General features: G+C 38.7%; 6 protein-coding genes across 16 annotated transcripts; 3 read left to right on the forward strand and 3 right to left on the reverse strand.

Moving 5' to 3' along the window:
* Positions 1-4,710: 4,710 nt before the first annotated feature.
* On the reverse strand, positions 4,711-8,057 carry LOC143889753 (uncharacterized protein At4g14100-like). The gene is made up of 2 exons (XM_077394085.1): positions 7,446-8,057; positions 4,711-5,085 (listed from the first exon to the last, which is right to left on the reverse strand). Exons 1-2 carry the CDS (start codon positions 7,933-7,935, stop codon positions 4,892-4,894), a joined length of 684 nt encoding a protein of 227 aa, XP_077250200.1. The 5' UTR covers positions 7,936-8,057; the 3' UTR covers positions 4,711-4,891.
* A 9,620-nt stretch (positions 8,058-17,677) lies between these two features.
* Positions 17,678-19,210, forward strand: LOC143889754 (uncharacterized protein At4g14100-like). Its single transcript, XM_077394086.1, has 2 exons — positions 17,678-18,178; positions 18,899-19,210. Exons 1-2 carry the CDS (start codon positions 17,716-17,718, stop codon positions 19,090-19,092), a joined length of 657 nt encoding a protein of 218 aa, XP_077250201.1. The 5' UTR covers positions 17,678-17,715; the 3' UTR covers positions 19,093-19,210.
* An 8,646-nt stretch (positions 19,211-27,856) lies between these two features.
* On the forward strand, positions 27,857-99,196 carry LOC143889756 (uncharacterized). 9 transcript variants are annotated; one of them, XR_013254928.1, is made up of 31 exons: positions 27,857-28,038; positions 28,191-28,365; positions 34,406-35,074; positions 38,668-38,811; positions 39,076-39,174; positions 39,288-39,413; positions 39,579-39,641; positions 42,536-42,643; positions 44,114-44,224; positions 45,874-46,037; positions 50,297-50,375; positions 50,867-50,968; positions 52,872-52,928; positions 57,831-57,875; positions 59,867-59,957; positions 66,327-66,409; positions 67,708-67,782; positions 67,875-67,965; positions 69,743-69,815; positions 79,131-79,190; positions 81,028-81,121; positions 82,956-83,054; positions 84,425-84,535; positions 85,233-85,310; positions 85,389-85,562; positions 88,563-88,643; positions 88,899-88,961; positions 89,050-89,139; positions 97,811-98,295; positions 98,469-98,540; positions 98,619-99,196. XR_013254928.1 is itself a non-coding variant. In XM_077394091.1 (30 exons), exons 1-30 carry the CDS (start codon positions 27,863-27,865, stop codon positions 97,919-97,921), a joined length of 3,363 nt encoding a protein of 1,120 aa, XP_077250206.1. In that variant the 5' UTR covers positions 27,857-27,862; the 3' UTR covers positions 97,922-99,196. The 9 variants fall into 9 exon arrangements, 4 of the variants coding, with proteins under 4 accessions (XP_077250206.1, XP_077250202.1, XP_077250204.1 ...); XR_013254929.1 differs by having other exon boundaries at positions 98,709-99,196; XR_013254926.1 differs by having other exon boundaries at positions 97,811-98,540.
* Positions 99,197-101,026: 1,830 nt separating this feature from the next.
* On the reverse strand, positions 101,027-101,656 carry LOC143890956 (uncharacterized). Its single transcript, XM_077395623.1, has one exon. It carries the CDS (start codon positions 101,654-101,656, stop codon positions 101,027-101,029), a length of 630 nt encoding a protein of 209 aa, XP_077251738.1.
* Positions 101,657-105,514: 3,858 nt separating this feature from the next.
* LOC143889757 (sterol 14-demethylase-like) lies at positions 105,515-110,675 on the forward strand. Of its 3 annotated transcripts, none has more exons than XM_077394092.1 (5): positions 105,515-105,670; positions 105,891-105,958; positions 107,215-107,684; positions 109,162-109,892; positions 110,163-110,675. In XM_077394092.1, the coding sequence occupies exons 3-5, from the start codon at positions 107,217-107,219 to the stop codon at positions 110,428-110,430; spliced, it is 1,467 nt and encodes a 488-aa protein (XP_077250207.1). In that variant the 5' UTR covers positions 105,515-105,670; positions 105,891-105,958; positions 107,215-107,216; the 3' UTR covers positions 110,431-110,675. The 3 variants fall into 3 exon arrangements, with proteins under 3 accessions (XP_077250207.1, XP_077250209.1, XP_077250208.1); XM_077394093.1 differs by lacking the exon at positions 105,515-105,670 and adding an exon at positions 105,691-105,758; XM_077394094.1 differs by lacking the exon at positions 105,891-105,958 and having other exon boundaries at positions 105,524-105,670.
* An 834-nt stretch (positions 110,676-111,509) lies between these two features.
* Positions 111,510-120,721, reverse strand: TRA2 (Aldolase-type TIM barrel family protein). Its single transcript, XM_077394095.1, has 7 exons — positions 120,517-120,721; positions 119,714-119,885; positions 119,296-119,345; positions 114,680-114,980; positions 113,192-113,380; positions 112,930-113,112; positions 111,510-111,977 (listed from the first exon to the last, which is right to left on the reverse strand). Exons 1-7 carry the CDS (start codon positions 120,693-120,695, stop codon positions 111,732-111,734), a joined length of 1,320 nt encoding a protein of 439 aa, XP_077250210.1. The 5' UTR covers positions 120,696-120,721; the 3' UTR covers positions 111,510-111,731.
* Positions 120,722-126,733: the final 6,012 nt, after the last annotated feature.

The following is a 126,733-nucleotide window of genomic DNA, read 5'->3' on the forward strand; positions in this document are numbered from 1 at the left end:
GGTCGATTTTAGAATACTGATCCTCGTAGGAATGGGTCACTATGGACCAATGCTCAATAGCAAAAGGAAGACTCAATGGGCAAGAAGAACATGGGTTGGCATTAGATACCGATCCTCATGGAACAAAATTACACTCTCGGGCACGCACTTCGATGGAGCATCTCAACCGAAAGGATTGGATATTTCAGGCATGCGCCTTAAGAAAGGCACCTCAATTGAAATAGGAAAAGAAGAATGGAAAAATTATGGGAGAAAGGGGACGCAAGATGAGCGACAATGAAGGACTAACGACAAACTTTAGTGACATCAGGAAAGACATGACAACAAGCAACTCTTGTGCAAGACAAATGAAGGGGGTGCAATTATCAACATGGGGATATGTTCTTCACATAGGATAGAGGAAGGCGAGCAAAAAAAGATATTTGGGTAAAGATGGAAGGATGTGCCATTATCAAAATCAAAAGATGGGTTTGGAATAAGACCTTAGGAAAATTTTCTCCGATGGCAATATTTTCAAACATTAGGTTATGTATTGGATACGCAACCTAAAAAACAGGGAAAAGATGTTGTGGATTTAGGGAATAATATGGCTTACCAGATTTCTGTCGAGGAACAGAAAAAATAAACAAACAACCTTACTGAAACATTTTCCGATGCGGCGAGATGAGGCACGGACTATGTCGCTCTCTTAATGTGGATTTGCGCTTCTGCGGAAACTAATTCCGATGCAGCAGATTACTGGCCACAATCACCCCCAGGATACAACAGCCCGACGCATCGTCGATCTCCAAGAACTGCACGATCAAAGATATTCGAACCACCCGAACACTCCAATTGCCCAACAAAATACGTAAAATAGAAAGAGGAAGAAAGAAAACTCCGTTCGTAAAAACAAGAACAAACAATAAACTTCTATAATGGTTTTTTGTTCTGTTGTATTAGAAAACACAGACAACCTCCTCTTTTGTAAACCAAAATGTGTCCGTTCAACACACCATTTAATGTAGTAAAGACGCCATTTAAGAAAAGGGCCGTTCAAAAGACGTTACAGATGCTAAATGTCGCATCCCAATAGCCACATCGTTCAAGAACAACGCAGTTATTTGTAAAATAAAGGCGGCGTTATTTACCCAGTTATTCGACATTCCAGTAAACCGGCTTACCCAGGTACGCCGACTTACCTACTAACGTCGGTGTTCTTTTTGAAGAACAGCGAAGGTAAAGGTAATGTTTTGACGGACAAAAATTAAAATTTAGGGAGAAGGGAAAAAACCTTGACTCACAAGCGTGGCTTGGAGAGCCGAGCCGCACAGCGCGTGTGGTATAGCCAAAAGCCCACCGGGTACACTTGGTGGGTCATGCGTATAGGCCTCATTTCTCCTCTTCTCATTCAGAAAGCTGAATAAAGTGAAAAGCTATATAAACCCATGAAGCTTTTCTTCACTTTCCAATACGGGACTATTCGCTTTTGTGAAGGAAGTGAGCCAAAACCAAAGTGGCTTCTTTTTGTAAACAAAACAACTTTGTAAAATACCAATTAGGGCCACTTTTGTATTAAAATACCAACAAAAGAGAAGTTCTCTTATGTGAAATGGGGAAAGTAAAAATTGCCATTTTTGCAGCCCAAAGGAGTTGCAAGTTAAGGATAAGTGGCTGGTTCGGCTGTGCTTGCACAAGTGAAAACTTCCAGCCTTGGTGCCATGGTGCTCATTTGTGAAGGAGAAGAGATTGCATATGCCCGGCATGACAACTAGAAACCCAGATGGGCTGGGATTCACGGTGTTAATGGATATTTAGAAATGACAGCAAAAGTTTCCAGGAAATGGAATTAGCAGTTTGAATTAACCTCAGAGAGAACAAGGAGAGAGCGGCTTTGGGCTACAGTTTGGAGGCCGAATAGGAAAGGCAAAGGCACATTGAAAAGAACAATCCAGTGGGGATGGCGGACAGTTGTGATCTCTAATCGTTTGAGACGAGATTGGAAGAGAGCAAGGAAATAGAAGAGAGAGAGAAAACTAAGGGCTTATTGTGGCCGGGCGGACGGCTGGTGGCTTGATCGGCCATCCGCCGGAGAACAAAGCTTGATGGATTATGCTAGGTCCAATCAACCTGCTCTGATACATGATAAAATTGGAAATTAATCTCACTAATTCTTGGATGCATTACAAAGAGCCCAAAGAGTCTTTATATAGAACACTCGTGGAGATAAACATAGAAAGAGATACTGATAAGAACAAAAAGAGATAAACATAATCTAATCTAATTACCTATTCAAATCAGTTTGCCTAAACTATGCCTAATTAATATAAGATCTTGAGAGATATGATTTTATTCTCTAACAATATCAAGTTGTATCAAGTTATCCAAAAGCTCAAGCTTTTGGAGAAGTTGGTAAGTTAACATGGTATCAGAGCCAAAGGTCTCTAGTTCAAACCTCCCGGATAGCAAAAATCCACATGCGATGGTCGGCCCAAAGTGGGACCAAATGTGCCACGTGTTTGCCAAGTAGGCCACACGTGCGGGGGAGTATTAAAGTATAAAAGATAAATAACGCCGCTCTCCAACAGCTTAAGCTTTTGGAGAAGTTGTTAAGTTAACAATAATGAGCTTGATACAAGTTGGGGTGTCCTCCCGAGATACCTTGAGTAAAAGGTTTTTAAAACATAGATCCATTTTTGCAATAAAAAAGATGATTAAAAAAAGAGAGAATCATTCCTGCGCTGTAGCGCAGTTACCTTATCTGCGCTGTTTTAAATAGAAAGCCTCCCATTTGTTGCTTCTTGTGGGTCCCCCCTCATACGAGATATGAGTAGGGGTGCAAGTTTAGCCCTGTCAGCCCTGACCTGCCCTGAGCCCGAACAGGGTTAGGGTTGGATTTTCCAACCCTGAGGGCGGGTCAGGGTTCATTTTTTTAGACCTTGACTCAGGTCGGGTCGAGTTATGGGTTAATGCCTCGGGTACCCTGACCCGGCCCGACCGTAAGTTTTCTATTATAGAATTAAACCATATGTGCATGTTTCTTTTGCTAATGTTTTCTATTATCCTGGATTGATGTTTCTTTAGATTATTATTATTAATTGTCTATGTTGCCCGTCATGTTATTGAATTCATATTGTCTTATTTTGTTCCCTTTCTCTGTTTATTGATCATTTTGTTCTATATGATAAGTGGTTGCGTTATTTTTGCCACTCTTAACAGGTATTTGCACTAGGGTCAATTAGGGCCGGGCCGGCCCTGACCAATCAGGGCCAATCAGGGCAGGCCAGTGCCAACACTGAGCCCTGTAGGGCGGGCAATGGGTTGAGGTTTTTCAGCCCTGACTCAGGGTCAGGGCGGGTCAGGGCCGAGATAATGGGATCCAGGGTTGGGCTAGGGTTTTGAAAACCCGACCCTGTTGCAGCCCTAGATATGAGTATCAAGCAAGAAAGAAAACACAAAACTATTGTTTCTCTCAAATGCACGAAAGCTAGGGTTTCTGACTTCCTCTTCAAAACGACTATGTTTCTGTTCCTCTTAAAATCGGAAGCTAGGGTTTTTCTCTTCCTCTTCATAAAAATAGAGCTATCGACAGAAGTTTCACTTCTTTGTATTTCGCCCACAGACGAGAGGAGGAAAGGGGGAAAAAGGGAAAAGCTAGGGTTTCTGCAAACCCTCTTCTACGGTTCTACATCTAGGATCTCCCCTCCGCTCCGCTCGATCTCCCCTCCACCACGCTCGATCTCCCCTTTAGTAGGGTTTTCAAAACATTTCTTCATTTCTTCATCAAGAGAACCAATAAAGAGGTAGAACCGTGGAGAAGTAGAGAAACTTTAGCGTAAAACCCTAGTTCCCCCCTTTTGTAGAAACCCTGGCTCTTCCCTTTTTCCCTCTTTTCTTCTCTCGTCTCTGGGCGATATACAAAGAAGAGAAACTCAATACACGAATGGAGTAGGGGACCAGTAGAAAACCACTTTTTAGCTACAACCCAGGTAAGCTCATTGCGCTACAGCGCAGGAACGCTTCTCTCTTAAAAAAACTACTCTTTCTTAAAAAGCTAAATTTTCAAACAAATATCGTCACCGTTAAAGCCACAACAGCCACATGAGATAGACATCAATCAGAGTATCTCGGCCCAATCAATATGACCTTAGACGAGAGTCCGACCATGAAAGGTGCTTCACAGACAGTCACAAAAACAATCCAAAATATACCTAAATTTTAGGCACCGGACTTCAACCCTAGGGGTGACACACCTCCTGATGTATGCATGTATACGTGGATATAAATCTCAAAACGTGGGTATAACTTATCAACATGTTAGATATGTGCATGTGTTATTATGGTGTATATGGGATTAGTTAGAATATAGTTATAATATAGCTATGCCTTATGTGTTTAACGTAGTGGGTGTTAGTTGTTGATGATGTATCCTGCAAGTGCACAAATGGAGAAACTACCTTTAAGCTTGTATTTTAATAGTTGTTTTCGAATGCAAATCTAGAAATTTTGAAAACAAAGAAGACACTTTTGTTTTCGAAGAGTCATGGTTCATCTCGAACTGAACATTTAAGAGTTCTAGTTGCCTCGAATCACCTTCTCCCATCTTTTCTATCTCGTCTTTGTTTTTTTGTGTTACTGCGAATTAGGCAAATAACACATGCAAAATATACGTATGGATGAGAAGGAATCTATAGTCAAGTAAAACAATACAGCATCATCCCACTAGAGTCCTTAATAATGCCATATTTAGAAATTAGTCCCCATACAGAAGAATGATTTGCTTTAGGGAACTGAATTACATTGGGGTCCGTCCATGCCTAACAGCAATAGATTATAGATCGGATGGCTTCGACATATCCCATAAGGTAACTGGGCGATTGTGTTTCATATCGGATCAATTCTAACATGGTCCTCAAATGAGTTTTCTATTGCTGAAATCTAAAGCTCGGATTCCATAGTTTCTTGTTGGGCTTTCTCGGTCTCTTTTTGGGCTTTCTCTCCGCGCTTGTCTCTTACCTCCGTCACCAAAACAGTAAGCAGGAGCTTGCCATTGCGAGTCTTCAAGCACGGCGCCCACCTCGAATGTCATCACGTGAGTGGTTATCCCTACAAGAGAACATGATCATGTGGCTGGATATAAAAGAAGGATTTTGCTAGCGAGTGCCTTGATGCAAAGTTGCATTGGAAACATAATTTTACAAGTGTTTTGAGACTTTTACAGATGTTTCCAATGCACCTTAACACTCGTTAGCAAAACCCTTAAAAACATCAAGTAAATGGTTTTGAATTTGATATGGGTATGGGCCTCACTTGGAAGGTGCTTTGCATGCCACCACAAAATTGTGGGTTCAAGTCCGGTTCCCTATCATTAAATAGGTTATCATCAGATGATCCTAACCATTTGATCAGTTCCATATAACCGCGTAGTTAAAACATGAAAAGTTTCTCCTATTTTAACGGTTCTTTTGTAGGATCATCCAATCAGTATGATCTTTACAATGTGTACCATCAAAGGTGGTGCCACCTAATGGACAGTCCAGATTGATGATTCAACTAGTGAAAGACTTGGTTTGAGTGGGTTAATTTGGGAAAGCCCAGACTCAATTCTTTGTCTAGAATTAGGTTAAAGACCCGGTCCTAAGGCCACCACAACCCAGCCCAGGAAATGTCTCAAGTCAAGACCTGGGCTACATCTTGGCCATCACCTGACCCAAGATAAATGATAAACCAACCCACGCATAAGTATAGTACAAAGAAAAAGGCCTAGGTCCATAGTAGAGAAAATCACTAGCCAAGAAGAAAAAAAAAAGGGTCTAGCAAGTCTCGTGATTAAATTTTACATTGTAGAGAAAGAGTTGGAGCTTTAAAAATGTAAGATATTTTCTTATTATAAAGAAATTTACACTTATGAGGGATTTAATAGTTAAAATAAACTATATTAATAACATTTTAAATGACTTTGGGCCACATAAGTTTTCCCATTCTACATTGAGATATTCTAAATGGTGCCCGACAGTCAAGTACCGTCAAAGCGGTACCACCCAGAGGCTGATGTTAGATCAATTATCAAGGGTGGTACAACATAAATAGGATGTACACCATAAACCATGTCCATATGATCATAACCCTACTATCTATGGAGGTTTCTATAATCTGCAGTCTCCGTTTGGTTGCCAGTTAAAATTTTGGTCCCATCCCATGTTTGGTTGCCTATTAGCACTAGGTTTTTTTTAATCCCACTCTTGTAATTAGGGATATAAACGAGCCGAGCCGAGCTTGGCCAGGCTCGGCTCGGCTCGTTAAGCTCAAAAGCTCGGCTCGGGCTCGAACCAGGCTCGCGAGCCTTCTCGAGCTCCAATTATATTAATTTCACACCCCTCATCTTCCCTGGACAGCGCTATCTAGTGTTTTTTTACTATTCCTTCTACACTACGGGGGTGGTCCAAGTAACAAATGGGGTTCCAAAAAAGAAGTGACATATTTTGCCTCCCCCTTTCACTCCATGGACAACCCTTCCGAGCCCGAGCCAAAATTGACACCCTTACTTGTAATGATTGCTTGTGTGGTGAATTTTTTTAATCCCACTTTTGTAATGATTGCCTTTTCATCCCGTCCCAAAATAACCCCAGGAACAATAATAAACTCAGGAACCAAAAATAAGCTTGAGAAGAATTTTTTTTGTTTTTTTTTTTTTCCACCATAATCCGGTCAACCAAACATGGGATTTTTAATTTACCAGGATACTTCTAGGACTTTTTTTTCCCACTAATCTCCTGGGATTTTTTTTCTCCCACATAAATCCCAGGAACCAAAAAAAACCCACCAAACAAACAGATATGATGTATGATCCAAGAGCCGCACACTTTTTAAGATGCTGTTGTTGGATTAAATATCAAGGGTGGTACGTTTGACGTGCCACCTTGACGGGACTTCACCGTCAGCCACTATAGATTGAAAGTTAGGATTACCCTATTTACGTTGTTGGACCCCCAACAAATGAAAGGTTTCGTATCAAGTGGCCCCACACAATACATTTTGAAAAATACTGTGCTTCACACGCACAGATCATATAAGATCTCATAGTATAGATAGATAAGGTTTTGGAAAAACTTGCAAGGCTTCACGTAGCCACCCAAAATTTCCCATATATCCGCTGTAGCAAATAAAAGGGAAATGATATATTCACCCCTTTTTCTTTTTCTTTTTTAATTACTTAGGACTGTGGGGCTGACCGTTGTTGGCCCCGCATTCACTGTCAGGCCTTACTCAAAAAATCTCACCTTAGGATGATCCTGACCCTCCAATCTGTACAAGTTTCCATACCAATGCAGTCCATTCTTAAATCTTCTCAGATCGAAGGGTTGAGATGTAATAAGATTTTCAGGGCTTGCAGAAAAACTAAATGGGGTGGAAGGACCAAAACAAGGGGTAGAATTTAGAAAAACAAAAAAGGAAGAAATGCGTACCATCGTAGAAATCCCAACGAATGGGCTTCTTTGTGGAAACATCCTCGTAATACCAAATGAAATCAAGCTTTTCCCACACATTACAAAGAAACCCATCTGTGTATTTTTGACCTAGGTAGGTCGAGCCATCTACCCAGTTGGGCCGAGGGATACCCACCTCGAATTCCATGGTCTCACACTCTCCTTGTGCACCCACTGTGTAATAGAATGAGGTCCCGTTGTTCCACTCCAAATCATGAAGTAATTCTCCCATTTGCTTTTGCATAATGTTGAAGTTTCGCCCCTTTGGCCAATCGTACCATAAATTTGTGATTTGTAAATGCCCAGTGCTCGTTAGATTCATGTACAATAGCGCGTGGAATTGTAATGGCCATGGTGATGGGGTCGGATCTGAACCGTCCGCTCGAATCGGACGGTTCACAATGACGAAGAAAAATAAGAAGAACAAGAATAAGAGAGGTGGAGAAGCGATTTGGGTGGCGCTCTTCATATCTCGTTGTTTCTTTTGATTTTCTGCTTTTGCTCTGTTCTGGTTCCCTCAATTAAAAAGACCGGAGCAGATATTTTACATGTCCCCTCGATTTGGTACCATACACCCATTCTTTGTTTTATAATTTTTTTCATTGGGAAATGAGAAGATATAATTAGACCAGGCAAAAAGTGACCTGGACCCCACCCGGCCCGCCTGTAATTTACGGGCATGACCCGTTGAAAATTTGACCAGGCCCGGCCCAACCGGTAAAAACTGGGCCAGGTCAGGTGGGCCTACGGGTGCCCGTAGTCCCATAATTTTTAGAGAGTACGTATTCTCTACTGACCACATCATAGGATGATCTAAACCGTCCATGTGATGGAGCACACCGTAAGTAGGTCACCCACCAAAAATCATTTCCTTAGGATGATCCTAGCCCTCTGATCTATGGAGGAATTACATAGATTTATGGAAACCTACATAGATAAGAGCGTTAGGATCATCCTATGGAAATGATTTTTTGGACACTACCTATTTACGTTATGGTGCATCACATATGGCTCAGATCATCCTATTATAGTGTGGGGATAAAAACAACAACAACGAAAAAAAAATAACGGGTGACCCGCAGGTCCACCAGGCCTATACGGGTGAGGTATGGGTTCACCAAATTGTGACCCATAAAATTCCGGGTCATTTTCTACCCGGACCCGTACGGGTTGGGTGAAACCTATCCTATCCCACCTGTTTGCCAGGTCTAGATATAATATCAGTAGACCTGGCAAAAAGTGACCCGGACCCGCGGGTCCACCCGGCCTGTCAAAACTGGGCCGGGCCGGGTGGACCTGTGGGTGCCCGTAGAGAATTACAAAAGTTTTATTTTGGCATTTTTTCCCGTAATTGTCATATTTTTTTAATTTTCTTTATATTTTTTTTTGGTAATTGTCATATTTTAATACATTCTTTTGGTATTTTTTTTGTTAATTTTTCAACTTTGTTTCCCTTTTTCGGTAATTTTTCATTTAAAACTTAGTAACCGTATGATTATTATAAATCGCTATTATTTTATTGCTAGCCACCGTTGCGCAACTCGTACTTCCGTCGGATCTTTGCAGCAAAGGATGTGGACAAGCCGAAAAGTAGACTCGGGGAGGGTGGCTAGCGAATCCCTATTAAAAAGAAAATCTTAAAAATAATATGTCAGAAATCCGGGCGACCGGCGGGTCGGCCCGTCCCGTACTGGCCGGGTAAAAACCGGCCCGGCCCGCCCGTTTGCCAGGTCTAAATATCAGACTCTAAGGGGATGAATAACTGGGGCCCACAAAGAGTACATACATGTGAAATCTAGACTATTGATCTTATAGAACGTCATGAGCGACTTGGTCTTGTTTCGATGATCGAAACCGTTCATTTGCAGGGTCCCAACCTGGATAGAGTTTTTATATGGTTTACGCAATATACATAATTATTTAAAAACAAAATATAATGTGCCCCACATGGTTCGATAATCCAAACCATTCATTTGTTGGGCCCCCACCTAGATAGGACATGCCCCAAAAACCATCTCCTTAGATAGGGCGTCGTCCCTTAACCCTCTCATATGTAGTATAGCATACCACGTTATGGAACCCGCTACAGATGGGAGCGTTAGGCTCGATCATCTTATGAAGAAGATTTTAGAGTCAAGCTTTTTCTAAGTTTGGGCCGAACCAATGAATGGTCTGGATCATCGAACCATGTGGAACATGCTATATTTTTTTCAAAGAGCACTTGCTAGTACCGTGTAAAAACGCTACAAAGTGAAGTTTAGTGTTTTTATTTTTTGGGCACCCCCTGCAGAATAAATCGCACCACTTGGAGGCGAATTCAAAATTCATGTTCAAATGGTGCGAATTATCCTACAGGGGGTGCGAATTTATCAGCGCCCTATTTTATTTATTCATTTTAGTTGGTGTCTCGTAGCAACTCTTCTATCTCTTCGAATGGATAAAAGCGTTTTCTATTTCTAGCCATTCGTTTCAAGTTCTGATGTGGACTTTATTCCCAACACGTGCATGGCCCTGATTGAAAGGTGAGAATTTGCCACTTGTCAACTGGTAGTTGTACCATGTAGCATAGATGGAAGATCGTGTGGCTCTAATGCATCTCATCATAACACTGTAGTCGGTCAATCTTATATGTGGGCCCGGGATGGACTAAATGGGGCTTGATTGCTTGACCAAATGGGTGCCTGTGGAGTAATTCTTGATGGGCAGGAGTAATTGATTCTAGGTCCTAAGGTTATCACCACCGATTGTGAGTGCTAAACCGATTATTGGACTCAAATTTAAATGTAACTAGTTGCAGACCGTTGCACGGGAACGAAAAACAAGAGAAAAAAAAGAATGAAATGAAGCGAACGAAAAATATATCTCCAGACCAAAAGTTTTATAAATTCCCGACATGTAAAATTTACAACCATGCACAGCCCTTTTTTCTCTAATGACAACTCATAACGCCCGAAACACCTACAGAAGGTAGGATTAAACTCACCTTCTCTCTTTTCTAAGGCTTTTCATTTCCCTTGACGAGAGGCTGCTGACAAAGGATAAAGATACCATGAGAGGTCATCTTGCTAGGGTCTAGAATCAAGGTAAGTAAGATTAATTAGAAATTTAATAAAATCTGTTAATTAGAAACTGAGCAATGATAGATACAAGGGAGCCCTTGCATAAAGAGCCACATTTTAAAATTGGTTGAAAAAGTAAAATCAGTTACATTTGATGATGTGGATCCAATCAAGAGCCCTTTTTTGGCTCTTTATGCAAAGGGCTCGCTTTATCTATCATTCCTTTTAGAAACTTGATAAAGTTATCAATTCCAGTTGCATCTAATACCATGGGATATAGATGCAAATGTAGGAAAGCTAATAGTTGCAAAATGTAAAATGCTCTAGAATTTTAGACAATGCCAGCGTTTTATTGCTGGTCTTGGCTTTCAAGGAAATAAGTTTGCTTTCTTGTTTTTGGACTCAAAATCATATCTGCAAATTTATGAACACAAACCAATTATCTCTTCAACTTGTTTGTCGGTGTTTGTAGAGGCCGGAACTCAGTTCTTTCCAGAGTAATAGGCCTCACTGTTGGACCTTTTTCCGCTCTGCTAGTGATGGGAAACGGAACAAAGTCCGGCAGGTTGGCAAATCAGTTAACTGTACTCTGATTTCATCATCTCTCATATTTCGACAATATTATATGTAAATGATTATTTTTTGGGAAATGATATCAGCACAACCATGTTTTAATATTTGCACTTACCTATCTTGTCTTTTACTATTCAAAGAGCTGCCAAAGATTATTACAATTTCAAAAGAGCTCTCACAAGCCAATTAAAAAGAGAAGGCAAGGTGACTGCAATTATTAAAACATGGTGTTGGGGTTCCACGCAAAAGCAAATAGTCCCACATCGGTAAAGTGATGGGGATGGGGATGGGGATGGGGCTGGGTTATAAGGGAAAGAGCACCCTCTCTCTAAAGGCTAGCTTTCAGGGGTGAGTTCTATCCGGTTAGATTCCCTACAAATGGTATCAGAGCTGGGGCGTGATAACTCCTGGGAAGATCTCGGTAACCCTGGTGTGCCTCCGAGGACGGTGGAATTCCCTCGGAGAAGATCTCGTGGTTCCCACGTTGCTGCCGTGTGGAGGGGGAGATTGTTGGGGCCACGCAAAAGCAAATAGTCCCACAGTAGTAAAGTGATGGGGATGGGGCTGGGTTATAAGGGAAAGGGCACCCTCCCTCTAAAGGCTAACTTTTAGGGGTGAGTTAGATTCCCTACACATGGTTGTGCTTATATCAATTGCCTTATTTTTATACTCTTTTAATAAAGAAAACTGCACTGTAATTCTAGTGGTCTGAATGGTGACTCATTTTGAGTTCCGCCTATGATGGCCGGATACATATATAGATGTTACTCAAAATTATCCAAAAAAACTGTTTACAAGGTCTGTTCTGTCCTTTTTTTTGTGTCACATTTACCCCGATGTATACATTTGCTTTATGGGCATATATGGGCTTCATAATTTCTGGTTGATGTGGGTCCGGGTCGTCGCCTGTTTTTATAATAGAGGCACCCACTCTTTATTTACCCATGGGAATTGCTAGCGTCAATTGCAAAAGGCATTTCGCAGCTGGTCTGTCGTTTGTCAGACCAGCCACCTCGTGAGTGAAGACAAAACACTCTTTATTTACACAGGGGAATTGCTAGCGTCTATCGCTTTCACTCACGAGGTGGCTGGTCTGACATACGACAGACCAGCTGCGAAATGCCTTTTGCAATGGAGCCTAGCAAATCCCTTTACACATTTGCAGTAGTAATGGCACCACTAATCAATCGTTTTCTAATTAGTAATAGCCTTATCTACCTAAAGCCCACGTGGCCTCCATCTACCCAACACAGTCGTATAGAAGAGAGCACGGCCTCTAACTTATTTCCATCACAACACCTCCTTCTTTGTAGAATTAATACAAAAATCTTTCATAAAAAAAAAACTCCCCTTAGGCAAAACCATGTCCAAGTTGGAGGAGATCCGAGAGGCCCAACGGGCCAAGGGTCCAGCCACGGTCCTGGCCATTGAGTATTTTAGATGGTTTTAGATGGTTTTCTAGTTTTAACATCTCTCTCTCTCTCTCTCTCTCTCTCTCTCTCTCTCTCTCTCTTTCTCCATGCGCGTGCAATCACACATGGTTTCAAAACTCCTATGACTCTCTTAAGTTATGATTGCATCAATCGAGTGCTAGAATGTGTTGTGCCGAGTTGACTAGGATTTGCTTTGGCTCCATTTTGATCCACCCCCACGTTTTGAAACACTGGTTTTGGATGCTTTTTAAGTTTTAACAAGAGCCCTCTCTCATTTTACATATTTTTAGTGTTCTAATAAAAAAAAATATTTTGTAATGTTCTTTTCTAAAGCCCTTATAATGTTCTTTAGGATTTATAGAGATCTTTGGTTGCCTTTTTTTTCTTGCTTTCTATTTCTCTCTAAATGGGACTGTTGTTCGTTTTTTCTTGCGTGCACAGGCACACATTCTCTATCTATTATATAGATGTATATAATATAGCTATATATTATGGATATAAATATATAAATAATATGAGGAAATGGTTTGTGAGCAGATGCTCAGATAAGCTTATCTGAGCAGAGCTCACAAACATGTTGGGGGGCACATTGTTTGGAGATCCACAACATTCATTTGATAGCCTCATATAGATATGGTGTGCCCAAAAAGTCAGCTCCATAGGATCATACCAACCCTACGATTTGTGGAGTTAAAAATGAGCGTGTATCAACCTTCACAAATTTGTCCATATTTTGCCTCCACGATTTGAAGGGTTAGGATGATCCCATGGAGCTGATTTTTTGGGCATACCCTATCTATTTGAGGGCCTATCAAATGAATGCTTTGGATAATCCAAACAATGTCCCCCTCCCCCCAATGTTTGTGAGCTTTGCTCAAATAAGCTTATTTGAGCAGCTGCTCACAAACCATTTCCTAAAATAATATATGTAAATAATATATATTTGGGTTCGTTATAGTTGATAGTTAAAGTAAGAATGAAGGGAGATTATTTTTTCACCCCCTGTAGGACTATGTGCCCCACTTTTAACGTGATTCGACATCAAAAAGTATTAAAGTCTGTCCACAGTTCACGTTGTTCTAGTTGGTGTTATAGTTTGCTATAAGAAATTTGATTCCTTTCAAACGACACTGATTTTGTAATACCCGGCCTCACTTTAGAAGATGATTCCTTTCAAACAAAACTGATTACAAGAACTCCGGTGTTGCCGGAGAATGATTGCAAATCCCAGTACTGCCAGGATTAGGGGCTACAAAATAGCATAGCTACAGACTAAGATAAAAAAGTAAAGATAAATTAAGACATAATTTGGTTGATGATGTGAGTTGTCATTTCTCTTGATGGAGCCTTCTCTTCTTATCACAAACTTCTTGTGGCGGTTATTATTCTTTACAATAATTTGCTCTTTGAAATTTGAATAGCACTTTGTCTAGGGGTGGCAAAATTGGCGGAACCGAGCCGAAACCGAACCAAAAATCTGGTTTGTAACCAAACCGAACCGAAACTGAATATTTCGAATTATTATGAGTAAGGGGTGGCAAAATTGGCAGAACTGAACCGAAACCGAACCAAAAATTCGGTTTCGGTTCGGTTCGGTTTGGGGGGCGAACCGAACCATTGCCACCCCTAACTTTGTCTACTACTTGCAACTTCTAAAGGCCGCCACCACCACTTCTTGTTGGTATTTTAATACAAAAATGGGTTTTGGTGGTATTTTACAAACTTTGTTTTGTCTACAAAAAGCAGTCACTTTGGTTTAGAAAATGAGTTTACTCACTTCCTTCACAAAAGCAAATAGTCCCGTGTTGGAAAGTGGAGGAAAGGTTCAAGGTCCTGTATAACTTTCTATTTCCATTACTCTGTGAATGAGAATTGAGAAGAGAAGAAACAGGGTCCTCCCGCATGAGCCACCAAGCAGACTCGGTGGGCTTTTGGCTATACTACACACGCGCGCCACCCGGCCCGGCGTGTGACTCGAAGTTTTTTCCCTTCCCCCCTAAATTTTATTTTTGTCCGTCAAACTTTACCTCACCTTGGCCGTTTTTAAAGAATAACGCCGACATTATAGGTAAGCCGTCTTACTGGTACGCCAACGTTATTAGGTAAGCCGCCTTACCAGAACGCTACTCTTAGGTAAGCCGGCTTACTGGTACGCTACAGTTACTAGGTAAATAATGCCGTCGTTATTTTACGAATAACTGTGTCGTTTCTAAGCGCTGTGACCGTTGGGGATGCGACTCTTCAAATCTGTAACTTCACTAAAATGACTATTTTCTTATAGGGTGCCTTTTACTACATTAAAGGGCATGTTGAACGCACATGTTTTGGATTATATAAAGAGAAAGATTTTGTTTTTGTTAGAAGAACGAAAACCATTACAGAAGCCTTTCTGTTCCTTCTTGTTTTCCTTTATCTTACTGCAAACAGAGTTGTTTTTCTTCCTGTTTCTATTTTACATATTTTGTTGGGCAATCAGAGTGTTTGTGTTGATCGAGTTTCTTAGATCATGCAGTTCTTAAAGATCGACGGTGCGTCTAGTTGTTGTATTACTTGTATCTTAGGGGTGATTGTGGCCAGTAAGCTGCTGTATTAGAATTAATTTCCGCAGAGGCCAAATTCACCTTAAAGAGAGCGACATAGTCCATGCCCCATCTCGCCACATCAAAAGGTATATCTAACCCATCCATCTTATGTTTTTAACAAAAATCAGGCACGCCATATTTTGCCTTTGGAGGAAAAATTATCAACACTTTTAACCTTCACACTACTACTTGTAACTTGCAAAGGCCACAACCACCACTTGTAGCTTTCACACCACCACTTGTAACTTGCAGAGGCCACTACATTTTGAAAATAATCACTCGTAACCACCCTTTTGAAATTGGTTATCATGATGAAATTTATGAGAGCGGTACATCTCTTGGAGAATTGTAAAATGGGTGTAAACACCATGTTAGTAATTGCACAAACCCGGCTTGTCTTTTCTTTTTTAATCGGCTAGTGAGCGATTTTGTGGGAACTGTGATAACCTTTGACAGCTCATTAAAGTCTAAAAGATAAGATGAGGTCGTGAGATTATCAAAAATGGTTGTGCTGATATCATTTCCCTAATTTTAGGGGTTGGAATGATCAAAATCTCCTTTTGTATTAAACAAAGGTGCCTGATAGTGGCGGTACCTTGTTTTGATAATAGGACGAATTCACCTTGTCTTTTATAATTTAATCAGCTGTCTAAAACTATTACGATTATTGAATACCTGTTAGTAGCCAACTAAAATAGAAACGACAAGGTGAGCTTGGCCCATTATCCAAACATGGTGGTGCCGAATTACAGTAGCCTAAGAAAAAGGGGCAATGATATTCTCCCCCACGCAACACACACAAAAAAAGGGATAAAATCCCCCCCTTTTAACGGTTTCTGTAAGAATGGTTCACTGCTTGAGGATAAATTCACCCCCTGTAGCGTTTTTCTTTGCCTTTAAAAAACGAATAACGTTAAAGGGGGGATTGGGATTTTATCCGTGAGGGGGGAATATCATTCCCCCCTAAAAAATTGACAAAACTCCCCTTGGAGGACAAATTTTTTTTTTTTTTTTTTCGGATTTTGCTTTATGGAAATTGAATATTTAAGGGCTCTTAAACTCTTTCAGTTGAATTTGTTTTCCAAAATAATTTTTTTTTGGAAAATGTTATATTAGCCTCCTCTTTTTAAAGTACAAGGAGAGGCCCATGAAGAAAAGGGGGCTGATATATCATTTCCCAAAATTTCCTTATTTTTTTAAAGAAAATTGCAATCCTGCTATACTAGAATTTTATTTTCCTATTACGTGCTTATTTAGGTCCCACCTTGGCCTTGGCTGAAATAAATTAGTTGATATATTTGTTATTTTGAAATTTGCTTTGTAGTTATTTAATTAGTTAGGAGTCTTAGAGATAAGGCTTATCTAGATTAGGAATTTTTAAAAAATAACTTGTATGCAACTTTTCTTTATTCAGTGAGAATTTTATCCCCAAAATAGTGCTTTTTTTTTTGCAGAGAAAGGAGGAATGACCCTTCCCTCGAAGTGGGTCGAAGAGGCTGATCTTTCCTTTGAGAAGATCAAATCAAATACGAGCCGATTCGGGTTCGTAACATTTCCATGGACTTGTTTTTCGTGAAAATCGTTTTTTTTTTCATAATTTTCTTTGGGCAGTTATATTTCCACCCCTCTGATGGAATATCACTCCCCTTTACTTTTCCCTACATCCGAAAGCTAAATCGTTGATTTTTGTAGTTCTTTATCTTAGTTCTGGGGTGCCCTCTCGGGAGTGGGTCCAAGGCCACGGGTCACCTCATTGTTCCACATGACCAACGATCTTGATTCCACAAATGGGCAATGAGGGTCTCTTTTAAATTCATTAAATAAGCAGCTGATATCAGCACTACCATATTTTGTTAAGGTCACTAGTTTGTTTGTTTTTACCGCTTTTCTTTTCTGATTGAATACTGATATGAGAACCGAGACTGGAACCGTGCAAATAACCTTTTCTCAAGTCAGCCATTTATTTTTTATGAAATAGGGTATCCCACCCCAATTTTTAGGGCATGACTATTCCCTGAGGATGCGTGCAATCACACGTAACCACGTGCATCGGGTAAGCCCGTTGAATTAGAAATTTAGAACTCGTGTCAATGGGGAGCATACCCATGACTTTAAGCCAAAGAGCCACAATATGCGGGATTGAATTAGCAATCTTTTCCCATAACAAATGGACAATCTTTTCCCATAACAAATGGGTTTCCCTAACGTGTGCATTGGAAATAATAATTTTACAAGCATTTTACACATGGTTTGATAAAAATACACTTATTTTCAGACTTAATTATCAAAACATGCAGAAAATATAATTTCCATTGCACCTTAACAAGTGCCTTTAGGGTACTCCTTAGCAAAATCCTTAAAAATAGGCTTTTGTTGTTGGGTTTCACTCTTGTTTCAACTCTCCATTTCCATAGCAGTACTCTTTCATACTGAGTAGTTTGACCGTTGAAATCTAATCTAATTAAGAAGTAGTGTGTAAATAAGGTAAGTAGTGCCATCATGAAAACACGGTAGTGGGGATATCAGCCCACCCAAATTTTTTCTATTTTTCCCTGATTCTTATATATAAATCTCTCTGCCAACTGTCAACAGAACAGCATCCATGGCTGCAACAAGACCCCTTACCAAATTTCTAATCCTCATCTTCATCTTATCTTCCTTCCTTCAATCAAATTCTACAGACCCATCTCCAACTCCATGGCCACTACAATTCCACTCAATCCTCTTCATGAACTACACAGGCTCCCTTCAAATAATTGACCTATGGTATGACTATCCCAAGGGCAGAAATTTCAACATCATACAAGACCAACTAGGAAAAAAACTTTATGATCTTGAATGGAACAATGGAACCTCTTTTTTCTACACCTTAGACTCTACAAAGGAGTGTCGAACAGCCCACCTCGAGGTTGGGATTCTCCGGCCTAACTGGCTCGATGGGGCTAATTATCTAGGCCAGGAGTATGTTAATGGGTTTCTTTGTAATGTGTGGGAAAAAGTTGAATTTATTTGGTATTATGAGGATGTTGTGACTAAGAGGCCAGTGCATTGGGTCTTCTATACAGGTAATTTTAATGGGGGTTTTGTAACTCGGTGAGTCGGGTTGAGAATCGGGCGAGTCTGACCCATAAATTCAAATGGGGTTTTCTCAGTTTCTGTTTTGTTGTTGTTCTTTTCCTCTTTTTATAGAACATGGGTTTGTTTCAAATTTTGTAACTTTTCTGGGTTAGTTCACAATTCGTGTTTTGATTTGGAAATTTACACTTTTCATCGATTTTTTATGGGTTTAGGGTTTGGGCATCGAGCGATTTGGGTCTTGTGTCCGAGTTTCCTTAACTGTTTGCTCACTTTCTGTTTTTTTTTCTTCTTTTTCTCTTTTTGGGAACATGGGTTTGTTTCTAATTTGTATATTTTCTTGTCATAGTTCATCATTCGATTTTTTATTTTGATTTGCAAATTTACACTTTTCATGAATTTCTTATGGGTTTGTTTCAAAGTTGTATCTTTTCTTGTTATAGTTCATCATTTCTGTTTTGATTTTGATTTGGAAATTTACACTTGTCATGAATTTCTTATTTTAGATCATATTGGGTGTTGAATTTTTACAGTATAGGTTAATCTTTTCTTCTTGATTTCATTTTGTTTTCTCTAATTACATCAGAGTTCAATTCAATTCTCTCTTCCCTTTTTCTACCATGAATCAATTTTAGGTGTTTTATACTTCTATCCTTTTTTCTACCCAACTCATGTAAATATATCTGATTTCAATTATGTAATCTTTGCAGGAAGGTCAGCTCATGTTATGACATTCGAGGTTGGTGCAGTGCTGGAGGATGCAAAATGGCAAGCCCCTGTGTACTGTTTTGAAAAGGAGGAAAAGAACTCCCAAGCTCAATCTCTATTTGCTGAAGGTACTCATGAGAATTTAGTGCAGGAGAGAAGAGCTTTGAGAGGGTTAATGGGTTATTCAAAGTACTAATGTTATGATATTTATACTCTTTATTATTCCTCAATGTTTCTCTTCTCCCAGAATGACTCCAATAAACATACTGGGTTCTTTGTTAAGGTAAATCTAATGGTATAATCCTTCAGGTGTTTCTGCTTCTTTTCTTGAGCTATTGACCACCATATCAGTTCAACTGGGTCCAGTTTACTTTGAAGAAATGTCAGTGAATGTTTGGGAAAACTTAAGATTCTCCATCTTAACTAAGACTGACTTTGTTGATGATGATTCCCATTCAATCACAAGATGTAGCTTTGTTTATTCTCATTATTTAATCATAACAAAATGGATAGAAATCTGTGTTGATCTCTTTCTATACAAACAATTCCATACTAAATTCAGTTTATAAAAAAGAAGGGGTCAAATGCAGGAATCTAAAAAGTCCTTAGTAGAACTACTTCAGTTAACCACATTTTCTCACTAGAGAATAATGGAGAAGGCAAAAGGTCTGCCCCATATATTTTGTTCATATTTATCTGTAACTGAACATCTGAGTTACATGCTGAGAACATCACAATTACAAATAAGGAAACAAAAGAATGGGATTATGTAAATTGCATTAGCTGAAAAGGATGGGAGAAAATTGTCCAAAGAAAATCATCCTTACAAAAATTGAAAGAAAAAATAAAATAAAATCATCCTTAGGGAACAGAGAGATCACTTCTACAACATGGGGATCTTGTTTTAGCGTATGGCAGAATTCTACTCGACCTAGTAGAGTTCTTTCCACATGGGGGGAATTGATGTGATCCAACCATCAACTTAGCCATTAATTTTTTTTTTTCTGTTGGGCTGTTGGACATGTGTTATTTGCCTTTTAGATAGTATTTTATTTGCATTTATTTAGCCTAGATGTGAAGGATGGCCTCATCAGCCTACGGCGACCTTACTATCTTTTCCATGGCCCACTTATCCTTTTACGCCCATCTTTAATAACCTGTTCCGATCATCACATTTTCAATTGCCATCATTCTAGGTTTTGGACATTAGAAGCCCCTAACATGCTCGAGTGCCTATTGCCTGAATGATAGACCTCATACATAAGCTAGTGAATACCAGGAGAGAGTCAAAGAAAGAGAATAATATTGGATATCAATAGGACCATAGCTAAGAAGACTTTTTATATATCTGATTGTTATGACATATTTTTAGTTGAGTTCTAATTTATTTCTTGTTAGTTGTTGTTTCCCTTTTGGACTTATTGTATGAAACTTGCCCAGGTTGTAGTTCTATTTGATGAATGAAATCCCAAGCTTAGAATTTCGACAAGAACCTTGGAATGCATGTTGTTGTTTTATTGAAATTAGAACTCATTTTCTGCTCCTAAATTCCTAGAATCTAATCCGTGAACCCTAGGTTTGTACCAAACTTCCTCTACCGAGCCATCTATTCTACTTGGGCCCTGTTCATTTGCCTCCACCATGATTCTACAGCTAACTTTTGTAACAGTAGTGCCCACAAGATTACTGTTGGTACTCGCCTAAGACTATGTTGCAGCTGTTCACCTTCGATAAATCACCATTCCCTTCACTCTCCTCACTGTAATCAGTCAAGCCTAGAGGAAGGCCAGTTGCATTGCTGTTCACCATATTCTGCAATGCTCTGCTCTATAGGTTTCCTCCCCCTCTTCATAGAACACAACTTTCTTTATCTCCTCTCCCACTATGTGCAGCTGTCGTCCCTTATAATTCTCCTTTCGGTATTCACATGGCGTCTTTGACCTGTTAGGCTGTTAGCCACCAAATGACGCTTAAGGATAAATTCTACTTTATCCCCCCCCTCCCCCCCGGTCCTCTCTCTACGCCCTTTCCTTGTCTGCCCATGGCAATTAGTTGGTAAATGCCTGAGAGAAATTCTCATTCCAACAGATAGTAGCTAGTCTTGGGCCTGGGAAAAGATTTTTTTTTTTTTAAATTGCAAGATATTTGGTTCAGATGGATTTGAATTTATGGATACAAGTTTATCGATTACTGCAATTCAAGATTCCCATAGCGAAGAATTACCAACAGCACACGATTCTTCTTCTTTTTTTCACCTTGCTGCGAAATTATTGAAGAACAGCGCAGAGAGGAAGTCAAACAAGAAAGTTTCCAGGCATGCCGCTAGAGTGGAAGCATAAGTGAGTAAACTAAAAGTGTGCTTCATGTACACGCATGAGCAAGGTGGGAGGAAATAAAGTTCCAAGGAGACAAAATTAGGGGAAAGAAAAGAAAATGAAGAAATATGGAAATCCTTTCAATGGGCTAATTGAATGCTCCCACTATCCTATTTTTCATATAGTTTTGATTTCTCCACAGAGTATGCAGTTTGCAATAAAGCAAGAAGCAGAGGCAGGAGAAGGAACAGAGACAAAAACAAGTTTGTTGTCAACTCTTTAGAGTTGGGAGCAACTTGGGAGGACCAGTTTATAAGGGCCAATATTTCTGGTTCTGCTGCTTTTCTTGAGTTATTAACTACCATATCATTTCAGCTTAGCCTTGTTTGTTTTGAAGAAATGTCAGTGTGTTTGGGAAAGCTCAAGAGTCACCATCTTAACTAAGACTCTGTTTGTGGATGATTATTCCCATTAAATCTTAAGGTATTGCTTTGTTTATTCACATTATTTAATCACAACAAAATGGATTGAAACATATGGCATTTATCTCTTTCTATATTGGCAATTCTATTACTAAATCCTGTTTACAAAAAAGAAGGAATCAACAAACACTTCAAACAGAAAATACAAACGCTTTTAATAGAACTCCTTGAACCACACTTTCTCACTGGAAAATAATGGAGAAGGCAAAAAGGTCAATATCAATAATGCCCCATGTGTTCATTCAGATATATCCTGCAACTGAACATCTTAGATATGTGCTGAGAACATCACAATAATTAATACGGAAACAAAAGAATGAGATGGAAGTACATGAATGGGATTATATAAATTACCTGAACTGAAAAGGATGGGAGAAAATAGTCCAAAGAAAATAAGCCTTACAGAAAAAAAAACATCCTTACGCGTGAATAAAAGTCAATCTAAGAAAACACTATCTCTAACCAAGGTTTTAAAATTCGGTTTCGGCTATAATTTCGGGATTCACCGAAACCGAAATTTTAGCCGAAATTTCGGTCGAAATTTGGTAGATAAAATCGAAACGGTGGATTTTTCTCCCGGGCCGAAATTTTCTCAAGGAATAAAATAATGATATATTATTGAAATTTGGTACGTTTCGGAAATTTTGGTTTCGGTGTTGACCGATCGAAATTTAAAACCTTGTCTCTAACAGCTTAAGCTTTTGGAGTAATTGGTTGTTTTTCATGTATGGGAGCTATTGCCTCACCACAGGTCCAGGTTCATTCAAAACCTAACAACTCCTTGATTTTTTTATTTTTTTTTAATGTCCAAGTGTACGGCCAACCCAAAATAGAGGGGCCACACGTGAGGGGAAATGAGTAATTGGTTGCGGGACCCACTTATTTGGATTATCTAAATCATTCATTCGTTGGTCTCCATTTTGGGTGAGCTGTGCCCTTAAAATTTTCTCCATGGGATGATCTTAATCCCTATATACCGTTGTTTTTGAGCTTTTTGAGGTTAGGCATAGGATTATCCTATGGACTCCTAAGTTGTTTTTTGAGCCTTTTGAGGTGAGGGTTCTGATTATCCTACAAAGTTGTTTGGGGCACGGCCTAATAGTTTAGATCATCAGGAAAAATAAATGCATCTTTATAAGATCTGCTCTGTTTTGATGTTGTTTGAGGAACTTGCCAACCGAGTGACTGTTGTTGTTGGAAACTGTCCATATTTGCATGTTTTTGGAGTTTACAAATCAGCTGCGAGAACTTTAGAGTCTAGATCGAAGCAAATCAGATTTTGAACTCAGTTGTCCAGATAAACATCAGGACCAGCATAGTTCCCTGTTAATGTATAAATGATTAAATAACACCAACTCCAAAAGCTTAAGCTGTTAGAGTTGGTGTTATTTAATCCTTTATAAATCAACACTCACTGTCACAGGTGGCTCCTCTTTTTTTTGTGGGTTCGCTGTACACGTGGCACATGTGGCCCCTCTTCGGATTGGCCATATTTTTAGGCCATGTCTAGCAACTAGGAATTTGTTTTCATGATAAATCAGTTTCTCCAAGTTGTGAGAGAGAGCGTAGGGTGGGTGGGTGCGAGGAGAGACATGAGAGGGAACGATGGAGGAACTGAACCAGCCCTGGGACTCATCATCAGATCTAGAGTGTTCGTTCTGTGTGTAAGACACGCCTAGCTCGCATTCCTTATTAAGATGTTGGAAGGAAGGAGAGTCACAGAAAGAGTCACAAACATAGGAGTTAGGAAAGAAGAGGGTTAGAAGTGGCTAAAAGAACAAGAAAAAGTAAATCGTGTTTTGAGTAGAGTTTTTTGTTTCCATGTTTTAAAGCTTTTCTTACCTTTTCTTCACGGAGTCCCTCCTGTGTATTATAGGAAAACAAATCCTTCTCCCACCCTCCCTCGCCTTTGGGTGAGCTAATATTTCAGGAAAATAAATTCATGGTAGCCAAGCGTGCCCTTCATAGTTAATATCAAGGAGTTGTTGGGGTTTGAACCTAGGACCTGCCGTGAGGCAAAGGGTTTTGAATTCATGTACCATGTGAAACAACCAATTTCTCCAAAAGCTTAAGCTGTTAGAGTTGGTGTTATTTAATCATTTATACATCAACAACATCTTACAGGCTCTCCGAGGATTGAAATTGCTTCTGCTACTTGGCAATTGCATCATAACCCTATAGTCATGTATGGTCTCAAATTTTGACAAGCTATTATTTTGATATATGCCAAGTTAGTCTACTAAACTAGTGATAAATAGCACTTATTCCTAATAACACAATGATGGTCTGAAGGATCAAAGGGTATGGAGATTTGAATAGTTTGCAATATGACCTAATGGAGTTAGGGATAAAAAGTATGGAAATTGATATGTAAAAATGTCCAATACTTGATACAAACCCGCATATATTTAAGTGTGGATCTAATGAATAAAAAGTTGAAACGGTGAGGTAATAAGAGATGGAGGATGAGTTATTCCCCAATCATAGCAATTCATCACTCCAATGTTGTTGGTGAAGCCATTGCAAATGGATGGAAGTGTGGCAGGCCACAAAAGCCTTATGTGAAGATCATGAAAGATGTCGTCAATATGAAATCAACACCTCGTTATCTTACGATTGTAGAAAAAATGAAATATTTGAGCTATTTGTGAAGTAAAGGGGGGAAAAAATTGCCAGGATCTTAATTATGTATTGGATCTCTCTTCATTTATATTTAGGGAGATGATAAATGATTTCAGTACTCCAATGTTTTGATAAAGATGGGCAAAGCATCTTATCGTGTAGCATTTACGGGCTTAAAGGTGCTTTTTGAGAACCGTAATATTCTACTGACAACCCATTATACACTACACGACATGATGCCTCACGCATCTTTATCAAACATTGGAGCGCTGAAAACATTTCCCTTTTTTCGCCCCCTGTAGGATAATGTACCCCCCTTTTAATATGAATTGTGGGCAGACTTTAACGTTTTTTGACGTCAAATCAAGTTAAAAGGGGGGCGCATTATCCTACAGGGGCGAAAAATCATCGCCCTATATTTATTAGTTTATTATTAGTTTTTGGGAAATGATATTCCTCCCCTTAAATGGATAAAATCCCCCCCCCCCCCCCCGGCTTTTAACGGTTTCTGTGAGGATGGTTCACTGCTTGAGGATAAATTCACGCCCTTTAATGTTTTTCTTTGCCTTTAAAATTTAACGGATAACGTTAAAGCGGGGGATTTTATCCGTCGGGCGGGTGGGGGGGGGGGGGGGGGGGGGGGGCGGGCGAGGGGATATCATTCCCCTAGTTTTTTATATGTAAAATAAGGAAGGAAGGGGGATGTTGGAAAGTAGCCCTACAAAATAGATTCCCTTTATTAGATTTTACATGGGATATATCTTTTTGTGTGTGTGTGTGGGGGGGGGGGGGAGTCGTTCATCAATTGTCAAAAATTGCAAAGTTATGTCATTTTGAGTCCAATAATTGATTATGGAGTCACAATAAGTTGTCAAAACGAACAAGGGCCTTATTGGACAAATCAACAAATATTTATGTATTGTAATTCACCCAAAATGGCCATAGATGCCATATTTGGGGTTTTCCCTTTTATTCGCTTCCCGTACCCTTTCTATTGTTGTATGACTTTGGGTTACTAGGCAAATAATCATGACAATACGTTTTTATTTCTGATATGATGGCAGACATGTGCTTATTTTGAATTCACGTTGGAGTTGCATCATCTGGGAAAAAGATAGAAAATGCCCTTCGTAGTTTCGTCCATCTTCTTCTTCTTCTTTGATTTTATTTTTTTTAATCTCCACAACCACCGACGACCATCGCTGAAACTCATAAGATAAGGAAGAGGATAAACAAGAAGAAGAAGGGACAAAGAAAATAAGATGAAGAGGAAGATAAAAGAAGATGAAGAAAAGATGAGAAAGAAGAAGAAAAAAGAAGAACGACATTGGAAAAATTGGAAGATGCGGGAAAAAGTGAAAATGATGGAAAAAAGAAGAATCAACTATGGAAAAAATTGAAGTCGCTTAAAAAAAAATTAAAAAACAAAAGAAGAAGAATGAAAAGTTGGGTGACTAAGAAAAGTTGGTAAGATTTGGGATCGAAACAATGAGATTTAGGGGTCTACTCGGTAAGATGGGGACGCCCCTTATTTTATTGAGTCGACCCCCATTTTACTGACTAGACCTCCCATTTTATTGACTCCACCTCCATTTTTATCGGGTTGACTCCCAAATTTCACCATTTGACCCCAAATCTCACAAACTTTTCTCAGTCAACCCTAACATTCCCTTCTTCTTTTTTATTTCATTTTGTCTGGCTCCTTCCATTTTTTCCGACATCGATTCTTTTTTTCACTTCTTCTTCCTCTTTTTTTGGCACCAATTCCTCTTCCTCTCCCTCCTCCTCCTTCGATGATCACCAACGGTGGTGGAAATGAAAAAACATAAAAAAAAAATTTATGAGGAAGAGGGACCAAACTACCTTGAAAGGCATTTTTGTCCTTTTACTAATTCTGATGTGAATTCAAAATAAGCACCCGCTGTCATATCATAAATAAAGGGAAATCATTCCCGCCTCCTAAACGGGTAAAATTCCTACCCCCAAACACCCCAAACGGTTTATGTGAGAATGATTCACTGCTTGAGGGTAAATTCTCCCACTTTAACGTTTTTATTTGCCTTTAAAACTTAAAAAATCTACTATAATAAGCTGGATGGAAAAGCTTTTTTTAATTTTTTGAAAAATCTATGGAATTTACACCTCACTTTTTTTGACTTTTTCTAACAAAGGCACTCATTCAACCCACATATTTTCAATCCTATCCCTCGTTTATGCTTTGTAACAAAAGCACCCATTCAACCCACATATTTTCAATCTTAACCCATATTTTTTGCTTTTTAACAATAGCACCCATTCAACCCACATATTTACAATCCTACCCCCTCCTTTATGCTTTTTAACAAAGGAACCCATTAAACCAACATAATTTCAATCCTACCCCCCTCATTTGTTAAAAAGCATTAGAAAATATTTTTAGAAAAATATAAAAAGCATATATTTTTAGAAAAAGTATATGATACTTTTTTTATTTAATTTTAGCTACTTTTTTACTTATTTTTTTCTACATATTTTTTAAATAACATTTTTTTTGTATCATATACTTTTTTTTCTGGCCGTGTCGTGCATATTTTTATTTATTTTTACACAAAAATTAATTACGAAATTTTGTATTATATACTTTTTTTTTGCCGTGTTGTGCATATTTTTATCTTTTTACACAAAAATTAATTATGAAATTTTGTATCACATACTTTTTTTCCGCCGTATCGTGCATGTTTTTTTTTTCTAGAAAAAGTAATTAAAAAACTGTTTCTTTTGCATTTTTTCATTACGTGGTACGTTGTTATGTATACTTTTTTGCTTATTGTTTCTACATATATTTAACTATTTTTTTTGTTATCATAGTCTTTTTTTGCCGTGTCGTGCATCGCACGTCGTGGTTAAAAATATTATTTCTACATATTTTTAACTAATTTTTTTCTTGGTATCATAGTCTTTATTTTGGCAGTGTCGGGCATCGCACGTCGGGTATTACTAGTAACATTGAAGGGTGGGATTTTATCCGTCAGAGGGAGGAAATATCATTTCCCTAAATAAAATGCATTTTCTATTTTATTTACATGTTCAAAATTTAAAATAAGGGATTTGCTAGGGGCAATCTCAGAAGGCAATTTTGCGGTCCAGCTGTTTCATGAGAGAGCAGCAAACTCATATGTGTCAGATGAATAAGACAAAATCAATTGAAAAGTGAGCCTATGTGGCTGCTCTCTCATGCAACAGCCGGACAGCCAAATGCCTTACGTAATGGCCCTAGAAAATCTGGGCAATGATAAATGAGCCCCTTTTCATCACGAGGGACACCCAGCTGCACTGTACGTGGCAATCAGGTCACTTCATTCCTTCAAATGTGAAGTACAGAGTTATATAGATACACTGTAGCTGGGTGTCCCATACGATAATATAAAATGCTTTTTGCAAGAGACAAGAGAAAGGGACCCACTTGTATTTCTCCTTTTCAAGGAGGACATTTTTGTCATTTCAAAAATTCCGGAAAATATAAAACGAAACACAGTGACTTCTCTTTCTGTATCGAGCAGAGTCGAAAATGGAATTCTCTCAAGAGGACGAGTCCAAGACAGACGATTCTGACTCTTCCTTCTCCCACCTCTTGACCTTCGCAAGCAAAGCTCAAACCCTAATTTCCGAGCTCCTCCTTTTATCCTCCCGAATTCCTCCCGAATTTCGTGACCCTCACTACGATCAAGTGCTCTTCGATCTCAGGCAAGCTCTCCAACTGCATCTTTCTAGAATTTTCTCTCTTTTAATTCTCAAATCACGAACAAATTCTCTTATTTTCTCGTCTGATCTCGGAATCGAAGAACAGTTAGTTCCGATTTTTCGTTTCATTTGTTTTACGATTTCGGTTTTTATAGGTATTTTGATTCTCCGGACGATTATGAGGCGAGAATCGAAGGAAATGTGGCATTGGAAGCGCTCGAAGATCAGCTTCGAGAATCTTGCTCTGCTTTCATGGAGAGATTTTTTCTTCTGGCGAATGGGGTTGTCTTGTACTATCAGGAGCTTGTCAAGTACCTCCATGATTTGCAGGTGCAGTGTGATCTGTGAAATACTGATTGTTGTTGATGTTGTTTGCTTTGAGAATTTTAGTTTCAGTTGATGTCGATTTTGATTGCTAGATAAATCTTTTAGGGCTCTGTTGCTCATCGTTTAGCATTTTAGTTCAAATTGATGTCTATTTTCTTTAATTGAACAAGCATGTTTTGAAAAGTTGGGAATTGAGTGGTATCTCACAAACTCTTCCTACTCCTAAATGATTTATAGGTTTGATGTGATCTTTTCATTGTAATGTCGTGGTTGATCAAATTTGAGAGTTGCTTCAAAATGATCTGATCGAGCCCACCCAAGTGATGTCAGCATTATCCGGACTTGTTCGGAGTTGCCTTTGTTTCCTACGATGTATCACCCAATATAACTAGGTTACATATTTGTGACGGGAAGGAAAATAGGAAAGGGCCCTTCTAGGTTTTAAAAAAAAAACCTATGTGGAAAATGTTTTTTCTTGACCTATGACTAGAAAAGGGAGGAGGCAAGAAGAAGGTTTTGGTTCTCTTGGGAAGGGTGTGTGTGTGTGTGTGTGAGAGAGAGAGAGAGAGAGAGAGAGAGAGAGAGAGAGAGAGAGAGAGAGAGAGAGAGAGAGAGGTTACTGTTTGTGGGTTTTGATTAATTCGTTGTAATCAGTACAATTCGATTGTGTCTAGCGGGTAACATTATGTTCAACGTCATAGGAGTAGAATCAAAGCCTGAACTATGGGGGAAGTTCGAGAAGCTTTACATGTTGAAAAGCTTAGCCAGCCGATAGCATCTGGAGCTACAGTTGTATGTGCCGAAGATGCAAGAAGGTGTAAATTTTTTGGAACACAGAACCGTGTTCAATGGACTTGTGAATTGGCTCCAAAAGATTGATGAAAAGTTGAAGAAAGAAGACAAAGCCCGTATGCTTCTTACCTCGCTTCCGGATTTTTATGATAACTTAGTGATGACTCTATTATATGTTGATGATACAAAGAAGTTAGAGGAGGTCACGACATTACTCTTATCTAATGAGATGCAGGAAGAAATCTGTTCTTAAGAGCATGAACTGGTTGTTAGTGGTGGAGATCAAAGAGGAAGGTCGTCTGATAGGGACCAAGAGAAGACAGGTCAAGATCCAAGGTCAGTGTGCAATGTTATCATTGCAAGGAATACGATCACTATCAAGCGGGATTGTTCGAAGCGAGCTGACAAGTCGGACAATGGTGCTACAAATATGGTGGTGGTGGTAACGGGTGAGTAGGGTGAAATGTTTGGAGATGTTCTTATATTGTCCATAAGTAATCACACTTCTCATGATGAGTGGATTTTTGATTTAGGGTGTGCTGTTCATGTATGCTGCAGAGAGATTATTAGATAATTTTGATACGTTTCAAGAGATAAGGGTAGGTGTATTATTCTTGGGCGACATATCAACTTGTGGTGTGGCTACTTTCGGTGGTGTGGCGTGTGTTCCAAAGATACAAAAGTATCTAATGTCTCTTGGCTATATGGTTTTGATAAAAGGAGAAAAGTGTGTCAGATTGTATCGTCTAGTTGGGGACAGGATGACTAGTGTTCCTAAGATCTCGATTGATGGTTGGAAACAACGCACGGATGGAAAGTACTTGCGTAGGGTCTCATTTGTAGCTTGTTAAAGTATAAAAGATTAAATAACGCCTTCTCCAAAGCTTAAGCTTTTGGAGTAACTGGTTGTTTCACATGGTATCAGAGCAAAGGTCTTGAGTTCAAACCTCCTTGATGGCAAAAATCCACATGCAATGATCGTCAATAGACCTAGCAAAAAGTGACCCGGACCCGCGGGTCCACCTGTCCTGGCCGTAATTTACGGGTTCAGATTACTGACTCGTTGAATTTACAACCCGGCCCGTATAGGTGATGGGAAAAATGACTTGGGCTGGGTGGGTGGACCCGCGGGTGCCCGTAAAACTAATGACCAATTTTTTTTTCGACTTTAAAGCCACATAGATTTTTTTAGTCGATAAAAACAAAACAGAAGTACAAAACCCTAAAAGCTTCATCCTTCATCTTCTCTCCTGTGACTTCGGCCTTCTTTGACCGTCCGTCGCCGTTGTCCGCCGGCCTCCCGCCGACTGCCTCGCTCCAGGTCTCTCCCCCCTCTCTCTCTCTCTCTCTCTCTCTCACCCTCTCTCTGTCGAGTTTAATAGGGTTAGGGGGATGATCCTAACCTATGAAGCACGGGTACGGGTACGGGTACGGGGTGCAGGTTTGACACGACACGGGTACGTGGGTACGTGATTTGCCAAAAAAACCGGGTGCGGGTATGTTCGGGTCGCCGAATATAATAATATATTTTAATATTTTATTATATATTTATAAAAATTAAAAAAATAATAATTGTAGAGCAATCAAATAACAATAACATCACCAAAATGGAAAATTATAATATTACTCTTCATTTCATAAGTGATTAAATTCCATATTTCATAACATGAGGGATCAATACATCATTCATTAGAAAAAAAAGTCTGTGACCAGTGTGTTGACTAGTGCCTGACAAGATGAAAAATTTTTAGAGACCAAATTATGAGATTATTTTTACCGGACTTTTGGGATTTAATAATGTTTGGACAAAATAGATTTTATGAATTTTTAAAATTTGAGAAATACCCCACCGTTTGGAAGTTAAGAAAGTTAAAATTTTGACCCGACCCTTTTTCTTTGAATTTTGTACTAGAACTGGAGAGTTGACTTTTTTTCCTTTAAGATTTGGGTGTTGAAACTATTTTTAATAAATCCAAAAGGGGGGTTTTCCGTTATTTACATGTAAATCTTAAGTAAATGGCATTTACTTAAATGGTTTACATGTAAATACCGAGTACAGGAAAGTAGAGAGAAGTACAGGAGAGGAAAGAGAACTAGCAGGAAGAAGCAGGACGTGTTGGGTACGCTTGGTGCGCACCCGACACGCACCCAACCACCAAAACAGGGTTTTTTTTTTTATAAAAAAAATGGGGTACGTACCCCGGACGTACCCGGGGCGTACCCGGACGTACCCGCACCCCATACGTGTCGGGTGCGGGAGCCCCGGGAGAGTACCCGTGCTTCCTAGATCCTAACCCTAGGCTCTGTAGATTTTTGGGGCATGATTAGGGTATCTCTAATCTCTTATTCTCTTCTCTTGATTTTTTAATGGGGTTAGGGTTTGGGTTTTTAATAGGGGTAGGGTTTCTTGCTGCCATGTAATTTCCTCATTTTCTTTATGGATTTTCTTTCGTAGCAGATTTCCATTTTGATGAAGTTTGTCAAAATTCATTTTCCAGCCTAGACACTTCTTACTTAGGCCTGGAATTTGAATGTTAAACTAGTTTTGTGGGATTAGGATCATGAGATGAATTTGTGGGATTACTTTTGAATTGTGACATTCGAATTCCACAAAATAGGATCATTAGTTTTCCATATTGCAGCTCCCAAAAGAGGCCAAAAACAGGAAAAACAACTAACAAAAAAATCTTAAAAAAAACGGGTGACCCGTGGGTCCACCCAGCCCGTATGGGTGGGGTCCGTGTCCACCAATTAGTGACCTGTAAAATTCCGGGTCATTTTTGACCCGGCCCGTATGACCCGGACCCGGCCCGTATGACCCGGACCCGTACGGGTCGGGTGAAACCCGGCCCGGCCCATCCGTTTGCCAGGTCTAGTCGTCAACCCAAAAATGGGGCCACATGTGCCACGTGTAGGCCAACCTAAATAAAGAGAGGGGGAGTGTTAAAGTATAAAAGATTAAATAACGCCTTCTCCAACAGCTTAAGCTTTTGGAGTAACTGGTTGTTGCACATAGCTGGTACAAAGGCTCCAGTTGATGGTTTCCTTGGTGCAGCTGTGCAGATGGTGGTGAGGTAATGGTGGTACCTGCGATGGGGAGGATGAATCGAGATCCTTCTCAATGGTTGATTGGGTGAGTCAACTGGTTGGTAGCAACACATGTACATTGGCTGTGTTGGTTGACTCAGGAGTAAGAAGCGGGATGATTCGATGATGTATAGCTGGTACTTCGAAAGGCCAATTGTGGTTTGTGGCGATAGTGGGCCGGTGGTGACACCTATAGAAAATCTTCAGGTGTTTGGGAAACAAGTCCAAGTGGAGATTGTTGGGAGTTGCCTTGTTTCCCACATTCTATTACCTAATATAACTAGGTTACCTAGTTGTGGTGTGAAGCAAAATAGGTAATCACACTTCTAGGGTTTTTTAAATAACATGTGATAAAAGGTTTTTTCTTGACCTATGACTAAAAAAGGGAGGAGGCAAGAAGGTTTTGGAACTCTTGGGAAGAGTGAGAGAAAAACACGAGTGAGAGAAAAACAAGAGAGAGAAAGAAAGTTTCTTGGCTATTTTCTCTTGTGGTGAGAAATAATGAGGTGATTTTTTTCTTGGGCTGCTGTTGTCTATGGTCTTGGTTTAGAAGACAAGGGAATGCGTTACGGTTTGTGGGTTTTGTTTAATCTGTAGCTATCCTTATAATTTTGTTTTCTCATAAGATCATGTTCTTGCCTGTGGATATAGGCATCTTGGCCAAACCACTTAAATTCTTGGTGTGTGCATCTTGTTGTTTGTCTATTTCTACTATTTTTTTCCTTTGCGCACAATCAGATTGTATTTTGTTTGGCGGATTTCTCAACTGGACTGTTTATCCCAAGGAAGCAGGATTCTTCCCTGGGAGCCTTCGATTACCCGCTTCGATTCCCGTTTCGATTCCCGCTTTCGATTCCCGCTCTGGCAACCTTGAGTAGGATTCTTCCCTGGGAGCCTTCGATTCCCGTTTTGATTCTCGCTCTGGCAACCTTGGTACTTTATCCAATGATTTCCCACCATGGAGATGCCACAGCCTAATAATAACACTCATTTTACGGTCCTAACAATCTAATCCGGGTACCTAATGAGGAATTGGGGAATATCACTCAATTTTTCCAACCATCCATTTGCAGGCTACTGATTGAATGATCAGGAAATACAGCTGTGTTAAAAATATTTTAATTGGATCACCATGTTCAAATTTATGAATTTTTTTTTCTGTCAATGTCAAGGTTTTGGCCTGACGATCCTTTCATAATTGTCTTGTTTGTCTTTTATTACTTATGCTATTGTCTAAATTCAAATTGTTGTGACTCTATTAAGAAATATTGAGGAAGATATGAAACAGAGCCAGGAATCCGGGGTTGAGCCTCTAGCTCAATTGGTAAGAGGCTTTGTTCCTCTACCAAGAATTCAAAGGGTCAATCCCAGCTTACCAACAAAAAAAAAAGGGAGTCAGGGGGTTAAGATTTGAGAAAGTAACATGCAATTTCTTCTACAAAGCATACTATTGAACGATTCGTTACAGTTTTTTTTTTTTTTTGATAATTAGCTCTGTTTGGTTGCTGGGTATTTTTTGTGCCTGGGAGTTTTGTGGGAGAGTAAGTTAAATTTTGGTCCCATCCCATGTTTGGTTGCCTTTTAGCACTAGGTTTATTTTAATCCCACTCTTGTAATGATTACTTGTGGGGTGAATTTTTTAATCCCACTTTTGTAATGATTGCCTTTTCATCCCATCCCAAGATAACCCCAGGAACAAAAATAAACTCAGGAACCAAAAATAAGCTTGAGAAGAATTTTTTTTCTACCCAACAGTTCAAGCAACCAAACAAAGGTTTTTTTTTCTCCCATCATATCTCCCAGGGTATTTTTTTCTCCCACATAACCAAACATGGGATTTTTATTTTACCAGGATACTTCCAGGACTTTTTTTTTCCCACCTATCTCCCAGGGTATTTTTTTCTCCCACATAACTCCCGGGAACAAAAAAAACCCGGCAACCAAACAGAGCATTACGGGTGCCCTTTCACTGCACCTAACAGCACATATGCTTAGAATTAATGTAATTATTTCTCATAGTTCTTGTAATTTCTGATCCAGGGCTTCTGTTGCACGTCTTTCATTGTCACTGGCTTGTTTAATTTTGTATCATGAGAGTATTCTCTTGTGCCCTTGGTTCTTTGAGTTTGAGGAAGCTATTTGACACGGATCCTTTTTTCCTCAGGAAGGAGTTCATGTACAGAGTACTCTGGAGAGAGTCATGGTGAATGAAAATGGTCGGCAGTTGCTTACTGAATCATTAAAGCTCTTTGGATGTCTACTACTGCTGATGGAGCACCGTATGGGCGGCTTCTTACGAGAGAAGCTGCTTGTTGCTTATGTACGCCATGATCGCTGTTTTGATGCTCCTAATTTAGATAATATTTGCTCACTGTGTCGTTCACACTCATCTCAATATGCCGTAATTCGTCAATTTCATACTTCTGCTTCAATCTCTAGTATGATTTCAGTCCCGAAGCCTGAGAATCTTTTTTCAAGATTTCCATTCCCAGCACAGGTTCTGGATGCTATTATTTCTCGCCTGAGGGATGATGATTTATACAATCAAGTTCGTCACTATCCCGACCCTGAACACAGGACCGTGGCATTGGAATCACAGGGTGGATCTCTATATGTTTTGTTATTCTTTTCACCGGAATTTCTTCACAATGGCTTTGTGATGCGAGAGATTGTTGACAGGTTCTTTAAAGATTGCTGGGTTGTTCCTGTGTTTATGTATTTTGTTGTAGATTTGTCATCGTCATGGGATGCATATAAAGCAGCAAAAACATCATTGTCCTCTTGTCTTTCTCTAGCATCAATTCGTGATCTCAGCCAGCTTCATTGCACGAAGGTCAGTATGCATATAAGATAATTAACACGGTGCATATGCTTAACATGGTTCGAAATATCGCCCGATATGAGCGGATAGTATCCATACTGGCGGGGTCTGATACGATATGGAACTGTCGTGTCTGGTCTTACAGAAAATCGCAAGTGTATTAGCCAATACAACCGGTACACTTGGTGTCTTGGCCAATATTCCTGATACGGGGTAGATACGACCCATATAGGGTCTTTATCGTGTCACATCCATATGAATGACCTTAACCTTTTTTTTTCATTTTTTCTAGTTTTAAAGGGGTTTTACTTGATATAAGGATCTATGTCCTGAATAAACATAGATCTAATAGATTCGACCATGAAAAATAAGATTTAAAGCATGAATTGATGGATTGAAGTTGAATTCATTAAATTCTGGGATTTTTTTCAAGGTTAAATCTCTATTTCTTCTTCTTCTTCCCTCTCTTTCCTTTATGGATTTATTGTAATACATAAAAAATGTAATGCATTCTATTCTCATTTTGAGTGTTATTTATGCAGATTTTATAGTTTTCTCTATTTTTTTCTTAATATTTCATTTTTAATGATTTATTCACGTGTAATGTATTATTGTTTTGTACATCCACCTTTTTTTTTCTGAGAAAGATGTAATCTCATTAAAACAGAGGAGAATAACAGGCTAGGAATAAAGGCTAGGGACGAGGTGGTCCTACACCTACAAAAGAAGGGAACACAGTCCCAAACATCAGAATAGAAAACAGTAAGATTGCCACATTCATCACCTGATTTAGATAATTCATCAACAGTAGTATTAAACGCTCTAGGGATCAGATTGAAAGTAACTTCCATAGAATGAATAAGATCTCTAATGTTGGAAATGATGCTCTAAAACTGCCATTCAAAAAAAAAAAATGATGCTCTTAAACCTCCATGGACCAATAGTGATTTTTGTAGCCCATGAAATTGCATTAGCTAAATCACCTTCCACCCGGAAGTTTTGAGCAGGATAAGATCTATAATAAGAGCTTTAATTTCAATTCTCATTTGAGTCTGCGATGCAGATGGGGCCTAAATAAGCTTTGATCAGCCCCCCTTGTCATTTCTGATCATGCCTCCAATTCAGCCATCCCTGGATTTCCTTTAAAACTACGGTCAAAGTTCGATTTGATAGAATTCAGCGGCGGGCCTTCCATCCATGGGGGTGTTGATTTGCTTTTAGAAGACCTGTCCTATTCTATTTCCTTCCAACATATTAAGGTGTTGGAAACTGAATACGACCAGTCAGGAGATGCCGCCATGGTGACAACTTGGTTTTTTTTTTTTTTGATAATATGTTGGACAACTTGATATTAATTAGCATCTGGTCGAAGTTAGATTCCTTCTTATTGAACATCCTGTTTTTACTTTGGTTCTAAATATTCGAAAGGATTGAATAGGGAGTGATTGTCCACAAAATCCTTCGTTTTTACCAAACTTTCTGCATTTTCATTGGCTAAATAGAAGGCTAATAGAGTTAGATAATACCCAGCTTATACTGAAGCAGTTAAGAATGGTGTTCCAAAATAGGATGGCTGCCTTGTAGTGTAAGATGTGATTAGGGCTGGCTATTAAACCTGCGGGAACGGGTACGGGGGCGGGGATTGCAAAAATTCCCCAAAGCGGGGACGGAGCGGGGATGGGGATGCCTATGGACCTGCCCCGCCCCGTAATCCTCACCTATAAAATTACATAAATATCCCTATAAGTGGCTGTCTTTCCATAAATTGTTATAATTTTGTTTAGAAATTTGGATTCTTATTTAATAAGTGTTTAATTAGATTAAAAAAAAGTCACCATTCAAAAAAAAAAAAAAAAAAAGTAGAAATTTTTATTATAGAAAGGCGGGAAAGGGGCGGGGAATTTTTCCCCGTAGTTTGCGGGGTGGGGATGGGGAATTTTTCTTGAGGCGGGGACGGGGAGTGCAACATCCGGCCCTGCCCATGTGATTGGTGGATTTAGCGCATCTATTGGCCAATCTGATCCTTCTCTTCTGCAGCAGGTCTAAAGAGTATTCTTTCTGCTAAGTCAGTTCAAAAAAATGTTGCAACTCTGGGGGAATCATAATTTTTGTTCAAAGCTAACTTGTACAGCGAGGGGCTTAGTTAGATATTTCATTTCGTTTCGTCCTGGGAAATGAAACGTAACTGGTTTCTATTCCATTTCATTCCATTTTGGCCTGTTTCGGCTGAAATGAAGTGTTTCCATCCCGTTTCGTTTGGGATTTCATACCGTTACTCTCTTCCTCTTGCCTCTTCTTAGTTCTCTGCTGAAGAATGGGAGAAATACATGGAACTGGGTATCTATATGCAAAGTCATTTATGTAATTTTAATGTCTATTTACTTAAGATTTACATGTAAATACCCCATTTGGATTTATTAAAAATAGTTTCAAGACTTAATTCTAAAAGGATAAAAAGTCAACCTTCTAGTTCTAGTACAAAATCCGAGTCAAAATCTTAACTTTCAAATGATGGGGTATTTTTCCAATTTAAAAAAATTCGTAAATTCTATCATGTCCGAACATTAAATCCCAAAAGTCCGGTAAAAAAAATCTCATAATTTGGTCTCTAAAATTTTTTCATCTGGTCGGGCACCAGTAAGCAGAGAATAGCCATGCTGTACGGCCATAAAATCCCTACCAAGTTGAAGGGAAAGTTTTATAAAATAGCTGTGAGGCTAGCCATGCTGTACGGCTCAGAATGTTGGGCCACCAAGAAGCAGCATGTGCATAAGATGAGTGTAGCGGAGATGCGAATGTTTAGATGGATGTGTGGCCACACAAGGTTAGATAGAATTAAAAATGAAGACATTCATAAAAAGGTGGGGGTGACATTAATTGAGGAGAAGATGAGAGAGCACCGCTTAAGATGGTTTGGAAATATCCAACGTAGGCTTTTGGATGCTCCGGTGAGAAAAGGCGACTTGTGCCAAATTGATGGAGTAAAAAGAGGTAGGGGCAGACCGTAAACAACTTGGGTAGAAACAGTGAGGAAAGACTTGATAGCTAGGAACATAACAGAGAACATGACCCTGGATAGGATAGAATGGAAGAAAATGATCCACGTAGAAGAACCCAACTAGAACCAGGCTTAGAGCTGGGTAGATTCCTTTTACCTTCTTCATGAATTTTTTTTCTAAAGGATTCATTTAGCTGACCCCAACTAGTTTGGGACAAAGGCTTTGTTGAGTTGAGTTGTCGGGCACCGGTAAACACAAGCATTTCAGCTGACGGTGTTTTTCCTTTTTGTAAATATTGGATCTTTACAACCTTAATGTTATATTGGATTGGGTTGCAGAGGGTGAACCTGTTGTTTTCACAACAAATGATTTAGGCTTAGATAAAGTAGTAAACACAAGCATTTCAACTGGATTTACAGACTCACATAAAGTAGGAAACTGGGAACTATATATTTACAATGCTTCCATTTGGTAGCAGTGTGTGATTTTATATATTTGCATTTATATATGTAACAAACTAACAATAATCTCATTTTAACACTGTGTACTTCTCTGTTTCTTTCTGATGGTGTGCTGAGTATCTGATTTAGTACATTTGCAATTCAGGTTAAGGATCTCTTGCTTGAATTAGGCTCAGTTATGTCAGATGGTATTATATCAAGGGATTTTGTCCTGAATAACTCTCAGAGTCTACTTTCCTTGGTTAGAAATTGCAATGTTTCACTGCGCTGGCTTTTACTCCACAGATCTGTAAGCACCTTCCTATTTTGCTGCTACTACTTTTTTCTTATGGGAGGCAATACAATGGGGACCGAAACCATGATAAATCGTGCTTAAGAGAAATTGAACTATTTCATTTGCATTGTCTTTCCCAAATTGCTTGTATTGTCCCCCTAAAACTGAGTTCATGAGTTATTGAATAGCTTCAAGCTACCGTCCTTCCTGTTTGATTTTCACTTCTTGGTAAAATGTTTGCTTTCTTCGATTTTTATGCTTTTTTTTTTCAATTTGCAGAGCATTGACAAAAAGATAAGGGACACAATTACTTTAGTTGGGACTGCTCATGCAGTTGAGGAAGATACCCTATTATTATTGCTACTGAAGACCTCCCAAGTAATGCCTCCATTTGAGCTGTTTACCAAAAACCTAGTCGGGGTTGTCATTGTTCTTTACCAAAAATATTGCTTAGAAATTTTGGTTTGATCACTCAAAATTGCATATCACAGCTTGAGTTTGAGTTGAAACAACTATATAAAGAACTTTTGGACACCAAAGAAGCTTTGTGGCAAGAAAGCAGACGCTGTGTCTCAGTCAGTATGCAAGGATTATCTGAGTACTACTCTGGGTCTCAGGTATGTTTCAACATATTATCTTGTAACATAATAGTTATTTCCAGTTATTTTTCCATACTCCTGAGCTATGAACTCCTGATAATAATTTATTCTTAATTCCTGCATCTATTTAATGTGTTGCATTCAAAACCTTACTAAAAATATTTGGTTCTGATGTTGATGTAGGCTTTGTCATGGAAGATCAAGGATCAAAGTCTGAAGGACTTGTTCCAGAAATTGTCTTTGGAGGTTAGTGGTCTCATTTTCTTGTTTCTGGGTTCACTTGCATAGAAAGAAACCCTCTTGTTGTTATATAAAGTTATAATCAATAGTGCTGCATTTCTTATATCTTTCATCATGTTCTACACTAGTTGGGTAACAGCATATATGTTGGTTGTGTAATGACGGAAAAACTACAACAGTATTGAACTATGACAGAAACTACGCAGTGCAGGTAAAATCAGTGATCCACTTGATTTAAACAAGGAGTTTCATCTCACAGTCCAGAAAAAAATAATTGTTCAGAATTAAAGCATAGAGAACCCGTAAATAAGTCTAAATACTTAGAAAGCTCAATTTTATGGTTCTAGCATGGGAAATCCTGGCCTTTGAAAGCCAATTAATTTTTTTTTTGAATGGTTTGAAAGCCAATTAATAATTTCTCGGCACTCATATGCCCATGGAATTCGGGTGTCTCCAACCTTCTTCTGATATTCCGGCTCCATTCTGAAGCTAAACAAGTTGTTCTTTATCAAATAAATCATGATTGGAATGACGATTAACTGGGGCACTCGAAAATGCCGAGGTACGTGTTTAGTGGGTCATCCTTGTTGTGCACTTTTCCTCCCAGGTTTTAACAGTTGAGTCCAGATCCGCTGCTACTTGATAAAGTCGTTGCACCGCCTGGTTTGATTGAAATCTCTTCACTGCGGTCAATACTCATGAGGATATGCTGGCCTTATGACATTGAATCCATAATCTTTTACAGGAATATCCACTTTGATACCAAGCTGATGCGAGCTAGGGGTAAGAAATATTTTTATAGCCACAAACTTGTTCTTGTGAAACTACCAATTTCTCCAAAAGCTTAAGCTGTTGGAGATGGCGTTATTTAATCTTTTATACTTTAACACTCTCCCTTACACGTGGCCCCTCTTTTTAGTGTTGGCCTACATGTGGCACATGTGGCTCCTCCTTTTGGGTTGGCCATTACATGTGGATTTTTAATAACAAGGAGGTTTGAACTCAGGACCTTGCTTTGATACCATGTGAAACTACCAATCTCTCCAAAAAGCTTAACCTGTTGGAGATCGCATTATTTACTATAACAGTTATTAAAGGATAATCTATATTGATATTGATGAAATTGCTTTTAAAAAATATTAGATCAATGATCTTCACAATAGTTCATAAAATATCCAGAAAGTCAGTCATTTAGTTTCCCTGCAAATTCAAATATACAATCCCAGTACCCTGATCTTTTGATCAAAATGTATAGACCTGAATAGTATATTGCTGAAAAGGGAGTATCTAAGAAATTTTGCACGGCCTCTCTTTTTTCAAGAGAGAAGAGTCACCGCAGAGTTGAATTTGTCGTACTCATTTAATCAAGGAAGCTGGATTCTTCCCTGGGAGTGGGGAACTGCGATTCCCCGGTTCGCGAATCCAAAATGGGAATATTCTCGAATCCCCCAAAACTGGGAATCCCGGTTCGGATTCGCCAGAAACCCGATTCCCACTTTTGGGAATCACGATTTATGATTCCCCGGAAACGCGATTTCCACTTTTGGGAACCGCGGTTCAATGTTATGTGAAACACGATTTTCTGGCCATTCCCCGAAGATTCCTTTGCGATTCCCAACTCTCCAACGATTCCCGACGATTCCCCTGCGACTCCCCGACGAATCTCCAGTGATTCTCCGGCGACTATCCGGCGACTTCACGATTCCCACTCTGACTTCATGATTCTCCGACCATTCCGGGAGCCTTCGATTCTCGCTTTCGATTCCCAGTTCAATTCCCGCTCTGGCAACCTTGCATTTAATTCATTTGGGGTTGCATTTCTCTCCTGAAAAAGAGGGGCTGCAAAATTGCTTTTGCAAAATTACCTAAACAGCCCCTGCTGAAAATTACTGGATCACACAAAATGTCAAATCCTTGAAATTTTAAGAATGAGTAGAACTTCGCCCCAAGACCGGAGACTGTGTTGGGAAATCATCCTTGTAATTGAGGAGTGTATGAGATGAGTTCAAAACACTGTAATCAATGAAAGAACATCATTCTCTGAGAAAATTTCAGATCACTGTAAGCAGTGAAATTAGTCAATCTCAAGAAAGGACATTGATCCGGGGTTGAAGAGTAGCCCATCAAAATGTCCAAATGATGCTGAAATTTCTGATCGACATTTCAGATCTGAAGTTCGCAGCAAAAAACATCAATTGTGAAATTGTGCAGAAGTTTTATTATCATTGGACGAAATTCCAGCACCACAAAACAGAAAATATCTATAATCATCCCCTTGATTTCTTTATAACCCTTAGTTACCTAGGAACTGAACTCTAGACTCCTAGCCAATGTAAAAAAACCCTGAATCTTTTAGGTCCCATGCAATCTGTTGTAGTCTTTTTCCTAATCTGTTGAAGTCTAATTATACAAGTGTTGGGTTGGGTGTAATGTCTCCCAAATATGGACCTGCAAAACCCTACTAAATAATTATGAAAATTACTTGGGAAGTCATCATAATGTCATACTTTCAGTAACAATAGGGGCTCTTAGAATTCCAGCTTCATTTGTCCGCATATCCTCTGTAGACATAAGTAAATATTATTCTAACGTTGGCAGTAGTAAATGTCCATTTGGGCGCCTTGCTTTCTCCTCCTTTGATCTTCTTTCTGAAATAAGTTTTGATTATTTTTGGGCGCCTTTGATAGTTATATTGTGCATTACTTTGTGTATGCATTAGCCTGGTTATTTTGCACAGCAACTCCTTCTATCTCTTTCCACTTATTTAGTATTCGTGAATGATGTTGTTTATAAGATGACCTCTTTTGGTTCTCAGTGGTTGTACATGTGCAGGTGTAGATCTTTCTACTGCTTTAAGTTTTTCTTAGCAACATTATTGCTGAGGGAACTTTTATTTGCAGGTTAGCTTGTTAGACTACACAAAATCTGTAAACACAGGCAGGAAACTTTATCATGTAGTCTCTGTGTTGAAAGAAGTTGAAGAATTTTACCAGGTACTTTTTAACGAGGTATCAACTCTGTAAGTGTTATTTGTTTTGCCTCACTTATAACGTCTTTGTTTATGTGTAATTTCTACTTTGTTTATGGTATAAGTTACATCTTTTATACTTGTGCATAAGAAGTTTCACGCCCATCTTTATATCACATTAAGATTTGTCGTAGAAATTTCGAATTTGGTTAAATGGCCACAGGAAATGTTATTTTCTTGAAGTTGTTGGGGTTTTGGCATGTGGTTACATATTACACTAAGTGGATCGTTTAGATGGCCGTAATGCGATTGCAAGCATAAATCACTCTCTCGTAAAATAGTTCAACTGAAATTGTTTTAGGGTGGAATGTATTTGCAATGTTTGGATTGCATGCAATTTATCCTGCGGAAATCTATTACATTCTTTTGATGACATCCTTAGCTCTTGAAAGTAGAATAATTGTTGTTGGTTAACAAAATGGGTAGACAATTCCAGAAGATATTGTATCTTAAATTTTATATTTTTGAAAATTATACATGACCTGGTTAGCTTATTCAAATGTCATTTTCAGTATCTATAAACGATTTTTAAATATCATATTTTTGAAATATTAACCACCAAAATATTTGAACTAATGAAGATGATTAAAGATAAATAAATGAATTGCAGTGAATTGCTAGCAACTACTATGATGAATAAATAATATTTTAATTCTTCAATTAGTTTATTTTGGGGATTTTCATGTCTTGCCTTGGGTGGAAATTGTTCAGAGTTTTTGCAAGGCCGACGTTCAGGAAAAAGAAGGAAAATTCTATAGCACAAGGGCACTTTGGTATACCACAACGATTTAAAATGATCATGTCGGTTAGTTCTTTTTTTATTTGTTTTTTTTTTTTGCCTGCTAAAAAGCCACCGCATGCATGGAAAGAATGCAAGGATCAAACATCGGCTTCAGCCTGAATTGTGATCCAAACCGAAGTTGAAGTATTCCTTGGAAGTTTATAGAAGTCCATGTTAATCTTTAAAAATCTTGGAAGTTTATATAAGCCCTTGAAAACGATGAAAATGTAAGATGCAACTTCAAGAAATTCTAGAATAAGAAAAAAATGCACAGTTACCTGACTTCAACAAATTCTAGAATAAGAAAAGAAAAATAGAAACTTTGTAGCCAACACACAAGCAATGCAACTATCCATAATGGCTTAACAAGATCAAGTACCTAGTGGCATGCATTGTTGCGGATGTTTGGAATAATAAGGTTTATTCTACACAGATATTGTACATGTTTTGAAAGTTGGTGATTGTGCCATTTCTTTTACTTTTCAACTTAATCATCTTGTTAATGGAATGATCATTAATATTTCCTTCATATATGATTTTGTTGGCGAAAAATTTATTATATTTCATTGTTTCATTTCTATATCCTTAATTTGGTTTTATTTAGAATCCTATTAAGGTGGTAATTTTAAACACATTTTCTGATTTAGATTATTTTGTCTAATATTTCAGATTGAAGAAAATTTGCAAATCAAGCAACACCTGCTTCGAATTCAAAAGTGCTTGCAGGATATGCTTAGAGTTCTCAATTTAAACTCAGAGTCTCTTTCTACAATCTCTGTGGTATTTTTGGAACTCAGGCCCTTTCCTATTGTAACAAAGTTTGTGGGCATCTTTTATTGTAAAATGAAAAAAATGCAATATTTATTTTCTTTTTCCTTGAAATGTTGGTGTTGCATTTGATACGGCGTTTAATTGGTTTTTTCGCTTAAATTATTGCTTATGATAAGAACACCGACATCATTTGGATAGAATCAGATTCCTTAGTTGCAGTCAGCGTTCTCAACAACAAATGGCTCTGCCCATGGAAAAAGAAACCCGTGTTGGATGAAATCAGGGAAGCACTCTCCCTTTTCAAGCATTGGCGGATCACCCATTCATGGCGAGAAGCCAACGCCCCAGCTGACTTCCTCTCCAAAGACGACTGCCTTTGCGAAGGAGGCGATGTCCCTCTGCTCCAAATCATCCCCCTCGGTCGACATTGTTTCTATGGATGCATAGAACCTGACATAGATAGGTTGTTCCTAAGAAACCATCTCCATAGGATCATCCTAACCGTTTGATCTGTAGAGGCACAAAATGCACCATTTTGTAGACGTCCATTTTAAACCTCCACAAATCAACACTTACCATGATCCTATGAAGATGATTTCTTAGGGCCACCCTATCTATGTTAGGTCCTATAGAATCAATATCTAACATAACCGTCCCAAACAACATAGGCACCCACCCTATTTAAAAACTCTAGCTCAGAAAATCTATCCGAGCTCGAGCTCAGATACCATATATCTACACACACACAGATATATATACACACACACACACACACACACACACTTTCTGTTTTAGTCTTGTCCCTATTTCTAAATTTTGGATGGTTGCTGGTCCGTGTTCGTGTTGACGCGCGACACTCATATTTATGTCCACAAATCGTAGATTATCCCCTTAAATCAAGATCTAATTGTTGGTGTTGATCTCGGTAGGGTTGGTGATGCTCACATTGCCGTATGACAGTATCGTCAGAAACTTGAGTCCCATTTTCCCAATAGAAAAAAAGAATGGTGTTAAATATGGGCTGCACCGAATTGGATCTGATTATAAAAAGCTCTGCTACAAATTTAAGTTGTAGAAAAAGAAATTTGGATAAGAAGAATGGCCATCTCATATGCGGGAGACTTCTTTTATTCATCTCGCTTTCTATTTACAATTATATCCTTAATGAGGACTGAATAGAAAACAAGTACTTCGATGTAATTTCAGAAGTACCCTCCCACATTCTTTACCCTTTATTCCTATTTATATACTGAATATAGACCGTTTGTGAGATTTCTTGCTAGCCTAGAGGCAGGCACATTCGGAGTACAAGGCCTTGCTTTACACCTATAGAAACATCAGAAATATTAGGTTAGTCTTTGGGTAATTAATTTCTCTGAGGAATTATCTTTAAGTTTTCAATATTATATGAATAATAGTCATGCGTAAGGATTTGAAACCAAAGTTTTGCTAACTCTTGTGTAAGTCTCGATTAACTTTTTTTTTTCTTGAGCTACAAGTAAGAAAAAGAAAAGAATGGAGTTTCTTTGAATATTTTTGCAGCCCCTGTTATGAGTAGTTCTTGTTTTTCCCCCTTTCATGTAGCTCTATATGCCATCACCAGCAGTCTTTTTTTCAATAGATCTCATGTAGTGATGGAAATTAGTTATTTTTTGCAGATCACCTATGCTGTCTATGCTTGGGATTTTTTCGGAACTTCCACCAAATGTCTGTGGAAGAAGATTGAACAAGATCCATCAATTGTGCTCAATCTGCATTCCTACTTCCTCAAATTTCATTCGATGCTAGATGTACCATTAATACACATGTCACAAATTCGCAGGTTCTCTGGTCCAAACTTCAAAAAAATTTGGTGCTTGCAAAATAATTATTTGGTTTCATTGGATTTTTTCATGTTGCATTACTTTTTGTTTCACATATGTTACTGTGAGTTTCAGGTAGTGCACGAGTTCGATATTAATATGTAATAAAGAGCTCATAAGGACTTCAGTTTTCAGCACACTAGAATAAAAGATTTGACTAATATGACTGACACATAAATTGCTTTTCTGTTACACCTTGAAGTGTTCAATCAAGAATGGGGGTGTCAAATCTCCTCATTCTGTAAAAGCGGATGCACATGGCCCAATGGCTTTTGAGAATGGTAAGAAAAATTATTAGTAAAAAGAGAAATATGCAAAGTGCAAAACAAGTTTGACTGGACAGTCATCATGTCAAGCAAAAAGTAAATGATGAGCCATTGCTAGCACATCTTGTCCAGTCATTTCATGAGCTAATGGATATGCCTTCAATATGGAATGTTTTCGTCATTTTACAAGATTCCAGCTGAATTTCATACAGGAATTGAAATGTTTCAGTTTCGCTGATGACCAAAACCAAAATTTAAAACCTTGAATTGAGGTATCTTAAAATACGATGGACAGACCTCCATATGAGAAGTTCTAGTAGTATGCACTGGTGACACTAGTTGCATATTCAAGGTCTATATCAACTTGCCCACAATCTTTTGAAATCTGCCTAGATTATCAAGTGTCTGCAGAGAACCTATGATTAAGTTCAACTCCACCCTGTTAGGAGTTGGGCGAGTGTAGTTTGGAAGCCACAGTTTAGAAGGAATTTCTTTGATCACGAATTACCATCAGTGGGGAGGCTTCTGGAGTTACTGGAGGATATGGTTTTAAATTTCGACTGAAATCTGAAATTTCGGATTTCGGTCAAGACCGAAACCGGAACGTTACGAAACTGAAATTGGCGAAACGTTCCAAATTTCGGAAACCTAGAAATTGACCACTGATCCAATTTGAGTACCTCGGAAATTTCGCCAATTTTGGCCGAAATTTTGGGATTTCAGCTAGGTCCGAAATTATGGCGAAATGAAATTTCAAACCATGCTGGATGGGACTACATAAAGCAGGATGGCGAAGATAAAAAGGTTTGGATATGGTATATTTCTGGTGAATTTACAAGTCCTTCTATCATCATGTAGTGCCTAGCTCAATGTGTCCTCCATGGTGGCTAGAGTGTGGACTATCTTGGTCCCCCTAGAGTCGGCACTTTTGGCTGGGCAGCCCTTAAGGAAAGAATTCAGACAGTGGACTTCCTAAGAAAAAGGAAGATTCTCATCATTGATCATTGTGCTCTTGCATAGAGGTAGGGGAGTCATCGATCATTTATTCATCCCTTGCAGGTTTCCTAGAGACATGGAGTAAATTGGTTAGCGGATTCGGTATTTCATGGGTTTTTCCTGAAACTTTACTAGATTTGATGTCAGAATGGATGGCTAATCTGTGGAAAGAAAGAGGTAAAACTTGCTAGTATGTTTCTTTCTTTGCCACTTTATGGGTCATTTGGAAGGAAAGGAATGCTAGGTTGTTTAAAGGTAATTCAAAGAGTTCGTCATATCTATTTGTTAAAGTAATTGCTTTAAGTATCTCTTGGGTAAAGATCCTCCCCTCTTTCAAGTTCGTATCTGCCTACGACCTATGGGAAAGGTGGAGGAACATTTGTTTTAGTGTGGAAAGGAAACAGAGACCGGCTCAAGATTGTAAGCCCCTCCCTCGGGATTTTTAAAGCTTAACTTTGATGGATCTAGCTTAGAGAACCTCTGTCTTGGCATTGGGGGAGTTCTTAGATCAGAGTCTTGTGAGGTGATTTGGGCCTTTGCAGGGCCTATTGGGACGACAGACTCTTCAGAGGCTTAGGTGCGTGCAGTTTACCAAGGGTTGGAGCTGGTAAAGAAAAACCACCTTGATAATTTAGTGGTAGAAGGAGATTCATCTAATGCCATCGATTGGCTAAATGGGGCTCACAATCCTCCATGGAGATTTGATAGGTTTTTTGATGAGATATTCGATTGGGTGAGGCCTTTGGAGATTGTGTTTTCACAATTTCGGCGATCTGCTGATCAGGTGGCGGATAACCTAGCTAGACAAGGAGTCTTCAAGGATTCTCTAGCGCTTTATGAATCTCTTCCGCGGTGACATTCCCTTCTGTGATTTTGTTTATGTTGTATTTTTCCTCTTCTCGTTGTACTTTGACCATCTCGATCCTTTATAAATTTGGTTACCATTTTTTTTAAAAAAAAGGGTTCAACAAGAGTGTTGATAGGTGTTACACCAAGATTATCAGTCTCTGTCTGAGAGTGTCTATTGCCTATCCCCTTTGCTTTTGTACTTAACTGTGTAAATCCATTGGTACGTGTTAAAGTATAAAAGATAAATAACGCCTTTCTCCAACAGCTTAAGCTTTTGGAGAAGTTGGTAAGTTAACATGGTATCAAAGCCAAAGGTCTCGAGTTCAAACCTCCCGGATAGCAAAAATCCACATGCGATGGTCAGCCCAAAGTGGGACCACATGTGCCACGTGTACCAAGTGGGCCACATGTGTGGGGGAGTGTTAAAGTATAAAAGATAAATTACGCCTTTCTCCAACAGCTTAAGCTTTTGGAGAAGTTGGTAAGTTAACAGTACGCATAGGCCGTTTTATTTGAGTAACATAACCACATCCCAAGTATGATTTTTTCTAAGGCTTGCATTTTCATCTTCCATAGCTATCTTCCATTTGGGGTGTGCCATAGCCTCTTCTAGTCTTTTAGAGACACTGTGAGAAGAATAACTATAATGAAGGCTTTATAAGAGGGAGAAGATCTCTTTCCTTTTCTTAGAGCAATGGGTTAATTATGATCAATAGAAGAATAAAAAAGAGCTACAAGCAAAGATTTAAATTTCGGTTGTTGTAATCATCAACATCGATATCATGATCTCCCTTTTCCACAACAACAAGAAGTTTTCCAATTACTGCAACCTAAATCCTTTGTGGTGGAAACCCTATAATAAGTACCTTTTTGGCGATAGATTAGTGCAAAATGAAAGATACGGAAAAACCCCTAACTCAACAGAAACCCTGTAATAAGCACCATTACACCCTCTTTCCCTGGGGAAGAATATGGAGGAAGAGATTGCAGAAGAATATGGAGGAAGTGTTTGATGTGTTTTAAGCCCTCCCATTTGTATGAGAGGGTGAAATGGGAAAATCAGAAAAATCACTGCAAAAATCATGAAAAATCCATGGTTTCTTCCAGAATGAATGGAAACAGAGTGAAACACACCAGAACAGGGCAACACATAAGAAATCCTGAGTGATATGTTTCATTTTGTTCTTTGTTTCATTTTTGAAACAACACTAAGCGTTTTCTCTATTTCGTACGAAACAAAATTGTTTGATACCTATGGATTCACCTAAAGAAGGGTTAAGAAATTTGTGGAAATCCCAAATACATATTCAATCAACATAAAAGATGTGATCAAACCAAATTTACTTAGAAGTAATGCTGCAATGGAGATATGAAACTGGCTTGGGGCTTCCCCGCTTGGAAGCACATTTGGCTGTGACTCAAACATAGAAAGTGTTAGATTAGTGTCGGTGTGTGTGAGTTTACCTTTCCAAATATTTGACTAAAAAGAGGTGATAGATTTTGATCAAAGTTGACCTTTCCAAATACATGACTTAAAAGAGTTTGATAGATTTTGATCAAAGTTGACCTTTCCAAATACATGACTAAAAAGAGTTTGATAGATTTTGATCAAATGTGTCTTCATATTATGTTATACTTTTGGGTAGACGTTTAGATGGGCATTTTGTTTTACCTGATACAATGTCCGTGTAGGTGAAGTCACCTGTTTTTGTCTATGGATTTAGCGCCCTAGTTTTTCGTACTTGGAGATAAATTAAACAGTAAGTTTGAAGGAACACAGAAAAGCCTCATAAATATAGTGTAGGTGAAGTCACCTGTTTTTGTCTATGGAGTTAGTTTCTTCTGATTTCTATTTGTGCCCTGTTCTGCGACATTACATTTACTCTGTTGGTTATAAGATATCCGATCTGCATGTCTCCTTGCGTATGTAAAATTGCCATAAATGTTCCTTTTTTATTATCTTTAAGCATGATAGATTTAACATTTTCTGTTGATCTCATCTCATTCTGTGGTATATGCTCCAGAAGTTGTTCTCTGCATTTATTCTTACTTCCTTATTTCATTCATGGGCTTCAAAATCACAGAATATTTTAATTTCATACTTGCAGCCCAGATCTTCTGTCTGTGTCTAATTATTATTCCTCAGAGTATGTGGATCATATATGCACAACATTGGAGATCATACCTGTGAGTTCCCCTCAAATTTCTGGCATCGTGAATCGTTGCATTCTTATCTATCATGTCTGGCATTACATCTTTCCATTTCTCAGCAATATTTGGTGCTTATTTGTTTTTAGTGGCTGTCCATTCTAGTGGATTAGGCTACGTCTCATGAATGGTGTAGATAGATTATATTTTATCATCGGTTGAACATATACATTATGTTTAAAGGGATTTGGAAGGAACCATCGCAGAAGGCATTTTACGAGTGGGCTGTTGCATGAGAGAAAAGTCTGACTTGATTATATTGTTCTCAGAAGGCATTATATTGTTCTCTATCAGTTCAAAAAGGAAAGAAAAGTCTGACTTGATTTTGAATTGACCCTATTACTGTGTAGAAGAAATCATTTCTTTCTCATATTTGTGCTCTTTATTATCACCTGTATGCTTATGTCGGTAGTCACTTGTGTAAATTTTTTGTAGTCATTGACTCATTCCTCTTGTTTTGCTAAATGTAGGTGATTCTATTTAGAATCCTTAATGATGATGTGGTATGCACTTTACAACCATTTCACCTACCAAATCGTATAGAAAGGGATAATCTTCAGGATTTTCTGCAGGTATTGACTTTTCAAGTTTATTTCTTTCTCTGTTTTAGTATACCAATATTTAATACTATTGTGAACTGGATGCTTGGAGGAAGCTGACAATGGTGGCCTCTTCCTGAAGCTGGAAGTGCTACTACGAAGTTTGTTAATTTTTTCTAATGGTGTTGCTGTTGTCTTTTGGTCGTCTCTTTTAACCTTTCCTTAACATAGATCTGGACTCTAGCCTAAAGAGGCCTGCAACTAGATATTTGACATCTTAATGTTGCTTTTTAGATTTTTTTTTTGGAAAATGGTAGCCAATTTATTGATAAACGACCGAGATGGTCAAAGTACAGAGGAGAATACCAAATAGGAAAAGTAAGCACATTAGCTAAGATACAGTATTAAGGGGGGAGGGAATCATAAAGCACTAACACATCCTTAGAAACCCCCTCTCTCGCAAGATGATTGGCTATTTGGTTGGTAGAGCGGCGAATATGAGAGAAAGACGAAGAGAATCGAGCCATCCAATTGAACATTTCATCAAAAAGAGGATCAACCTGCCAAGGCGGTTTTAGGGATTTTTTAAGCCACCTTATGACATTCATAGAGTCTCCTTCTATTATTGCATTTCCACCCTATCTCTTGCTACCAACTTCAATCCTTGATGATCCACTTTCACTTCAGCTTCCATTGCATCAGCAATCCCAATGGGGCCAGCAAAGGCCTACCCTACCTCACCAGAGCTATTTCTTAAAACACCTCAAATTCTTGCCGGACCCTGATTTCCAAAGCTAGAACCATCGAAGTTAAGTTTCACAAAGTCGGATGCCGGAGAGGACCATTCTTGAGATATTTTGAGCTTGTGGTCCGTCGATGCACAAATTACTCTCCACCCTTTCCAAAGATCATAAGCCGAAACAAATCTAAAAGAAGGTAAGATCTTCCCCCAAGAGATCACGGGGGCGATAACTCTAACGAATAGAAATTCCGGCGACCAGGATATTTCTTTGAAGACTCTAGCATTCCTTTCTTTCCAAAGCACCCAGATGGTGGCTAAGAAGGACACTTTCCAGAGAGTTTTACCCTTTTTTTTTTCTAGGGTACAAATGACCGACTTTGAAGAAGATCAACAAGCTTTTCAGGGAATACCAAGAAATACCAAACCTGAGGAGCAATTTACTCCACACTTCTCTAGCCACTCTGCAATGAATAAGGAGGTGATCTGCAGTTTCATCTGCCTCAATACACAGGGCACAGTGATCACCAATGATCATCTTCCTTTTCCGGAGAAAATCAACCGTTGGCTCCTTTCCCTTAGAGCCGCCCACCCAAAAGTGCATACTCGAGGGGGAGCTTGGATTGACCACACTCTAGCAACGTTGGATGGTGCTAGGCAAACCACTAGGTTGAAGTAGAAGGACTTAATTGAGAAGTCTCCAGATGAAATGTTGCTTTCTAGATAACAAAAAGTTCTCGATTTTGACACCCTTGAGCGACAGCTCATGATTTTCTGTAGGGTGCACATATTTGCTACTTTCATGCTGTACTTAAGTGTCCTTCCATTGTATGAATATATTTTCTTGTTCATTTGTTTTCATTTTGACTCAATTGTGTGTAGTTTGACCTGATGCCGTCTCTAAGATTCTATTCACAGAAATAGAAATATATGCTGCTTTTCCAGTATAAGGGCGTCCTAGTGCACGAGGCTTCTGCCATTGCGGGGTCTGGGGAGGGCTAGATGTACGCAGCCTTACCCCTGCTTTGCAGAGAGGCTGTTTCCGTGACTCGAACCCGTGACCACCATGCTGCTTCTCCAGTATATGGATATTTAATAATTTGGCACTTGACCTATATTCTGATAATTATATTTTTATGTTCTTGTTCATTTTTTACTTTACGTTCTGATGTCTTGCTTAAATTGATGATGCTGTAGTTGGACCGACAATTCCATTTAGCGAAAGCAGTCAACATGATATCTGTTTTTTCACAGGTTTGTAATGAATAATTATCTATGTTTTGTTTTTATGGGAATTTAATCAATTGTTGCATCAATTGCGTAAAGTTGTCTTTTTTTCTTTTTTCAAAAACACACAAAGACATGTGATATATGTATATATTTATACTCATGTTTGGTTAAGGGACAGAATACAATTAATAAGTTGTGGTGGGAATTAGCAAGGGTATTTTCATAATGATATGAGGGTGTTTGGTCAAAAGGCGAACAATAAAGGGTCTTACTTCATCAAGGTGAGAGAGGTAGCTGTTCTCAATATATGTGCATACTAGTGGGACACCCGTGCGATGCACGGGGCGACATAAAAGTTATGTTTTTGATTTTGTTTATTTAAAAAGGAGGAGATACTTTGAAAACGCAATCCCGTTTTCAAAGTGTTTTCCGGAACTTCTAGTTGCTATTAAATCTAAATTTTAGTAGGGAATGGTGTCTTAATGTTTAGGTATTTACTGTGGTATTATGGAAAACTGTGGTATTATGGAAATACGGGGAGATAATTTAAGGAGAGATTATAGGGAGAGATAGGACCAAGGGAGAGATTTTAGGAACCAAGAAATAATTTAAGTTTCCTATTTAAGATTAATTGCAAAATTAAAGCAATAATGAAAATGGAAACAACTAAATTTAAGTAGCTTGCTTGGGGAATTTGCCAGGTAGGATTAGATGGAATTTTTAAGAAGCAAAGTTGAACTTTTAGGAAGCCAATGGCCGTCCACATCTTGTCCACGTCATCAAACCGTCTTATTGCTATTTTATAAAGTTAGATTAGATTTCTATTAAGAGAAAAGGAAATGGGGAATAGAATGGGTGACATGTAGCTCAACCACGTAATGCACAGGACGACAGCAAAAAAATAAGAAATTGATTGTAAAAGTCGTGATTTAAGGCGAAAAAAAAAAGCCGAGGAAATAAAGGTGAAAAAAAAACTTGAACTAATTCTATATTGTAATCAGTAATTCATTACAATGGATGGCATAATATGGAATAGGCATAAAAATACATGAAGAACATGGTAATAGTGATAGCCAAAATCGTAACCACATTGCTAATGAATCAATGCTGGGATTAAAAGATGCTCTGTGCATGGAATTAGACACTGATTGCAGGAATGCCATAAATCGATGGTGACTGATGGCTTAAAGTAGTAAGCTATGTTATTTGGGCTGTTTCTTATGGTGAGAAACTGGAAATAAAACTTTCTCCTCCATTCACTGTTTGATGTTTGGGCATTCTATGGAAACGGGAATGTGGATTCCTTTCAATCCAATTTCCTGAAATCCAATCAGGACATAAAGAAATAATTACATAAACTGAATTGTAAGGTTAGAAATCAAGGTTAACATCAATGATTCCAAAGTGAAAGTGCATTAAAAAATAGACAACATGTGATGCTTAACATGAAAATGTAACCCCGAAATGTATGATCAATTAAGGCATGAATTCTATGTGAAAAAGATGGAATTGAAATGCTGAATTTTGAGCATAATTTCATTGTCAATTATTGCCCTGTTTTTTTTGTACGCTTACTGAGATAAAAATGCAGGAAACTGATTCTTAAAATCAACAAATAGGGGGAAAACAGTCGTATCCTCAGAGGAATATCATTGTAAAGTGAAGAAGAAATGCAAGACATAATACCCAAATTCTCAAATAAGATAAGATTCCAAGCTATCTTCTTCCCGAAATTTTGTGTACACTATCTATACTGTATTAATGCAAGAAACTAAGGAAGGTGTTAACTGGATGAGACAATTCAGACACCGCCACAGGGTTTATTAATTTAGAGATGGCACCATATAAGCATCAATAAAAGAAACTAAGGTGATGAGTCAAAGAACATCACATCTAATGGCGAGGAAGAAAGGATGCAAAAAACAAAAAACCTTATCTTCACAGGGAGTAAGTATGGAATACACGATTTTAAGCAGATTTTTAGGGAAATTATGGAATATACGATTTTAAGCAGATTTTGAGGGAATTTCCGTTTTGGAGTTGAAAAGATATTTACGTTTTATTTATGCTGTCAGGTCTGATTGACCTCTAGGTGGGGTTAATGTTATTATATGGAAAATTAAAGCAGTGACAAAAATTTTTAATTAACTGTACAAAACACAAACTGGTGTTCTTATAACACGTGTTCATTCTATCCTCAAAAACCATATCTATCAGCATAATAAAAAACAAAAGAGAAAAACAATCTCTTCATTTTATCTATACATGGTGCAATTGCATCACATATTTGGGGGTTAGGGAAGGAACCTGTGCTATGCACAAGAAAGGAAAAGGAGAGAGATGAGAGATAATGACTGAATAAAAGGGATGGAGATAGTGCTGTCAAAATTGTAGCTGCAGAGATAAAGAAGAAAAGGAAAAAAAATTACTAACCTTAGAAAGATCGACCTCTTTGCTCTTAGTAGCCAAATCTGCAAGCTTGTGTTCCCTTGGAAAAAGAAGTACGAAAGGGAAGGAAAACCCTACACCATAGAGAGAGAGAGAGAGAGAGAGAGAGAGAGAGAGAGAGAGAGAGAGAGAGAGAGAGAGAGCTATGGGGGGATGTATGGAAATCTATAGGGTAGAAGAGGAAAACGTTAAGAATAGTAATGACGTTAAGAATAGTAATGATGGAATTCGTGTGGAGTGAGAATAGAGAGAGTTGCCAAAATTAAACGTTTTGTAAAGAGAGAGAGAGATTTTAGGACGGTTTATGCGTTTTAATAGGGAGAAAATATCATGTGTAGAGATTCTGAGAGATAAGTTTTTGTTATACACTTTGGTTTTTTAGGAGGATGCCACTTTGGATTGAAGGCTGGATCGGGGGAGCTGTCTACGTGGGTGTGAACAGTGACCCCCCATCCTGCTATTTTATAATAGATATGTAGTTCTTTTATGAGTTTGCTAATTGGAGACAATCTTTTGCAGCTACTATACTAGTAAAAATACTTGCTATAAAACTGATGTTGGTATTAGTTGGAGTATTAATCCGGGTAAGATGTTGCAACCCTAATAGTCCTGAATTTAAGGAAGTGAAGTGGTTGATTAGGAGGGAAGAAGAAGAAGAAAGTAGAACACAATAACACAACTAAGAGAAGGAGAAGGAAAAGGGATCTATGCTCAACCAAATTGATATATTATCAATAATATAAGTATGTCCAAACCGTCTCAAAAAAATAATAATATATATATAAGTATGTCCAAAATCCCCAACTCCATCTCATACAACACATTTTATGCGACTCATTGCATAGGACTCTCCCCACAACATTAATTACTACAATTTTCAACAACACAACTTACTAGACATACAACTTGACTTAATGAAACACAACTTACTAAACTTAATGAAATACAACTTACTAGGACTAATAAATAAGGTAGTTGTAGAAAAAGTCTTCCAAGCATTCATTTCAATGCAACCTTTGGTAATCCACGCAGGTCACCTTGGCATGACATGACTGCCAAGTGGGCACTGCGTCAGGAAATCACCAGCAGCCAAATAAAGAGCTCATTAATATTTTACTCTCGAGGGTCACTTGGATTTTCCTCATGAAAACACTATTATGTTTTCACCCATATCATTTGGCTTGTGGAGGCAATTATATAATCGATCGCCCTATTTGATAAAGATATTGTGAGTCAACACTGTTGTACACGTCATGTAATGACACATTAGGTAAACTGTGAAACTAAAGAGGCCAAAGCATGTGCTTTCATCATTCCTTTTTCTTTATGTGTCTGTTTGCTGGTGCTTGTGTTAACAAATTACATCTCTAATTAGTGGTTAGAAATTCTGGATCAGTCACTCAGGTGATTAGTTCCAAGTTTATTCAGTGAAGTGATAGTGATTTCCTTGCAATGATTTGGACATGCTTATAGAGACTTATTTATTCTATGAAATTACACAAACCATCATTTTTAATACTATTACTTTTATTGGTTGTTATTTGGGATAAGGAAAGGAAGAAGCAGAAGAGTGAGGGAGAAGATGAAAGTCTCCACTTAAGGGAGCTCACATGTAATATGATGTATATATAGAGCCCAAACTAGGGTTACATGTGTAAAGACAACAATACTCTTCAACACTACACGCAAAGACGAAAATACCCTTCAACACTCCCACTCGAAGGCAAACCCAACCCAAGTAAGATACTGATCGAGGCTCAACATTACATCATTGCAATTGTGCACCTTCGAGTCTATCCACCTCCATAGCAATACCCAACACTTCACTCTAACTCAAATGGACCCTTAAATCACACTCTTCAAAGAATCCAAGTCTCAATTTATTAGCTTGTTGTGTAAAATCTTTGCAAGAAACGAGTGCCGTTTGCAAATTCCAGTACATACAATACGGTAGGATTAAGTATTGCCAAGCTTCAAAACCTTCTATCAGATCTATTCTCAGCTCTTGCAAACATCTCCCTAAGCACTTCCTTAGAAATCATGAAAAGTAACAGTAATAGAGGATTGTCTTACCTCAGCCCCTCTTGATCTTGAAAAGAAGCCATTTGGAAACCCATACACCAAAGTGTGAAACTAGTGAAAGATAACAATCCACTTCATTTGTCCCCAAAGTCCATCCACTCTAAACATGCTAAAAAGGTCAAATTCAGCACTATCATAAACTTTTATCCATTTCAAATTTTGACCATCAAGATTTATTGTTTTCTAATAAGGTTTTGTCCAATATACATGAAAATCCTAGCATGCTTCACTAATATGATGTGTAGTTTTAATGGAAGGCTATTCATTCAATTAACCATGTTTGCAATCTTGACTTTGAGTTAATATAGTGACGCATTTTTGCAATTAAGAAAAGTTCAAGATACATGTTATTGGCTCTTTTCTTTTCTTTTCATTCTGTATGTCCTGGTCATGCAGGGATTGCTAATCATGTCTAGAACTTTCCTTGGTCTCATTAATCTGGTATGTTCTTGCCCCATACAATTACCTTCTCATTGGATCTTTACTACCCTTACTGAGTATGCAGAAAGTTTGTTGTAGGATAGTTCATCGAAAATTGCTTCAGGAACATTGTCTCTATTTGATTCATTTAATTGGTAAACAATCTTACTAGTTTTTGTTACATTTTTTTGTATAAAGTGGCTTTATACTGTTTGAGAAACTTTTCTTCAAAAGCATTCATCATTTTGACATTAGTTGACAATGGATAATTTCGTACAACTCTTTGGTTAGGAAACATTTTTTTGGCTTGGGATGGATGTCCAATTCTTAGATGTTTGTACTAATGATGGAATATTGGAAGTAAATAGTAAAAAACTAAGACTTACATTAAGTCAACGTACCAACCTAGGTTTGATAAACCATTGTGCAACTTCTCTCTCTCTCTCTCTCTCTCTCTCTATATATATATATATATATATATATATATATATATATAGTTGATATTGCTATGCACAGACAGCTAGGTAGGGAAATCAATGTTTTAAATGTCGGTTACCACGAAAATGGAAACATGTTGGTTTAAATCATAGATTTTGTTGAAAATCCTATAAATTCTCGAAATTCTATTTTAATTCATCCAAATGATAGAAATTTGAGACCATTCAAAAAAACAATAGAAATTTGAGACCATTCAAAAAAATGATGGAAATTTGAGATAAAAAGTCAGGAAATGCTATAATAAGGACAGATACACGCTTAGAAACCATTACATAAGCAAGACAATCATCCATAATAGTTTTACTAGATCAAACACCTAGTGACATGCATTATCGCTCATCTCTGGAACAATTATATCCATTCTAAACTGAAAATGTAAACACCAACATATACATATGCTTCAAATAAATGCAAAATTTAGGAGAAACCGATTCCATTCACTGATTTCATAAAAAAGCACATTATGATGGAGTATTAATAAAAATAAATAAAATAATGAGTTTTTAAAATAAAAAATCCAGCTCCTTTAATCAGTAGATCGGGCAGGATTATATAACTCACATATAAACAAATTAGATGCTAATAGGCATATATGAAGTTTTTTTTTTCTGAGATACAATTTTTTCTTATTTTTATGCCTTTTCTATAAAAAAATGAATAAATATTTAATTCAAAATGAAAAACCCTTACCCCGTCAATTGGTAAATCAGGCAAGAAGAGCTCACATATAAAAATTTTTTGAAGCTAACATGCATATATGATTGATTTCTATTGAAAAAAAATTAGAAACTAACGTGCATATATGATTGATTTTTATTGAAAATATACCTTTTTTTTTAATTTTTGAAAATATGATTGATTTTTGGCTAGTTATGAGTTAATCTTAGAATTTGAATGTAATATAAAAAAAAAGCTTAGAATTTGAATGGTTTTGTTTGATTCTTTAATGAATGCTTCTATTTAACTGTTTAACAATGTTTCAAGAAGTTAGAATTTGACTCTAAAGAATCAGCATCTGCGAGCATTAACCATAAGCGTATTTCGTTTGATGTCATTGTGTTAAATTGATGTTTAGAGTTACAATTGTAGATTAATTTGTTGCAAGTGTTCAAAATATAAATATATTTAAAAATAAAATTGTAGATTTCCAGGCTTTTGGGCAAAGGTTGGGCTAGTCTAAGCTGAGGTTTGGTAAAATAAAATCCCAACCTGGCCCAATTTTTAAATGAAAGGTCGGCTGAATGCCTAAAAACTGGCCCAACTTTCACGATTAAGGCATCAACTTGCCCAATCTAGTTCTTTGATGTTCCAGGGCCCTACTACTTGAAGTATGCACAACCCCTCTAACCACATTGTATATGTGGGATGCTGAATGGTCTGTGTTCTTCCATATCATTCCCCAGATCTTATGTACTATTTGTATTTTTTGACATTATTCATACGTCATACTCTTCTATGTACTTTTATCCATTTGTATCTTTAGATATTTTTAACTTTCATTTTCTATAATCCAGGACTTGAAGACTTGGCTAGAGGGAGAAATGCGAAAGGAGCTTTCTAAACAATTCAGAAATAAGTTAAAATCTTTTTTCTTGTCATCCAACGGTATGTGGCATGTGCAATTTTTTCTGCAACTACAAGAGAAAATATATTGTAACATGTTTATAATTTCTAAACTTTTATCTTGATGATTTAATCCAACAAGATGGTGTTGGATGATCCTATAAAATATTCCAAAATCACATCACACAAATTCCTAACCTATTAGAGGAAAATATTATATAAAATTCTATAATGTATGGCACCATATTTTGTTATTTGCGACGGAAACCGTACAGAGAGCTGGCATGTGAAGCCAAAGAATCTCTACTATTGTTTCTATGGAGTGCATCATCTTGGAGGGTAACTCATCTTGCTGACAGTCTCTTTGAAATTTTCTTTTCTTTAACTGGTTCTTCATCTCTTCCCAAAGGGTAATTGGTGGCTGCCCTAACGTTTGCCACAATACCTTTGTATGCCCGGCCAAATTCATCCTAGCAACCATGATCCTCCAGTCGTTCGTCATATCATACCAATCAAAATATTCTTCTATCGCATCTAACCTGTCAACATGTTCTTGTGCATCATTATTTCTATTAAACTCCGGCACTTCCATGCTGCTACTTGTGGTATGTCTCATACAAATTATTAACTTACCAACTTCTCTAAAAGCTTGCTGTTGGAGAAAGGCGTTATTTATCTTTTATACTTTTAACACTCCCACGCACGTGTGGCCCACTTGGCAAACACGTGGCACATGTAGTCCCACTTTGGGCCGACCATCGCATGTGGATTTTTGTTATCCGGGAGGTTTGAACTCGAGACCTTTGGCTCTGATACCATGTTAACATACCAACTTCTCTAAAAGATTAAGCTGTTGGAGAAAGGCGTTATTTATCTTTTATACTTTAACACAAACCACAGTCTCAGATCTGTTTTGTTTCCATAGCTTACTGTTCATGAGAAGACAACTATCATATGAGACATCCTAACCTCATTGCTTAGCTCAGCAATGCACCTTTTCTTTAATATTCTAAGTAGCCATATGAAACGAAGCTCTAATACCAAATTGATGCAGGACCAAAAGGGAAGATGACTAAATATTGTAGCTCTGATATCATTTGACTCAGCAACGTACCAAGATCATGCAATTCGGACAATTTGAGGAAATTATGGGCCATTTACAGGGTTAGTTTATGTTTATGACGAGATTTTTTATTTTAGAGTTGTCTTATTTTAATTGTGGGGATATTTAGGTCAATTGTTATAACTTAAGTCACTTGTGTTATAACATATCCCATTGATTTATGGAGGGGGGCCACTTTTTCCCTTAAAGTTCATTTAAAAGGACCTAAGGGGACGAAAATATCAAGTTTTAGAGAAATTGTGAGCAAACCTTGGACGCCCAAGTTAGGATTCCTTTCCTCTTCTTCCCCTTCTTTCTTCTCTTTTACTCCTCCTCCTTTCTTTCATCTACTTTCCGTCTCTCCTTCCCCATCTCTCCTTCTCTCCCTCGATCCCTCTTCTCTCGTGCTACCTCCTTGACTCCTCTTCCATCTTGGATTTCCTCCTCTCCCTAGCTATTGTTCCTTATTCCTTTCGGATTCCCTCTCTTTTCTTTCTCCTCATCTTTATGTTTCTTTCCCCAAATCAGTCCCTTTTACTGGTTTGTTGCATCAGAGGCAACAGTTTCCTACCATCTCCTTTTCTATCCCTCCTTCTCACATATTTTTCTCTTCTCTAATCCTTATTCTGCCGCCCTCTTCCTCCCATCTTGTTTTCCCTGCAGTTCTAGGACTGTATGGTAATCTTTTAGGGGATGTTCATCACAGCCAAGGATTGAAATTTCGGTTTTGGTTTCATTTTGGCCTCAGCCGGAAATGAAATTATGGTGGAAATCTCGGTGAAAATCTTATAATTTCGGCTGAAAATTATAAATTTTGGTTTCGTTTTTAAAATTTAAAACCATGATCACAACAGTCCACCTTCCTTCGTCTCTGTTAAAGTATGAATGATTAAATAACACCACCTCTAACGGCTTAAACTTTTGGAGTAATTGGTAGTTTCACATGGTATCGGAGCAATTGCCCTGAGTTCAAAACTCCTTGATTTTTAAAAATCCACATGTAATGGTCAACCCCAAAAAAGAGGGGTCACATGTGCCACGTGTAGGCCAACCCTAAAAAGAGGGGTCACACGTGAGGGGGACAGTGTTAAAGTCTGTGTTGCATGGATTCTTTGCCCCCCTATGCTGAATCCGTGTCGACACGTCTCCACATGCAAATCGGACATGGATTCGCGTGGGACACACCCGGATTCTTGTTGTTGCCATGTCCCACACGAATCCTCTTTTTTCAGGCGAATCCGACACATCATTGTCTGTTTTAAAATGCGAATCCTGTATATTTTCCCCTTTAAACGTGTTTTCTTCTTAGCTTTTTTTATTTAAAAGCACAACCATTACTTTTTTAATAAAACCCTAACGAATTGGCCCTCCACCCTTGAACATCGACCCCCCTCCCACCTCTCTCTTCGGCTCTCTTAATAAAAACTCTTAACGCCTCGAACCTCACCCTCAAAATTTTCATGAATATTCATTCATATATATATTTAAAATTTTTAATTTTTTCAATATTATTTTATTTCATAAAAATTGCCGAATCAACGAATCCTATTTTTTGATGTTTGCCGAATCCAGCACCTCGAATCCGTGTCGGATCCCGACACGCGAATCTGAATCCATGCAGCACAGGTTAAAGTATGAATGATTAAATAACACCATCTCTAACAGCTTAAGCTTTTGCAGTAATTGGTAGTTTCATAGTTTCCTAGTCCCTCCTTGTTGCTACGCTGTCCTAACATCATTCCTTGCTATCCGAGGCTGTACACAAGCATATTTCTATCATATTTCCACTTCTTGGGTCGATCTATTGGTGATGGTTGCTGCTTCCTTTGGTTGATCGGGCTTCTCCACCATACATCTTGGGCCTCCTACAGTTAGGATCCGAGGGCGACGCACATTCTTACCAGTGTGATCTGACCATTGTTATTTCCGTCCCTACTTGTCCCTGTTTGCCTCACCATTACTCCTAGCCAAACACTCCTTGCACTTATTTTGTCTATGAGATCGCTTGAGCCTTATAGGTGGTTAATTGGGCCCTATTTCCCTTATTTGTTTTATTTTCAAATTGTATTCAGACCAGCTACTTCTTTCTGCCATAGTTATATTATTGCTTCTTTTGGTGTGGATTATTGGTGTGATGCATGTTTGGGCAGATTCTTAGACCTTTGGTGAAATCTTCACAACGGCTAAACTAAGGCAAACCCCCTAAACACACATCAACTGAATATATGAAAACTGATATGGAATTGGGACTGTTCATGCTATTTTAATATTGAGGATCAATACATTTAGCACTTGCAGTTCTCCATAATCATTTGCGAACCTCTGGCTTTGCACCAAGTAGCCATTTGAAACTAAGCTCAGATACCCAATTGATTGAGGACCAAAAGGGAAGACGACTAAATATCACTTGATGTAGGATGGGTTTGGGGAGACAACTATGTATGGTTATTTTATCACAGCAGGGTAATTAGGGCTAATGGGTAAATAGATTTGGGTATGTTAGGATGGGTTTTAGGGTAAGGAAATAGGGAGCAGTCCAAGAGAGGAGTATGGGTAGATTGGACAATTGATAGGATGGGTAGAGGAACTGTTATTATATATCTTGGACTGTCAAACAAATCTGGATGTTTGAGCAGTTTGAGACTGTTTTTATTTACAGATCTGAACAGTTTGAAAAATTCAGGACTGAAGGGATTGGCTAGGGGGTTTAAAGACAGGTTTATGACTGATCTGGGACTTTCAGGTGCAAGAGAATTTTTGCAGTTTATGACAGGTATGAAAACTCATGAGTGCCGGGTTTTTTTTTATCATGGATTAGGGATGGATTCGTGGTTAACGGTTGATTGAAAATCTCAGGTTTAGGGACTAGTTTTGGAGGTCAATAAGAACAGGTTGGGAAGTCAATAATATACGGCTGGACTGTTGGCGCAGGGTTTTAGAACTGTTCTTGATGAGAGCAGTTCAAGAAATTGGTAAAGGGTTTATGTTTCTTGAAAAAAATATGAAAGCATGTGCTTTGATTGGTGGGGGTGAAGGTTTGAGATGTTGGCTAAGAGTAGATGTTGCCCGCGTGCATGTGTATGATGGTGGTGGTGGTGGGGAGCGGGGGGTGTATTCGGGACTGTTTCGGTATCTACGGCTACCATTTGGCATAAGGAAAAACAATTGTGGAATGGTAGGGGAAAGATGGAAGGTGATTAAAATGGTTGGATGACAAAATTCTGAGCACCTAACAATGAGTGAAGTGCAGAAAATTCAAGAACTGGAACAGAAATAAAGACCGAGTTAAGTGAATCCCCACAAAACTGTGGCTGGGAGCTCATAGAAGTCTCCTTTTACTTCAACTCTGGAACAGAAAAACCTATCCTATGATGCCACTTGGACAAAGACTAAAACATGGACTCTAAACTGACTAAAACATGGACTTTAAAAACTAACAAGGACTCTTAAAAGACACCTCCAAATAACTAGAACTCTAAACCCAATTTTTCGAGGTATAGGTGTGCCCTCACAGTTCATGCACACGAGTAAAGTGAATTAAACGTGGGCTCTCTTTATCACTTGCGTCGAGTGAATTAGAAGGTGAAGTTCTTAAATACCTTCAAATGACTTCAAAACTCGTCTCACTTAAAATTTGTGTAACACATGTGTAGGGCCTACTTAAAACACCCTTAAACTTAACTGACTTCGTGCTATAGGTGAGCCCTCACGGTTCTTCTCAATCCTCGTTCTAAACAGAGTAAAAACTCCATAGGCATAACCCGAATCAAACATAACATTGCATAATTTTTTTTTAATAAAGTTAGCACTTACACAAAATTGGACTCCTAATTCAAGAAACAAGCAAGAATGTAAAGAAAAATAAAATTAAAATGTACCAAAAATAATTTTTGTAGTTTCTGTTATGCTCAAATGAAAACTATAGTAAAAACATGCTAAACATAATTTTCGTAGTTTCTATTATGCACTTTCCTTTGATCAATGCCTGGAGTTGCATTTGTGGTTAATGATTTGATACAAGAAGTAGGAGGAGAAATGAGAAGTGAAGAGAGGAGTGAAACATGAATGAATGGAGGGGAAAAATTAGAAAGGTATTAACGCTCTAATCTCAGTTTATTTTAATGTGTAGAAGGATAGGGAGAAAAAGAATTACATATGCATCTCTAGTGAGGAATATAAACATCATATACAATGAGTACACTTAAGAATTACACTAATAATACTCAGCATTTCCCTTAAGTTGGTGCGAAGATATTACACGTGCCCAACTTGCGTAGGATAGAATGAAAAATCGAGCTAGAGACACCTTTTGTCAATGCTGTGGGCAGATGTCTTGCATTCTGGCATTATACAATAGCCTCTAATGTGCGTGGCACACATGCCGAGGTCTCAGGGACGGCACCCTGAGAGGAAAATTTAATTTTCAATTTTGCGATAAAGGGTATTTCGGTAATTTTCTCTGTGTAGTGGTATTGATATATAAATCACATATTAGGGTTACAAGCTGTGAGGTTTTCTTTGCATTTTCTTGGTTGAGATGAAAGAGTTTGTAACCCTAAACCAAAATTGTGAAACTCTTCTCCTGTGGGCGTAGGCACACTGCCGAACCACATGAATTCTGTGTTCTTTTTTTTTTTGTGTGTGTGATTGTGTTTTTTGCATCTCTTCTTGTTGGTTGCTGCTCATTGTGTTTGATCCTTATTTGAGAAGGTTTTTCTCGGTTTTTCTATAGTTTGTGCCACTTCTTGGAGAAAATGTTTCTAAAAGAAAGTGTAATGCTAGAAAAGAATGAATTTTCTTTCAGTGCTTACGTTTTCTATCAAGGTTAATGATTTTACCAAGGAGGGACACTTAGTCCTTGACATGGTGACAATTTATGGTTTGTTGGTCGACAATCGACACATTAGTGGGATAATTTGGACCTATACAATACAAAGGGTGTTCCCCATATCATGTTGAGATCTCATCACTCTGACTGACCAAAACGATGGAGGCAAATCTCCCATGGAGTACCTGGTTTTCCCCAATGAAAGTGTTGTATCTTTTGTAATGTTTATTTTCATGGGAGCTAGTATATCCACCTTTTTTTTTGGTAGTATCCACTCATTTTTAGTTTATCCAAACTAGTGTTAATAAAGAGATGGGTGGACTTACTAAAATTTTGTGGCGATATGAAACTTAATTCTCATTTGAATGATTTTAGATATTAGGAAATATTAAACCTGGTTTACACATGTGGAAGGAATAATGGTTTTAATGTTTTAAACTTGTCGTCATTTGGTTCTGAAGGATATTGTGACCTTCCACAGTTGGATTGGAAGAGCTGGAACTGAATGTGCAGTCATTGAAGACATATATTCTTTCACAGTTGCACTTAATAGAGTGCTTTGAGGTGATAATTTATTTCTGCCTGTAATTTACTTTTGTACTTTCGTGCATACAATTTTCCAAAATTGCATTAACAATACGCAACGATTTATTGGAAACTTGTTGATATTTTGGCTGTTTTTTATTTCATGCCTTTGTGTACGTTAACTACCTTTCTTTTCATTCCCCTATGATTTGGCATTAGTTTTGGTCTACAGAGGTTTCCCAGTTCTATTCTACAGATGTTCAAAGTAGACACAATTGAGATGTAAAGATATTGAGTCGCTAATGTTTAAACTGTCAAAATATTTGATGTTTCCGAGTTCTCTTCTACCGATGTTCTATGTAGACACAATTGACATGCAAAAATATTGAGTTGTTAATATATAATTATAAACTATCAAAATATTTTCAATGCTTTCTTTTATTTATGAATATTTTATCCACATGATTAGGAGAAGTTCATCAGCCTTCATATTTCATTTTCTGTCTTTTTTCTTTTACTTTCACTTTCTGGACTCTTGTGCTGTAAGAAGCCAGATTCTGAACTGTTAGTTGACTGCTGATTCGTTTGATTCTTGTATGATTAGTTTCCTTTCCCTTTCTACAGACTGTTGTTCAGTCTTATCCCTGCCAAAATTGAGAGGTCTTATTCCAGTCTCTGCATTCTACCTACTTGCTTGTTATTCCAGTTTGTATAGTCTTGACTGGGTGTTTATTTTTTAGTTTAGCAACTTTAAATTGAGACATGTAGTGTATATATCAATATTTTCAGAAGTGTGTAAGCATATATTTCAATTAACAAATGGATCATTTCTTGCATTACCCTTTGGATTAAACTTTTTACAAAAGCATCATTAATATGCCTAAAAACTTGAGTGGGCAATATATGGTTGGAACAAAACCCATACTTTTTGCAATAAACGTATCATCTTGATGATTCCAGCCCACTTCTAAAATGAGATTTATAATGTGGAAGTGAAAACCAGTTTACATTAACAGCTGCTTTCCAGTCAGAGGTTGAATCTATTTTGTTTTTGTTGTTTTTTCAGCCCTTTTGCATTCATTTGTAATTACCTATTATTGGGATGGACTTCAGAAGAAGACTACTCAGAACGCTTTTTATGTTGATATGATCATTACGCCTATGCCTCCAGTAATACTTATTTTTTCAGGGATTTCACTTACTTTGTGCTTCAATGGGCCTATGAATCTGGTTCGGTAGACATATGTTCAAGTGTGCTAATGTGAATGTTCTGCAACCTTTTATAGGTTTCAATATCACTTGCCTTTATACTCAGGATCATGTTTTGCTATCTCCAGGATTTATTTCATATAAAAGGTCATCATCTTTGGGAAGAAGAGTTTACCCGTATTTTGAAGCATTGCGCTAAAGAGGTATGTCAGAAACTATGTTTTATCATAATTCTATCGCGAACCTGTATACTTGAAAAAGATTATCTTCGGAAAACTGTTGGGTTATTTGATAGGAACACGATAATTATGTAAGAAGAAGAAAGCAAGATTCAACAGTTTCACATGCACAACTGAATGACTTCTCGAAGCCGCAAACATTCTTGGGTAAGCATTTTGGTTCATTTTAACCAATCTTTATCATTCAAAAATAAAATAAAAAATTCAACCAATCTTTTCTGTATAGGCATGATAATCGCTATGCATAGTCCTGTTATTTTAAATCTTCGAGTCTGTTGAAATGGTTCAGAAGATGCTGATTGCTTATCTTCATAGAACCTGACCCTAACAAAATAATTTTTAGATAAAATGGTTCAGAAGACGCCGATTGCATATCTTATTCTAGCATGGTTCAGAAGATGCAGATTACGGACGTATGGGAACATATGCAAATAATATAATTTTTAGATAAAAATACAGGAAATGCTAGAATAAGCACAAATATAGACATTGAAACCATCACATAAGCAAGACATCCATCCATAATAGTTTAACAACATTGATGGATCACAAGTTCACTGGATTTATCAACTCACCCATGCCATAGGCACATACAAGAAGAAAGATCGCTCATGGGAGAATATTTTAGCTCTCTAGCGAGCATGGTTTTAAATGTGCACCAAAACTGACACAAACAACAAAAAATGTTTCCATTTCCATTCCCACCAAAACGGTTCTGAAATCGAAATGCATACTGAAACCAAAATCGTAAGTGCACAAGTGATTATATACTATATAATTATATTTATTTGGCTTGCATGTGAAATGTGGTGTATATAATTATATTTATCAGTATATATTAAAAGAGGAAAGTGTCTCTAGTCGGTCGACTAGAGAACCGTCTCTAGTTCGCCGACCAAAACCACAGTGGGCCCACATTGTTTGGATGATCCAAAGCATTCATTTGACAGGCCATGACATAGATAGGGTGTGCCCAAAAACTCAGCTCCATAGGATCGTCCTAACCCTTCGATTTGTGGAGGTTAAAAACAGACAGATTTGTGGTGTTGATATGTGTTCATTTTAACCTCCACAAATCAAAGGGTTAGGATGATCCCATTGAGATGATTTTTTCGGCACACCCTATCTATGTTAGCGCCCATCAAATGAATGCTTTGGATTATCCAAACAACGTGGGCCCACTATGTTTTTAAACTCCACCGTCCATTTTTAACCTCCACAAATCGAAGGGTTAGGATGATCCTATGGAGCTGATTTTTTGGGCACACCCTATCTATGTCATGGCCCATCAAATGAATGCTTTGGATCATCCAAACAATGTGCGCCTACTGTGTTTTTTGGTCGGCGGACTAGAGAAGGTTCTCTAGTCGACCGACTAGAGACACTTTTCTCATATTAAAATGTGGTACGTACTGAATTATGAAATACATATGAAATGTGGTATGTACGGAATCATTAGACATGCACGACAGGACATGTCACTTGGTATTCGATGTTATTATTATAAATTTTCAAGTAAAAAAATGTTGGATTCATTAAATTCTTTTATTATCTTTTTTTTTTTTATATTTTTGGGATTCTGTGTTAGAAAAAAATGAGAGACTACAATCTTAGGATATTTTCACGATTCTTTGTGGGAAATCATCATGTTTATTATAGCCATTGTTTTTATTTTTCTTATATAGGCCAAATCTTGTGAATTGTGTGGAATCGATAAACTTTTGTTAGAGTTCAGATAGCATGCATTTTTGGAATGATTCTGAATTTGTTCCTATCAAAGAACATGCATAGAATGTCATTAATGTACTCTATATTACTGTCATGGCATGATTTATTTCTTTGACACGACTATTTTATAGCTGATGGTTGAGGCCGGAATTTTCATACATTCCAACTTAATTGTTTTTTTGTTAAATATTTGCAGGACATTTACTACATCATATACTTCAATTGACAAATCCTTCTCGTTCAATGTATATTGAGCCTATGAGTGGTTGGTAATTTTCTTTGCATTTATGATACTAAAATCATTCAAAAAGTAGAATGTTCAAGTATCTCGTAACATACTTGGATATGATAATGATATGCGCTTAATTCATCCTATGCTACAAAAGTAACATTAAATGATAACAATTTTTATAAAATAATTATATCGTAGCGATATTTCCTAAATTACGCAAGTAATTAGCCAAAGATAAAGCAGAAATATGGATCAAATGTGAATGATATTAAAAACAAATATCCTACTTATATCCAACATAGACATTTTAAATGCTTTTCGTAACCATAAGTTGAGATTTTGGGGTGTGTTTGGTTGCACAAAAGCCAGGATGACTTCGGGATTTTGCTTGGCCTTTGGGTGCCACGTCAGCAAAACTCATTGTTTGGTTGCCAATATGGCATTGAAATCCTTGAAGACTATTAGGATGTCTCATGGTTAATCATTTCACGTCTGTTGATGTGTCACCCTTGTCCCCTCCATATGAAATCCAGGCCAAAAACCACAAAAAAGGTGAAATTTTTTTGCTTGGATTTCTTGGGAATGATGTTTTTTTTTCTCTCTTTCTCTCACTTCCTTCTCTCTATATATTGGTAATGACACTCCCTTCCACTATGAGGTTGACAACGAAACACTACTTACCGCTATTCTATGAGGTAAGTTCCAGGTGTATTCAATGCTTGTCTCCTCCTGTTGACTACTTACAGGAGTAATCTACGAGGTAAGTACCTACAACCAAATAGAGCAGTAATCTCATCGTAGATTACTTACAGCAGTAATCTACGAGGTAAATACCTGCAACCAAACAGAGCCCTTCTATGTACTTATTTAACATACACATTTTGGATGTTTGTCGTAAGTCGTAACCATACGTTGAGATTTGGGTTTACAACATTTGTGTACTCAATCCTCGTTGTATTGGTTCTATTGAATACCCATATAACTGCAAAACATTCGTTTGCACACTTTTTTTAGAAGTCTATTGGGCTATATGCTTGACATGCTAACTTTAGTTTCCATTTGGATCCCTAAATTAATCCTTCCATGGATGAATTGAATTCCCTGGAATTCAATTTCTCAGAACCAATTTTCCTGGAAATCATTTTTTCTATTTCGTAACATCCTTCTGTTTCTTGGAGCCTTAATTTTGTTGTATGGTTGACATTTCCGTGGAAAAAATCTCTATGAACATGTGGCGTAGGCTGTGATCGGTTGGGACATGGCACAATCTGTGGTTGCTTCATTTGAAGCAGGCCCATTGGATATGTGATGCAGGTAACGGTCGATTCCAGGATGGGATTGACCACGTTTCGCATTCTAATATTGTTTCTTTCAAAGTAAACCCATTGAAGTATGGAACATGTGCATAGCCCATGGTTTAGTTTCCACAGTGGGGTCAGCCACGTGGAGGCAACCTGTAGTCATTGTTTTTTACTGGTCATGGGACACTTGATGTAGCCTGTTGTCAGTTTCCCAATTGGACTGGCCACATGGCACAACCTACAGTTTCTTCTATTGGCGCAGACCACAGGACACGTGGGATCAACATGCAAATGAATTCATGATGGGGCCCATCATGTTTCACAACCCACGCTCATTGTCTTCTGCTGCGGGACCACTAAATATGTGCAGTTCAAGGTAGGGTCTTTGGTGGCTCTGGCAATGCAGCACACAACTGGTGATTGTTTCTTTTGGTGTGTGCCCACAAGACACATGGCACAACCTACAGTCTGTTCTGCAGCTAGACCAGCCACGTGGCATATTAGTCATTTTCTTTTGGCTCTGGCCCATGGGAGCTGTCAGTCCACAATGGGACCAACCGTAGCACAACCATGGTGGTTGTATTTTGGTACAGGCCTACATGCCAGTTGGCGCCAAGGTTTTAAATATTGGTTTTGGTTTCGATTTCAATTTTGGTCAACAAGGAAATGGCAGCATTTCAGTTTTGGCTGAAAATTTTGGTGGAAATCCTGTAAAATCATGGAAATATATGAAAAATGTATACGAATGATAAAATTTAAAGATGAAACTGTAGGAAATATGCTAGAATAAGAACAAATACACACTTAGAAACCATCCCATAAGCAAGACAATCATCCATAATGATTTAACAACATAGAACTTCTTTTAGACATGCGTTGTCGCTCATGTCTAAAATTTTGTACATACCATATTTCACATGTTATTCTATTTATGCATAATACACACCCCAACTTTCACATGCAATTCATATAAATATAATCACATAACACATACTGATATGGTATACTACTAGTACACTGCGTTATTTATATTTGTATTCATTTTGGTTTCGGTATGCATTTCAGTGGGGCGGGATCCAAAAATGTTTCAGTCGTTTCGTCTCGGTTTGGATAGAAATTTAAAACCATTAAAAAGGGTGGCCCAGTGCTCGAGGCTCCCGCCATTGTGGGCTATAGAAATTTAAAACCATGATTGGCGCAATTTTAGATTCTTAGATAATCTTAATTTCATTGAAAGAAATTCTATGGTTTAGGAAAGTGAGAATTCCAAACTTCCATGGAAAATGAGCTTCCCAGAAGACATGACCCTCATTTTCCATGTAATTAGTTTTCAAGAAAGAGTTCTCAGGATACAAATGACTAAAGGGACCTTTAGAGAGTCTCTGGAAAGAGACTCTAAATGGATTTTCTTCTTTCTCCCGAAGGAGAAAAGTCTTATTTTTTCTGGGGGAACCGCCGTCTTTGGGGGAAACCGCCGTCTTTATCATCTTTCTCCCTGAAGAGAAAGGTCTTCTCCCTTTAGGGAGTCTCTAAGAAGAGATCCTAAAGGGACCTTTAAAGAGTCTCTGGAAAGAGATTCTAAATGGATTTTCTTCTTTCTCCCGAAGGAGAAAGGTCTACTTTCTTCTGGGGAACCGCCGTCTTTATCATCTTTCTCTCGGAAGAGAAAAGTCTTCTTCCCTTTAGGGAGTCTCTGGAAAGAGATCCTAAAGGGACTTTTAGAGAGAGATTCTCTAAAGGGATTTTCCTCTTTCTCTCGAAGGAGAAAGGTCTTCTTCTTGGTCTCCTTTCTGGAACCTTTTTGGGAGAAGCCTGCAAAGAAAGAACGAAAAAAAAGGCACTGTTGGTCAGTAATCTTTTCTCACCTTTCCTTCTCCTCTTTCTTCTTTCCTTTGCGTAGCTTTTCTTTCGCCCAGATCCGATCCTTGCGTAGCTTTTCTCACCAGAATTGGATCAAGATCAGGATCCCTTTCCAAAGGATTTTCCCTCTTATTTATAGAGGTTCCTTGGGGTGGTTGGCAACTGCCACCTCACCCCTTATCTTTAATTTCACGATCTCCACTTTGAAGCCATTATAGGTGTCACCTCATCCCTTATCCGAGATTCCACGATCACAACTTCCCCTTTTGTGGGGAGTTACGTAACATCCCTTTTTGAAAGGTGGGTGACTTGCTTCTTCCTTTGCGAGGGTTACTTTATTCCCTAAAATTTAGGGATTTTTTCTTCCCTTAGTCGTAGGCTCCTTTTTTTGTTTCCATTTTATGAAACACTTTAACTTCATATTTATCCCTTTTTTTTTTACTCTAGGGAATAATGTGATGCGTAACCACCCCCTTTTTTCTCTATTCTTATTTTAGTAAGAGATTTTAGTATTATCCTATTTTTTATAAAAGTTCGACTCCAACACCCTGTAATCACTGTGACCGGATTTCTAGAACTCTTTCAATGGCATATGCTTAAAATCATAGCTTTGAGTGGTATATCGCCGCACTGTCCTTGATTATTTTCTGATATGGACACTGTTGGAGAAGAACCAAAATGAGAGAATAGAATGAGTTAGGGTCTCTCCCCTTCACTCAAGTATATATAAGATGGGAAAGAGGAAAAGACTACTATGCCCTTATGGCATACATACATAGAAACATACATAGATATCCAACACTCCCCCTCAAGCTGGAATGTATATATTACACATTCCTAGCTTGTTACAAATATCAATAAATTTAGCTTTGCTCAATGGTTTGGTGAAGGTGTCCGCTAGTTGGTCGGCCGATCGAGTGAAAATAGTACGTAAGACGCCCTGCTGGATCCTGTGTCGAATGAAGTGGCAGTCCACCTCAATATGCTTGGTGCGCTCATGAAATACACGATTGTTCGCAATATAGATAACCGCCTTGTTGTAACAATACAACTCTGCAGGAGAAGATTGAGGAAACCCAATCTCAGATAGTAGGGAACGTAGCCAAATGAGCTCACTACAAGTGTGAGACATAGCCCTGTATTCTGCTTCAGCACTCGACTTAGATACAACATTTTGTTTCTTTCTACGCCATGGCCCAATGTTTCCCCCCATCAAAGGTGCAATATCCAGTAGTGGATCGTCTGTCAGCCGGAGAGCCATCTCAATCAGCATCACAAAAGGCCTCTATCTTGATGTGACTGTGTTTATTGAAAAGTAGCCATTTCCCTGGAGCACTTTTCAAGTAACGAAGGATATGCACTACAGCTGCCCAGTGAGAGGTACGAGGGTCACTCATGAATTGGTTGACCACTCCTACAGTATGGGAAATATTAGGACGAGTGACAGTAAGATATATGAGCTTTCCAACAAGTCTCCTATATCTGCCAGGATCCTCTAATAAGTTTCCCTCTTCTGGAAGGAGCTTTTTATTTGGTTCCATGGGAGTACTAGCAGGTTTGATCCCCAAGGATCTAGTCTCATCCAGAAGGTCCAACACATATTTTCACTGAGATAGGAAAACATTTGTACCAGAGTACAAGACCTCAATCCCTAAGAAGTATCGAAGGCGATCAAAATCCTTCGTAGAGAACTGCTTTTGAAGAAAACTCTTCAATAGTTGAATGCCACAAGAGTCACTTCCTGTAATGATAATGTTCTACATAGACTATGAGAATGACATATCCAGCATCAGATTTGAGGCTAAAGACAGAGTGGTCCACCTCACATTGCTTCATACCATATCCTATGAGAGAATCACTGAACTTGCCAAACCAAGCACGAGGGGATTGTTTGAGGCCATATAGGGACTTGTGAAGACGGCAAACAGAGGTGGTCAACTCCTCCTGAGCAACATACCCTGGAGGTTGCTCCATATACACCTCCTCAACCTAAGTGCCATGGAGAAAAGCATTTTTGACAGCAAGCTGGTGAAGAGGCCACCCATAGTTGACTGCCAATGAGATAAGGACACGCACAGAGGGTATTTTGGCAACAGGGGAAAAGGTGTCAGTGTAATCAATCTCATAAGTCTGAGTGTATCCTTTAGCAACCAAGCGCGCTTTGAGGCGCTCAACTGTGCCGTCAGGAAGGTATTTGGTGGCATAGATCCATCGGCATCTAACTGGGTGAATTCTAGGAGGAGGGGGAACAAGAGCCCAAGTCTGATTTGCCTGAAGGGCGCTCATCTCATCGTCCATAGCAGCCCACCAGCCAGGGTGTGCCAGTGCTTCCTGCAAAGACTTAGGCAAGGAGACAGAAGACAACGAAGCTACAAAGCTACGAAATGCAGGTGAGAAACGGTCATAAGAGACATAAGACGATAGAGGGTGAGCAGTAGTACGGGAGTGTGTACGAGATGCAATGGGAGAATCTAGTGGAGGGCCAGAAGGCGGCAATACCTGTGAAGTAGGTGTTGTGATCTCTGGTTGGGACGAGATTGGCGCAGGCAGAGCTGGAGACAGCTGAGGACGGGATCTGCGTTGGTAGATTCGAACGGGGCCGGGAACCTGCGGAGGAGGAGGTGGAGATGGAGGAGCCTGCGTGGGGGCAGGAAGAGAGGGTACCACATTGGGAAGCACTGGGAGAGGAAGAGGAACCTGTGGAGGAGGAGGACTCGCAAAATACGGAAGACTCGAAGAAGGTAACATCGGCAGAAACAAAGCACCGACGAAGGCTAGGACTGTAACACCTGTATCCTTTCTGGGTGCGGGAGTAACCCAGAAATACACAGCGTTCAGCCCAGGGGTCTAGTTTGTCCACACCTGGGCCCAGCTTGTGGACAAAACACACACAACCAAACACTCGAGGGGTGAGAGGAAATGAGTCACCGTGAGGGTGAAGGACCGAAAATGGGGATTGATTGCTTAAGGCTGACGAAGGAAGACGGTTTGCGAGGAAGCATGACGCAAGAATGACATCACTCCAATATACCTTAGGAACATGCGTCTGAACAAGAAGAGTACGTGTCATGTCCAGAAGGTAGCGCAACTTCCTCTCAGCAACACCATTTTGCTGAGAGGTGTATGGACATGAGGATTGGTGTAGAATGCCATGAGTGGCTAAGAAGTCCTGAAACCCACTCGAAGAGGAAAAATACTCTCTAGCATTATCTGTTCGTAAACACTTAAGGGGACAATCATATTGAGTAGTAATTTCAGCATAAAAGGTGCAGAAAGCAGTAAACACTTCAGAACGATTTTTAAGTAAGTAAACCCATGTCATTCGACTAAAATCATCCACAGACAATAAAGTATGTATATCCAAAAAATGACTTGGTCCTCGAGGGACCCCATACATCTGAATGAACCAACCCAAAAGGTCTCAAAACTCTACTATCAGGCCTAGGAGGGAATGACACACGATGGTGTTTCCCGAGTTCACACGACTCGCACTGAAATGACTAAAGGCGAGAGGAGACAATGGAGGTCTGCCTGAGGCGCTGAAGAGATGGATGACCAAGACGACAATGCCATTGATAGGCATCAATAGAGCTGCTCAAAATGGTGGGAGAGGGATGGCACTGGAGGTGATAGAGGCCGCCCAGCTCACGACCCGTTCCAATCGTCTTCCCAGTCAAGAGATCCTGAAAAACACAATATGAAGGGAAAAATGAGACAGAGCAATGCAAAGATTTAGTAAGCTGGCTTACTGATAACAAATTATAAGGAGAGGTGGGAACATACAAGACAGATGATAGAGTTAGACGCTCATGGGGTGACAGAGAATCAGTACCAGAAATGGGGACTTTGGTGCCATCAGCCAGAGTGACAAAATAAGAATGTGGAGGAAAGGACTGAAATGATGTAAGGGATTGAGAGTTACCCGTCACATGGTTGGATGCCCCAGAATCAATGATCCAGGAGCTGGAGCTAGTGAGAAGGGAAGCAGGTGCACCACCTGACTGGGTAACCCCGGCGGATGGAGGGTGGTTGCTAAGGAGGAGACGCTGAAGCTCCTCATAATCAGCTCTGGTGAACTCAAAAGGCTCGTCTGGAAGATCTGAAGCAGGGGACTGGAATGTGCCATCAGTAGGGAACGCAGCAGAGAGGTGGGCAGCGCGGGAATGACGGAGCTCTGGATGAAGCACGAAGCAAGTATCAACACGGTGACCATCCCTCTGACAGTGAGTGCAATATGGCCTACGACGACCACCTGTACCACGACCACCACCCATCACACGACCACGACCACGGCCAAAGGAGCAAGTGCCAGACCAAAAGAACCAGTGCCACGACCGGAAGAGGTCCTAGTATCATAAGAAGCAAGAACGGAACCCGCTGAAGGAAGCATAGTGGAGGAGCCTCCCTGGGCACACTGCTGAGCACGTGAGTAAATCTCTGGGAGAGAGGGGATGGCCCCTGAGCCAATCATCTGCTGACGGAATGGTAAGAAGTCCGGGCCCAAGGACTCAAGGTAGTGTGTAGACCTAAGATGATCCCGCTGACGAGCTAGAATCGTCAGATCTGAAGTGAGGGGCATAAATACATCGAGTTGCTGGCATAGAGAGATAAACCGGCTGTAATGGTCGGAGAGGGATAAGTCGCGACGTTCAAGACGAATCCACTCAGAGTAGGTCGCACAGATGTGAGTGAGGTTATCAACCCCAGAGAACATGAGAGCAGCATGCTCCCAAATGTCCTTGGCAGTCGCCAAGTCCATCATCGGCCTAGAAATATGAGAAGCCATGCTCTGCCATAGTAACGTGCGAACCATCGCATCATCCTGACGCCACCGGTCATAGGATAAATCTGAGGAGGGTGGAGGACCCTGCTCAATGAGAGACACTCTGCCACGAGCGAGAAGATAGGTCTCAACAGCCCTCCTCCAGCCAAGATAATTGGAGCTGTCTAGGCGCTCTGAAGTCATCTGGGGAAAGGACTGCTCAATAGAGGGAGAGTACACTATGGGATGGTAGCTCAAAGGAGAAGAAGCCCCGGGAGGGTCAGTCACACTGTCAGTAAGGGAGGGTGAGAGAGAAGGATCCGAAGTATTCGATGGATCCATCGGAAGAGAAAAATGCTCACGACGACTCGAAAGGAGATGAAATAGAAGAGACAAAGAGAAGTCACAAGGGCGACTCCATCAAACGAGCACGGCTCCGGCGACAAAAGAGAATGAGAAGAGGGATAGAAAGACAAGCCACATGTAGCATCAAAGAGGAAAAAGGCTCGGGCCAATACCGAGTCAAGCGGAGCCGCGAAGACGAGGGATAGAAAGAAGGTGGGGATTTAGGTCATAGATAAGGAGGGAAAGAGAGGGATCGAGTGTTGGAGGGGGGTATGGGGTTGGAGTTAGATAATGTAATGAATAGGTTTTAGGGTTTAGAGAAAAGAGGGAGTGGAGAAAGATGGACAGTAGGTGGGGGGCGGGAGTGGAGGAGGTGGAAAGGGTGGGGCGGGAAATAGAGAAAAGAGGGAGTGGAGAAAGAGGGACAGCAGGTTGGGGAGAGGGGGGGGGGGAGGCGGGAGTGGAGGAGGTAGAAGAAGAAGAAGAAATAGAGAAGGGGCAACCAGGGGGGGCACACAGGGGGGCGAGAGGAAGAAGCAGGGGCAGCAGTGGGGTGCAGGGGGGGCAACCAGGGGGGCACACAGGGGTGGCGAGAGGAAGAAGAAGGGGCAGCAGTGGGATGCAGGGGGGCGCGCAGGAGGAAGAAGAGGAAAGGAAAGAAAAAAAAAGGAGAAGAAGAGGGAAGAAGAAGAAGAATGGGAAATGGGTTTAGGTCATAGGGTTGGGTGGAGAGAGTGGAGAAGAAGAAGAAGCATGAGAAGAATCTCCAATTTGGTCCCTAGGGCTCAAAAACCCTAAGGCTTTGACACCATGTTGGAGAAGAACCAAAATGAGAGATAGAATGACTTAGGGTCTCTCCCCTTCACTCAAGTATATATAAGATGGGAAAGAGGAAAAGACTACTATGCCCTTATGGCATACATACATAGAAACACATAGATATCCAACAGACACCAACAATAATTTCCATTTTCTTTAAGTTCTATCCTTGCAAAGTATTCGCAATCTCTTTTTATGATTCCATTTTATAAATGAAATTTTGGTAAGTTGACGTATCTTGTGAATGATGGAGATGTTGTTTCAGGTTTGATGCAGAAGGTCAAGAATTACTAGGATTGCATTTCTTTGATCTACTTGAATCATGGTATTTACGTTACTCTGTACTTTTGTGTCCAAGATAATTATTTTTTTATTGTGAGACCATTGTCCTTTTTACTTTCTTAAACATGCATTTTGCTGTTGTTTTCATCAATGTGGAGGCATTTTTGTGAGATTTACTGCATTATCCCCATCAAGAATTCCAATATATCTGCTTCCTTAATTTTCTAGTGTTTGAATGGTGTTTCTAAAATAATGGCTCATAATTATAAATCTGGCTGATATGTATTAGATTTCGACCTTGTTAGTTCAATAAATTTAAAACAACATTGATATATTGCATATTGGCGCACCATTTGGTTTTTCCCTCTCTCAACATTGGTATATGTGCAAGTTCATTGGCTTGTCCGAGTTGACTCAGTTGTACCTATGGTGAGTTGTTATCCAAGTACATGTTCTGAAACACTTACATATTAGTTCCGATTGAGAAATTTGACTCTAACATTGCATCTGAGATGTTTAACTATCGACCAAATGGAAACATGAAAGCAAAGATTGTTGGCTCTTTTGAGAAACTCATAGATGAAGAGCTTATATGTGCTACAAAAGCTGTATTTTTAAAAGAAGTTGATGCATCCCACAAATCATTCAAGACATCTAAGGTGTTCTTTTCTGCTCATTGAATGAGTCCTCTTTTGAATGTGCGAAAGATCAAGTTAAGGATTTGAATCCTAAAAGCTGTGTCCCTCTTCTTTCCTGCTCGGCTGATTGTTTTCTTTTCAAGAAAATAGATAGATTTTATTAAAACAAAAAAGTAAAAAGAAGTGGCCAAATATTCAACCTGGAAGCGCAACAGCATGCACGCCCTACAGACATTGCATCTCTTGCAGACCTTTAAAATCACTGCAATTGACTCCATAATTTTCCATCCATTTGGATGCATGCTACATAGAAGTAGAAGAAAAGTAAAATAATGTCATTTTACAAGTAAAACTAACTAGAAGTAAAAATCATGTTTGCCTTTCCTTTTCTCTTGATATGGGAGGAAACTCAAATGGCTATTATTTAAAAATATAGTGTCAGACATGGAAAGTAGAATGAACATTGCAGGGCAGCCAAAAGCATGCACGCCCTAAAGTGTATACCCTATTATATCCTGCTCGTTAATATGGGTGAAGGAACAATGAGGGTAGAGAGATAACCCGACTTTCATATCTTGAAATAAATTTCTCAATCTTCTAAATTAGAAAAAAAATCTTGAATGAGATGATCAATTTGTTAGTTGATCACCATTAAGGGTGCGGTCAGCAGCCACCAATAGCATGAACAAACTACAAAATAGCATGAACAAACTACAAACCCTAATAGGAAATAAGAAAAGACAAAATATATAAGTAAAGGTATATAACTTAAATTACCTACAATAGTTTTGCTCTTGCTCGAAGGATTATTCGATTTAGTTCTGAAAGTCATGTTGGCTTTTTTTTCTTCTTCTTTTTTGAATGGCACCATGTTGGTTATTCAATAGTTTACTAATAGAACTGATATTGCTGCTCACATATTCATATTTGGTTTATAAGTTTCCACTTGGAATTCCTACTCAACTTGTGCTGTTTTCTTATTGTTGTCATGCATATTGATGCCATGGATGTTTACTAGACACCAATAGACATTACAAGCTTTGTCAAAATGATACTATTTAGTCTTCCTTGTGTTGCAATGGCTGCATTGCTACTTCTAATTTTTTTTAGATTCTTCTTTATTTAAATAATTAAAAGCAATTGTCATTTCTATAGTAGGACTTATTGAGTTGTTTTAGATTCTTTTATAGGTCCTCCAGGGGTTATTCTTGCAATATATTTGATTAAAGTTAAAATTTCCAGTGTAGGTCCGGTTGGAATGGCCATCTTGGATTCTCTAGTAACTTTTCTTATCACAGAGAATTTAGAGCATGCATTAAGGGGTTTAAATAATCTGGTAAGCTTCATAACATGTAATGTCTGTATGTGCTTGTGTATATCCCACCTGTTTAGGTTACAGCATGAGTTCTTAGTTTAGATAGGGAGTTCGTAAGAGCAAGTTTGCGGAAGCTGGGTTGATTTGGTTTCTCAAACTAGTCAAGGTATAATTCTTTCGAAATATTCTATAAGTATGAAAAAATAGTTCTACTATGTTCATAAAAAAGAAAGAGAATGTAGAAAATTGTGAGAGAAGTTAAAAGCAAAAAATTGCCTCTTTCATGTATTTATTTGAATAAGTATTGTTAGAATAAAAAAAAAAAACTATTGCTGCATTACATGGGCTTTCTGCTACTCAAAGGGAAGGGGATACTGCCTCTGTTACGGAGGCTTGCAGCTGCTGGGGTTATTAATGGAAAAAATTACCTGGCCTATAGCAGAAGATTTAAGGCGAGATAGAGAAGAGTACAGCCCCTATAACAACAGTTTTTTTTGCTGTGTGTGTGTGTGTGTGTGTGTGTGAGAGAGAGAGAGAGAGAGAGAGAGAGAGAGAGAGAGAGAGAGAGAGGGGAGAGAGAGAAGAGAGAGAAGAAGAAAGAAGAGGTGAAGAGAAAGGAGATAGGGAAAAAAGATGAGCAAACCTCTCATAATTGGAGCTCTTTCGTTTCTTGAGATGCCTTGTCTTTCCTATAACTATGTCTCCTTCCTCTTCTTTGTCATTGCTTGCAACACCCTCAAACAGCTATTTGCTCAACTGGAAATAAAAGTGAACAGATTGTTTGAAAAAGATTAACAAAATTGCTTGACAATTCACGTAATTTCTTTAGCCTGTTCAAGTCACTCGACTTACGGATTTGATTGGCTTCTTGGCTTACTTGATCAGTTTTTGTTTCTTCTTAACTACATAAAAAAAATCCATGAGTTTCTTTTTTGAATGGTTAAACAAAAAACTCATGGATTTTTTTTATGTAGTTAAGAAGAAACAAAAAACTTATAAAGTAAGCCAAGAAGCCGAGCAAATCCGTTAGTCAAGTGACTCGAACAGGCTAAAGAAATTACGTGAATTGTCAAGCGATTTTGTTAAAAAAAATCCATGAGTTGCTCACGTTTAGTGCTCATGTGTGTCCATATGTCATGCAAAAGTTGGTAACTTGGTCAGTTCAAGACCTTTTGTAGATAATGCTGAGTTCTACTTCTACCTCATGTTGACCCAATGTTTCATTAGTACAAGACAACTGAGTCATGAGTCATCCTAACAAGATCTCCAACCTTGTATGAATGAGTTGTGTTTGGGGAACTATTTCTAAAGAATGAGACGTAGTAGTGGGCCTAATTCGATGCCCCGACTCTCTGAGGTTAAACAAATGCTTATCCACGTCAAGGTTTAAAATTTCGGTTTCGGTTTCAGACATAGCCGAAACTGAAATTCAGTAAAAAAAAAATACAAATTTCAAACTTGTGCCGAAATTTTGGTAATTTTGGCCAAAATTTTGGGGAAAAGTAAATTTCAGCCGAAATAGCGAAAATTTCGGCTGAAATTTGGGACTTTGGCCGAAATTTTGGTTTCAGGTAGTTTTGTTTTCGGCCTTGACCGAAATCCGAAATTTCGGATTTTGGTCGAAATTTAGAACCACGATCCACATCCTAAAATGCAACTTGGAGAAAGCCTGGATCTACAAGTGAAATCAATCTAGTCCATCTGAAGTCGAGCAAGTTATTGACTTTATATGTGAATACTGATAGTTTATTTTTCTTTACGTGATTAAATTATCCTGTTAACATCATTGCTTCTACTCTCTAATCCATTTTAAAGTTTTCTTTGTACATTTCAATTTAATTGTTCATTATTGCAGTTGGACGCAAGATGCTTGGAAGAACTACAAACTTTAGATGGTGCTTTGGGTCCTACGACATCACTCCCTTTACTTGGATTGTCATCATATAAGCGGATGGTACAAATCTAGCCCCTGTTGTTGATCTATTTCCTTTCACCATTTAGACTTATTTTGTGGCTTTGTCATCATGGTTACATAAATGTAAATTTTATGCTTGTATTTTTATATTGCAACCAATTTTGATTAGATGTCTAGATCTTTGTCATCATGGTTACGTAAATGTAAATTTTATTTTTCAAAAAAAAATATTTTATAGCAATCTATGTTTGATTAAATGCCTGTTTACTCCTTACATTATCAACTCAGGCGGTTTACTGCTTAGATGTCAAGAGTTGATTAAATGCCTGTTTGGTACTGAGTCTACTGACATTATCATCTCAGGTGGTTTACTACTAAGATGTCACGAGTTTCTGTAGACTGAATGTTGCAGAATGATTACATGAATTTTCCTGCAGCTCTATCTTTGTAGCCTATTTTTCTTTCCTTCTCTTGATTCATAAGCATGAAATTTGAATCATTGTCCTTAATGAGTTGTCTTTTCGCCTCCTTTTCTGACGCTTTAAATCTGGTTTTCATGCCAGATCTTGTCATGTATTTTAAAAATTCCTTGTTCACTGCTAATGAATATAGTAAATGGCTTAGAATATTCTAGAAGCATTTTTCCCCATTTTTCAAACCCCTTCCATTCGAAAAGGTTAGTACTTTACGTTGTGACATTTATGTTTCACTTAAGAAGCATGGTTCCTGATAAAATTTGACTTATGGGGCTCCTGTCATTTGCTGGTATGTTGGTAAAATACTTGAAGAGTTGATTTGTCCCATGTCCTGTCAACATTAATAGACTTTGTTCTTATTTGAGTGGGCCAAGATTCGGCCAATTCGTGAAAGAATCAGACAAGTTTTTTCTTTGAAAAAGAAAAGAACTTCGAATAGCGTAAGACATGCATCCCAGTATTTTGATAAGGAATACATCAGACTGTGATTTCTTTATGTGTGATTGTGTTTGATCGTTAATATATGTTTTGGTTATGATCATGGTTTTAAATTTCGGCTGAAATACTGAAATTTCGGATTTCAGTCGGCTCCGAAATTTAAAACAAAACCCGAAATTTAAAAATTTCGGGGAAATTTTGTTTTCGGCTGAGACCGAAACCGAAATTTCAATCCTTGGTTATGATCAGTACAATAGAAGCGCAAAGAACATGGTTTTTAATAGTTGCAAACACTATAGCATTCTTCATATGATCATAGTATTGTGGATAGCTACATCATGTGATGTTTATAATAGCACTTTCATTGGGCTAATGAACTTTGGATTGAGAAGTATTATCTTCTTCCCTTTAGTAAAATTTTCAAATCTAAGAAGCCATAATTTGCATCCATTTTTTTGTATTATTCACAACTAACCCTTCTATTCCTTGCATAAGACTAAGATCATGGACACGTCATGGGAGCCATTGGTTGAACATCTGGCATGTATTGGACAGCTGCAGTTATTACGATGCTTGATTTCATTAAAGCTGAAGTCAGCATGTAAGGTAATTAAGTTGCAAAACTTCGGATATATTCGTGTCCATTGGTACACCTATTGTTCTGGATTATTTGGTTCATGTTTCCTTTTCTGCAGGTTCTCTCCATTCAAAAGTGAAAGAAATAACCATGTTATGATGGATAAGTTTTTCAGACTCTCAAGGCATGTTTGCCAACCGTGAAAAATTATTCCATGGAATATTTGTGAGTGGAGAGGACATGGGAATTCTCTAAAAAATGGTGAACAAAAATACCCTACTTAAATTTGAGGTTTTCCTGTTTTTTCGGGGCTTTTCATTCTCCCTCACACCCACACTGTCAAGTCTCCGTCCCCCCCCCGTCCCCCCCCAACAATATCTCACAACTGGCTCCACAAATATTCCATGGAATAATTTTTCACGGTTGCCAAACATGCCCTTACAGAATTTTATGAAACATAATGAGTTTCGATAATCTCCAAATTTTTAAATATATATATATATATTTTTGGTTATATATATATTTTTCTAGATTTCACTTGTTTATCTATGCCGGGAAGACTTTCCGAAGAAACTAGAGAAGTGGTTCAGAGTTGTTTATGGATATATTTATTATATTTGTTTTAATAATTCAGTTCCCGGTCTTCCATGTGTTTACTGTTCAAAGTCTTGAAGTTCTTTTTTTTTTCACTGAATTAGGCATTAAAGAGATCATATGGTCTGACAGGTTAAAGCAGGTGTTCTCTCTTTTGCTGTTGATGGCATGATTGCCTCAGTCTCCTCTGAAAGAGAAATATTACTCAAGGTACACTGATGGGATAGTTGTGGACTTGTGGTTATTGATAAGTTAAGATTTAAAAGCATTGACATTTGTATACAACAGAATGTGGTCAATGGAGAGGCCAATAAGGTGAATGATGGAACAGCTGAATATTTTCAAGAGTTGAGTAAGCAAGGGATGCTTTGCGGATTCTGCTCGCCTTTTCAAACTATTTATATCTCTGAAGACCCCCCTACTTTTCTTGCCCGATGTGTCTCCATCATGACTATCTCTCAGGTAAAACTATTTTTAAATGTCCGGTTTGTAAGCGTAAACAAGTTATTCTGATTTGGTGACTATATTTAGTTGATATGCTTAAGGTTCTTTTCTATATGACACTTTACTACAACATATGATAGGCAACCACATGGACAGTAAGTTACGTTTGATCTTTAATTTGTTATTTTTCTTTGATAATTACTATACTTTATTAAAAATTATTTTACTGGTTTAAATGAGAAGAAGAAATAAGGGAGAAAGGAAGTGTAAACCAAAAGAAGAAAGAAGGAAAAGAAGAAGAGAGTTTGTGGGGAAATGTTAAACCCCATTACTTCTCTACTTCATTATATATTGACGTAAAACTTGTTAATTGCAAAGATGCTACTAGTAAGTGATAGGCCCCACCATAAAATAATTTAAAACGCTCTTACACTCCCCTCATGATAGAGCATAAACGTCATGAATGCCCATATTGTAACAAATAAACTTCAGCCTAGTGAAAACATATTCCAACTGATTTTGTGATCGAACAGAAAGTCATTATCGCACATACGCTAGTTAGCAGCCCTACCAGAGAAGGAGAAGAAAACATCATAAAGCAACCACACGAGTATGTGGGGTTACTAACATTTTGTGATAAACAGGTGCCAAATGAGCTAACCAATGGATTACCACGCATGAGGTCTATCTAACATGCCCTTGACTTAGTGTCGGGAGCCACTTTACTGAACCAAGCAACATACTGAATGTTACCTTTGCATCAAAAGGAGTTTAAAGAGGGAGGCCATGTTATGGTGTGCCTTCGAAAACAAAGATTTTCATTTTCGTACGAGAAAAAACAATTAACTATTTCTAGTAAAATGTAGTTGTGGTGATGGCTTTTACATTCCCAAACAAATTCATTGAATTGTTGAGAAAATCCGCCGGGCAATCCGATCCGATCGTGCACAAATTAACGGAAAAGATAAAAGTAATAAACAAACATGCCACAAGATGAACACCAAGATTTTACGTGGTTCGGCCAAGCCTACTCCACGGGCGAGAAACACGATCTTCCACTATGAGAAAAACAATATACAAGGATTACAATGGATTTAAAACCAAACCCAAAACCTGCAACCCTTTCCTTGCTTCTCAAACCCAAGATCGTACACAAGAGAACCCCCGAGAAAACCCGAAAGAAAACCCAAGAGGAACCCAAGAAGAAACCCAAGAAAAAACCCTTTTCTTTCTTCTTCTTCTCTGTCTTTTTCTCTTTCTCCCTTAGGGTAGCCGTCACCCCCCAAGCCTCTCGTTCGACCTCTCTTTCTTTCCTCCACACTACAAGAGAAACCCTTCTCTCATATGTTTTTCCAAAAACCCAAAATAGCTTACTTTTCTATTTTTGGCCTTTGCCTTCAACGACATCCACTTGCCATTTTTGCCTTTTGCCTTCCCACCGACCATGGTGGGAAATAAGGCAACTTTCCCATCATGAATGACCTGCACAAGTATTGTGGCTCGAGAAAAGGAAATATAGTGCACTTACACCCTATTAATTATTTCCAACCTTGTTGTACATGAGGCAGTCTCTATGAGCACATTTAACTTCTCAAATCTATGTGCCTTGATCTACAAGACACCCACAGATTCTCCACTATTTAAAAACTCTTGAACATTGTAGGCCAACGCAAACATGGATTCCAATATTGGACCCTGTGGAGAATCAAATTCTTTAAGGAAATTGTATGACATGCTATGATCTCTCTAATCCAAACAGTAAATTGTCTGAATATGCATACATATTTATATGTTCTTAGGTATTCAATAAGAAGTTTGTGCTAAGTTCTCAATTTGTACTCTGTGCTTGCCCCGACTCTTCCATGCCTTTACTAGTATCTTATGTGCATCACATTAACAAGGATTTAAACATTGGCTTTGGTCCTACGGAGTGGAAGGTCAAGTGCATAGAATTTTTTAAAAATCATGGAACCTTGTAGAAGTCCATGAAAACGATAGAGATTTAAGATGGAACTTCAGGAAATGCTAGCATAATCACAAGGGATTTGCTAGGGACCATCGCATAAAGCATTTCGCGATTGGGCTGTTGCATGTGAGAGCAGCCTGCCCAGCCACGAAATGCCTTCTGCGATGGTCCCTAGCAAATCCCTAATCACAAATACACACTTAGAAACTACCACATAAAACAACCAGCTATAATGTTTAACAAGGTCAAATAACTAGTGACACGCATATTCATGCATGTATGAAACGATAGGTTTCATTCTAAACATAGATATTTCAGATATTTTGAGAGCAGATGCTTATGCCATTTCTTTTACTTTTCAATTTATCTTATTAGTGGAATGAGTATTAATATTTCCTGGATAAATGGGGTTTGGGGGATATATGGGTGCAAGCAAGGAATCAAGCTTCGGACTTCGATTCCCACAGAATTCGACACTTGTCATCCGTAATCGACACACGTCGGTGGAAGTTTAAAAGAAATGTATTAGTGTCATGCCTGTTGTCATCTGTAATCGACACTTGTCATGCCTGTTGCCACTAAGCACAGGTCTCCACGGGAGTATGTACTTTGATGCTTTTCTTGTTGTAGTTGGCTAAGTGGGTAACATCAACACATCTTTTAGACCTTTGACTTCTCTCTACCTACAAATCCATGGGCCACCGAAATGGTTATCTGTTGATTTCAAATTATAGAAACTTTTGTTGATAAATAAATGGACCAACTGTACTTCTCTTATAGCCTTATCTTGAGGTCCTTTTGGAGGATTAATTTTAATCTCTGAATAAAACCTTACTCCAAGCCTGCCATGACATCCCGAATGGGTCATTTTGTCCCACGTGAAACCATGTTTAGTGAGCTTGTGTGAATTACCTCTTCCATTTTTTTACTGCTGAATTCTTTTCAACGATATCAATGACTGGCAATCTACTAGAAATCTCGAGTTTGTGGCAATCTGTATTGATCATCTTTAATTACCTACCTTCCTACTGACATGTTATTTCCACGTGCAGTTTCCTCGATATGTACTTGATACTCATTTGGGCACATTAACAAGTCGACGAAAGAGCGTCGTATTAGATTTTTCTCCTGTAGTAAGTTCTGGTCTAATTTTATTTTCCTTCTTTTACATCATTAACAATGACACCAGTTTTTCTTTAGCCATATGCCTATGTCCAACACACACACTGGCACACTTTTCTTGTTACCGTCTCAAACTAATTCTTGGCGTGGAGTAAAACTTGCTTTTAGTTTTCACAAATTGATGTGCACTTATATTCACATTGTAAGCGTTAGTTTACACACTGGTTTTGTTTTAGTGGGGTATGAACATAACTGCTTCCTTTCAGGTCATTGGGCTTGGAACATTCCTTAGGCAGTTTCATCCTACCTATATGACCCTGTATGTTCAGGTACATAAGCTGATTGGTTTATTGCCTTAGTTGATCTTTCTTCATTTATTTCAAGAAAATAGAAAATGGAATTGACCTTTGTGTGCAGTACATGGGTCAGTACATACGGACCATGGCAGAAACCGCATTCGGAACACTATATGAACCTCATAAAGGATCTGCTGACCCAACAACAGAGGTTTGTATCTATTTATTTGTCTTCTAATTTTATTTTCGTGGTTGGCAAGACGGGATCAAACCCATGCTATCAATGTTAAGACACAAATCCCCATCCAGTTGAGCTCCGGGCTAGATCCGAACAATGCAATGCCTGGCCTATTAATTTTTTATCAGATTCTTGAAGTGTCTCTCCCAAATGCTTGAGGGTGATTTCTCATTGTGAGCAACATAGTGTTGATTTTTTTGTAAAAAAGAAAGTGTTTTTTGAATTAGCCTTGTTCTGTGGCATCCTTTAGGATATCTAAGTATCAAACATTACATATGTATTGGATATTATGTAACTAACAGCTCTGAGATGACTATTTAGTATAATTTTTTCCCTTTCTCTTTGATCAAAAGAATATGAGAGATCTTTTCTGGCCTCTCTCAAACGCTACCTCTTCAGTTGGTTCTTTTAAAAGAATGGGCTTATGTCAGATCAAGGTTACTTGGAACGTGGTTCGTTCCGTTACGCAGTATGGGAACGGGTACGGGGTACGATGGTAGCCCGGTACGCGGTACGATGAGGGTAGGCTAAGTTGGTTTGCTATATAGGGTCGCGGGTCGGTTTGGAGCGCTAATCCGAGTCACTTTGGTGCTCTCTCTTTCTCTCCGTCTCTCTGGTTTAATGTTATGCAAGGAGATGCTAAAGCATTGTTAGGCCTTATCTTAAATATGACGGTCAAACATATCAACTGGTGGTTGCTCTGCTGATAGTTTTTGGGATAGGTAATCACATTTGACAACTATTTAAAAAAGAGATTAAAACTTGTAGTGACGACATCAATTTTTGGGAAAGGCAATAACATTTGACAACTGTTTAAAAAAAGGGGTTAAAACTTGTAGTGCCAATATCACTAGGCCGGTGGTCGGATTTTTTGTTTAGGGTTTTGAAGTGACCGCATGCCTTCCACGATTTTCCTTTTCCCCTATCTCATGCCATTTACAAACCCCCCTCTCTCTGCAAAAGCAAGGAAGCAGGGAAGGAGGTTTTACAATACTTTACATGGATTGTATTTCGATTGGCGATCTTTAGTGGAAGTTTTTGTCAGAACATTTGTTTCAGGTTAGTCTCTTAACTTGTTCTCAGTTTTTTTTTTGGCCTCCAATAAGGTATGATTTGATTAAAGCTAGGAAGGAGAGTGGTTTTTCTGTTCTCTTCCTCCTCTCCCGCCCCCCATTCTCTATGTACTCTCCCTTTCCGCGAATAGCCCGGGTCGCCATTTTTGGCGATCTGGGTCGAAAACAACCCACGTTTGGGGTCGGCGACCTTGGATCACGGGTCGGACACTCTTAGTTTTCCATTAAGATATTTATGCATTAATATTTTCTTCTGGAACTTTTGTTTTCCACCTTTTTTTTAATTGAAGGAGAATGGTTTTATTCCTTGATTATTTGCATTTAATGCTCAAATCAATTGTTTTTTGGGTGGCTTATGTTGTTTCTTTCTTGCAATTTTCTCTCATGTGGATGAATTTCTAACGTACATCCCATTCTCTTACCCAACTCTGCATTTTTTCTTGTTTTCTTTTAGATTAGAAGCATTTAATGAATTGGGAAAATTTTTGCAGTTTACAAGGACTTGGAATTGGCAAGATTAAGTTGATAAACAAAGCTTTGATGGGGAAATGGTTATGACTATACAGAGAGGAAAAAGAGGCTTTGTGATGCAGATATTAGGATTTATTTCCGCATTATTTAGTTTCTAGTATTTTTATTTCCATGTTATTAGTTTTTAGGATTTTATTTTCCTTGTTATTTTTAAAAAATTCTTATTTTAGTAGGTTTCTATATTTTAAGTTGTTTATTTTCCTATATATAGGCCTCTTTACAACTTATTTTGTAACTTTGATGATTATTGAATAAAAATTCTTCTCCCTCTAATTCTGGTTTTCTTCTTCTCTCTTCTGATTTCTTCTCTTCTTCTCTTCTCTTCCTAAATTCGTCTATTCTTCTGGTTATCTCCGTCTCTTCTGCAGGTTATTTTCGTCTCTTCTTCCCCTATTCTTCTAATTCTATCCCCTTTCGTCTATTTCTCTCCCCTTTCCTCAATTTTTCTTCACGGTGCTGCATCAATTTGGTATCAGAGATAAAGATCCAAGTCTACGAAGATTGGCCTCCAAAGATCGAGCCGCTAATCGCCCCTAAATTTAGGTTCGTCTATCATCTTCAAAACCCAACAACCATCTTACCCTAACCCTAAAACCCTTTCACCACCTCTAGTACAGTCCCCTCATCCACAGACCCAAACATTCTTCCCAAAATCCTAGTTACTCGGCTTGACAGAACAGCCCAAACCAATTTTCCTCAGCCCTCTAAGTTACAATTTCTCATACCCAGAAATTCACCCCAATCAGTCCATTAAATCCCCAATTAGTTCTACCGAGTCATCTGCCTTCCAAAACTGCACTCATCTCCACACAAATAGGCGGCTGAAATCTATTTTTGATAGGGTTTTGTGGTTCTGTGTATTGTTGTGGAAGTGGCAGTGGATCACCATATGACCAAAGAAGCGTGACCCACTGGATCACCGTAATAAGTTTCTGCTTTTTAGAAACTTTTCATCTTTATTGCATATTGGAGAAGGAAATCCACGCACTGAAAAAGTCCACGCGAGATTTTTGCTCTATTTTTGGCCTCATCTGATCCCCTTTTATCTTCTTGGATTAGTATGTTCGGTGCCTTATATGAGTAGGCAAGTTTAAAGCATACGTAAATGAAAGGTTAGCAAGAGACTTGGTAAGGTTTTCTAGTTTTTAGAAAGTGGATAAAGCCAAGGAAAGAAGTTACTTTTTGATAGCAATCGTGGACTGGCCAAAAGATCTTCTTGATATGCTTTTATTTCATGCCATGTTTAGGTCCTTAGTTTGGTAGGTTTCTTCTAGATTTTATTGCTTTTGGGAACTTCTATATTTGTTATTTCTTCTTTTGTAAGTCTCTCCATTTATGAGAGATTATTTCCTTTTGTAAATCTCTCTATTTAGGAGAGATTAGTTGATTGAATAAGGCATTACAGATTATCCTCAAGCTTTGGCTTAGGAGGTTGGTTTCCCTCGAAGAAACCATAGAATCATATTAACTGGTATCAGAGCATCGATCCATGGCCACTAACAAGGAGAGGATTGAGGCTCTCGAAACCAAGGAACAGGAGACTGCGGCCTCTATACGGGAGCTCACTATGGCGGTCCAAGATTTGGTAGTGGGGATGGCTACTATCAGATCGCAGAATGAACAATTACAGGCATCCCTGTCCGTGAGAACATGATGCCGCAGGAGAGTGAGGGCACGCATGGAAGTATGTGCAACGACCACCCAACTTACAAACAGGGACTAGTGCGAGCAACAACACTATTCAGGCTCGTTTTGCACGCATTGGCAAGGTAGCATATCAATTGGAGTTACCGGAAGGTTCGGGTATACACCCAGTGTTTCATGTGTCGGTGTTAAAAAAATATGTCGGAACCGTTGTGCCTACTTCAAGTGATTTACCGCCTATTTCTTCTGACGGAGTATTTCAGCCTGAGCCAGTTGCAGTTCTTAACTATCGTTGGAATCGGCAAGGAGGGAGAGTCATCACAGAGGCACTGGTGCAATGAGCAGGTCTACCTACCGATGGGGCTACTTGGCTTGACTGTGACGATCTTAGGAAGCGGTTTCCTCACTTCAACCTTGAGGACAAGGTTCATCTTGAAGGGGAGGGAATGATAGCAATCATGGACCGGCTAGAAGATCTAGAAGATCTTCTTGATATGCTTTTATTTCATGCCATGTTTAGCTTTTATTTCATGCCATGTTTAGGTCCTTAGTTTGGTAGGTTTCTTCTAGATTTTATTGCTTTTGGGAACTTCTATATTTATTATGTCTTCTTTTGTAAGTCTCTCCATTTATGACAGATTATTTCCTTTTGTAAATCTCTCTATTTAGGTTAGACTAGTTGATTGAATAAGGCATGACAAATTATCTTCAAGCTTTGGCTTAGGAGGTTGGTTTCCCTCGAAGAAACCATAGAATCATATTACTTTTATAGGAGGTTACTTGCAACATAAGTCTCTACTTGTAGAGAATAAAAAGGAGGCTGCTTTTAGAATAATAGACAGAATTACTTTTTTTGACAAGTTAGCTATGTGGGTACTGCTAGGAGACAAAGAAGAGAGAGAAAAGTTGCTTTTGGAGAAAGGTTACTTTTTGGAAAGCTACTTTTCTCCCGTGGGCACCCCTTGTTGTTTTAAGCTATACTTTAGTTTGGGCACCCCCTTTTATCCGTTGGACACCCCCCCTCTTTAAAGTGTTTCACCTAATAGTGGTCACGTGAGGAGAAAAAAAATAGGAGAAAGGAAAAAAAAAAAGAAAAAGAAGGAAAACAAAGAATTTTTTTCTACATTTTCTCTCTATCCATCTCATTCTCTCTCTTCTCACCTGAGCCATTTCTGCTCAAAATTGGCCCTTGACCTCAACATGAAGGTTGTTTGTGACAACTTTTCGTGCATATCAAGCCTACTTTTAGCAGTCAACAGTGAGTGCAAGCACTACAACGATCAACTTTGGGCGTCTGTCCGTTTTGGTCCGACCATTAATTCGAGCTATCCAGGAGTTCGATTTCAAATCCGCGATAGATGTTGTGTTCCTTTCGACATGGCAAACAAATCAAATGGTTGATTTCAGTTTTCGATGCCGATCCCAATGGCTCCGCCCTATGTTCCATATTTTGACGGGTACGAAGATCAATATTTCGAAGACCACACTCCCTATAGCTATTATGAGACTGTATGTCTACGGTGGATCAATGCTTTGGATGCATATCATGAGTACTACAGCTATGATCACCAAGCGACCATATACCACGACCATCTACTGAGCCAGAGAAACTGTACAATGACAAGCCCAGAGGTTATGGATACGACGAATCACGGACCGTCATTACGTAGGCGAGCCTCTATTCCGTCGATGGGAGGAGGTCTGTGATGAATTTATGAGTATTTATGCAATAAGGGCATGTCGGTATGAAAAACAATTGATGCGTGAAGCAGCTGCTTGACGAGAAGAAGCTGCTCGTCGTGAACGAAAAGCCGCAGCCCGTCGTGCACGAGAAGCCGAAATTGAAGTAGAAAACATATATCAAGAGCGTTACATGCATGCGAAGGAATTTGATACCACTATTGCAGAGCCGCATGATGTTCCCGCTGGCATTGTAGATGAGACCATTATAGTTGTTGCGCCTATGATTATGTCAGATATAGAGCCACAGAGTATTTATGCAATAAGGGCATATCGGTATGAAAAACAATTGATGCGTGAAGCAGCTGCTCGACGAGAAGAAGCTGCTCGTCGTGAACGAAAAGCCACAGGCCGTTGTGCACGAGAAGCCGAAATTGAAGTAGAAAACAGATATCAAGAGCGTTACATGCATACGAAGGAATTTGATACCACTACTGCAGAGCCACATGATGATCCCGCTGGCATTGTGGATGAGACCATTATAGTTGTTGAGCCTATGATTATGTCAGATATAGAGCCACAGAGTATTTATGCAATAAGGGCATATCGGTATGAAAAACAATTGATGCGTGAAGCAGCTGCTCGTCGTGAACGAAAAGCTGCAGCCCGTCTTGCACGAGAAGCCGAAATTGAAGCAGAAAACAGATATCAAGAGCGTTACATGCATGCGAAGGAATTTGATACCACTACTGCAGAGCCGCATGGTGATCCTGCTGGCATTGTGGATGAGACCATTATAGTTGTTGAGCCTATGGTTATGTCAGATATAGAGCCACCGAGTACAGTGACTAATGAGGCCGACGACAATGAGCATGGCGATTTCGAGATTTCTACAGGGCCGATTGCCAAGCATCTAGAGAGAGTTTTTGACACTTCCACAATAGAGACTGATATTGTGACCGAGCCATGTGAGGATGATCCATTAATAGAGTCGATCGAGCACCGTCATGAGTCAGAGACGAGTGACCTGATTGTTGAAGCATTACCAAAGCATACAGAGCACGAGCTGATCATTGAGGATGCCGATTCCATATCATTACATGAGCACACTGATAGCATTGCTTCTCCAGTAGGTGCCAGTAGATGCCCCGATTGAGATGATTATGGAGGTCGAACCCGCCGATTTCAGTGCTCAAGATGGCCATCTTGATGCTGATCATGGATTGATACTGCCCATAGCTGTTTTGCCGATTCATGAGGAGTACATTGTGATCTTCCCAGGTAGTTTACTTCTCCAGTGCAGATTCTGTTCGCATGAGTCTACATGGGCCTTTCTTTCCTCTTCTTCCGCCGCCCTTGCAGATGCTTCTCCCGATTGTCTCGAGTGTTAGACATCATGATTGCTTCCGCCGGATTACGCGTTCTACTACTTCAGTGGATTGTTTACATCTTTGACCCAGGTGGACTAGAACTCGAGGGCGAGTTCTTTTTCAACCGGGAGAGAATGATGCAGATACTATGATTTATTTCCGCATTATTTAGTTTCTAGTATTTTTATTTTCATGTTATTAGTCTCTAGGATTTTATTTTCCATGTTATTTTTAGGAATTCTTATTTTAGTAGGTTTCTATCTTTTAGGTTGTTTATTTGCCTATATATAAGCATCTTTACAACTTATTTTGTAACATTGATGATTATTGAATAAAGATTCTTCTCCCTCTAACTATGGTTTTCTTCTTCTCTCTTCAGATTTCTTATCTTCTCTCCTTAAATTCGTCTATTCTTCTGGTTCGTCTCTTCTTCAGGTTATTTTCGTCTCTTCTTCCAATATTCTACTAATTCTATCCCCTTTCGTCTATTTCTCTCCCCTTTCCTCAATTTTTCTTCACGGTGCTGCATCACTTTGTGGCACAAAATAATTGGGGAAAAGTATAGGAGGGGCTGGGAGGGATTAGGAGAGTAGGAACCTCGCTGTAGAGAAGACCTTTGGGTAGGAGTGTTCAGACCCTTGTACCAGCCTTTAGTTAGATACCGAGTGGGTAGACGTGAGAGTACACATCTTTGGGATGACCTTTGGGTAGGAGAGTCTGTCTTGTGCATGCATTTCCTGGAAGTATACCGGGTCTAGTGACCGATAGATGGGTTAAGAGTCTATGACTATATGGAGAGGGAGAAGATGGAGGTCGTATAGAGTTTAAGATTTAGGAGAAACCTGAAAGACAATGAAATTGCAAGTCTTGCCTGAATCCTCGCATTGCTAGGATCACAGCCTTCTTCTCATGAAACTGGCATGATACGTCCCAAATATTTCCATTTCCATCCCTAGCGAAATCAAAATCGAAAGACCAATATGCATAAACCAAATTCGTGAGTGTAATAGTTATGTATTACAAAAATTTTATTTATATGAATTGCATGTGAAATGTGGTGCATGTATTATGTATAAACATTTATATGAATTACATGTGAAATTTGATGTGTACAAAATTATCAGACATGTGCCATAGTGCATGTCTCTAGGTTTTCGATGTTTTTAAACCATTATGGATGGTTGTCTTGCTTATTTGATGATTTCTGAGTGAGTATTTGTACTTATTCTAGCATTTTCTAAAGTTTCATCATTAAATTCTATCATTAGCATACATTTCCATATGCTTCCGTGATTTTATGGGATTTCCACAGAAATTTCCAATCTAAACCAAAATATTCCTGTTTCCATGGCAACAAAATCCGAAATTGAAATTTAAAGCCTTGCCTTCGGGTCAAGGCATTTTGGTTGGACAGTTGCAAGCAAAAGAATCAACACATGTGATGAACTGCAGAGAAACACTGGACCATGTTCTACATTTCCCGACATCTTTGTGGCTATGGAAAGTTATCACCAAGAGATTGGCAAGGATAATAACAGATAATAATATCAATCTTATTGCGTGGAGAGAGAGAGAGAGAGAGAGAGAGAGAGAGAGAGAGAGAGAGAGAGAGAGAGAGAGAGAGAGAGCTGTCCACCCTCAAGATTTTTATGGTGGTTTGATCTATGCTTATAAACAAACCTAGATAAGATCTATTTCTAGTTCAGACTTCCATCTTTTTTATTTGTGATCTATTGAAAGGTTGTTGCTGTGCTTTTTCTGCAGCATTTTATCTTTTATTGGATTTTAGATTTGAAGTATATTTTTGACAATTGTAATCAAGAGCTACCCATCAACTCTTTGTTCATATTTATGTTAAAGTTGCATCAAATCCTAGCCATCCAGTTAATGATTAACAATTGATATCCTCTGATATTCAATGCCCTTGATCAGACCCATGGCTTCTCAACAATTGGTGAGATTTTTTATTCGATGGGCTTTATTTGGTGGGGCCTTCTAGGGGTGTGGGTCCCAAAGGCCAAACATGTGACACGTGTACTATGGTGGAGATGGATCCAATTAAACTCAGGACCATAGTATCGTGACATGTGTAAACGAGATTTTATCAAGTCACTAATGACTCAGCCGAGTCGACTCAACTAGATTCACTTCCGTGTTCACTCGAGTTTTTGAGTTCCTAAACTACGATGGGCCCTGAACCTAATTAGTTTCATGCCTTGGTCGCACTCATGAAAAACATCCAATTAAAATTTAAATGTTTCCAAAATACACTATAACTTCCTCCTGAAACACTTACGTATATCTGCATTATTTCGTACTTCCTGATGTTTTCTTTTTTTATTTTAGGTCTCAAAGTCAGTATTTTGGCTGATGTATTTCTGTAAGCATATGGGGATACCAAAAGATTTGTTGGATTCATGCCTTCCACCCTCACTGTTCAGCATTCTCCAAACCTGAAAACTCAGAACATCCTTTCAAAGCAAAGATTCTGAAATTGGTTTTTAGAATGGAAGCTGAGGAGAAAAGTCCCTTTTATTATTAAAACTACCCATCTATCAGAGGGCTAACGTATTTCTCAAGCTAAAACCGATCTGCTCAAGCAGCTCAAATTCAGATTAGATCGGGTACTTGCGTTGGAATTGTGGAAGAATTATAAAGCTCAATGTAGCTTGAAAGAAGCCATCACCACCATATTTTGCTATCTCCTAGATCAGTTGCTACCAATGGGGTACCTCAGGCTTCTTTTAATAAAACATCAGACACTGTACCTTGTTTTACAGGAAGATTTGGATCGTCCGAAACCTTCAACGGTCCAGAACGTTTAAATACAGGCAAGGGAACTAGTTTACTGCTTGCGGGCAGTTGCCTTATTTCGCCTCTCAGGGTTTTTTCAAGTTGTAAGATATAGTGTCGACGACGTTTTCCAACATCATGTAATGAGGCTTAGCATTTCTTTGAACTGTTTGTATGATGCATTTGACATTCCAGCAGTGGTCAAATGCAGGGATGCAGAGTCAGTGTTGGATGGCGGTAACCAACCGGGTTCTAATTCCTCCCAAATACTCATCTTTTACAGGTATGAATATTTAATCCTTGTAATGTTCTATGTAAAAATTGAAGGTATTTTAGGCACCATTTTTTTGATAAAATGCAGTCCCAGCTTGCGTGTTTGTGTGTGGAGAAGTGTATTCCTTAATAAAACTGTCTTATGATGTTCCTTGACGATGTGAAATTCAACTTTCAGCACATCCCTAAAGAGGGGCTTATCCAATTTGAGAAGATGAAAGAAAATTGCAATTATTAGACAGGGAAAGTGTTCCTTTTTCCATTTCCTTTTTTTTATTAGATGGAAAATGTTGGGAGTCTATTACAAGGACTACCTTACCAGGATGGTTGATCCGCCGAGCTACCCATAGATTGAACAGAAATTTAGAGTATCTCGTGATTGAATGAACCTAGTCTTTTGATTGAAATTAGGGATTTTTCTGGTTTTCACAAGTCTCACCATTGATTTTTGTAGTCCTTAAGACCCTTTTTGTATTGCAAGAAAAACATATATCTAAGGTGACCCTATTTTTCAGAGACAAGAGAATTGTTATAAAAAGGGTTTGCTTAGTAAAACCAACATAATATACTTGCATATTATGTAGTCAAGAACTTGTAGATGTATACATGAGATGTTTACTTTTCATCACCGTCAATAAATTCTTGTTTAAGATTTGACTCCTCATACTTGCTGGCTTTGTATCAAACATTGTACTCTTCTTGGCTTCACAGACCACAATGAAACTGGTAAACACTTGCTAAAGTACTACCTTACATGCTAGAAAATATAACAAAGGCGTTTCACTTTTGTGAGGTTTGAGGTTCATGTACACAGTGATCAAATTGATAAGCATTTTGATGTTTCCAATAAAAAATATAGATAAATCTACATGAGGTTGTTTAAGCTCTTCTATGCATTTCTTTTTTCTTACAAGGCTTTCGTGCCTTCCTACATAAAACAGCCGTGGCAGTTGTAATGGGTACTTGGGCACCAACACAGTGCTGTGCTAGAACACCTCACTTTTTACATATGAAAAGCCAAACTATCACATATTTTATCGTGGCTCAAAAACAAATGTATCACTTACCTGCAAACCGATGGTATGCAAGTATGGGTTTGCCTTGTTGAATTGTTTGGATCGCTTTTACCTGATTTTAGAAAGGACCATCAGATGCTGTGTGAGGTTTTCCCAGGGATGAAAACCGTTAAGTGTTGGCTTCATACACATCTTTTGGTCTTTTTTTTTTTATTGTTCTGTCTTTTCTCCACACTCTCTCTACACATATCAAAACAGGGGAATGCAAATGTCATTTATTAAACTCCATTAAGGTGTACAACTAGGGGTGCAACTCTGGTCAGGTTGGGTCGGGTTGAGGCCAGCCCTTAACCCAACCCGAGTTAGCATTCCCTCAACCCTAACCTGAGCCTCAGGTTGAGGATTGTCAACCATAACCCAAACAGAAAAAGTACAAGAAAAAAAAAATAATCTAACGAAAATCATGATAAAATTAGAGGAAGGATGTCGGGTCGCCAAGGCCTCAACCCTAACCCAACCTGAAACTAAATCGGGTTGGCTTTTCCCAACCCGAGAAAATGCCAATCCAACCCGAGCCAAAATCGGGTTGAACCCGTCGTGTTTTGGTTGACCCGACCCAAGTTGCACCTCTATGTATAATGTGCTACTGAAGGTAACAGATACTAGACCCGATACTAGACCCGCCGCTTAAGGGCTCGGCCCATTTTTTTTATAGGTGGGCTCCACTGCTTCAAATAATCAGTTATGGACTCAAAATCAGTTTTCAAAATCCAGAACAAACGGACCTTAATCTTAACAGGACTTGAGATTGTTTCCATGCGGGTTCTTTTTAAAACAAAACTAACCGTACAAACGTTAAAACCTGAATTTTCATAAGTGCCCCCCTGATTGGGATGGCAAGAAAAACATTTTTAGAGGAAAATTTTTCCGGAGGAATATTGTCGTAAATTGAAGATCTCTTTTATGTAAGAATTAAAAAGGGAGGAATGATAGAGCCAAGGGCGCCCTTGCATAAAGAGCAAGAAAAGGGCCCTTTAGTGGATCCACTACATTTTTGGTAACTTTTTAAAATTGGTTGAGAAAGAAAAATCAGTTGCACTTAATTGATTGGATTCACTTCCAAAACTGATTATTGATCCAAAATTGTGTTTTAGTTTTAATCAAATAATCAATTATGGACTCAAAATCAGTTTTCCAAATCCAAAACAAACGGATCTTAATCTTAATAAGACTCAAGATTGTTTTCATACAGGATCCTTTTTAAAATAAGACCCGGTGACTCAAGATTAACGGTTCAGATTCGATTCAATTGTAATGGGTATTTATTTACACTACTTGTTTGGAAAGAACAAGCACATACATCTCTCACTGTAAAACATCTAATACGAAAAGAATTCTCAATTACAATTTTAAAAATAACAAACAAGTAATCAAATACAATTAAAGAATAACCAACAAGTAATCAACAGAATCAATACAACTAAACAGACGAAGTTGGCATCTGAAATCTACATATTGGACACATATTGCTCTTCTCTAACCACTCAACAATGCACGCCTCGTGAAACATATGGGAACATGGCATACTCTTCACCTTCATCCCCACAGTAAACTCGTCCAAACAAACCATACAACTCTCCCCGGAATCATTCCCTTCCCAAATCCTAGTCCCTAACGTCTCGATTGATAATCTCGATGCCGGGACCCCTCCGAACCCGATCCGATGATCGAAATTCATGGATTCCATCAAATCCCAGTCAGTTTCTTCTCCTTCGCGGTACTCAACTGTAATAAGTTCCTCCACATCAAACCATAGTTCCAGATTCATACGGCCCACTTTAAATGCTTTTTGTCCATGTTGGATGCACAGAGGAACCAATTGGTCTTGAAGGTATTCGCGTTTCTGTTGCGAAAAGTTGAAACAGGAAAGCATCTCATTAACCAACATTAAACATGTCCGAGTTTGAATAACTTTGAAGAGATCATATGAAAACACTTCTTCCTGGTATTCAAGCTCCCTCTCGTTGATAACTTGATAGTAAGATACCATTTGTTCCATTGTGGAAGAGTGAATTTTGATGGATACTCTTGTTCCTTCCAAAGAATCCATGTATGGCAATAGAGATGGTCTTGTAATCACATTAATGTTTTCCATTATGAAAAACAGTGTATAGAAGAAGAAAAGAAGAAGAAGAAAGGTTGCCTGAATGCAGTGCTAAGGAGTGAGAGAAAGAATAATGAGGTAAGTGAGGTGGGTTGGTTTTGTCTTAATTCATTGAATAGTGGAAAGAATCAATGAATTGAATAAATAGAGTGAAAATTGAAGAAGAATAGAGGGAGGGAGGAGGAGATTACGAGATGCATAAATAGAAAGTAGTGATATGTTTATCTAATCTTATTAGGTAACCTGTTTATAGGAAGTAGGGGTATTTTGGTCATTTCCAACTAGATGCTAAAAAAGGAAAGTGATGACGTATTTTCTTAACCTTCTAATTTTGTCAATAGAGTTACCTGATGAAAATAGAACTGTAAATTTCAAAAAATAAAAATCAAATCAAATCAAATCAGAGGGCTAAGACGGTTTCATGCCTTTGATTTTGGTCATCAACCCATCGGCAGATGGGCCCACTGAATGAACGGTTGAGATCATCAGTTTTGGCCCAGATGATCTGATATGTTCCTTAGAAGCCACAACCTTGAAACCCCGACCTTCAATTAGTCCATTTATCCAGTGACTGAGAGTTGCTTCCCCACTGATGTTAAGCCGGTGAGGGCAGTAGATTATGTGGGCCAGGGTTTCATTCGTTGTTGGGTGCCCTAATTATTTAGGGAAGTGATATATTTGCCTCTATTTTTAACTCGAGGGACAGCTCCTTCTAGTGTAATTTATTACTACTCTTTTGCCTTAGATGGGGCTGTCGAATATATCATAGGAGTGCAACTTGGGTCGGGTTGAAGGGTTGAAACCAACCTGAACCCAACCCGAAACTCTAAACCATCAACCCGAAACAGACATGACCCGACTCTCAACCCGATGTAGGATAACACGACCTAACCCAAAAAATTAATATCTCAACCTGAACCCAACTATGGTGATATCTTTCCCCTTGGGTTTTTATGTTCTAAAAAGCCAAAACCAAAAAAAATGGTAATTTTTCTTTTTAAAATTCAGGTTGGGTCAACCCGACACCTCAACATGAACCCGACCCAACTCAAACACAACCCAACTCGACCCTTGATTTTTCAGGTTGAACCCGACTCGAGTTGCACCCCTAATATATCATAACCTTATGTCTTTAATAAATATTTCCCAAAACATCCCTCCAACTTGCTTATGTATCAATTTACATATTTGCCCTTAGCTCAAATATCAGAAATGATATCAAAACTGCAATGTTTTGATAAGATGCATGAAGCATCTCATCGTCTAGCATTCAAAGGCCTGTCAGAAGGATTTTACCATTCTCAAGAAGCTCACATAGATAGGGTGTGCCCAAAAAATCAGTTTCATAGGATTATCCTAACCCTTCGAACTATGGAGGCAAAAAATGGACAGATTGGTGAAGGTTTATCCACATCCATTTATCTTATCAAAACAATGGAGTGCTGAAACCATTTCTGTTATCTTTAATCCAAGCATTTCATGGATAAAGGGTCGAGTTTCGTCTTGCATGATGATAAACGGTTGCACTGTCTAGAAATCCAACACATAAACGGTCCAGAACATCCAAAATGGCACGCACTGCTTGCAATTGCAAGACACCACATGGTGATGTTAAGATTATTTATCCAAATCTATGGCACTGGGTGTGTGCTCATAGGGTATTGGGTCAAGTAATGCAACTCGGCTCGGTTTGGATCTAGCCTGACCCGTGATAGCATTCCCTCAACCCTAAACTGGCCCAACCTGAGCCTCGGTTAGAGGATGGCAACTCTGTACCAACCCACTTCTAAATCTCTCAACCATGGTTTTAAATTTCTGTTTCGGTACTCATTCCGGTCTCCGCCGAAATCCCGTAAACGCTAAAAAACATTATTTATTTTCGTACGGAATGTCGGCTGAAATTGCTGAAATTTTGAGAAAATATTATTTAAATTATAAGACTGAGATTTTTGCTTGATTTTCAGGCAAAATTTTAGGAAAACAAAATTTCGGCCAAAAAAAATTATCGTTTCAGGTATACCCGATTTCAATTTCGTTGTAGACTGAAATATGAAATTTCGGATTTCGACCAAAATTTCTAAATTTCAGCCAAAAAATACCATCGTTTCGGGTATACCCGATTTCGATTTCATTCTCGAAGGAAATCTGAAATTTCAGATTTTGGTCGAAATTGAAAACCATGCTCTCAACCCATCTAACCTGCTTTTTCCAAATCGCACGGGTCCGATTGGGTTTGGGTTAACCAAGAGCCAAACAGAAAAATACAAAATAAATAAATAACCCTAAGAAATCACGATACAATTAGAGGATGGAGGTCAGGTTCAGGTTGCCTATGACCTCAACCCAGCCCAAGGAAATGCCAACCCAACCCAACCCGAGCCAAAATCAGGCTAACTCAACCCAACCCAGCCCAAGGAAATTTCGAGAAAATGTAAATGTCACAAAATTTCAGCCGAAATTTCGGAATTAATTAAACAATATTTTTTAATTATTACGAGATTGTGGCCCAAAATTTTGGATTTCGGTGGGGTCTGAAATCGGTACCGAAACCGAAATTAAAAACCTTGGTTCTAAGTTAGTAGGTTTCTAACTAGAATAGGAAGTAGACCATTCTGGGGCAGTGATTCTTCTAGGGTATTTCAAAGTTTTGGATATGTTAGGGATATCACTGATTGTTTCATTTTAGGGTAGTAGATGTCTCATTCTAGGGCAATGGGTATTTTGTTATAGGGTAGTGGGTAGTTCATTAATTCTAGGGTAGTGGGTTTCTCCAGGATAGGGATTCTCCTAGGTGATTGGCTATATGAGAGAGAGAGAGAGAGTTTTCATTATGTTTATTTGAAGGGGATCTTTTAGGCTATTTCACAAAAAGCCATGTGGCTTACTTTTGCATCCAAACTGACTGATTTCATACCAAACTGTTCTTCTAGTGAAGTCGTGTAATTAGAGCCTTCTTTTTCTGTTCCAATCAAGTGTGTTGGAGGTTGCTATTCTTTGTTTGGTTGCACTGCTTAGACTGAGAGAGTAGTGGAACAAGTCAACAATGAGGAGACAGTAATTTGATTTGCCTGGAACTTACCACGGGGAATAGTAATATTGTTTGGTTGTGAACCTCGTAGAGTAATGGTAGGGGTGTCATTACCAACATAGAGAGAAGACAGATGGAGGAAAGGGCCCCGGGGGGGGGGAGGGAGATTTTGGGTTGGATATTATAAGGAGGGGACAAGTGACATCACAAAACATGCAACTATTAACCATGAATGTGGTACCTAAATGCCAAGCAAAACCCCTGAGCCATCCTGGGTTTTGTGCAACCAAATACACCTGGGAAAGCATTTCCCTTTAAAAAAAAAAAAAAAAAACTCAGGTTTTGACACCGATACTCGGCAAGTTGATAATTTTTAATAGATATATTAAGATGGGATTTGCTAGGGACCATCGTAGAAGGCATTTCGCAGACAGGTCGCTGTGCTTTCTTTCAACAACCGGTCTGCGAAATGCCTTGAGCGATGGTCCCTAGCAAACCGTAAAATATAATTTTATACTTTTAAAAGAAGAGCACGAGAGACAGGTGGGCGTGACAGAAGGATGCACCAAAACCAGAAATAAAACTGTGAGCTAACAAACCCGCGGCATAAACTAGCATTGCAAGGTTTTGGGCGCACTATTGTACATTTGTACGAATACTGGGGGGTGGGGCGCATTATCCTACAGCGGGGCGAAAAAACCAGCTCCCAATAAAGTTAATATTTTTTTTTTCCCTGGTTGCCAGTGATAACAGTATCCGCCTCGGGGCCCACCGTATAAAATCCATCGCTTAAATGCCGAACATCTCCGTCTTTCCCATCGTAATTCCCTCTCTCGCCTGCAAAAGCAACATCTGAAAAATGCAGCTGATATTCTCTTCAAACATGCTCGGATTTTAACCAGTCACATCTCTCTTCTTTACACTGCTACAAGGTTCGTCTCCTTTCTACTCATCCTTTTCGTGTTTAACTTTTTCTAGGGTTTCGTTTTCGTTTTTGTTTTCCCTTTTGAATCTTCATAGGCATGTGGATCTGAACTGGACTCTTTTGCTTCTGATTTCTATTTTTTTTTTCTTTTAATGCTGCATTGGATTTGTTATTACAAATTCTGAGATCCGAACTTTTTAATGTAATTTTTATACACTTTTTTGCAGGTTTTATCTTGTGAAATTCGCTCGGGCTTAGGGTTTTTGGTGGTTTTATCGCTCGAATCAGTCAGCAGGTTTGCTTTGGTGCCGATTTTGTTATCATTTTCATCATCGCCTTTTTTATAGAGATTTTTCGTCTTCTTTTCGCTTTCTTCTTTGTAGCTGTGTATGTAGATTTGAGTTGAGCGATTTTTCTTTTTCTTTTTCTTTTTTTACTGAATTAGCTATCGTTTGAGAGTTTATTAGATCTGAACTCTTTTTTATTACTTTTCTTGCAATTTTACCAGGTTTGCTTTCGAATTTTCAGATATCGAGGGTTTTTTTGTCATTAGATTTTGTAATTCTAGTTTTTGAAATTGTAGCGCTTCTCAGATCTGAGACATTTGTTTGTTTATGAGATCTGAGTTCTTTTTGTTTACTTTTCTAGCAATTTTACCAGGTTTGCTTTCGAATTTTCAGATATTGAGGGTTTTTTGTCGTTAGATTTTGTAATTCTAGGTTTTGAGATAGCAGTGCTTACCAGATCTGAAACATTTGACTGTTTATGAGATCCGAACTCTTTTTGTTTACTTTTCTAGCAATTTTACCAGTTTTGCTTGCGAATTTTTGGATATTGAGGGTTTTTTTGTTATTTGCTTTTGTAATTCTAGTTTTTGAGATTGTTGTGCTTACCAGATGATGTAATACATTTGTTTGTTTATGAGATCTGAACTCATTCTGTTTACTTTTCTAGCAATTTTACCAGGTTTGCTTGTGAATTTTCGGATATTGAGGGTTTTTTGTCATTAGATTTTGTAATTCTAGTTTTTGAGATAGTGGAGCTTACCAGATCTGAGACATTTGTTTGTTTATGAGATCCGAACTATTTTTGTTTACTTTTCTAGCAATTTTACCAGGTTTGCTTGCGAATTTTCGCATATTGAGGGTTTTTTCTCATTAGATTCTGTAATTCTAGTTTTTTGAGCTTGCATCGCTTCCCAGATCCGAGACATTTGTTTTTTTATGAGATCTGGACTCTTTTTTGTTAACTTTTCTTGCAAGTTTGACAGGTTTGCTTGCGAATTTTCGGATATTGAGGGTTTTTTGTCATTCACTTATGTAATTCTAGTGTTTTAGATTGTAGTGCTTACTAGGTCTGAGACATTTCTCTTCTAGTTCCATGATTATTTGCTCTCTATGTAGCTCATCTACTAAGGCCTTCCTGTATTTTCTGAGACTTATACATCAAAGCAAAGCTTTTATGAAATTCTCTCATCTTTCCTAATTCTCAGTCGATTCTCTATTTTATTATTCTAGTTCTTTCTAATTGTCTGATATCTTTGCTTGCTAGTGATGGATTTTTTGAAGGAGAGTAAGTTCTTGAATGCCTGTCTCCTTGTTCTAGCCACATTGGTCGTCGTGAAACTTCTTTCCTTGATTAAGAATTATAGATCTGGAAAACGCCTGCCTCCTACTGTCAAGGCATGGCCGATTCTTGGGGGACTCACTCGCTTCATGAAAGGCCCAATCATGATGCTTAGGGAAGAATATCCAAAACTTGGGAGTGTATTTACATTGAATTTGTTGAATAAAAACATCACCTTCTTCATTGGTCCAGAGGTTTCAGCACATTTTTTCAAGGCATCGGAGTCCGATCTTAGCCAGCAAGAGGTGTATCAGTTTAATGTACCCACTTTTGGGCCAGGCGTCGTTTTTGACGTCGACTATTCGGTGCGGCAGGAGCAATTTCGGTTTTTCACTGAATCTTTGAGGGTGACCAAGTTGAAGGGATATGTAGATCAGATGGTTGTCGAGGCCGAGGTATTTGTTTGGTTGTTGTTCCCTTTATTTCATTGGGTTTGATATTATTGCTATTTTGATCCAAAGTTATAGAATTCATTTGGGATGATCATATTTTTGCCGGTGGTTAATTCTGCTTGTATGGGGTAAAATAAATATATGAGGGATTTCTTTTTTCACTGTGATGGCTGCTTTTCCTTGGGTTTTTAAGCTGTAATTCCTTTTCTGAGTTTACTGCATATCAATTTCAGTTTGCTTCGTATCTTTTTTTGCATGAACATCTAAAATCTTTTGGAGGAAATTCCAATCATTGAGAGCCTTTCTGCTGTTGATTTCTGCAAGGTATTCATCGGATAGGAGCTACGGTTTTAATAAACCTAGCTTTCAATCTATTTGCAACAGTTTTTCTTTAATTTGTATTCTTGGATTTATTCTCAACCTAAAGGTGAATGTTTGATTTTGTGCAGTAAATTACTTTTTTTTTTTTTTTTTCGATTCGAGATTTGGATTATCTTGTTGAAATCTGTAACCAAGAGCTACCCATCAACTCTTGGACTTTTATTTTTGTTATTGGCGCATCAGTTTCTTTTCTGATCATGCAAAATTCTTTGTGGTACAAGTCATGGTTATTTAATACTTTAAATAAGCAACCCAAGTGATCTGGAACTCTGATTCATGGATACAAACCCCCAACACTACGAAACCTGGACAAACCACTGCACGAGTGCAAGTGTTGGTCGAGGACAAGGTGCTTGGAACAAACAGTATGGAAAACCCAGAAAACAGATGCTGACTTTTCTACATTTAAGTTATAAGATTGTAATATATGTGTCAACCCATGCACTTAAAGGGATAGAACGTCTAATTACTTGTACTTACGAACTACATTTAAAATACATCCTTAGCTATTGGGGAGCATGGAAAATCAGTTAATCACGCTTTCCTGTCATGTTAATATTTGATAACCATTCAAAAAAAAAATATATATATATATATATATATATATATATATATATATTTGACATGCATATTCTACACATAATTATTGTGAAAATGGTGTATCTCACGCTTTCATCTCATTAGTAGGGTTGTTAATTTTTATTTACTTTATGATTTATACTGGTTTATATAGCTGTAAGAAAGTGTTGGTGTGTTAAATTTAGTTGGCCGTCACTGATTTCAGTCTTCATCTCCTCAGTGGTACTTTTGTGATGTTAGGACTGTTCTGTGTCTGTTCTTTCCTGTGGTTTTTTTGGGTTTATAACATTTAGAAAAAAAGGGGTGTAGTGTAAATGTGTACATAAAAACTGGCTCATAAAAGCTCATGTAATGAAACTTTTTTTTTTTATTTAGGCTTCTTATTGGAGTTCTGACAATTCTTATTGGCAATTTTATAGCATGTTGGTCGAAGATTCTAGTTCTGAAGCCTTTCAAAAACAAAACAAAAAAAAAATGAATTTCTGATTCTGATTGCTTGTGTTCTCCTTGAACTTTGTAGGAATACTTCTCAAAGTGGGGTGACAGCGGGGAAGTAGACTTGAAATATGAGCTGGAGCACCTCATCATATTGACAGCAAGTAGATGTCTCTTGGGAAGGGAGGTGAGGGACAAACTATTCGAAGACGTGTCTGCCCTCTTTCACGACCTCGACAATGGCATGCTCCCCATCAGTGTCATCTTCCCATATCTCCCCATCCCTGCTCATCGCCGCCGTGACCAAGCCCGGAAGAAACTTGCAGAAATTTTTGCCAAAATCATTTCTTCTCGCAAGCGAGCTGGTAAATCAGAGAATGACATGTTACAGTGCTTCATTGAATCTAAGTACAAAGATGGCCGCCCGACAACAGATTCCGAAGTCACCGGCCTCCTCATTGCTGCCCTCTTCGCCGGTCAACACACCAGCTCCATTACTTCCACATGGACCGGGGCCTACCTTCTCCGCCACAAAGAATACCTTTCATCAGCTTTGGAAGAACAGAAAAGCTTAATGAAACAGCATGGAGATGAGATTGATCATGATATCTTATCAGAAATGGATGTTCTATATCGTTGCATAAAAGAAGCCCTAAGACTTCATCCCCCTTTGATACTCCTTTTACGTAGCTCGCACAGTGATTTTACAGTGAAGACCAGGGAAGGGAGAGAGTATGACATCCCAAAGGGTCATATCGTTGCGACTTCACCAGCTTTTGCCAACAGGCTTCCTTATATTTACCACGATCCCGATAGGTACTGTCAAACAACTAATAACTCCAAAAGCTTAAGCTATTGGAGATGGCGTTATTTAATCTTTTATGCTTTAACACTCCCCCCTCACGTGTGGCTCCTCTTTTTAGATTTGCCTACACGTGACACATGTGGCCCCCATGACATGTGAATTTTTAATATCAAGGAGTTTTAAACCCAAGACCTTGCTCTGATACCATGTCAAACAACCAATTATTCCAAAAGCTCAAGGTGTTGGGAGATGGTGTTATTTAATCTTTTATACTTAAACAGGTACGACCCCGACAGGTTTGCAGTTGGGAGAGAGGAAGATAAGGGTGCTGGAGCATTTTCATATATCTCGTTTGGAGGCGGAAGGCATGGGTGTCTTGGGGAGCCATTTGCTTACTTGCAGATAAAGGCGATATGGAGTCATTTGTTGAGGAACTTTGAGATGGAGCTGATCTCTCCTTTTCCAGAAATAGACTGGAATGCGATGGTTGTGGGCGTAAAGGGGAAGGTGATGGTGCGGTACAAACGAAGGCAGCTCTCTGTCAACTGAATGCTGGGATATGCTGGTATCTGGTTGCAGGTAAATGGGTTTCTAATGGTCTGTAATTCTGGTTCTTCCAATTTTCTCTACCTGTGATGTCAATGCTGCTATTTTCTTCCTTCTTTTTAGTTAGTAATACTCTTTTAAGCTCTGTAGTTCCAGAAAATTGGTTTTGTTTTAGCGTTTACCTGCTACTGGATTTGATTTGTTCAGGAAAACAAAACTAAAGCTAACAAAGTAATGTGTTGTTGGTATGTTGTGTGGAATGTGGATTGAAACTCTTTTTAAGGGATGCGATTTAAAGCTCAATTACCAAAAACTAGACTTATCTCCTCTCAAAGTCTCTATTGATGTATATATCTATTAAAAATGCAAGCCTCCGCCCATTTCTGTGCAGTTATTGCAGATAGTAATACCAACCCTAACACATTTTTTGGAAAAGGGAAATGATATGAGCACAACCAATAATTACACAAACCCAGCTTGTCTTTTCTTTTTTATCCGCCTTGCGAGACCTTTTTGGGAACGGTAAATAACTAAATACTACTAAAAGACACATCGTCATACGGCTCTTCAGCAAGCCACCAAGGTTTTGTCCCACAACCTGCTAGGCCTAAGGGGAGTTAGCATGTCACGGAGGCCAACCAACCCCCGCCCTCCGGCGCGGCGGGGGGCTAAAGAAGGGCCCTTGAATAGATCCATGTCATTATGTGCAACCGAATTTAGTTTCTCAACTGATACGATTAAATTCCTTTTCTCAGGGGAAAAGGGGTGGAAATATCATTCCCATGATTTTTTAGCTGAATACTCTGGTTTTGTACGCATATTTTGCTCAGGAGTTTCTGGGTTTTGGATCACATAACCGGGGGAGAAGTAAGAAGCGATTAAGTGTCTTTTAGGAAGAGAAGGGGGTGTAAAAGTGACTTTCTTTTGAGAATTATTCAACGAGTAAAAACCATCATCCGATCAGATCATTAAGAACATCTGATGATAACACACGTAAGATGAACGGTCCAGATCATGCTTAGATCGAATCTAGAACGAGTGGCCCTGATTGAAATCCATCATAATTCTAACAGCCAAAGAAATATAGGAAATGTCAGCATAACATTTCAAAGCCTTTTATTTTCGCATCCTACAAGTACAACAGAGGCCAAAACAAGATGGAAGACTAGTAACTAACCATATCCAGAGATTACAAATCAGATAACTTACAAGCATAAGACCATTTTTCACACACGCAGAATCTGATATTAACATACTTCCAAGCTTTATTCTAGTACTGAGAAAGACGGGAAGCATCCCACACCTTACAAGCTGACCAACTTGAGAGAGTCTGCCTTCTCTTGCAGGCTAACAAGCAGGCTGTCAAAGCTCTTCTTGAAAGACTCCACGCCTTCAAGTTCGAGCAGAGACCCAACCTCATTCCAGTCTATCCCAATCTTCTCGAGGGCGCTGTAAATGCCTTCAGCTTCAGACAAGTTCGAGTCGATTGTCCGGGAAACCACTCCATGGTCGACGAATGCTTGCAGAGCGTTATCCGGCATGGTAGAGACCTGAAACAAAGGTGGAAAACTGAAAACCCAGATACCGAGAAAAAAAAAAGGGATACTGAAAGTAAGACTGAAGTAGAATGGACAGGAACAGCCCCACGAGTGGATTTCAGGTAGTTTTTTGCGTTTAGAATGGCACCGGTGATTACGCAGCCAGATATGGCTCTTAGCAGGAGTTTATATGAATAGAGCTAAGTTTTCTTCAATTTCTACAATCCAACCATTCTAAGTAAATGATGATGTATGAGCTAACCGAATAAAGATCAGATTACTCTTCAGAGCATTCAGGACAGTGAGAATCATCAATTAAAATTCAGTGTGGCAACTTCCAGTGGGAATGACTCAGAACACAAATCAGAGTTCAATCGTAAAAAATTCAGATCAGGAATTGAATCGCGAAGTTGTAAATTCATTTGAAGTTCTGGATTTACTATGAAGTTCAACACAAACTTTGTTGAAAAGAAATAGGATTAGGCCAAGCAACCAGTATTCCAACATGACACACTAGGTTGTAAGTTAAAACACCATGGTACTTCTATGAAATATTGTAGAAAGACTAAGGAAAATAAGTGTTTTTAATACAGTACATGCATTTCCACACTATTGCCCTCCAGTCTAAAAGATCATTTTAAAACCATCAACAATCATGAAATCCAACGTCACTCCATTGCTTGAGTGGATGGTACAACTTCCATCAAATAGGATTCATGATGAGTTACACGAGATTTGAATTGAACCATAAGCATTGAATTGTGAAATGAAAAATCCTAAAAACTCAGAGAATAAAATCCACATTCAACAAATTGAAATTATTATTTTTTTGAAAGATGTCGGTAGATACAAATTGAAATTATATTACTCTTTTATGATAATTATTGCCTAAGCAGGAAAGAAGAAGAAAAAAAAGCAGCATTTATTTTAGGACGAGGCACGGATAACTAAGAATAAGACTCACTGTATCTGGTCCAACAAGAGGAGCGATGTACAAAGTGTCGGAGTATGCAGGGTTCTTAACACCGGTTGAGGCCCACAGCAATCTCTGCTTCTTGGCACCTTTCTTTACCAAAGCCTCCCATCGTGGACCAGAGAATTTCTTCTGATACAACTTATATGCCAGTGCCGCTTGAGCTACTGCAGCCTATAAACATTAAAAGCTTCAAACAGTAAGTGTTTGGGCATATTTTTCATCTTTATGGCGTAGAAGTAATAAAGTTTACCTTGCCACGAAGGTCGAGAGCTTCGGGTGTTCCAATCTTTTCGAGCATTTTGTCAATAAGTGTGTCAACACGACTGACAAAGAAAGAGGCAACACTTGTAACCCTTGAAAGATCACTAAGACCAGAAGCCTCGAGGCCATCCAAGTAAGCATCAATGACTGCTTCATACCGAGGAAGAGAGAAGATGAGCTGCATATGGCAGAAAAAAAAATTAGAAGCCAATTTTATGGAACTTAGCATTCAACATGAGAATATGAATTTAAAAGATGTGTAACTATATTCCGGAATTCTGGCTCTAGAATATCTGCTCATTAAATTTCCTAAGGTAGACAGAGACATCAGAAAGACAATAGAAGGCTCTGGAATGCCAGACAAGTCAATAGTTCCATCAACATATGAATTATGACAACATCCTATCATAGAATAACTGTAATGCCCAACCAAGGGTCGGTAATATAAATAAAGATTTAGACAAAGAAATAATAGTTGAAATTGCGGGGACGGTCGGAGAAGTAAGTTAATCTTGATTAAATCTCTTGAAGATCAAGGGAGATTGACACTCGAGCTTGATTGACGATCCGAGGGATTCAATGATTGATCCAACGGTCCGAAAGGTGCAGGATCATAGATCTAGACCGTTGATCTCCAATTAAAGAGATCGTTGCGATCAGGGAATCTACAGCCAGGATTTAATCAAGATAACTTCTCCGACCCTTCGCGGGGTCAGTCATTACAAAAACTTGGATACATATAAAAAATGCAAAACATATTTGCATAAATAAAGATATCTCAGCTATATAGTTACTGAATTATAATAAATAATGACAAGAGAAATGAAAATTAAAATCCGGTGTTATAAACATGTTACTGATGAACAGATAACTTTTCTATTTTTTTCTTTTTCTTTTTGGAAACATACAATGCCATTATTACAAAAGTTTACAGCACTGTTTAAAAATTTCCAGCGTCAATCGAGTACGAGTTTTTCCCTATCAAGTTATTAAAACTCCTCAGACTCCCCTGAGTAAATGCAAAATTGACTACGTCAGTAATTGAATCACGGGAGTCCCTGTTACCGTGGTCATGTTCTCATACGAGTCCGAGTTTTGAAACACTGGTTTACAGTTACTGCAATACACTGACAAAGGAAACAGGTAGTCATTCTCCAAAGTCAAGAATATTAGTCTTTCCTTAATAGCATGGCAACATTTGTTATTCAAATGATAGAGACCATTCTGATGACTTTTGAAATAGCATATTCCAATTAGTTTAAAATCCAATAACATTTGGAACAATCAGGAAGAAATAGACCAATTTTTCCTTCTAAAATTACTGTGCATAATACTGAGATTTGATAGAAGAATAGGCACTCTGGGAAAATCTAATTTAAGTGGCAAGCTGCAAAGGTATTATGAAAAATTCACAGACAACATAAAACTTGTAAAAGTAAGTCTAAATTAAGCAAAGAATACATTAAATGGAACTTACCGTTACGTTTACGCTTATACCAAGTGAAATAACCTCCTTGACAGACGGGATGCATTCTGCTGTTGCAGGGATCTTTATGTACACATTGGGGCGGTTGACCAATTTATGCAGCCACTTTGCAGCCTCAATGGTTCCCTCTGTGTCAAGGGCAAGTCTTGGAGAAACTTCAACAGATACATAGCCATCGGCTCCATCTGTTTGATCATATATAGGTTCAAAAAGTTTGCATGCGTCTTGGATATCTTTTATCACAAGTTCCCAGTATGCGCTTTCTGTGTCTTTTCCCATTTCAACAAGCTGCCTGTAAAAAGTTTAGTGGTTGTGGTTTAGACACGGATATAAAAATCACAAAAGCTGAAAAGAATAATAATACAAAACAATAAGTATGCAAAGTTCAACTGCATCATTGCATGTTAGGGCGACTATAATTCTTGAATCAAAAGAAAAGGGCGATGATATCCCCCCCCCCCCTCCCCTAGTACGCATTCGCCCCCCTTTTAACGTGATTTGACGTCAAAAAGCGTTAAAGTTGCCCGTTGTACACGTTATAATGGGGCGAATGCGTACTGCAGGGGGGTGAAAATATCATCGCCCAAATATAAATTGCTCGAAGAAAGAAATAATACTGCTCGAACAACAAGTATGCAATGTTGAATCTCAACGTGTGTTCAGGGGGTGATAATTTTGGAATCAAAAGAACCGTAAGCTAAAATAAATGTTCCAAATGTACTATGTATCGTCCCCTAACCAACGAAACAATGACACTATTTCAAAAATATAGTGTACTACCATCATTTACAGTATCAGATTCTGGTACATATCGTATACCTCAGAATCCAATATGTATCATATCAAGTTGCCCAAGAGAAACACTGTATCGGATGATACATTATGTCTTTTGGATGAATAGTGAATGTATCAGATGATATGTACAATTTATTGCCCCTTTTTTTCATTTTTGAAAGATAACAGACGATGACTCAGAATGAAGAAAAGGAGATATGAAGGGCTCAAGGTGAAGGTGCCCCAGTACAAAAGTTAAAAGACAATCCAATGCAAAGAAGTGCTAAATCTACAATTCTCTTTCCAAACAACATTAGCTAACTGCCACGGACCCAGGCTTGACCTCTTTTCCCAAGCAATTACATTAGATGAGCCACCTTCCACCAACAAATGACCCCATAAATCCTTGAAAGTGCATAATCCGGTGAGAAGCACTGGTCCTTCCACTTCATTGTAATTTTTTTTACACCGATAGGACCTGAGAATGCCTTTATAATTTTTCCTAAATGACTCCTAAAACTACCCAATTCCAGCCATGCTCGGGTTAGCTCTTGAGCTTTTGACGAAACTAAGTTTGATGCAATTTGGTGGAGAAGGGGATCATCTAGCTATGATTCTAGCAGCACGAACAATGCTAGAAGAAATCAGTTTTCAGTTTTGAAAAACTTCTCCAACCGAAAGTCGGCCACAAAATCTTTTTCTCACCATCCTTACTTGATAATGGAGAGCTTGATGTCCAAAGTCAACAAACCAAATGTCTTGCTTATACCAAGGAGATTATTACATTCTTTTCGTACCACATAACCCATAAAATGGCATTTGGGCTTACTTCCTGAAGTAGTCTCCAAAGGACCTCTTGGTCATTCCACAACACAGATTCACAAAATGCTTAAGCCATGCTAAAACACTTGACGTGGGTTCTCCAAATTTTCTTGACTACTATGTGATGGATAAAGAGATGGTTTGCAATTTCCGTCTCCATGCACAATGCAGACCTACTAACAATGTGAAATCCCTAAAGCATATCAAAAGTTGCCGATCATCATTGAAAAAATAAATAAAATAATAACTAAAAGCTTGCACTCTGTTTTGGCCCACTATAGACTTCTTTTCGTATCTTCCAATCGAGAAACCGGGCATATCGAGTGATACCTCTCGGTCTATACTTCAAACCATAAGTGCAACATATGTTACATGTATTCCAATGAATTATTTCCTTTTATATATGCATGTAAATTAATATCTGTATAGTGATATATCTTAAATATATCAACATGTCTGTGTCTATGCTACAACATTTGTAGCTAATGGGTTTTCCTTTTAGCTAGATGATTCAACCTACTCAGGAGCCTAGTCAAGTTTGTTAACTTACCGACTTCTCCAAAAGCTTAATGGGTTTTCCTTTTAGCTAGATGATTCAACCTACTCAGGAGCCTAGTCAAGTTTGTTAACTTACCGACTTCTCCAAAAGCTTAAGCTTTTGGAGAAGTTGGTAAGTTAACATGGTATCAAAGCCAAAGGTCTCGAGTTCAAACCTCCCGGATAGCAAAAATCCGCATGCGATGGTCGGCCCGAAGTGGACCACATGTGCCACGTGTTTGCCAAGTGGGCCACACGTGCGGGGGAGTGTTAAAGTATAAAAGATAAATAACGCCTTTCTCCAACAGCTTAAGCTTTTGGAGAAGTTGTTAAGTTAACATGGTATCGGAGCCCTAGGGTTTGAGGCCATAGGGACCACCTTGCAAGCCCTCATTCCTCCTCTCATCTCCTCTCCCATCTCCTCTCCTCCACTCCCTGCTACAGTACCCGCTATAGTACCTTCTCCACCGCCATCTTCCTTCATGGCCTAAATCTACAAGGTTCTCCTTTATCCAGATCCGCGGCTCCGATGTTCTCCTTTTTCATCTATGTCCTAGAGGCCCTCTCATGCCTCCTCTCTATCTTCTTTTTCGTCGGAGTCGCGTCAATCTTTCTTACCACGTCTAGTGGCATCTTCATGCCCTAGCAGTGTTCTCTCTCGCTTTATTTCTTCTTGCTGTCTCGTGGTTGAGACTCTTCCTCTTTATTTCTCTCCATGGATTCTCCCATCATCGATGATCCCTCTCTAGGGCAGCCCTCTACAGCTCCTATCCCTCTCCCACATACGGCTTCCTCTTCTTCTACCCCTAGTCCCTCTTCATCAGGTGATGCCTCATTCCTCCCGATGACCACAATGAAACTCTTTCTCTTGTTCCTCTTTCTTTCTCCCTCTTTGATGGCTTCTAACCGTTGAAAAAGGAGATAGAGAGAGGCATGAGTGGGCTTCTAGGACATAGATGAAAAATGAAAGAATCGAAGCCGCAGATTCGGATAAAGAGAACCTTGTAGATTTGGGTCATGAAGGAAGATGGTGGTGGGGAAGGTACTGTAGTGGGTCACTGTAGTGGTACTGTAGAGGGTTACTGTAGCAAGGAGTAGATGAGAGGAGATGGGAGGAGGAAGGGGGCTTGCAAGGTGGTCCCTAGGGCCTCAAACCCTAGGGCTCTGATACCATGTTAACTTACCAACTTCTCCAAAAGCTTAAGTTGTTGGAGAAAGGAGTTATTTATCTTTTAAACGTTAACACTCCCCCACACATGTGGCCCACTTGGCAAACATGTGGAACATGTGGTCCCACTTTGGGCCGACCATCGCATGTGGATTTTGCTATCCGGGAGGTTTGAACTCGAGACCTTTGGCTCTGATACCATGTTAACTTACCGACTTCTCCAAAAGCTTAAGCTTTTGGAGAAGTTGGTGAGTAAACAAAGTTGACCCAATGAATAAGTCAACAAGCCAACTGTAATTATTTCTTTGGCATTCACAGCACATTAGTCTTCCCAAGGTGACAATTTGGAAAAGATACAGATCAGGTAATTACTTTAAACTAGGTTGTGACAGAATTCCAAGTAAAACAAACAAATCTTGGCAACCCACAGTTAGCTGAAGCATCAGCACCGAGAATTCAGGTTTGTCCTTCAAGAATATTACTACATGCTACAACTAGTAGGAGTGTAGGACACAAGCTTTTGGAATTTCCATGGCCCCCTTCAAGCTGCCAATAAGATGGATACCTTCTTCAATTGGAAGCATTCTTAATTCTGATGAATCTTGTAAAGGTAATCCTAGAGTGCACAGTAAAGGTGATTTGTCCCACTCGTGTGGGATGATCATATTGGCAGGCCCACAAGGCAAGCAGAATTCATGGTCACACGGAGACTTGCTAGAAGCTTTCTATGCTTTCAAGCCAATTGTAGGAAAACATTTCATGCTTCAATGTCATATTTAATTGTCCATATAACACAATGGGAAAACAACAACAACAGAAAACGATACTAATTCATAAGAAAATGATAGTACTAAATCATACGAGACAGAGGACCATGTCAAAGGGTTTCACCTTGCAATGGTTCAACAGCGTCAAAAAGTACAGTCTCTCATCACTTGAAAAAAGCCTACTTGTAATGAACATAACTCTCCTATATGATTTCCCTCATACAATTGATATGTAACAACTAGTTAATACATGCACCAATGCAAAGCGAACAACAGGTGACAACTTCCTAACACTTGTCCCCCATGCAATGTACGCTCAGAGTACCAGAGACTATAACGATTACGATATAATTCCTTTTCTATAAGTATTAGTATTAGTTTTTTTGCTTTCAAGCATCAATATGCCTTTCAGCAGGTGTGCAGTTGCTTTTAAGGATGAAGTAAATCTCAAGAACAGATGGAAAAATATATTCTTCAGATTTTACTTTTATATTCAATAAGCAAAATTACAATTGCAATTTAGAGGTGGTTGGCAATACCTGAATTGTTCATCGTAGGCATTTGATGATGAGATTGCCCTCTGGAAAATCTGCAATCACATTAGCAAAAAATCATCAATACGGCACATGCACCAAAAAAAACACACACACACTTCATTATCAGCATATCAAAATCTTTGCAAACATTAGCTTTCAAATTTTAGCAGGGCTATGCTTCTTTTGACTTAAAATGGGCGTGAAACAAACTTTACACCCATTTTAAAAGGAACAGAGTCTGCATCAATGGGCGTAAAACAAATGTTACAACCAATTTAAAAGGAACTGAGTCTGCATCTTACAAATCTTTCAAATTTTACTAAAAGGAATATATTCTGCATCTTACTAAGTGCCTGAAACTCTTCACGCTAGTAAGACCACAAAATTGCTTTCAATCAAAAAGAAACTAGCAGCTTATTACCGTTGGATTGCTAGTGACACCTCTAACACCACTCGCGATCAACGGCAGCAAATCCGTAACTGGACGACAAAGGTTATCGTACCAAGGGCTCTGCCCCTGCTGCTCGTAGAGATCGTGAAGAGTCGTTCTCTTTGTTTGGGCACCATTTCCATCGATTTGAGAACATCTTACACTGCAACATAATAAAATATATAAAAAGAAAATAAAAAAGAACAAAAACTCAAATTTCCACTTTTCAAAAGGAATAATCGATTGTATGAAACAAAAATGAGTAAGATCATCGTCGCCAATTCATCAACTGATGAAATATGGTGAATATTTTGAAGATCTACGAAGAAAAACATCAATGAAATATATAAAAAGAAAATAAAAACTAGAACGACTTGAATTTCCTTGCATGCAACCAAAAGCAGTAAGATCATCATCGCCGCTTCATCAACGGATGCAATACAGTGAGTAAGTTGAAGATCTTAGAAGAAAAAAACGTCAAACCACATAGGAAAGAAATACATGACAATTACAAAGTCAAAATCACGAGATCTACAAAAAATTAACAGATTCTAACTGAAGAAATACAGTGAATTAGTTCAAGATCAATAAAGGAAAAAACATCAAACCACATAGGAAAGGAATACATGACAATTACAAAGTCAAAATCACGAGATCTACAAAAAATTAACAGATCCTAACTGGAGAAGAGTTGGAAAAAGAAGATCCGACGATAACGAGAAAGATCAGACAATCATGCGAGTAGATCGATCATCAAAGAGATAAAAAACAATATGAGGACAAAAAAAACTTACATGAACGAGCTCCTCTTGACATGATTTATTCGAATCGATAGCTTAGAAGTTGAAATTCCTTTTAGAATCGAGGATCTAGTAGGGAAATTAACCGAAACCTTTGGTTCGGTAGATCTGATCTTATGAGAGGAAGAAGAGGATGAGAAATTAGGGTTTGAAACCCTAGAAATTGAAGCCATTAGAGAGAGAGAGAGAGAGAGAGAGAGAGAGAGGCAAATGGGGTTTTAAATAGGGAGGTTCTTCATCAGGGTCAGAATAACAAACAAACAGTATTGAGAATGAGGGGTAAAGTTGGGAGAATTTTTAAAGTTACGGTAAAGAGACCATTTTGGACTGGTGCGTTGGAGGTTGAAGGAGTAGGTGGAGGATCTTAAATGACAATTATACCCATATTTACTATTATAATGATGGGCAAATCCCGCAGGCCAAATTGATTTTCAACTGTTTCTAGATTACGATCTTTTCTTTCTTTCGTTTTACTAAAATACCCCTAACTTAATATGACCGACAGTGCTAATATCACTCGCGCGTAAGACCCGAGTCCTCTGATTAGCTGTCAATATTTGCGTTCCGGCATGCGTGTAGGAAAAAAAAGGTGGGCCCAGCAAATGAATGATTTCTATCATCAATAATCTGGGCCCCACAATATTTTATTAGCGTCACTAATATGTCCTGAGTTCACCATATAGAAACTAGTTTAATAATGGCACTCTTTCTGTTAGAAAATATCCAATCTAGTAGTTCTGACCGTTGGATCTAAAGTATTGGATTAGATGAGGTGTCTGGTTAGAATTAGACAAGTAGTTTAGATTAGGATTATCATTTCCTAATCAAATCTTTTATCTTATCATATTTATATCTTTATATGTAAATGCTTATTTAAGCACCCTTTATTGAATAATGAAATTCATATCAGATTAGTGATAATCACAAAATTTAACACCATTTAAGTTAAGTAATAATACCTCATTACAATAATCCAATGAGGCGTGCCCACTGTGGCATGGTGGGGCCTGCCTTTTGATAGATCTGAACCGTCCATTTGATAGATCTTAATTCCGATCTAGACAGTGGTTCATATTCAACTACAAAAGATGGACATTATTGGAAATTAGGATTGCATAATTGGCTTTTTTGGGTTATAAGATATCCTATGCAAGATCTATCAAATGGACGTTTCAGATCATTCGAAGGTGGGATCCACCATGTTAAAGACGCTCCTTGGTGTTTCTGATCCCGTTCATGTGACATGTGGGTGCTTTGATCAGATGATCTTAGCCATCCAATCATGAAGCTTTTGAAAACTACAAATGGGCAGTTAATAGAAAAGGATGACCAATAACACATGCAACGATGCGAATCGTCCATTTATGAATGGTTGGCCAAGATTTTAACTCTCCCCCAGATGGACGGTCAGGATCACATTTTAAGGATTATTCGCCAAGATTGTCCTGATCCTCCAATCTGTACTGGTCTTTCTTAGCAGCAGCCAAATAAAGAGAGAAGTCAGAGAACAAATAGTCACATGTTCACATTGGAAGAATACTTCAAAAGAGGGTGGAAATATCATTTTCTAAAAGAGAAGTGTCAATTATAAAAACATGGGCGTGCCGATATCATTTGCCGAAAGAGCAAAAGAATGTGTTCACCTTACTCACCAACCGAACACGTGACACATGAGTTGGCCATATCTGAACTGTGCAGAGGATTTTGAATTTTTTTTTAGAAGGACTCAATTCTCGTGCATTACTCGACAAGCACGTGCACCATGGGTAATTTTCATGAAATGTTTGGAGATTGCCACTGTCAGTTGCGCGAGGGCGCCCTTCAGTTTAGAATAACTAATAATAATAAGGGATTAGCTAGGGAATTTTGCTAAAAGGCATTTCGTGGCTGACTTTATGAGGTGACTGTTCTCTCGTGCAAAAGTCAGCCAAGAAATGCCTTTCTACGAAACTCCCTAGCATAATAATAATAATAATAATAATAATAATAAGGGGAATGATAGAATGAAGGGCTCACTTGCAAACACCAGCTTCAAGGGCGCCTCCATTGGTCAATTTCAGCAAAGTGCGGTTTATGTTGGCGCCTAAGAAAGTGGATGGTGCCGTTAAAAGTGGAAACAACTTAACTTTTGTTGGACCTGACTAATGGGGGCGCCCTTGAAGCTGGGTTTTGAAAGGGCGCCCTTCATTCTATTATTTCTCTAATGATGATGATGATAATAATAATAATAATAATAATAATAAGAGTTGTTTCTAAGCTTGAGCTCAGATAGCTTATCTGAGCTTGAGCGTCAAAAAACTCAGGTGGGCCCACATTTTTTGGGTGATCCAAAGCATTCATTGAAAAGGCCCTTACATGGATAGGGTGTGTACCAAAAATCAAGTTCATATGATTTTTTTGTAGGCACCCTATCCATATGTAAGAGCCTTTCAAATGAATGCTTGGATCACCTCAAAGATGTGTGCCCACGTGAGTTTTTGAGCTTAAGCTCGAATAAGCTTATATGAGCTCGAGCTCAAAAACACTTCCCTCATAATAATAATAATAAGAAGAAGAAGAAGAAGAAGAGCAGCAGCAGCAGCAGCGACGACAACGTGAGAGCTGCAGTGAAGGCACACGTTTGTGACCATTTGTAATGATAAAATGCTCCTATATCTTTGATAAAGTGATAAATTCACCCCTATCAGAAGTATCAAGGACCAGGGGCGATAGGGGTTAGGCATGTATCTCAATGTTGAGGTTTGCATCTCTACCTTGAGGTCTCAGGTTCAATCCCAGCTTATTCGATCAAGGTATTCTCAATGGCATATTGTCATTCTGATGGTTATCGCTTGGATCAACGGGTGATCAGACTGATCACGTAAACGAAGACGTGGGCCTAATTAGTGTCTTTTAGGAAGAAAGGTAAAAGTGACTTCCTTGTAAGAGGCAAGTGTATTAAATTTGGTGAGAAAGGTGGGTATAGCTGGTTTGGGAAATAGACATAGGACGTGAATTGGAAAGCCATGGGCAACTAACGTGTAGTGAGTCTAGTGAAATGGCAGGTGATCAGGTCCATCGATTTGGTGGTGGGACCCTCATGAATGGATGATCTAGCCCTTGATCTACATCCGTCTTTTTAGGACTTTTATAAGAAGAGTTTAGCCGTTAATTTTTTCAACCCTTTATCTAATTTATGAATCTCAAGTTCGACCAATAAATTCGCAAATTGGTGGCCCATACGGTACTATGTGGCCCACGTCTTTTTTTATAAGAGGTGAAAAATGAGAAATGATATCAGCACAGCCATATTTTTATAACAGGCACGAACTCAACTTCTCCTGTATGCTTATCCATCTGTTACAATCATGGTTTGAAATTTCAGTTTTGGCATAAATTTCGGGCCTAGCCAAAATTTGGTAAAGACGCATGAAATGTCAATTTTTTGGGCTGAAATTTGCAAAAAGATCCGAAATTTGGTACATTTCGCCAATTTCAGTTTCGGAACGTTGGGCATGTTCGGCAACACTTCTCATTCTCGCCTAAAGAATCGGGCGGAAACGGAGTGATGGGAAATTTTAGAAACGGTTATTTATCGCTTCGAGGAATCCTATTTTTTTATTGACAGAGTAGCAAAAATTTGGAAACAGGCCTTAGCGGGTCACGCAGCCGAACATGATTTTTGAGATTTTTTTTGGCTTTCGTCATTCTCCAACCCTAAAAAAGGGGAAAAATCCCGCAAAAGAATAGTTACCAAACACACCCTTGACGGATAATTTCAAACCATGGTTGCAATATAATATACCCAAAAAGCTATCAGCAGAAGCAGGGCCCAAGCAGTGCCATTTAGGCAAGTGAGAGCGCATCTAAACTGGCTTCTAACCTGGCGGCCACTTGGCGTATTCCAAATGGTTGAAGCAATGGACCCCACACCAAATGATGTGGGCCCATTGCTTTTACCAACCCTGGCGCTGATCCTCGACATGATGGGCTTAAAAAGGAAGTGGATATTGACGGTAAATTTGCAATGATTGGAGCTTTATGTCACTCAATAGGCTCCATTTAGCGTGTTTTGAGTCCCTAAATTGAACTGAAGAAAAAAAATATTAAGATGCTCATGGAGGAAGAAAAACACGATTTTATAAGTTAAGAAGTGAAACCCAAAAGTGTTTATAGCATTGTTTCAAAACAGCCAAAGCAAATCCTAGTCGACTCGGCATGACACAGTTGAGTAATCAGCTGATGCGGCCGAGTACTTGGTTGACGGTGCCATAACTATGGAGGTTCAAAGGAGTTTTGATTGACTGTGTAGGGAAACATACGGACTTGGACAGGAGTGCAGCCAGGGTAAAAGGGAGTCAACTCGGGAGAGCCCATGATGAAGCAGAAGAGTTTTGAAACAATGGTTTATAGTCAATATAAGAAGGTTTTGGTTGAATTGAGCAAATAGACGGGTTAATCGCCCCATATCTAGGCTACCAAAATTTGATAAAAGAAGAAAATTTAAGTTAATGAAATCCCTAGAACAAAACAAAATACCCAAAAAGGAAGGGAAGCAGACTAAACACCTGGGCTAAAATAAATAATAAAGAGCACTAGATCAGATGGGACCTTCAATATCCAATTATAAGATGACTTGCAAATGCATGAACATGTACATCACCTTAACAAACAAGATTTAGAACTACATCATCAGTCTAGAACAACACATGACTGCAATGGAAAAACTGCTCTATATTCTCTACAAAAGGGAACTCTTTAACCTTACATCAAAGGAAAGCTAATTCAGTTTCTCTATGTAAGTGAAATTGGAGCGATCTCAAAGAACCAAACATAATGGTGCAATGTATGTTAATATGAACCCCCACAATCTAGACTTCACTTAGGGCTGGCAATTTCACTCGTGAAAATGGGGATCCGTGCCATCCGCAAGGGGCGGGGATCCCCCGAATTGGAGCGGGGGGGGGGGGGGGGGGGACTTAAAAAATTCCCCGAAGCGGGGACAGGATGGGGATGTAGATGGACCGGCCCCATTTTAATATGCAAGCCATTATCAATATCCTCTTATTTTAGTAATGTTTTAGTATTTTTTTGTTAACATTAACTATTTCTTTTAGGCTAGTGATATTGGCACTACCATATTTTGATAAGTGCACAAACACAGCTTATCTTTTTTTTTTTTATGGGCGTTAAAAAGCTTTTTTGAGGTGAGATTTTTTTTGTGCGGGGCGAGGATGGGGATTATATATTCCCCTGCGGGGCGGGGTGGGGATTCCCCGACATCCCCGAACCGGGGATGGGGAATTTTCCTACCGGCGCCCTGCCCCGTTGCCAGCCCTAAATTCACTGCAACAGAAGGAACAATTAACAATCTATATTCCGCACAACAGAAAACTTATTAAACATTGTAGATGTCTGAAATATTAACCCTGCAATCTAGAACTCACTGCAACAGAGTAATCATTCTCTATTCTGGACAAAAAGGGAACTTTTTAATCCTACGACGGAAGGGTACTCAAATTCTTCTAGCAGATCCAAAGGTAAAGGCTACAAACTTTTCCATGGATGAGGACAAGTCTCCAGGGTCAGATGGGTTCTCAATAGCTTTCATTCATGAGATGTGTGAATGTATTAAAGAGGGCGGCATGAAGCCTATGATGGAATTCTATGAAAGAACAAGGCTAAACAAAAAGATCAAAGCTTTACTCTAATTCGAAAAGTGGGAAATGGAGATTACGGATTTCAGATCAATAAGTTTCGGGAAGTTCATATAAGATCATTGCGAAAACCACATTGATCAGGTTAAGCAAATGCTTGAGTAGCTTGAATTCTCACTATCAGTGCACTTTTGTGGGGTAGACAGATTCTAGATGGCGTTTTGATTCCATCTGAATAGTTGGAGTCTTGGAGAAAGGGTGGTGTTAGAATATAGAATGATTACTCTCGATATTTAGAATCTCGGGAAAATTTTGGGATTTTGTCGTTTCATTAAAAATCGCAAAATATCACAATATTTTCAAAAATATTGGTGATATTTGCGACTGGTTGATAGATTAAAGCTCTGCATTGTCCAAGAGATGCCTTAATTGTAGCCATTTTCATTCAATCTCCTTAATTTTAATTTTTTCGGCGCACTCCTTACCATTTTCTTTGTAATTTTTTTTTTTTTAAATTGACAAATATATTCATACCAGCAAAATTTACAATGAGGACCAGTAGTCCCACCAGATTT

Source organism: Tasmannia lanceolata, unplaced genomic scaffold, assembly GCF_043159265.1.
Source record: "Tasmannia lanceolata isolate RefF3 unplaced genomic scaffold, GAP_Taslan_0.1 ptg000013l, whole genome shotgun sequence".
NCBI classification, from domain to species: Eukaryota; Viridiplantae; Streptophyta; class Magnoliopsida; order Canellales; family Winteraceae; genus Tasmannia; species Tasmannia lanceolata.

Excerpts from the sequence above, each read along its gene's own strand:
- LOC143889753 (XM_077394085.1), bottom strand. The coding sequence starts at position 7,935 with ATGAAGAGCGCCACCCAAATCGCTTCTCCACCTCTCTTATTCTTGTTC. Across the intron at positions 5,086-7,445 it reads TCGTTGGGATTTCTACGATG|GGATAACCACTCACGTGATG; the intron begins GTACGCATTTCT and ends GTTCTCTTGTAG.
- LOC143889754 (XM_077394086.1), top strand. The coding sequence starts at position 17,716 with ATGGCTGCAACAAGACCCCTTACCAAATTTCTAATCCTCATCTTCATC. Across the intron at positions 18,179-18,898 it reads GCATTGGGTCTTCTATACAG|GAAGGTCAGCTCATGTTATG; the intron begins GTAATTTTAATG and ends TAATCTTTGCAG.
- LOC143889756 (XM_077394087.1), top strand. The coding sequence starts at position 27,863 with ATGGAATTCTCTCAAGAGGACGAGTCCAAGACAGACGATTCTGACTCT. Across the intron at positions 50,969-52,871 it reads ATCTTCAGGATTTTCTGCAG|TTGGACCGACAATTCCATTT; the intron begins GTATTGACTTTT and ends ATGATGCTGTAG. Across the intron at positions 84,536-85,232 it reads AGCTGAAGTCAGCATGTAAG|GTTAAAGCAGGTGTTCTCTC; the intron begins GTAATTAAGTTG and ends ATGGTCTGACAG.
- LOC143890956 (XM_077395623.1), bottom strand. The coding sequence starts at position 101,656 with ATGGATTCTTTGGAAGGAACAAGAGTATCCATCAAAATTCACTCTTCC.
- LOC143889757 (XM_077394092.1), top strand. The coding sequence starts at position 107,217 with ATGGATTTTTTGAAGGAGAGTAAGTTCTTGAATGCCTGTCTCCTTGTT. Across the intron at positions 107,685-109,161 it reads AGATGGTTGTCGAGGCCGAG|GAATACTTCTCAAAGTGGGG; the intron begins GTATTTGTTTGG and ends TGAACTTTGTAG. Across the intron at positions 109,893-110,162 it reads ATTTACCACGATCCCGATAG|GTACGACCCCGACAGGTTTG; the intron begins GTACTGTCAAAC and ends ATACTTAAACAG.
- TRA2 (XM_077394095.1), bottom strand. The coding sequence starts at position 120,695 with ATGGCTTCAATTTCTAGGGTTTCAAACCCTAATTTCTCATCCTCTTCT. Across the intron at positions 113,113-113,191 it reads CTCTCGACCTTCGTGGCAAG|GCTGCAGTAGCTCAAGCGGC; the intron begins GTAAACTTTATT and ends TAATGTTTATAG. Across the intron at positions 111,978-112,929 it reads CTCTTGTTGGACCAGATACA|GTCTCTACCATGCCGGATAA; the intron begins GTGAGTCTTATT and ends CCTTTGTTTCAG.